Genomic DNA, 140,721 nt, shown 5'->3' on the forward strand with positions numbered 1-140,721 from the left:
CCTTGGTTGCCTGTTAGATTCCATGATCCATTTCTTTTATATGTTTCCTCTTAAAAAATATTGAGGATAGTAGTTTTGATGTTTCTTATGTTCATGTGATGCTTTAATTAAGGACATCAAAATAGAGTTGATTGAAGAAACTAATTCGGTTCTACGCAAGTCCTCTACTTTTGGAAGGGATGATGACGTGAATGTCCTTAGGGGTTTAGTGAATCCGGGGTCTAATAATAATCGTGTGAGTATTGTTTCTGTTATTGGATGTACTGGGATCGGAAAAACAGTGGTGGCTCAGCTTTTATACAATGATTTAATGATTGTGCAAGATTATCATAGGATATGGGTGTCTATAAATAAAAAGTTCGACTTAAGATTCGTCCTTCGATCGATCTTCCAGACCAGGGGCGGAACCAGGATTTTGTACTAGCCGGGGCAAGTGTAAAATACTATAAAAAATCTAGATCTTATGTATGTGTGTACAAATTTTATAAACGATAATATATATATATATATATATATATATATATATATATATAAATTTAGTTTTTTTTTACTTGAAATAAATTAGATAGTTTTTTAAAAGAATAGGGAGGGAGAAAAAGGTAAAACTAAATTCGCCATCCAAAAACTAGTCTCAACGTACAAGCGAACCCATCTCTTATTTTCCCTCATAATAACCCTTTATCTTTCATAGAACTAAAAGATAAAGGTAAAATTGGTATTAAAATAATGTGTAATTACTTTGAAAACAAAAAGAATAAAAAAAGTACAGTAATTCAAATGGACTATTTTAGAAGATGGCAAAATTTGGGGGTTATTCTGTGACTTGATTGTAAGTTTGTAACTAAAACTAAAAGAAAGGAAACCAACAAAAGTAAGGCGTAATTGCCTAGCAGCGGATTCGAACTCAACCTAACATGCCGGAGGCAAAGACTTAACCACTACGCCAAGCCTCTTCTACTGTTACATTCTCTATAACTTCTTAGAAAACTCGTGTAGACCAGCCTATAACTTCTTGCAAAACTAGTGTAGACCAGCCTGGGCCACTGCCTAGGCTGGTCTACACATAGGTCCGCCCCTGCTCCAGACTGCAAAACGAACGCGTCAACATCACATCAATTGAGCATGCTATATATGGTTGAACTTCACGAGTATATAAGCAAGAAAAAAGTTTTTTTTAGTATTAGACGGTGATTGGCTTGAAAATAAGGAAGATTTGAAATCACTATACGATTTATTTCAGGTTGCATGTCATGGGAGTGTGATATTAGTGACTACCCAGTGTGTGATAACATCCTCGATTGGTGCAAGTTATACTTTCGATTTGCAACCCTTGTCTTATGATTACTATTTGTCTATCTTTCGGCAACAAGCGTTTGGGGATGAAAACCATAAGACTGAAAGATCTTTGTCCATTATCGAAGAAGAAATTGTTAAAAAGTGTTGTGGAATTCCATTGTTTGCTGTAACGCTAGGCAACCTTCTTTATAACAAAAAACAAATTAAAGATTGGGATCTAATTTTAAGAAGTGATATTTCCGCCTTGGGGAAGGGAGTCCCATTTCTTCTAGAGTGAGATCTAGCTACTATCACTTACCATTGGAATTAAGAGCATGCCTTTTTTATTTAGCTATATTTCCAAGGGGTTACTCTGTTACTAAGGAAAAATTAATCTTGTTGTGGGTGGCGGAGAATGTCATTAAACCCAGAGGAGAAGTAAGAATTGAAGATTTTGGGGAGGTATGCTTTGACGAATTGGTCAAAAGAGTTTTGATTAAAAGAAAGAATACACAAGTTAGAGAAGATCTTGGCCAGCGCTTTGGGGAAAGCTAAATAGTTTCCGGGGTGTGAAGACTTGGTCAAAAATTGGTCAATTTTGTTTGACAATTTTTTTTAGGGGAAAGCAAAATAGCTTCTCCACCTCAGCTCTCTCTCTCTCCACCTCATCTTCTATCTTCCTACCATTCTCTCTCTCTCTCTTCTCCGATTAGGTCGCCCGGCCGGAAAATTTTCCGGCCGGCGACCATGAAAAAAAAAAATTCACTCACTCTCTCTCTCTTTAGAAACTCCGGCAAAGGGGTTTCCCTTCGCCGGAGTTCTGGTTTGTTCTTCAACAGACCGATCTAGCCTGTTGAAGAAAAGACCAGTTCCGGTATGTTGAAGAACAGACCGATCTGGTATGTTCTTCAACAGGCCAGATCCGGTCTGTTCTTCAACAGGCCAGATCCGGTATGTTGAAGAACAGACCGGAACTTCGGCGAAGGGAAACCCCTTCGCCGGAGTTTCTAGAGAGAAAGAGATAGAGTGAATTTTTTTTTTCATGGTCGCCGGCCGGAAAATTTTCCGGCTGGCGACCTAATCGGAGAAGACAAAGAGGTGAGGTGGAGAGAGAGTGAGGTGAGGTGGAGTGTTTTTTTATTTATTTCCCCTTAAAATTTATTTTCCCAGAAAATTTCTAAAATTCTACATATTCCCTTTAAAATTTCACACCCCGGAAACTATTTAGCTTTCCCCAAAGCGCTGGCCTAGATCTTTTGTCTTCATCTTCTACAACAAGTTAGAGAGGGAGGCTAGTGATGATGCATAAAATGTTCAAACGTTGACTAACGTCTGAAGAGTCAAGCTCAGACCTGAAGTCCGACGGGTCAACGCGGCTTAAGATAGCAGGACCACTGAACTCTTGACGATTCGCTACATACTCCCCTAACTGGGAGGTCGGCTAGAGGAAACCAGCCCTGCTACACCCCCGACATGAATAGATCAGCCCTGGGGTCTTTAAAGGAATGAGGGGGCTCCACGTAGGTTCAGTCGATGCCTTACACCCAGAACTGGGAGGCAGAAGCGCACTAGAAACTTACCGACTCAATCCCGAAATACCTTAAAAATCCTAGTCGGTTACAGATCTTGAAGTATTTAAGCAAGTTTGGACTCCACGCGTCTAAGGGAGGAAACTTCTCCCAGAAGATCTATCACATCGGCTAGATATCTATGAAAGATCCTTGAACTTAGGAACTTTCACATATCTCGAATTCGAGATAAACACAAAGGGAAACTTTCCGTCAAAAGGTAGAGACCACCGCCTCTTAAGCCTATAAAAGACCCCCCACATCGTCTTCCACAACACATTTAGGATCTGGAGGAGACTTCCCGAATCTAAGAAAACATCTTAGAACATCGTCTTCTACCCTAGAAAACCCTAGAAGAAATACTCAGAGTTCCCATAACTCGCCCCCAAAAAGATCGATCAATATTCATTCTTTTACTGCAAAGAGCACCCTGTCTGTCTTGAGCGTCAGAGCGGTTTTCGAACCATTTGCAGGTTTTCCCCCCTCGGGAATCGACGAACAGGAGCTTGGAGATAGCTAAAGGAACTGGAACAGGAGCCGAAAGACAGGAAACATGAATTGGAGCAAGGAACGAGGAGCAAGGAACGAGGAGCAAGAAGCAAGGAACGAGAAGCAAGAAGTAGGATCAACGTAGCAGATAACCGAAGCTGGAAGAAGAACTAATCAGAGGAATCTCACCTCTCATAAAATAGCTATGCACTGGGTCGATCAAGAACACACCGCCTTCCTGACAGACTGAGGATTATATTGTTACCAGTCGATGCCCTTCGGTCTCAAGAACGCTGGAGCTACTTATCAACGTTTAGTTAACGGGATTTTGGAAATCAGCTCGGAAAAACGGTCGAGTGCTACGTAGATGATATGATCGTAAAGAGTAAGATCCACAGAGATCTGATACCAAACCTCAAGGTCGCCTTCGACAGGCTCCAAGCCTACAAAATGAAGTTAAACCCTAGAAAGTGCGCGCTCGGGGTAACCTCAGGAAAGTTCCTCGGGTTCATGGTAAGCCACAGAGGAATATAAGCCAACCCGGCTAAAATCACCACGCTAAAAGACATGCCCAACCGAAGAACATGAAAGACGTCCAACGGCTGACGGGAAGGTTGGCCTCCTTATCTAGATTCCTAAGCAAGATGGGAGACAAGGCCCTCCCCTTCTTCAAGGTCTTCCGTAAAGTACCAGACTTCGCATGGACGACTGAAGCTAAACAAGCCTCCCAAAACCTAAAAACGCACCTGATGGGGCTACCCCTGCTGGTCAGTCCCAACCCAGGGGACGGGTTTACCATCTACTTGGCAACTTCTAAGGAGGTAGTATCTGCGGTGGTGATCAAGACAGTGGAAGGAGTAATACATCCGGTATACTTCGTCAGTAAAGTGTTAAGCGGGGCAGAGCTGAACTATCTAATCGTAGAAAGAAAAAATATTCCTCAAATTTTTTTTTTCTCAAAACCCGATTTTTCCAACAACCGTTTTTTCTAAAGAAATGTTTAAAAATACTCAAATAATAATAAATCATAAGATTCTAAAGAGTTGCCAGACAAACCAAAAAATATTACTTGGATTTATGAATCCGTGGAATCATGGATCCGAAAGACTCATGAATCCACGGATTCATGATTCCGTCATCCAAACACACCATAACGTTGTTACTTCTCATTCTTCACCACGTAACAAACATTGCCTACATAAACTAAGGGGAAAAGCCCTCTATAAATATTGCAGGGTCTTCTTCACACCAACATTAAAATGATATATTAATAAAAATCAAATTAAAGTTTCTCTCTATATCAGTTCTGATAAGGCTAAGTTAAATACATGTGCGAGAGGTCTTCGGGTTGGAGTCTTTGAGTTTGGTTAGGGTTCAACAAAGAAGTTGAATGCTCTGAACTTAACATCTTTCTTTTCTACTACTGAAGTGAACAAAGGGCTTGCATGCGTTGAAATAATAGGGGTAGATTCATCTAAGTTGTTGTATTAAAAAACCTGGCCAACCGGACTTATTTCATCATGGGCAAATCGGATTTACGCGCATGAGCCCCTCTGTATCCTTTAAATTGTCTACCAGTGTAGGTCTGTCCAAAAGACCAATTTGGAGGAGCCACATTTTTGGAAACAATTCTTTGACCATCACTAGTTGTGACTCTGAAAGAAAGTGCTTGACCATCTAAGAAAGAGTTGCTTTGCCAATTTTGACCCCAATTTCTTGACATTGGATGCCATCCAGATTTAGACCCTTTTACAGCCAGAGCTACAACATCTCCAGCACCACCAACATTTGTTACAAGCACTAGGTTGAAATATGAGTGACCATTAATGGTGAATCTCATCCCACCACTCTTCTTGCAAGCAACCCTGGCAGAAAATGTAAAGATATATCAAAATTAAAGGACAGAAACTAGGTTTTCTCAATGCAACCCGAAAGAAACAAAAAATGGACTTGAAAGAGTGAGAATCTGTCTTACCTTCTGTATTGGACAGGGACAATTCCTGACCTATAGGTGGCAATGTGTTGGTAAACAGGTTGAGAGAGATCAAAGTGTTGGTTAGGAGGATTACACCAGCCTCCTAAACTATTTGGTGGGCAAAAATTTGTTGCAGTGACTGTGATTGTTCCTCGGAGACACCCTGGGCTATTTACACATTTGATCTGATAACAAGCTCCACATGCTGCTCCCCTGTTAAACAGAGCAGTGCTCAGTGCTGTTGTATCTGTCCCATATCCCTGACTGTACAAATTTCCATATCCACAAGCTCCTCCTGCAACCCAAACAGAAAATAGAAGTTCAATAACAAGATCAGCTTATGGTAGAGAGATAGAAGAAGAGTTTTGATCATTTCTGCCTTTCAGTTTTCTTCTTCTTAGTTCTTACCCATTGTGTCAGAAGCATCAGCACCTCCATAGAAAGTAGCATGAGCACTAGACCAATAAACAGTTCCATAGACATGAACCATTCTCAAAATTGTGATAATAGCAAACAGGGAAAATCCATAATAACCCATTATCTGCAAATTTGAAAAGAAAAGAAGAAGAGAACTAATGAGTGTTCTTGGTATACATACACAAAAAACAGTTTTATAACTTAAGAATGATAGTGATTTTCTATGAATTGAAAATGGTTAAGGGGGCTTACAACAAGTGTGCCCTCAAATAAGCAAAACCCAAGTTGCCAAAGAGTAAACAGAGAGATGAGAAAAATGTAAGAGTGTCAATGGTGCATTTATAGATGTTGATGTATAAGAGAGAGAGAGAGTGTGGGAGAAAAACAGAGTTATATAATTGAATAGAAGGCAGCTGGCAACATGGAAAAGAAAAACCACCATCCTTAACAACCAACTGTTAAGAAAAGATAACAATTCAAGAACTTTTCTAATCTTTTCCTCTACCCCATATTGTTCTTTAACTGTGTCTACAGTATTAGTGTAAGAGAAGACTTTGACCAGTTTCCAAACCCTAGAAAGTCTTGGGAACACTCAAAGAATAGTCACAGTAAATTTTTTAACATAAAATCAAATGGAGAATACATACAAACATTTCATAATGCCCCTAACACCTCTCTCCTACCAAGTAGTTGATTCACCAATCTGAGTAAATTGAAACATTTCTAATTAACAATCCCTTTATTATTTTTTACTTGTTCGGATGAATAACCAGAATCTCGGTTGATAAATGAGTTCATTACTTGTCATATTGTCGAGGGTAAACCCCATATTGATATTTTACAACATTTCTATGGGGTCAAAGCGATGACTCAATGAACTAAGTCCACCATAAAAATGTGCAGATCAATGCACCGATAATACGAGCACATGTATCAAATAAAAGCAAAGAAAGCTTCACCACAAAATGCTTCTCACTGGTGCATTTTCTATTTTCTTTACTAAATGCTAAGATTCTTATCCCATCTAAATAGAGCCAAAGAAGAAGAAAAAATAATGGGCTCCACTTGTAAGAGGTTTACACACTAGACCTCAATAACAAGAGGAGAGAGATAGATAGTATATAGAAAGATAAAAGCATGAAACTTTTTATCAACTAGCATTTCAAATCATTTGTTTTAGAAGTGAGAGATAGTAACTAATTAGTCTATATTCTATGCTACTTTTGGTTTTACTTGAAAAAAGTACCTAACCATAAACCTTTCAAATTATTTCCATAGTCTAACTAAAAAGAATCTTATGTCAGAAGATTAACAGTTCTTAGCAATTTGGTTTATGCTAATGTGTCAACAGTTCAAGTAATAGAGACCATTCTCTTCTTATTGCTTTATTTTTATTTTTTGTATTAGGATTATTTAATGGGTATTACTATATATTTAATATGAATTTAATATTATTAGTGGACCAACTAGCACATGGGTTGATCTAGTTTATAATTTGGCTTAAGTCCTACAAGAATCATCAGTCTCTGACTTTCTTTCAAATCATTTCTCACTAAAGAATCACTATAATCATAATTAGGTAAGCAAAGTCCTATACCTTAACTTTTGGATCTAAAAGATTTGATCAAAGTGCTCTATCATGTGGCCGAACAGTCCAGCTTGAAAGGATATATGACACCCTACTCTCTCTCATTTTTTGCTTTCCATTATTCTCTTTCTAAAACAATGTTAGCTGTATCTAATTTGATTATCTACAATGGTTTCCTTCTGCAAAACAACTCCATTAAGAGTATAAATCAAGTTTTAGTCTTTACAGCTGATCAACACTGATAAAGAATCAAAGAATGAAACATACACATCTTTTCTATGGCCCTATTCTTTCAATTCTAGCAACTATATCTATCTATGTGGACCCTTTAAGAATCTTGGGGTTGGGGTGTTACTGTAGGCTAAAGTTTCCAGTGACATTTATCTTAAACTCCTCATTTTAAGCAACATATTAACATGTTCATCAATAAGAGTAGCCGAGAAAATATATATATAAGTTGATATAAATATAAATCATGTTTTTATAGTCATCTAAGTCAAATATAACCATTAATTTTTTTCATTTTAATGGCAAGGAATCCGTACATAAGGTTCGAAGCACCAAAATTAATGGCCGTATGAAAGCTATTTATTTATTTCAAACAAAATCATTGAAATCCAATTAAGAAGTATAGAAAAGGGACCCCCCACATGATCAATATAGTACTTTATTTTTAAAATTTCTCATGTGATGATAATGAATAATGTATGGTGATAAGCTTGCTAGGTAGATCTGTGACTGTCTACTTATTGTTTCACACCAAGTAGAAAATGAAGCAAGATTACACTAGATGATATGTTTTACTATATATCCTAACCAGAAAAAAAAAAGGAAAAGGAAGAGGTAAGATAATTTGGAACATACATATATATATACAATAAAAATATGCACGTAATGCTGCATTTACCTTGCAGAAAAAAAAACTAAAAACAGTATTTATCGAGCATAACTATAAGCAGCTTCAAGTCGGTACCTCAATTATGTATATTTTATATCGTCTTTCTTTTTTGTTTGATTAGTAGTTTAGTACTAATTTGTACAGTTATACGGATTCAAAATGATACCTAATACCATTTATATATGAGTTAATGATCACCTTCTCTAGATCCAAAAAGATAGCTTCTAGTATAAAGATAACAGATCAATAGTTGTAAAATATGTGAAGCTCTTAATCCGAAGTAATAAGATTCTCTTTCGTATTTCTATTTTTTGTTTTTTTTTAAGATTTTGGTATAAACAACATTAATTTTCACCAAGATTGCTTTTATAATTGAAGCTTAATTTTGCAGATCTCTTTTTTATGCATCAAATTGCAATCCATCAAAATATGCAGCTAAGGAAGTAGACCTATGAAAGTTAAAGAACATATTGCACATGGGATCACATGGGCACTTGAAAAGGAGCCAATTTTGCACAAGTGAAGAGACCAAAATTTGCATTCTATGTTTCTTCATTTTATCCAAAATAATAACATTTATCTTATCATCATATTGTGAGAAGACAATCAATCTATATGTATGCCACAAAGAAAACAAGAATTAAAGTTATAGAGCCACTTGCGTACCTGTGGAACCCACATGAACAGGACGAAGCATGATATTGAGCTCCTCTTGAATTATAATCCGTTATTCATCTGCAGTAAATCAAATTTCAGAACTAACACTGAATTACAATTAGCTCTAGCAAATTGTTTCTGATCCAAGTAAGCTCGGATTAGATCGTTTATGCCGATTCTGAAACCAATGAACACCACTACCTAACTGTGTAAATCAATACGGGAAATGGCATCAAGACTCAAAATGTCTCAGGAGCACACAGAGTCTCATCACATGCTCCAAATGGCCTAATATATTCCAAAGGACCTAATGAGTGCACACAACTAAGATCCAAGCAGCATAGGGGCTCGCAAAGAACCTGTAGTTTCAGTGACGCTTAAGCAAATAACAGAACTACTCTGCTGCTAACGAAATATTCTCATTAATCTGAATCAGGATGATCTATAGATTCTTGAATAGATTTTACATCAACTCGTAACTATTGGCTCCAAAATACAAGAGTAAGAACCGGGGAGAAAAAAAGAAACAAAATAACTTTTGCTGTACAATAGACAAGGCTAACAGGGATATTCTTAAAGAGTTGATGGATGTAGAGCAACTACTGGATCCTGATTCTTGATTATAATGACCCAATCCTCAAAAATGCCTTCGACAAAAAAAATTCTTCCGAAGCATTCCCTGTAAGAGGAAGATGCCTCGTAAGAAGACTCTTTATTAAGTGATCATTTCCATTCTGTTCTGATACACAGAGAAAGGTTTTTTCTTAAGCCGACTTAGAAAAAGGCTCATTGCTTCTTGAGTTATCTATTCTTATACTCTGTCTGATTCCTTCAAATTGTTCTTAAACTTCTAAATTCTCAAGGTTATCTGGAGCTGCGGAGAAACTGATGTAAACTCTTCCACAACACCAACAATTTTCAGGTAAATGTGGGAAGGGAGGTCATAAACCTCAGCCTTTGGTGTTGTTTGCTCCAGGAATTCCTCGGGTAAGACGTGAGTCACAAGATACTACCCCAGCTACGGGCATTTCGCCTTTGACAAGCCATCTTGTAGGAATTCACCTTTTAGATAGAATGCTTCTACACAAAACACACTTGTGATCTTCTTTCTTAAAATTAAGTCATCTTGGATTCCCTAAATCAACATGATTTGTTACATCAGAGCTTTCCCTCTCAAACCATAAACAACTGCTTGGGACACTCCACCTAAAACCGTCTCTTCTGGAGATAAAGCGATTATCAAGAGAACCATCCTCTATCATATGCAAGATAATCTACACCTGCATGTAATCTCCATTCATTTTTTGCCCATCAGATGGTGAGTGAAAAATAACTAGAATATGAAAACACGTCTTTTAATTAACACTATCAGTTCAAGCATATAAACTAATGGTTATGGCAAATAGAATGAACAAACCTAAATACCTCGCAGGAATAGGAAAACTTACTGCAATTGAATTCCTATTTATAGCAAATCAGAGGAAGGCTACAGTAACCTCACAACTCACAATAAGATCTAAATAGGAAAAATCTCATCCAATACATATACTTGGATTGCAAATTTATTACCGTGAGTACTCTTTAGTCTCTGAGTGTTCTAACATTCATTACTGGCATTTCTGCGATTTAACATGAACTTGGATATCAGGAAGGTGGCAACCTATGTGTTGTAAAATAAAATTTTTATTGAATTAATATACTAACGCCTAGCAGGACTTCAAGAGCATCACTTATGCGTAGATAAATTGATAAATTAGAAAAGATAACATCTAGACATGGGCATAGCGATAAGCAATACACAAGACTTATATTTTGGGTTAGGTAGGATAGGGCAGTGGAATCGATGTAATATTTCTTTCTTGTGTCTGTTGTATGCCCATCTCTTGGACATTAAAGTCTCCATGTGTCCCTTTATCTGATTTTTTACATCTGAAATAATATAAGATTGAGCACAATGAAATTCTGAACTTAATTGGAGGAAGAAGTAAACTTGGAGCTCGGGAAGTGCTTCGCCTTCAACTAGCTAGGTCGTATTAGGCTATGATTACCAGACGGCGCATAGATCTCCATGGGCAACTAAGTGCGTCAAAGCTTTTGGGTACAATCATGTGTTTGCTTTGAGTATTCAACAAAAAGTATCCTTTATGAACTTTATTACAAGTACTTCAAAGAAATCATGGCAATAACTTTTGATGTTAAACCAGTTAGCCATCAACCCAAGTCCATACCTTTCTGTGAATATTTAAGTAAACCGTCGACTTAAGACTTGACACTCAGTGTCATACTATCGTGTTTTGACATTCTTTGGTGATGGATCCATTTCTTCACAAAACACACCATATTCACAAAAACCGACCTAGATTGATGGAAAATGTTCAACATTGATAAAATCAAAAGGAATTGAATAAAGAACACAGAAAAAAAATGGCATCGGAGTATCTTAAAAACGGGCTAAATTTTAGATCATATCAAATACCTAAACTTTACATGGAAAAAATCGAAACCCTTTCCATAAACTAGGTCAAGAATGCATAAAAAGCCTCTATTCACATACATTGATAAGTATCCAATAAAATCCATTCAAGACTTAAGCGACCAATAATTAGATACAGAATATAACTTGAAGGAATAAATTCAATAAAGAAGAAATCCCATAGAAGAGTATCATCATCTTCTCTATATGAAAGTGAAACCAACAAAAACAGAAATATTCAAGTATGAATTGACAAACTTGTTCATACGAGAAACCATTACAATCTGTATTAGCGGAATTGCTAACCAAACTATTCATCCAAAATTGTTTTCTTTTTTCCCTAAAAAGTGTATCCAGTAATGGCATGGGAATTGGGATATCATAAATCGAAGAACACGACCATGAAAATAATGGGAAGAACAGTAATCAAGAACAGGGCCGGCCCTAAGTCGCAGTGGGCCTAAAGCGAACTCTGAAATTGAGGTCCTTTAAAGAATTTTATATTATTTTGTTACCTTGTTCCTATTATCAAGGTGTACTTATTTGTAGGTTACATTGCCCGGGTGTACGAAATTTTTTTTGTAAAAAATATACATTTTTTTTGTTAAGAGTATGTTACCATATACATGATAAAACAAAATTAATTATCTACCAAGAAAGTTTGCTCTTTTGAACATATTAAAAAAATTGTTATACCAACCTAACTAAAATATGTGTTGTTGTAATGATCTCTCATTTTTTTATTAGAAACAAAGTTGTAAGTAAGATTTGTAATTGTTACACGTATTTGAAATTAATATGCATTTCATATTAAAATTGACGCCAAATTTATATTTTTATTAGACAAAAGATTGTTTGGTAACATGTAATTGTCACAAAAAAGTCTCTTATAAAATAACGATTGAATTTTGTAAATTTTTATTTGCGATAATGTAGCGAGTCACGATACATAAATATTTGTATCATATAATATCTCAAGTAATGATGCACGCCGCAAAAACTAAAAATATGACTGGGCAACGGTGATATACATATAACATGTAAAAAAGAATAACATATGAATAACAAAACTACTTCCTAAAAGTAAAAGTCAATTTAATTGATATTGATGATCAAGACATCTCAACTAAAAAAACATGATCAAGAGAATTTATTAAACTAAAACATTAGGGCATTTATGAAATAAATGAGTTGATATGGAAAAAGAGCAAAATTATGAAGGCAATGGGGATTGAACTCATCACCTTTTAGGTTTTGAAAGGAAGGTTTACCAACTGAGCTAATTGCAAACATGTTATATTGCACTGTTTTTAGTAAAATATCTGATTATTTTGGGGCCCTTAAGTTTCCATCAAAAGTTGGGGGCCCAAAGCCACCGCTTTGGTGGCTTTGGGCCTAGGCCGCCCCTGATCAAGAACATACTTTAAACAATGAAACGAGAATAAATACCTATAAAACCTCGATTTCGGAACGATTTCGACCTAGGGTTTTGACGGTTTCTATGTATGTCTGTGGGAGGAAAATGAACAAAAGAAGGCGCGGGAAAATTGTTTATCCAACTAAAATACTGCTAGGGAAACGCGGGCAAGCGCTCGTCAAGAAAAAGAGAGGCGCACCAAAGTTGGGTTTTTTTTTGTTACAAGGCAAAGTTGGTTAAGATAGATAGTCCACCACCCTTCGGGTGTACTGGTGGGAAATCCCTCTTAAGCCCAAGAGATATTAGGATTGAATCTGGATAGAAACAATTTATCACCCAAATTTATCTCATGTAAATCAGGCACTAAACAAATTAGATGTTGTCGGATTTTAGGCTTTTTTTTGTCGAACTTTGGGCTTTTTGTTTTTAGACTTTAGACCTCTTTAATTATTGATTTAACTTAGGCAGTTATCGTGATTATCACACCTTAATAATGTATCAATGCATTGTAACGACTAACGTAGATCATAGTCGATTTCTCAAAAAAAAAGATAGACAAGAAGAAAGTGCCAAGTAATAAAAGGCAATCTAGATTCGTTCCACAAGTAGAGCTATGCTAGAAAATACTACAAGTTGAATCCTACTCCAGGGCCGACTCCCAGCTTAAATGAAGTCAACAATCTCATTTGTTGGTAACCTTTGTTTATCCCTTAATGGATATTTTTGTTCACTTACTAGACGGTTGGTTCCTACTAAAGGAGATGTTTTTCGATCAAAGATGCAATGCGACCAACTTGTCGGATAGGACAATTGATGAAGAAGATCATCAATTCAGGATGATTTAGGAGTCGTAGTGTTTAGCTATACACCAACTACGTTCGTCGAATTACTAAGTAATTTGCGGCTAACTTCGACCGGATCCTACATCGGATTACACCAAAGAATGAAGATTTGATCGATGATATGACTAGAGGATGAGACATATATGTATGGGTAAGACTCATAAATATGTCCAAATGACCTAAAAGAAGTTTAGGCAAACATAAAAAGGCCTAAAGAGAGGGGATTTGGGTCGGGCACCAAAAGGGGTATTTTGGGGGCCAAAAGGGGGCGGTCAAGCTTGCCCGTGTAGCCTTATAGGGGCCGCCCAAATCTGCCAAAGATGGGCTTGTTTCGGCCGGCCAAGAGAGAGAAAATTGGAAAATATAAACTAGTTTATATTTTCGACTATTTTCTTAAATCTTATTCAAAAGGACTTTTTAGGAAACATAATTAGGGTTGGATTCTAACTTGAGGTTCTATATAATGTCTCTTAAGACTTGAATGAGGTGTGGAAAATTCTCAAGGAGCTTTCTTACTTTACAACATCAAGTAGAGAAAGAAAGAGACATAATTCCCAAACTATCTATCTAGTCAAAAAAAGAAATGTTCTTCATCAAACCACCATTGGTGTTCTAGCTAGCAACAAGGTGGGAGATCAAGTTGATCATTCGGGTGTCTTGAGTAAAGGAGCAACAATTGGAGCTCATGGTCTTTGCATTCGATTGGAGAGGTTCGAGGGAAAATTTAGCGATTAATGTAATCTCTAACTCTTAGTTCACTATTAGCTTATGCATGAGATCCTGGGGATACTAGTGTTACACATACTAGATGTCTGAGATTCCGCTATCAACACTAGAAGACCATATAACCCAACACCTACTTGATTCTGGGTAACTTTATTTTTGTAATATCTTCTACTATCATTTTAAAATATTATTTGACCCGACAAAACAGAACCTGAACAAAGCAACTTGACGACGTTATGCTGGTGCATGTCCAAACTCTGCCTCACGGGTGTTTTGCCCATTTTGTATCAACGCATGTAGCATCGTTGTTTTCCCGTACTATGGATACCTCGTACTTCTTGTCATAATACATTGTTTGTTCTCGACAAAATAAATCCTTACCTAGATAAACATACGATACAAGTTCGATTATTAACAATAAATATTGTCAAAAATGACAAGTTTGTTCTTTGATATTATTACTAGATTTTATCAGTAAATTATTTTATTGACGATTAAAAAAAAAATCAATTTTTTCCATGAAGAAAAACTCATAAATAAAATTGCATTTCGAGTATCAATTCAAGCAGTGTCACTGATGTAACCGTTTCTAAGTGTCAAATATGACCTTAGGAGTAATACCAATAAGTCAACATTTAATTGTCCAAGTGGTCGATAGTGATGATATAAATCTAAAATTTTAGGGGTCTCAAGTTTGATTCTCAGAAGAGGTCGAATTCATGGTTTATTGAACTTGGGTTGTTAAAGGTATAAATAAAGTTAATTGGGCGTTAGATCCGTAGTTCAGTTGGCTTTAGGCCGTTCTGTAAGAGTTTAAATTTGGCGGTTATCATGCTTATCACATCTCATTGATGTATTAATGTCGTTTTTTTTTTTGAAACCCCAAAACCATATTTCATTCAAAAGTGATACAAACACAAATTTACAGGGGTAAAATGTTATTCCTCTCTGCCAGATACTTGAGAGTTACATAAGTAAGTTCGCAAAACTTCGAATGTAAAATGCCTCATGTATTGAGAGGAATTGACTAGACACTGACGAAAATAAGAAAGATGAAAGGATCCTAAAGATCACAGATTAAAAGACCCTATAGGTCAACAAAATAACAGGAAAAAAACTAAAAGAACCACCGCCGTTGTCGCCGGAAAACCGTCGTCGTCACTGAAAAACCGCCGCCACCATAGAAAACCGCCAACACTGCAAGAAGCCGTAAAACATACCTCCACCACTGTCCACAATACCAGACACTGACACCACCAACACCATTAACCACACCACCGAATCCAAACACCCCTCCACCACCACCACCATTGAAAACCACAAAAAACAAACACCACCACCACCGAGCACCACTAGATCCGAGTACCAACATAGCACCACTGAATCCCACTAGATCGAAACACCACCAACACCACTATATACACCAGATCTGAAAACAAACATACCAGATCCGAAAACAAATCACACCACCCTAATCTAATCAATGGTGAAAGAGACGGAAGGAGAACGACGAAACCCTCGTCGGATCTGGCGAGGGTTTCACTTGACAGATCTACTGATAAACGGGTAACAAGAAGAAATCGTCACTACTAAAAACGGAAATTATGGAGAGGAAGGAAGAAAACGTAGTCACTTTCTAAAAATAAACAATAGGAGTGCCTGTAGGCGCCCCAAAATTACTCTTGGCCTGCTTTCCACTTCGCTCCCATAAAATGGGCCATTTCGAGGGACTCTCGGGCTGGGCCTAATTCGAACTGGGATTAAACAACACAGACTCAAGCGAGTCCAAATGCCCTCAGACTACCTGATTCATGGGCCTCAGACCGCTCCTTTCGAGCTCACGGAGAGTGTGCCAAGAGTGAAGGCAGGCCGTGGCGTCTTTATGGGTACCACCAATAAAAGCATCCATCAAATCGGGAACACGTTGTGTGTGTTTCGGCACAAATAAAGATCTTCCGTCAACTAACACGATCATCGGAAAAGAGTACCAAATCATCAGCACCAAAAAAAAAAAAAAAAATCTCACCTCTTCGCCAGGTAAATCATCGGTCCAACCCTAATCTATTTCTCTACTTACCTATCAGTCTAGGATTTTTTTTTTTTTTTTAGTATCAGTTCTTTCAACTTCGTTTGAAATCTATAGTTTACCATACTTCAATTTGGATTGAATTTGAATTAGGGTTACTTCTATTGTGTTTAACACGAGTTATCATCTAATTAGGAAGAGATGAAGGGAATTATTGTTGGATTCGTGTTGGTCTTACTCGTTGTGGGACAAATCCAATCAGGATTAAGCTTTCCTTCCACAGTTCCGGCATTCCTGTGGTCTTCTCAACGCCATGAGTATGTTCTCTTTACTTAACGTCGACTTAATCTATCACATTTGGTAAATTAATTTTGGATTTAGTTGTTAAATGAAGTTGTATTTACTGTAATTAGTTTCCGATTTGTACTCTTAATGGTGTTCTTTATTTGCAAAATTATTTTTTTTTTTCTTTTGCATTGAGTAGTTTCTTCATAATTTGACATACTCATGCAAACCACCTGTAGACGTTTTAGTAAAGATGTTAACAAGTTTAGGGTTTGGGTGGTAAAGTCATTTCATCGTGGAGACCAGGGATTCAATCTTACCGTATCTAAAAAATAAAGTTAGGGTTTAGGAATACTCATTGATCTCGGACGCCCTTCTCTCTATTTAATATATTACTGGTAACATATATTACTGGTAACGCTTAGTACCTCCTAACTAAGTTACATCACTATGATTTTGTTGTAGATCCTTGTCTAACGGTATGGACAAAGCTGTTGATTATCGCACAATATCACAGAAGGATCTAGCTAAGTCTGTTCTTTCAGAAGGGGGCTGGTCAAAATTTATGGTACTTTTTATAATTCTTTCAAATACTTTCAATATTCATAATTTTACAAATTATTGTATGTTTCAAACTGTTGAATGTTGGCCTCATTCCGAGTTATCTTCTTTGTAGTGCTCTGGGGAGAATCTCCAACAGGCTGTGGATATTGCGATTGTTTTTCTTGGTAGCAAGGTACGGATTCTTAGAGGTTCAGACTGTAATATTACATAGTAAAATATATGAAATATTCACTACAATTCTCGTGTTTTTTTGTCGCACAAGTAACTGTATGCGAATTGTGGATTTATGATTACATGAAAGCCCTTATTTTACTATTTGTTAGTGGTTTGGGATAATAATGTGATTACTTTCTCTATTTGTAGTTGCGATCTTCGGATATTTCCAGAGATGAAGATGCAGACAGACTCCTTCCGAACGCACTTGAGGTCGGTTTCCAATCTTCTATCTTGGATAAGATTGTTAGTTTTTTGCCTCAGTAACCGAAAAGTTGTAGACACATATTTGCAAGTTCTAGTCTCCAACCCTACTCAGTTTGTATTTGAGCAGGTTTCGATCTTGAGGTCGAATTTTTCAAGAGCATTTCCATATGTAGCTGGATCAGAGGAGAAAGAGACGATGGAAAGTTCTTTGCTATCAGGATTCACTGAAACGTGTACAAATGGCTTAAGAAAAAATAATATTGCTATTTTGGGGTCATGTTCTCTCGAAGGTGGAGATTTTACAAAACTTGCTGATATGGAATCAGTCCATGTATGTGAATACCATCATTAAAGTTATGAAAGATTTATCACAATTGTGTCATCAAAAAAGAAAAATGAGGAGATACATTACTTATTTACTTATAGTGTTTTTCTTTTATAGGACTATGTAAATGAAAGAGTAGGAAGCAGGCAAAACGGGCAAACAGATTTGATTGTTCTTTGTAACGGAGGTTCCTATTCCTCAGAGAAACTTGACCAGACCCAGTCAGAAGGTACATCAACAAGAATATATTTACTTCTAGTTAGTCCAGAAGTCATTACATGGATTTTACTATCTTTCACGGAGTACTAATATGGTTAGAATGAAATGCAGCTCTTAATTTCGTTAACCTTATCACTTATATGGAGGGGTCGGGTGCATCATACTCAGTTCTATATGCTTCGGATCCGTACAGGTTAGCGCCGTATCCTTCTTATAGAGAACTTGATAGGTTCTTGGCTGAGGGCGCTGGAAATGGTTCCCTCAATGCAACATACTGTGATGGAGTTTGCAAGATAAAGTCGTCACTTTTGGAAGGGTTTTTAGTGGTAAGTTACTGCTCCTCCTCTATTATCCTTCTCAAATGAAAAAAACTTCACAGTTATAAATACTAAATTTTGAGAAAACAAAATAGCAAAACCTAACACTGTCTAAATTTCTAATATGGTGCCCCCAACAAGAAGTTTAAAATAGAATTAGCCGTAGCTATGTACGAAGTTTTGAAACTTCATACCTTTGGTCAATTGATCCTATTAATTCCGGAAATCCATACCTTGCTACAAATCTTCACCTTATCAGTCAATGTTATTTCATACCAAATTCTGTGGATCAATCGTAGAGCCATACAATTATTTGACGTGAAATTAGCATATAGTAGTTAGTAGTATATTGAACAGCGGATGTTCCTTAGAAGAGTTTATTGACCTCTGATCTTGTTTCGCTACTTCTATCATTCAATCTGATCCATTTTGTCGGCTTCCTTTCAACCACTAACTTGTTTCTTTTTTCACTTTCCCCATTGGGTTCAGGCCATCGTGCTGCTTATAATCTTAATATCAGGCCTTTGCTGTATGATGGGAATCGACACTCCAACAAGGTTCGAGACTCCTCAAGAATCTTGATATGTGTTGAAGAAAAGATTATTCCTCGCAAAAATAGAGCTCATCGCGGCTGCTGAGGTATCCGTATTACCATATTCTTTCCATTATTCTTGGCTGTTTTCTTCATCTATTTTTTCCTGGTTAGCTTGTTATGTCATACTTTTGAGTAGAACTTGGATTTAATTATTCTTCTGAGAAGGATTTGGAACAAAAAATTGTAATAATGTTATATACTTGTATCTATATCGAACTTCTCTCTAATAATTCAGGCACCATTTATGCGTGTCAGATGGTTCATCAGCTGAAGCTTTACTTTTTCGGCACATTCGTCTAATATGACAACATATTAATTCAAACTTTTTTTTTTTTTTTTGCATACACATGAAAATATTACAGGATTCTGACCTAAAAAACACCTACAAAACCAAACTTAAAATTGTCAGTGCAACAAATGGAGAATCCAATTTTTGTAGTGGAAATGACATACACATGCACCTAGCTTTAAGCCTCCTATATGTATATCTTTCATATTCTTTATAAATTTTGTCTACTCTATATTGACAATGAGAAAACTCATTTATGGTAGACAATGAGAGTTACAAGGAGGGTAGAAGGTCTTCCCTTTACCTCGAAAAACATATTTATGAGACTCTAATAAAGCGAGGAATCTAGCCCACAAAAACCCAAAAAAATAGTACGTACTAGATTTCTATCTAGGATTTCGGTTGTCCCAAGGTGACTTAGGCTTTCTCTCTATATATGTATATTAATGAAAACTGCAAAAACCTATTGCCCACTTGTATATTATTGTAATGGAGATTTCCCACACGAGACACCATTCTTAACTTAAAAGTATGCCTTTAATTGAGTGTGGAATCAACCACATCACACATGGTGTGTAATCTTATGACCCACATCTCTCTCTCCCTATCTCCTCTTTTGATTTTCCTTTAAAAACAAGAATAGAAATACAAATTTAGAGGCTAAAGAAAACACATTTCTTGGCTTAACTCTCTTGGGGTTTTATGGTTTACCACAGGATCTGTGACATTACATTACTGAAAAAAATCAATCTGACCCACCTCTCTGTTTTTTTTTTTTTTTTGTTGAAAAGGACCCACCACCTCTCTTCTCTTTTCATAAAGTTTTCCATTTTTTGTTTTCTCTTTTTAATTATTATATTAATGATCATATCTCTTTACCACTGACATGCACATAAAAATACCCAAAAATAGCACATATCTTTGCTCAATTTGGTAGTTCCCAGGTGTGACTCAGAGTTGGGTTACCCAAAATTAGAAAAATTAAATTTACCTACTTTATATTTCTTTTCCAGAAGGGGAAAACATCAACTTCAATGCTTTTAATTTTGAAAGTTTTACCCACAAATTTTTAAGAGTGAGACTACCTAGAGATCTTTATCTAGAATTTAGATGTTAATTAATCCCACACACACACTTGAATTAGTAAAGTATTTTCACTTGGTAAACAGAGTTAGACCTAATACATAATAAATGTATTCAAAGCTAGTGTTTTGGGTATGGGTTAGATTTTGCAACCTTAGTGGGCCGGAAGGGGGAGTACAAAGTGTTTCGAGCCTTAGCATAAAGCAGAGATATCAGGGTTAGTCGTCTAATTTTGCTTGAGCATTAGAATTTGTATAGTAGATAATCGGTGCATAGTTTTTTTTCAAATCCTGTTTTTAAGGAAAGTTTAGCACAATGGGCTCCAACTTGTGAACACTTTAGATGGGATCGATCCTTGGAAATGACGGAAGTTCTTAGTCCTCTACTAAAACCATGTGAACCGTTTAAAAACGACAAAACATGGATAACCTAAGCTAGCCAAGAGAGTAAATTTAGGTTATATCAAACTATATACATATAGATTATATTTAAGTGAAAATTTGTGTAAATGGATTACTGCACCCACTTAAGTTTCCCATTGTGGTGAAGTTAAAAGAGGCATTTTTAGATGTAATAACTACACTTGCAACATAGTATTCTCTGCTGCATTAATTAATCAAGGGCGCGTGGTCTGTTGTTTCCATGCATGCTAGATATCTCTTTCACCTGCTAGCTCATCTTAAAGTTCTCAGATATATCAGACTGATGAGATAGCTACCCATGCACCCAACATCCAATTTAAAGGATAAGATCTACTTTTTACATCTTGATTCAACCATTTCAACTTAAATTGAATATGTAATATATCATGTAAGGGTTAAACCCATAAACTAGCTAGGTTTAAGATGGCCTTATGATCTTGATGTGTGTGTTGAGAGAAGAGAGAGAGATAAAGAGAGAGAGTTTTGCTCTTTTTTGCAAACCAAGGAACATGGGGGGTAATATTGTTCCATTGATGTGGTGGTAGAAAAGGAATCCAAATGTATATAGATAGATAGTTTCTTGTAGTAGTGATGGAGTATTAAAGCAAGAGCCAACAATACTCAACAAACATGTACAGAAGGCCAGACCCTAGCTTCTTGATCTTTGAGTCTCCACTCTCCTCTATATCTTTTATCAACTTATCTCATCTCCTACTTGCTCTATATTATACATTTTCTAGTTAAGAAACAACCATCATATTTTCCTGCCTTACTTTTTTGATTCACTAAGATTAGCATCGGGACTTCACATTAATATCATATCTATCTCCAACATTACTGTTCATACGCACTCATGTATATAGCACATTAATATTGTCCCATAAGAATTTGTTTTTTTTTTTAATCTTGATGACAATGAAAATGTTAATGAAGTGGTACTAGTTTAGTTTTGCGAGCTTAAAAGCTTTTGAGTTTATCACGAAAGATATATTCTCGCGCAGGAAAATTGTATCGGCCCAAAAACTACACATATGCACATATAAAAGTACACAAATTTCCTCATTTCTCTCTCGAATCAAAGAATATATTATTCCCTCTACTCTTTTATGTGTCTCTTTTGGGAAAATTGGATGGCCTTTGGAGTAGTTGTAGGGATACTATTACAAAATTATGGTGCACATAATTATTCCTGCACTGCCAACACCCACTATGCATCCTAATCATCTATACTAATTCATAGTACTCCATCACCTTCCCTTAAACCTTACAATTACTCTCTCTCTCTCTCTCTCTCTCTCTCTCTCTCTCTCTCTCTCTCTCTCTCTCTCTCTCTCTCTCTCTCTCTCTCTCTCTCTCTCTCTCTCTCTCTCTCTCTCTCTCTCTCTCTCTCTCTCTCTCACACACACACACACACACATTCTTAGATTTGAGATTTGGATGCATGATTTAAACCTTAATTATATTTATATGTAGTCTAATCATTCTTAAAGGGTCAATGGCTATCACTTTTTTAGTTTAGGACCTTGGAAAGGATGAAACCTTGTTAATTGATGAACATGGGTATCTTGATTCGTGTGTTTATACCTCTAAACACACTGAGAAGCTAAACATGTTTAATTAAAGTCAATGCATTTTTTTTTATGAATAAGATCATTAAGGAATCCATTAGGAAGCTAGCTTGCTAGAGTTATATAATAATCAAGATATGATCTACAAATATAAATAAATCTTTACCTAGTTAAACATATATGTATTTATATTTTCTATTCCAAGCTATTCTCAAGTTCTCTTTAAATGGTTTGCCTATATAGCTAGATTCTTAGTTGATTACATGTAATTTGAGCTAGAGAGAGAGAGAGAGAGAGTGGTTAAAAATAATATTGATAATACTAAGTTACCCTTATCACCATCTCTTGATTCTATTGGGCCAAAACTAGATCCTTCTAGGAGTTGTCATATTCTCCACCTCGATTGAGGATAATTTATCATAAAAGTGTAATCTAAAGAGAGGTGTTGAAATTGTATGTTATTTTCAACCAAGTAATATAATGTTAATTTTAAACCCCTTTAATCATCACTTACATTATGAACTCTATATAAGGGTAGCTCTCCAAAAAGACTACTCTCCCTGTCCTTTCTCTCCTTCATCTTCCTCTAAGTAGAGTACTACTCTAGTGTTTCTCCTCCAACCCTCTTCTTCTTCTTCTTCTTCTTCTTGGGTCTTTTCCATATATTTATGTACTCTTAAACTTCTCCTTCCATTACTATCTATAAATTAAGCATCAATATTTGAAGATTCAAGAAGATTGGTACTTCATTTATGCCCTGGCATGTAGGCTTATAAAGTATGGTGCAGCCAAGGATGACTTGCCGACACATTTTTGCTATAAATATATCACCATTTTCAATTTATGTTCTTCCTCCTTGATTTATGTTCAATATACTTGATAGTAATCATATTTTCAAAAGTTAGGATTTGCAAAAGAAGTTGGCAAGTTGTCTTTGGCTACATTGTTCTTTCTACTCCTCATGCCAGGCCTTTGGTGATAAACATATAAGTATCTTCAATAGGATGATTGGTTTTCTCATCATGGGTAAGTTCTATTAGTATATCAAAATTTGATTGCAAATTAACCATAACAAATCTCTAAGTTTCTTTAATTTCCCCCTTTATATATCTTAATTTCTTGACAAGAAAGAATGGGATTAATAATTTTCTCTACTTTTGGATTCTCTCTTTTCATTTCTTTATCATTGCTAGCTAGGTAGTACAATAATGAATATAAGTTTTCATTATTAGAAATGATATAAAGCATATAGATGGATATAGGAAGAGATGCTTTAGGAAGGATAAGTTCCATTTCTTTTGTGCAGATTTCATTACCCTAAATCTCAATCTTGGAAATCAATCTACACTTTTCAAATGCCTGCAATATTATCCCAAATCTTTAAAACTCTTGAATTTTTTTTTCCAATTAGCCTAGGTATTATCTTAGTTTGTAGTATAATATGTAGGTCATTTGTCAATTGCATAAATGGGTTCTCTCATATCAATGGACCCATTGAGAGAGAGAGGTCCCTATCATGCTAGCATATTTCATCACTAGTGTTGTTTGCAGATGCAAGAGTCAGTTGTGCATGCAAACAAAAATATGGAAAATGAGGAATTTCTTTCTTTTTGGTCAAGTGAAGTAAAAGTTGATTAATTTATCTCTAAATATTGGAGATTTATCATATTACTAGTATTTTTCTAGTATGGTATATTATAAAAGTGAGCATGAATCATCAAATAGTGTGGTTCTTATTAACTCAATTTAGTGACTGAGATTGCTTCATTCATTTCTATGTATTATAATACTGAATGCATCACTCAAAGTGATTCATCAAATCCATCAATGGGTCCCAATCTGATCTCATTCTGAGATCTAGAGAGAGAAAGGTGAGAAAAAGGGCATCTCTATCAAGCTCTAGCTAAAGCATATATGTATGTAAATTTCATGACCACTAGCTAGCTAGGTAGCTCTTATCTATTTAGAAAATGCAAGAGTCGGTTATGCATGAATACAAAAGAGCTATATATGTGTGTTTTGGTTGAATGTGTGAGCTGGAATGCTGGATTATCAAAAGAATCTCCTTTACCATTTTATTGGGTTGCTCAAATTACATCTACTTCAAACTATCCATATCCCCAACAATATCATCAATTTTTGGGATTCTTTTCCCCCCCTTTTCTTATAGAATTTTGTAGCCTTTTTTCTTTTGTTGAATTTTTTTTTGTAGCCTTGGTATTTGACAAAATTGAACTAATCTTGAGGAAGTGTAAATTAACAAAACTCATCCTCAATAAAGTAAAATAAAAAAAGTTGTTTAAAATGGTATTCGTCATGAAACTAATGTAGTCCGTATTGATTTGCTTACAGTTATTTTAGTCCATATGTATCTGCAAAAATATAAGATACATTTTACTTTATGTAATCAATTTAACATTGATTAACTGTCACCTCTTGATGTGGTGTCGGACTGAATTAACATGTATTTTATTTCTAATTTGTTAAGCTTTTTCATACCTTTTAAAGACATTGGTTCAAATTGGATGATAAACTATCATTGGGTTTAAAGTTTAGGGTTTAGAGTTACTCGCAACGGCAATCACACTCTTCGCATCAAAAAAAAAATCACACTCTAGTTCTTGCAAGCATCAATTATATTTGTCTCTAGAACAAACTTTCCCTTTGCCATATCCAATCCAATGCAATGCTACTGTGTATGTTATTATTATGTGAACACCAAATGCTAAACTTCAAACCCACGAACGTGTCCCCCCTTTTTGTTCATCGGTCTCTCATCTTCAACGTCCATCTTAACCTAAGGTTTTTTGAACTCCATGTCTCCATCATCCATACAGTTTAATGACTTGCTTTAAAGCAGGGAGAATGTTGGCTTACCAATTTTAATGGTGCCTATAAAAGTTCACTAACTTGGAAATAATAGGTTTGAGGTGGACCACATAATTTGGATAAAGACACCCCCGTGTTTACTAAAGACACACTCAACTAACCTTTGTGAGGGATTATGTGGAAATATGGCTATGGATTTAACCCCGAAACCCGGAACGGACCTGGGGACGCTCGTGTGCCATAGGCAGCTAATGAACTAGCCCAAGACATGCACTATCTGCCCTGGCCCCGTTACATTTTCATTTACGGGCTTGAGCAACCATTAGAAAAGCCTTATTGGAGGGGTCAAGCTTCTATAAGCGCCCCTAGTTCTTATTATAGGCTACCTTACAATACCTTTTTTCTTATTGATTAGTCAAATGGCACTCTAAAGATAGTGGAGTGATGGGCCTATGGGTGTTTAATGGGCTAATGACAAAATCTGTACTTGGAGGTGTAATTTGATAGGTAATAATAGTAACTCAACAACAGCTAACACCCATGTGGGTAAAAGCAATGAAAACAAAATTGGGGACATAATTGTCAGTCAATTTAAAGGGGGGTAGTGGTTGGGGATTTGGAGGGACATTGCCATGTCCCTCCAAATCCTATGCTATTGGTTGGGGACATTTTAAATGTCCCCAAATGTCTGTGTTATTGGTTGGGGACATTTAAAATGTCTCAAAATGTCTCTAAATGTCCGTGTTATTCGTTTGAGACATTTCAAATGTCCTGAAATGTCTGTGGTATTCGTTAGAGACACGAAATTAAGGACATTTCAAGACAAATTGGTTTTGGAGACATGTGAGGACATTTTAGTGTAAATTTGGAGAGCTTTTGGAGAGAAAATGTCTCTCAAAATATGGAAGACACTTGTGGACATTTCATTAAGAAATATAAAAATAATTATTATTATCAAATTAGATTAAATAATTTATAATAAATAATATATAAAATATTAATTATTATAATACTTTATTATAGTAATAATGATATTATTGCCATTACTATATTATACTATTATTATATTATTATAATATTATCTTATTATTATATTTTTATTATATTATTATACTATATTATTATTATCTTATTATATGTTACTATATTATTGTATTATTATTATATTATATTATTACTATATTATATTATTATTATTATTATATTATAGTAATAATGATATTATTATCATATTACTATATCCTATTATTATTATCCTATTATTATTACATTATTTTCTTATATTACTATATTATTGTATTATTATTATTATATTATTGTATTATTATTATTATATTTTATAATATTATCTTATTATATTACTATGTTATATTATTATTTTATTATATGTTACTATATTATTGTATTATTATATTATTATATTATTATATTATATTATAGTAATAATGATATTATTATCATATTACTATATTATATTATTATTATATTATATATATATATATATATATATATATATTAGTATACTATATAAAATAATACATATTTACCAATTGTCCATCAATGTTCACAGATATCTACGGATGGTTACCAAAGTCGAAAAATATATTTTCGAAATAATGGTACAATTATTTTTATTTCATATGATTAAACGATAATGATAAAATTAAATAAATAAATGTCCACCAATTGTCCATAAATGTCCTCAGATATCCACAGACGTCCACAAAACTCGAAAAATATATTTTTAAAATATGAGTACAAATATATTATTTTGTATGGTTAGACAATAATGATAATACTAAAATAATAAATGCCTACCAATTGTCATCCATGATGAGGTAATAATAATAATAATAATAATAATAATAATAATAATAATAATAATAATAATAATATCCACTACACATTTTGTCCATGGATTCAATATGTTGAAATGTCTCCAAAACATTTTGTCTATAAACCAAATGTCTTGAAATGTCCATAAAGACTTTTTGTCTATGAATCAAATGTCTTAAAATGTCTAATGTCTACAGATAAATGTCTCGAAATGTCTTAAAATGTCTCGAAATGTCTATGAGACATTTTGTCCACGAATGTCCTCCTAAATCCCTATCCACTACCCCCTTAGAAATTAACTTTGGGAGTACTCCAAAAGCATTAATTATATACTGGGACAGTGGGACCCCCTGCTTCCTACACTTAATTAGTATACTTTACATTTATACCAACCATGACCCAACCTTAACCATTCATCATAATTTACATTTTAATTTAGGGTATACATCAAAACAATATGATTTAGCTTCCTATGCATTTCATAACCATGTAAGCTAATTTTATTTTTCAATAATTTATTTCTCACAACCAAAAAAAAGAAACATATAATAACTTATTGGATAGGTTTAAAGGCGTATACTATGAGGGTTAAAAGCGCCTCCATCACCCACAAACTCTCCCTCTAATTCGCCTTGAGGGAGGTGTTTTTAAAACTCCCCTAATTATGGGAGATTTTATTGGCAATACCCAAAGCTGTTAAAGGTAATCTCGCTAAAGGCAATATCGAGTTTGGTTAAAGACAATGTGTGTTTAAAAGGCAATACCTCAACAAATGTTTGACCTAACAACCTCATCGTCCGACGATCTTGATTGTTTTTTATTCTTTCTTCATCTCCGTCTTTTTTTCACATCTTTCTCTAATCGGACGACAAGGTATTGTTAAATTGGATACTCCAACCTCAAGCCACACTTCACCCACATATCAATGATATCGTTGTTCATGATGATAAGCTAATAAATAAGTTCAACAATTAAAAGTTCAGAAAGTTCTCTTTCCATATCCAAATATGCTTTGTTGTACTCATTAGTTTTCTAATATGCTTTGTTAAACTTTTCTTTCATTAATCTAGTTTGTATTTACAGCAGATACGAATATGGTGTATACCTCAAATACACTCTCTCTCTCTCTCTCTCTCTCTCTCTCTCTCTCTCTCTCTCTCTCCCCATGTTGGTCCTTTGTTGAAAAAAATCAGTCCTAAAAATAGCGTTGCCTTTAACCAAAATTGGTCATGATGAATTGACTAAGTCAATTTTGCGAATACATTGCCTTTAACGATAAAGGGCATTGCCCATAAAATTTCCCCCTAATTATTTATACGTCTCTCTCCCCATGTTGGTCCTTTGTTGAAAAAAATCAGTCCTAAAAATAGCGTTGCCTTTAACCAAAATTGGTCATGATGAATTGACTAAGTCAATTTTGCGAATATATTGCCTTTAACGATAAAGGGCATTGGCTATAAAATTTCCCCCTAATTATTTATACGTGAACTTATTGATAGAAATAATTTTGCAACAAAAAAAAATATTAATAGAATTCATCAAAATATAACTTAAATCATATACATCCACAAAATTCCTAGAATGCAGTACAATGTATATTGCTCTGAATCACTAGAATAATTAAGATTTAGCCCTAAAGGGGGTATAATGGGTATTTGAAGTTGTGTAGGACATGATCAAGATATTCCAAACCTATGAGGTATGGGTTTAAGAACTTTGGATTCTCTTCTAAAGGACTGAAATAATTCTCCCATGTAATGAGGTCCCCTTATTAGGGCACACTTAAAAGCCACAAGGGTGTAACTCTAACTCTATTATACAAAGATAGATAAGGAGAGTATAAATAATTTAGAAGAATATTTGTTGGTGATGTTTTAAGAAGTCATTACTACTAATAAGCAAATCCTCACCTCACAAGATTGTACTCAATTCACTCTCATGAATTCTATCACTACATCTTTCTCTTTATGGTTCTCTCACCCACCAACAGTACAATACCCCACACACTCTAGAAAAAAAGAAAAAAAAAAATAGAACTCACATTAACTCCTACCAAAAAAAAAATGGAGAAACCCCGAAAAAAGGAGAATAAATACTAACACATTAGTTTAAACTTCAGACGTAAATACTCGTATCATCTTCAGTGATAATATATAGAAAGAAAGTAATAACAAACCCGACCAATAATTAAAATATTCACGAGTAAGAGATCTAACCAATTGCAATGCCAACAATAAGAAAAGGCAAATTATTAAAAAATGAACCTTCTCAAAAGAACATGCTTTTGTTATATAATAAAGTCAGAATGTTTTATAAAACAAACCTCAAAAACCATATAGAATCCAAATGAAATTATTTTTCTCTTGAATCCTTCCACATGGAGGGGTTTCTTCTAATTAAATTCTTATAATAAAAGGGTTTTAGTACTAAAAAGCTTTTTATCCTATGTGTCATAGTGACAGTTAGTGATTGGAACACACACCTGAAATTTTTCTTTCTTCATTGTAAAAAATCTATTTGATGATATCTCAACATCACTCACTCTCACTCTCTCTCTCTCTCTCTCTCTGTAGTACTAGTTGATTTGCATTCAAAGCTTTGATTTCTTGGAGTAAGAGTCTAATCTTTCTTCTCAAATCATTGGACCTGTTTTTGATGGAGATTAGATTCCTCTAAATCAAACTTTTTCATAGTAGGTAACCTAAATCATACCAAATATACATTTATACTAATGGGTTACCTTCATCTTCTTCTTCTTCCCATCCACATTCTCTTTAATTCTACCTGAAATCATGAAGTGTCCATGATAATGTCATCTCAACTTGAACAATGTGATTTCAGTAAATAAGCAAAAGAAAAGATCACTCATTGATGTTCTTTTTCTTCATCTTAAGTTAGTACCTAGATTCTCACTTCAGTTTTCTGCTTTCGAAGACAATGGAGTCGAGAAAATCTGTTCGGAACCTTTCTGAGACAATCCATTCTCTTCTAGGATTAAAGAGAGATCTAACTTCTACCTGGGTAAATTCAGTTTGTAGTATAATCAAAGATTTACCCCCTGATGAAGAGCCATTGAAGTCTTCTCAGAATAAATGTATGAACTTCAGCAACTCTAGAAATCAAGATTGTGATGTTGATTCAACTATTTCGAAAATCCAGGGTAAAATCCTACTGTTTCCATGAAATACAAACTGTACTACTATGTCCATATTTGAAGCTCTGTTAATGTCTGATTTTTTTTATTTTACAGGTGATCTTGCTACCCTGAATGATCAGTTAAACCAGTTAAATGTAGAGAGGAGGCAGGCATTGAATGATTTTCTAGACTTGAAAGGTTAGTTCTTGAGTGACTGAGTGAGAATTTGAAACTTGAACTCATTGATGAAGAAAGAAACTTCTAATTTGAAGGAAAACAGATAAAGGAGCAATCAACTCTGTGATACCAAATCTAAAACTGTTTTAAACTTTTAATGGATAGTAGATGAGATTTTAGTAATACAATGCTATTGTTTTTATAAATTGCAGGAAATATTCGTGTATTTTGTCGTATAAGACCCCTGATTGATGGGGAAAAGTTCGACCAGCTCAGATCAGCTGTAGCTTTAGATTCGAGCAATGTGCTTCTAAAACTTGCAGAGAATAAGAGTAAGAGGTATAGTTTCGACAAAGTATTCGACCCTGGTTCATCACAAGGTATAACAATTGATACAAAATGCATTTTTAATTTTTTTTGGTTCGTTTTTAAAACGCACAATTCGATAAACCCAGTCCTAGGAGTGATGTCTAATCATGCGAGAATGAAATTGTAGACTCAATATTGTCATAACTATTGTAAACTTACAGATGAAGTCTTTAGGGAAGTTGAACCGGTGATCAAATCTGCCGTTGACGGATACAATGCCTGCATATTTGCATATGGACAGACGGGTACAGGGAAAACTTTCACCATGGTAAGGATCATCTTATTACCATCTCCTGGAGAGAAAGTGAAAAGGAAGAACAAATATAGCTTCTTGTTAGATAAAATTCATCTTTGTCTTGTTCATACCACCAAAGTTGAAAATAAAGCAATATAACTCATAATTCACCAAGTAAAGAAGGAAATACGAAAACCTTAATTAAAACTAGTATTGTATTGGTATGCAAGGAGACTAAGTTGAATAAGAAAAGACTGAGCTAAGTCATTGCTTCTGAGTGATAAAAAAACTTGAGATTCTTTTTTCCTTTCACAATCAGTAATAGTAAAGTCTAGTTTCATACAATTTGGTCTTCTAATTGCAAATTTACGGGTCTGAACATTTTAGGAAGGTACAGATGGTTGTCCTGGTGTGGTGCCTCGTGCCATTGAGGAGCTATTCAAACAAGCAGCAGATAGCAATCATACATTTGTTATCACTTTTAGTATGCTAGAAATTTATCTGGGCCATCTTCGAGACTTACTCATCCCTCAGATGACAAGGCCGACAGATCCACTGACACAATGGTATGCATGTAATTGAATCTAGATAAGAAAAATGTCCATTCTTCACAACGGCGAGTTGTTCGTAAGTAGTACAGGTGAATTAATGGCTGACTATGTCGAACTATACTGCAGTCTTGCGATCCAAACAGACTCTGGGGGTGGAATTGAGATTGAAAATCTAGTGGAGATCAGAGTAAGTGACTTCAACCAGGCTAATAAGTTGTATGGATTAGGCAGCAGGCTCAGATCAACAGCTTCTACTAGTTCCAACATAACTTCAAGCAGATCTCACTGGTATTGCTTCCTGAATGATGTTACTTAAGCAAAATTTCTATAATTCATGAGAGACTATGGACTTGAAATTAGAATACACCAACTTAATTCTTGGAAAAATGAGAGCAGAATGAACTATCGGAACTTAAAGAGCTATTTTTCTAATTCAAAAACTTTCTCGATGTCGGACAGCTTGATCCGGATATCTATGACTTCTTCTGATGCTACTATAAGGCGGAGAGAAACAAATAAAATATGGATGGTTGATCTCGGCGGGAGTGAGCGTGTATTAAAGACAAAGGCATGTGGGAGAAGGTTTGAAGAAGGAAAAGCCATTAATTTATCACTCTCAGCTCTTGGAGATGTCATGTATGCTCTTCAAAGAAAAAGACCTCATGTTCCTTTCAGGTACACTTGAGAGTAAGAAACATTAATCTTAGTTGCCCATGTTAAATCAATTACATCTTACCACATACATATTTCAAACATCACTTCATTGAGAAAACCGTGAATTTCATGTCAACTTAATCTCATCGATACTTAAGTAACAAGTTTTTCACGTTTGAACAGGAATAGCAAGCTGACACAAGTTCTCAAGGACTCCCTTGGTATTTACGCCTTCACTCGAACTCCATTTTTTTTCATCTATCACAGAATATTTCAAATATTAATTACATGCCATCTACCTACCTAAATTCGCCATCTTTACATATATCAGTATCCGACACCCATAATAGGCGTTGCATACGGCAACCTAAAAATCTCTTCAACGCGGAGAACACAAGTTACACAACCATATATGCATAAGTACTGAGTATGTATTAAAATGACTTTGAAGTATCTGAAAGGTGTTGGACCATCTGAACCTGACAAAGCAAGAAATACTAACAAAGAAAGAAAAATTCTTTGTCAAATAGCTATCTACTAATTCTAACTTAAGTACTTAACTAGATACTGGCATTAAGATGGGAAGGGAGGAGGAAGTACTACCTCATTTTCGAATATCTAGAGTATAGGAATTTAAACTTAAATATGAAAATGCTGTTTTTCCTATCCAGATGCAAGGAACATTTTTAACTGTAATCTATACCTTTCGTCAATGCAGGAGAGGATTCGAAAACATTAATGCTTGTTCATGTTAGTCCCAAAGAGGATGACCTGTGTGAGACTCTATGTTCTTTGAGTTTTGCAACACGTGTGAGAAGCATTCACCTAGGGAATGAGGAATCAACTGTAAGTTTTAATACTTCTCCCTGTCTGTACAACCAATAGAGCATTGCGTCTCACAATAGAGTGATGGAAGGCTTTAGTATCATAAAACATTTGTGTACCTCAAGCTTGTGTATAAACCCTAAATATCGTTAATGGACTCTTGGATTACTAGGATATTCAATTGAAGAAGGAACTAGCAATGGCCGAGCTACTAGAGAAGGTTAAGCAGCTTGAATGCAATCGACAAGAAGTCAGAAAAGACATCAAAAAGTTGAATGAGGGATTGGACCATCTGTTCAAGACCAAGTCATCTTTTGATGAGCATTTGGAGGCTGTACCCATAGTTCCAGAGTGTAACTTGAAGATGGAGGAGCAAAACGTGAAAAATGTTTTAGTGACCCCCCAATCAGGGGTACCAAAATTTATGTGTCCGACCATTAGCAGTAGGAGGAAATCTGGCATGGATGTGTCAAACATAAATTCTTCTCATAAGAAAAACTCACTCCCCACACGAAGGAGAAGAACTCTATCAGTCCGTGCCGAGTCACTAACCTTCCCCGTAAAGGATACATCTGAGTATGGCTCAGAATGCAGTATTGCTAGGACTACTTGTTTGGCAGATTATGAAACAGAATACAGTCAGAATGCATCAGAATGTGATGTTAAAATGGTCGTTTTTCCGGAAGAAAAATTACAGATGGGTTTTGCTCGTCCAAAGGCTCGAGTTGGTGGTAGAAGCACCGAGAAAAATGGAAATGGAAATAGAATTGGTTTTCCGGAATGCATGACCGTTAAAAATTGGCTTCAGCTACCGAAGAAGGAACAAACGACTTGCACGTATGCTCGTGGGAGTAAGAGAGTGCTTGCTATTCCATTACCGGAGAACAAAAACAGGTTCAGTGGGCAGGATAAGGCAGACAAAATACAGCAAGGAGCTAAATATAAATATGATACTACAAAAACAACGTTGTACGACAACTATACGAATAAAATTGATAGATCGGATGACACAGTAAGGGATGAAAGGTTCACTAAGGATATGGTAACAGGTGACACCTTTATGATTGGGTGTGCTGGGTCAAAGCCCACTACCCCGGCAGATATGAAGATAATAGATGAGACCCCATGTTCATTGGATAATTTTGTGATCAACGAAGATAGATGCATACCCGTATATCCACCATATATGAGTTCAGATCTATTCATTCAGAACAGAACTGATTCTGATGTGGATGAAAAACTCATTGAACAAGCACTATCAGATGAAACAAGTTCAGTAGACAGCTTCAGAGTCGACAGCAGTTCCTACAACTCTGTATCTTCATCTGAAATTGGCAAGAACAATATAGTCGACGAAGAGTTCTATAAACCTGTCTCAAAATGTGAGCTGGACATAGAAAATCTAAGTTTTGATACCAAAACTCTAAATGAGGGTGAGATTGGTTCTGAAAGAAAGTTAACCATTGATCAAAATGTCCAAATTGAGGTGATTGGAGAAGATAGTGAGACGACGTATTTGTTTGGCTTTCCACAGTACGAGGACCCTACAACTGGATCTTCCTTGCACAGTACAAGATCTCAAAGAACTTTGCCAATGGACGTAAAAGATGTAGACCAAGAAGATTCCATTATGCATGTAGTTGAATCTCAAGAAAACTTTAGCTATACAGGTGAGATTCGTATGACTTACTCATGCATTCAGGTTATTTTTCTTTTGTGTCATATATTAACCTCTCCCCTTTTATCCATGTTTCTCCAGGAATACTTTGTCTCCTTGGACGAAAAATTCAAATCTTATACGCCAGCGCCCTTCTAGGATTGGGGGTTCAACACTTGGGATTTGGACATGACTTCTTCCACGGTTTGACGCTTTAGAGGATCTTCTACGTGAAACAACATGAAGTATATTTCCTTATATAATTCTTGTATCATAGTTGGAATAAGGCTCAAGCCTAATAACCTAATATGCTTTCTACATGTAAATATGTGTATAAAATATGAAATTATCAGTTTGACAACAAGAACATCACCTTAGTGTTTCATATACTATTTCACATTAATTTCTTAATATGGGGAACTCTTGAATACAAACATCACAACTTCATCCAATCGAATAACTACTAAACAAAGTTGATTAATCTCATCATAATATTTACTAGTTATTCTTTAGCATGGTCTAGAATGTTACCTTCAGCTCCGTGTTCCACTTTTGACATCACCAAGTATCCCATCCCTGATATTTAATAAGATCATAATCACATTCTCTTTGAGGCATATCGTCGAACACTAACAAAGAGTTTGATTTCTCTTATAAAAAACTACCACAACAATCCCAAAGAATGGAGATTTATTATGGGGGACAAAAGTGTTAAAAGAAGGATGACTAGTCTAGGGTTTGTGTCAAGTACTAATGGTGCATGTTTGTTATTTTTTAGGTCTTTTACCTCTTAGGGCTTAGGCCTTAGGTTAGGTAGGCATTGGGGAGAATAAAGAGGGTGTTTTTTTTTTAAGGTATTTCACTTTATCTGTTTCAGTTTTTGTTGTTTCATCAATTATAACAATACTTGGTTTTTTGCTTGAGAAGTTGTATCTGAGGTTATGTATGTGGGTCTTTATGTTTATATATAGTTAGGTAACCTCCTAGAGTCCTAGGCTAATCTAATCAAATATGTCTAGTTTTAATCATTCTAAGAAAATGATCAGCAGGTTGCTGGCTCTGGTGGTTCGTATATTATTTTGTCATTGTCTAGGCTGAAGCAAATTTGTGAAATGGTAGGTCCTTCCGTGGAGATCACCGATAATCAACCGGAAGGAATGACTGGAGCGAGTACTTGGATAGTTGAACCACAATTCAAACGACGATGATGCTAAAGAATTTGGGTTTGGTAGAAGCTCGAAATCTATCACGTAAGCTAGAATTATATGTTGTGTTGTTTGTGTTCAATTCTCTAATTTATAGCGTCCTCGAGTCGTTTGTATGTCAGGAAGTAATCAACTTTCCTATTTGAATGGGAGACAAGTAGGAGTTGATTTGCTAAAGTTTGCTTACAGCTCTTAAGTAATAAAGAAGAATATAGACTTGAAATCCTTGTAATTCTTTCACAATACTAGTAATGGATGAATACCCATTGTTATACCTGCTTGTCCCTGATTATTTGTGTATTGGGGCTTGTTTGTCGATCCAGGGACGACAATCCTCCTAAGGTAGTCTTAACTCAAAATGAGGTTTTGAGATATCAAATTAGTCGGAACAAGCTTTCTAATCTCTAATCATGAATCATATGAGAGAAGACAAGATCCGATTTGAAAATTTACATATACACGGTCATCTATCAGTTCTTAGAATGTTCTCTTCAGCGTCTGTAATGACAATGGAGCTGGAAGGAAGAAGAAGGTTCAAGTTTTCATGATCATTTGTTGTTGTCGTCGTCATCTTCTTTTCTTCTTGTTGATTGTTTGGTGTATAATTGAAAGGAAGATCTTTATTTGCAGACAAAGCTAAAAGTTCTGATTCCTCTAATCCTTTTGTTGGACCAAGACTACACCTCTCTGTTGTGTGTTTTGCTATTGCATCTTTGAATTTCTTGATCTACGAAATAAAAACCCGAAAGACAAAATGAATCTTTGAACGAATACTTTCTTAGAGTTCTTCAAACTTTTATCATTCTTTCTATTTGTTTAAAGAACTTACAGTGGCATTGGTGCAGCTGAAACTGCAAAGACGACCGTGAGCTCCTCTGTAAAATCGAAAGAACGGAAGAACGTGAACATTCAAGGTATAACACATTGATTTCTGATCTTCGTAGTTAACCTGAAGGAACTGTATATCTTTGTTCATCTCTGCAATTTGACACATCTGCGAGCATAAAACGATGGAATCCAATTAAAAGAAAACTCGAGATTTCATGTTAGAGATGAAACAAGAAGTTGCAATGAGAGATCATTACTTTTGGATGAAGAGCTCTACAACCACCACAACCAGGAGAAAAGAAATCTACTATGACTAGTTTATCTCCTGCTTTTAGTAATGAATCCGCTAGATCTTCAGCAGAACTAATCTCTTTCATGTTCGGTTCGATATTCTTCTCCCACCATTTTTTCGCTTTACCAATCTGTAATCTATTCTGAAAATTAGCCCATAAAAAACTGAAATCAAAATTGGGTTTTTTTGCTTTTTTTTGGTTCTAATGGATGAAATTATAATAGTGAAAGAAGGAAAACAGATTGTTTTTCTACCAGAAACACGATATAAACTGATCTTGAACCTGAAAAAGATTGAATTCAAACCTGGGCAGGTGAAATTTGAAGGTTTCCTCTTCTTGATTCTCTTCCAACTATATTTTCCTGGATTAATTTATGAGTATGAACATCATCACCATTGAAGGAGGCAGATTTGAGCCTGAGAAAAGGAGACCCAGTAATAGGAGAAGAAGAAGGTGAAGATGATCTGGGTGAAGAGTATGAAGGAGAATAAAGATTAATTTTGCTCAAAACATCAGCCATTGATGAATTCAAGAACAATTCACAGAAAAAACAAAAGATAAATTAAGAAATGGGTATAAAAAAAGAAACTTCCTTCTCTTTTATTCTAATCAGAATTTGAAATTCAGATAGAATCATAAACAAGAGAGAGAATTAGAAGAGAATCCCATTTTGCTACAAGAATTGAACTTTTTTTTTGCTTGTAATTCTTGTAGCAAATTTGGGACTCTGAAATCAAGAAGGAAGAAATTCCCTTCTCTTTGAAGCAACTCAAGAGATAGACTTGGAGAATTACGTTTAAATAATAAAAGAGGACTTCATCTTTGCCGTTTATTATCTTTGCTCCATTATTGATTCCATGAATCTAACGGTGAAGTTAGGTTAGTTTCTAGTTTTTACCTACTTTAACGGTTTTGTTTCTTTATATGTCAAATGATCTTCAATTGAGACAGGTCGGTTGAAAATGGGTGGTTCTATAGGTGTCCCTCCTTGTTGCTTTTGGCGCTACTTCAAAGCAAATTCCAATGACCTGTTATGTGTACTTGGGGCGCCAAAAGTAATTTTGTCGTGCACCTTTAGAATTCCGCGTGAAAATATAATCTTGAAAGGGAAATTTCAAATTTGTTTGAAGACCGACAAAAAATGTACATGTAAACACTCTGACATGGCAGAATATTCAACCGTCGGATCTCCTGAAGTTTTGGATTTCAAAATTATGAAGCAAAATATTGGATTCTATAAACTATTTAGTCTTAGTGGTTGTGGATGTGCCAGGTGGTTGTAAAACATTTACAAACTTGGAAGTTCTTCTTGTAAGCCCTATTTGGTGGGGTAACATTATTTCTCATAATGGTAACACCTTTAATGTTTGTTTCTCATAAAAAAAAAACACCTTTAATGTTTAGTTTGTTACAAATACAAATGGTTGGTATAGATTTATAAGGCCAAAAGAGTACCCATCCCTCTCAATAGTGGATTGATATTTGGACCCAAATTTTATTTTGTGGAGAATATGGCTCTTGAAACATTCATGTTTATTAAACACCAATTTAGAACGTGACTCGTAGTAATCATATTCTACTCCCCCCGATATATCACTTAATGGTGTTTCGTTGAGGATTTGAATTCGATAAAGAGCCATTTTGGTTGCTTTGAGCCTAGGCCCACCCTGCTATATCGGGTAAACCTCTTGAAGTCGGTAAAATGCCACACTGCGAAAAAGAAAAAAAAATGTGCACAATATCTTCATATAAGAGGATAAATGAGACAAAAATTTACTTATTTCTCTTGTCTATCAAATTAAAACTTAGCCCAGGAATCTTTAAAACATTCCTTTCATCCATCAACCTTCTAACCTTCTCAGCCTCCTCAAATCTTCCCACCCCAGATAAGATATTTGAAAATAAGACATAATCACCACCATAACCTCTCTCTATCTCTAAAATCTTCTTCATCACTCTCTCACTCATCTCCACATTTCCATGAAAACTACAAGCACCCAAAAGTGTCCTCCAAATCACCACATTAACCATCTCTATTGGCATCTCCATTGCCATTTTTTCAGCTTCTTCCAACTTCCCCACTCTTCCTAACATATCTATCATACACCCATAATGTTTAATATCAGCCATTATTTGATACTCATTTACCATTTTCTCAAAAAAACTAAGACCTTCCTCTATCAATCCTCCATGACTACAAGCATTTAAAACACTCAAGAAAGTTATCCTATTTGGCTTCAAATTATCCTTCTCCATTTCTTCAAAATGTTTTAAAGCTTCTTTTGACATCCCATGCATTGCTAAACTTGAAATTATTGAAGTCCATGTAATCAAATTCTTTCTATCTCTAGAAATGTCTTCAAACATCTTCATTGAACATTCTATGGTTCCACATTTTGCATAACTGTCTAGAAATGAATTGGTTACACGAATATCAGACGAAATTAACCCAATTTTCTCACTATACCCATGAAGTGATTGACATGAATCAAGACAACCCACATTCCAAACTGCAGGAAGAATTGCCAAGATTGTTATTTCAGTTGGTTTTATACCTTCTTTCGTCGTCATTTGATGAAATAGAGTAAGAGCTTCTCTATGTCGATTCAAACGAGCATACCCATCAATAATACCAGTCCAAGAAATTACACTACGATAAGGCATCTCATTGAAGAATGATCGAGCAAGATTTAGCTCACCCATTTTTGTTAAACCAGTAATCATAACATTCCAAGTAACCAAATTTCTTTCAGGCATTTCTTCAAACACTTTTACACCTTCAGTTAAACAATCACAAATTAAGTACATATTAACCAAAGCAGTTTGAACATAAACATTAATTTCACACCCAAATTTGATTATATGAGCATGAACTTGTATTCCTTTAATGGGTTGGTTCAAATTAGCACAAGCTTTAAGAAGGAAAGAGAAAGTGAAAGTATCTGATGGAACAGAGTAATGGGTGAATTGATGAACTTGTTTGTAGAGAGAAAGAGCTTCTTGAGGGAAGGTACCTTGTGAGTATTCTCTAAGTAATGTGTTCCATATCATCATACAAGTGTTGTTTATTGGATGGTAATGGTGAAAACCAGTTGTGATGAGTTGAGAATGGATTTGTATGAATTGGTGTCTGGTTGGGTGGTTGAGTAATAGAGAGAGAAAGTATTCTTGATTGTGGTGGGGAAGTGAGTGGGATTGTTTTAGAGAAAGAAAACATTTAGGAATAGATGAGTTTTTGAGTGTAGAAGAAGTGATCAACTTTGATATAAGATGTGATGAGTTGGTGAACCAAAGCATAATAAATACTCAATCAGGCTGTGACATCCAGAGATGAATGCCCTATATGCTTTCAAAATTTTCTGTCGAAAACTTTGAATTCTGGGAGGTAATGACTGTTAGGAGTTTCATAAAAAAGAGTGGAGGAAAAATGAAGAGAAAATTCGCCGTCTGTGGGAATCGAACCCACGACCACGTGGTTAAAAGCCACGCGCTCTACCAGCTGAGCTAAGACGGCTATATATTATATGTTGCCAAGAAATACTACTTCTTCACAACGGAACTGAGAAGTATAAAATCTACTTCATCACAAGCGCTGAATCGGGTTGATTTTATATTTGGAAGAGAAAAGGTCGAAGAGCTGTAAAGAGATTAGAGGGAGGACCAATGAGAAAGTGAGAAGAAGTTATGGTGGGCTCTGTCCAGTCTAGAAGCTATTTGTTTCACCTCTTTAACGACACTAGTCCAGGGATTTTGAACAGAGGAGGTTAATCAACAGGGATCTTATAAAGAAGTAACCGAAAAAAAAAAAACAAACAGAATGACAATACTAATTCATTAGAATTGACTCACAAAACCTTGTTTAGTAGATAGCCTGAGTAAAATAATCCGGTAAAGGTAAATTGAAACTAACACAAATCGATGACTTCAATTGAGCCTTACAGGTGTAGACTCTCGATCCTTCTGCTATCTGTGTGCTCGGTCAAGCTACACATATCCTAACCTGGATGAGTCAGTGAAGGTGAAGGTGAGGTTTTCTGTTTCTGCACTAATAGCACAGACTCCGGGCACCAATTCTCACAGTATGTCACTGAAGCAGTAGTTTCAAGAAGACCGTCCGATGGGCATATCTTCATTCTTCCCCTCTCACTTCATTTGCAAGGACAGGGATTATCTGAACAAACATTTTGGTTTGATTGTCAAGAACAGGAGTTAAGCGCCAAGGATAATTGTGTGAACTTGAGATCAAACTCTGATTCAGCTAGCTCTGATATATCATTGATGCAACCAAATCATAGATATCATAATTCAACTACGAAAGACTAACCACAGTGATTTAGCATGTACAGTTTTCTCATGTTGGGAGCGCAGCTACTTAACTCGCTTTGCCAGCACCAGGATTACGGCCAAACTGAATGATCATTGGCTTCCCTTTGAACACATATCCATTCACTAGATTCTGCCACCAATGATACCAAATCAGTTTTGGGCACACTTTACCATTAAAAAATATAGAGATGAAAATATAATTGAGAAAACAAATTCTTAAGATGGTCTAAGACTACCCTCGAGGCCTCGACACTTAGTTAAGTTGCAAATTCAAGCGATCAACCTATATCATGATTCAAGTGGGTGTCTTTGGTTTTTTTTTCAATGTATTCTACAACCTCGTGTACCAAGTTTAGTGTGAAAGAGATTTCAGCATAGAAAGTTTGAAGTAGCTTACCAAAGCATGAAGAGCAAGATCAACTGATGGAAATGTAACAAAGGCTTGACCTCTCATTCTTCCCTCCTGAAATACCAAAAGTTGCATGTACCTTTAGGAACTTTGGCAAGAAAACTAAAAGCAGCTTGAAGAGGATACTTTAATCAACAAAAGAAAAACTAGCCAAGCACATTAAACAGCGGATTTCCAGAAAATCGAAAAATACAACCCGAAAGGCAAAAAAGGTTAATCCGTTAGGAGTGGAGAACATGACTCGAGTGATCTAACCTGCATTAGCTTAATATTCAGATCAGACTTTGCTGCATCAGCACTACCAAAGAATGAACCTGCAGGGACGAGAACATGACTTCCAAAAACTTTTCATAGAGCAACTTAAACATAAATTTGCTTAGGAATCTGATATTAAAAACTAAGAAACTTGGCTTTTCTTTACCGATGAAAGAAGTTTGTAAATATAGCAACGATGCCTTTGTTTCAGAATTCATAGCAAGCGTAAAAATTTAAGAATTTATAAAAAGGAACCATCTGAATAGGCAGAATAGCAGAAGAGTAATCTGGACATTTAGAGAGAGGAGGGAGGGGGCATACCGAATATGAAATAGAAGTCATCGACAACAACGTCTTTAGCCAAATTCTTAATGTATAAGACGGTAGCAGGATTTCCAGCTGAATAATGCTGCATGGTTGTTGACCAGATATACATGTTAGTTTCACATCACCTAATTAATAACTACATTTATTATCAATAAAATATTCATGTCTTTAGTCAAAAAGAAAAATACAAATGGTACAAGGTTTTCTGCTATTAACTTTTCTATGGAATTGTTAGCATCTCCTAGTTGAATAGATAATATTTCAAACAAGTAAGCTCATAAAACTCGTGCAATCTCAGCAACAGAAAAAGTTATCAATACAATTGCAAGTTCACAACAAAGATTAAGATAATCACAATTGAGAAACCCTTAACAAGAGAAGCCTTTACAGACTTAAACAATAAATACTATATAGGAACAAATTGTCACTTGTTAACACGTCGCCACAGACCTAAACTAAACATAACAAGTAAAAGCTTGAATTTTTAATTTAATTTATATTATTGTATGCAAAAACACACATCAATCTTTATCCATGGGTCTGCGTTGACACGTAAGATTAACATTTAGGCAAGAAAAATTAGCATCATACAGATTTCCCAATTCGGTACCTTGAACATAGGAAGTGATAGAATTTCCTCTGGAGGAAGCTTTCCACTTTTTATGTCTTCTTGTGTGGCGAATTCTTTTTGCTCTAACGCCTCATTCCTTGGCTCAGCTTCTTCTATAATGCTGTCCTCATCCGTTGCTGCATTTACAACAGGTTTGGGTGCAATTTTGATCTGCAAGCAACACAACAGAAGGCATAAATTTTTAGAAAAACTTAAGAATGCACGATGCTACACGTTTATCTTGTCAATAGCGAGGGTTATAACCTGTAGCACTGGATTCTTCTTCTTAATCATGGGAATCTCTTTCGGAACCAAATTGGCAGTTTTAAGTCCAACAGACTCATGAACGACATCTTTATCAACTCCTGGACCAACAATAGATTCTCTTCTGGGACGCTTTCGACTGGGGTTCGATGATTTTGGATCCCCAGGTTTCCTCTTATTATCATCCTCGCCGTCACCCTGTATTTCAAAACTTAAGAAATGCAAGGATGCAACTGTTCGTCCACACAATTCGAATTGAATATAATCCATTATTTAATATTTATGCCATCCAGTATAGTCATTAACTCGTCAAATAAGTAAACGCTTTAACCATCAATGATGTGCAACCAATACTATCAGAAACTGAACATCTGATGCAATGCTGGGAGTTGAGGACCAAGATTACCTCTTCCGAAGACTCCATCTCTGACTCATCACTAGATAGATCAGCCAAATGAGGTTTCATAGCTACAGGAGGGGGAGGTGGTGGTGGTGCAAGGACTGAAGATGGTAGAGGCGGGGTAGGCAATGCCATGCGAAATGGGGCGGGAATGTTCATTTTGTTCATCAAATGTAATACCTGCAGCAAATGTTTCAACTTGATTCTAAGGCACCATGATAACCTAAAGGTTTCTAAATGAAAAGAACTAAAGAGGTAAAAAATAATAAAACGGAGAAGTGATGTTAGTGCGTCATGCAGTAGATCAGTAATCCGACCTGTGTATAAAATCGAGGAACTGCAATAAGAGCATTCACGATGTTCGTTAGTATGTTCCCATCAGGAGGTGGATATGCATATCTAAAACAAGGAATGTTAGTGGGGAGAACATGAAACCAATTTGAATGACAACCCAAATAATGTATTTGACTATTAGCTGATTGAATCAAAAAATGAGGCTGCCTATTACAATTTTACAATAGAAACAAAATAACAAAGAACGCAGAGGAAAGGGAACAAAAAAGAGTAACATACTCAAGATGAGGAGGAAATGGGTATTCAACACCAAGTCTAGCAGCTATAGGTTCGCCAACAGGAAGAGATCCCACATTGACTACTCTACTCTGGTTTGCAGTAAAGGTGGCATCTTTGGTTAATGATGCAGGTAGACAACTAGAGTCCTTCCCAACTTGTGCTTCATTTTGTTGATCTCTATTATCTGTTGATGTTGGCTTAGTTGCTCTTTCAACTGATAAGACTTTCCCAAGAAATCTCACCCTGAGAAAAGTCAACCAAATTTAATTTGCTAAACATGACACATTGTATGTTTTAAGAATCTCTATATGAAAATTGAAATACAAACTCTAAATATAAAATGCAAGGAACAAATTTGGTTATTTAGCTTGGTTTCAAGTTAGTAATTTAGGGGTGAAGAATCCTTTCCCTGCTAAGTTATCAAACGCATGGAAATTTAAATATAAGAGAAAGTTCCTCTTTTTCCTGGAAAATAGAGGTCAATCAAACACAAGATAAAGGTAATAGCAGCAAAACAGATATGTACTTGTTTAGTTGCCTTTGTGCTTGAGAAGCCAAATTTTCGTCTTTGAAATCCACAAATGCACAGTTCCTTAGCCTACACATAGCAAGAAAGACTGGTCAAGCTGATGAATATTGAATACAAGTTCCGACCTATATAAGCCAACCACTAAATAAATAAATTGCAGGAACGAATGAAACATTACCAATTTTTCGTTCATGAACCTAAAGAAACAGAAGTAGGATAAAAAATTTCTTCTTTTTCGTACTTTCACCCATACATTAAATTGCTGGCAGTTTACTACCATAATTAGGACATGACTACATGAGTATTCAAAGTGACACCACTAAAATCCGTTAGAAGCAAAACCGAACACACCAATGTGAACATTTGATATATTCAAACAAGATTTACTCAAAGAACGGCTTAAAAGAAAAATCTTAGTCTTTCACATACAAGGAAAGAGAATAGGCAACGATAATCCAAATCGAAATTGAAGTCATTATTATTGAACAAAAAACTTATTGAAACATCAATAGGCCAATAAGAATCATGAGGTTGTTACTCGGAAGAGAGCAGTACCTTCCACCGGAGCAAGGACGGACAGAGGAAGCACCATAGTGAGAAAAGAGCCGAGAGAGTGTCTCATGAGGTACTGCCTCCGGGAGATGGCGAACTAAAAGTGTGCCTCCTCCAAGTGATTCTTCTTCTTGCCCTAACGGTTTTGGTGTTGTCTGCATCTGATGATGAACATAATTCATCTGCTGCTGCTGCTGCAATGGAAGACCTGCATCCAGGAGAGGAATCAATAATACTAAAGAGCTGATGAAAATTAATCAAAATTAGGTCATACCAGATGAGAACGTAAAACGATTGTTGTCCATTGCCATATATTATACGAAACGGAATTTGATTGAATATGTCTGTGTTTTGTTCAAGCAGTTGTCCTGTTGCACCATCAATGAATTCACATAAGAACAAAATATATCTCATCATCAATTCATAGAACTGAAACAAAAGACAATTAGACTAGAACATATAATAGTGCTCGTAAGTAAGATCACATACACTATCTAAAGATACCAAATTCTTCTATTGTCTTTCTAAATGATGGAGCAATAATGGAGCAATAAAAGTGATTCAAAGAAACAAAAACGATTTGAACTTCTCATCACAAAACTCCTGAAGACTAAAAATACAGATTATATCACTAATCAAGTCAAAATGCAGCTACCTATGCAAAAAACGATGATTAAGAATTGGAAGTGATGAAGATGATATCAAGAAAATGAAATTTCAAATCAAATTACTTACATGAAACTGAAAAGTACTCTCTTCGTGTAAATCAAGGAACGAAACCCTAATTCGGCCCCTCTCTAATCTCCCACTGTTCGATATCTTCCCGCTCTCTCCTGTTCTTTCACTTTCAAGAAATTGAAAATTCCCCAAAATCGAAATACCCTAATTTGGCCTCTCTCGAATCTTCAAACTGCACCGGGAGTGCTTATAAAATTATCCACTTCAAATAATGGAGGTCCATTTGTATCTGAAGGCCCTCTGGAAGAAACTCAGGAGGACATTATTCATCACCATTACAGAAACAAATTGTAATATCAATTTTGATTTTGTGTAATTCTTTTTTTTCTATTAATAACAAATTATGACAATAATTTATTTCTAATACTAAATATAGGAATTTATGTATCTAGTGCTACAAATAAAAACTGGATTTCAATTAGAAAATTAAATTAAAACAAACAACCATGATTAAGATTAATAACCGCTGAGTTTCTTTAGATTTCTATAATTGAACACGAACATTGCACGCCGAATGAAAGCAACACTCAATTGTCACATCAATTATCTATATCTGTTTGCGGTTCCTTTCGAACGATAGAGAAGATTGGTTTAACAAAATTCTCTAAGCAAGGTCTATATCATATATAAGGAAATCAATCCCTTGTCTTCAAAGAATTGCCTTTTTTAACTATGAAGGTTTGAAGATAAGACTCATTTTGAATAATTAAGTTAGTATTTTTCGCCAAAAATAATAATCTAAGGTTGTATTTGTTTTTTCGAATAACTCAAAGACAAAATATGTTTATGCATAGTTTTAGTTGTTTTTTATGTGTCTATACAATTCAATGAAATTAGACTTAAAACAAGTCTTCGCCTCCAATAGACTTTATTTCAGATTTATTTTAAAATTTGATTGTACTAAAAAAAATTAAATACACTGAAAAATTCGTATATTACAAAAGTTATTTGCATTTGGAGTCCTAACTCCTAATTGACAAAGAATTTATTTTAAAAAAATGGAACGACGAACCAAATCGTTTGACCTACATAAAAACACTTCCTAAATTTATAAAATAAAATTAGCCATGTTCCAAAGAGCTAAAAGATTCATCAAAATAAAACTTGATCTTAGTAACAAACATTGTATGTATGATTCATCAGATCTAATTTTATTATTTATTATTACTTTCAACCAAAAAAAATCTAATTTTATTATTTAAGAACCTATAATATTTTAGATGATATTAAATGGGCCATATATAGCATCATAGATTCATACTAATGAGAGCCCATAATTTTACACCTCAGCTCAAACCGTGTCATTGGCCAAAACATTTTCATCCTGATACTTATTATAGAGAGAAAGAATATAAGTAACAGATAAAACGGCGACAACGCTTTTGCAACGGTCATTTGGGACCCGCCATGTCATCTAGAACGAGAAAGTTTTGCCTTGACGTGTCGACCATAGATTAGTTGAAAGCGAATGATACATTAATGTGACGTTTGCTGACGCAAGTAAGACATAAACCTCATAGACCCACACTTTGTCCTTATAGGATGATGAGTTGGCAAATTAACAAGGAAGGGATTTGCAACGTTAGCAGATAGATTACCGACTTGTCTCCATTGTCTACCTTACGTTTAGTGCACTGACGTGTATGAAAGAATTTGCCTTATAAAGAAACCCTAAACCCATATATGTGGCGGTCTAGTGAAGATGTTTTCGTTCGCACTCCACAACCATCATACGTGGCTAAGCCAGCTAGAAGTTCATAACAAGTTGTATCAAATGGCCATGGGTTATTCGTTAACTAATAGTATAACGTGGCATGCCAAAACTTCATACACGTGGTATTGTGGAATCTCGTATGGCAGACACAATAATACTGTGTTTGTATGTGACAAGATGTTTGCACAAATGTTTGAGCATATCGTCTTGATTAACTAGGCGGTAAAGTGCAATGTCTAGAAGATGTGAGTAAGTACCCATTGTCTAATGTCTAGCAACACACGAGTCAGTAGGATTTATTCGTCTAGCCACACACAAATCACAGTACCCACACTTGATATGTGCCATGTCACTAAAAATATTAAAAGTGTAATTTGAAAATTAAATATTGATCTATAACCATTGGATATATTTCCATGATAATTTATCAACAAATTGTTAAGAGACGGTATGAGTTAAATCTTAAAAAGGCTCATAACACTGCCAGTACATATTGACCATTAAGTTTGAGCATATCCAAACAGCATGGGATGATGCTAAATCTACAAGACCATATAATTTTCTGGTTAGTTATATTTCGGGTTTTAATTTGAGAGCAACTGACCGTTTTCCATCTAATAAGTGTTTTTGACATTTCTCTAAATATTTTATATTTTCTATTGAAATAAACCTCATTTTTTTTTTTGAAAAATTAGCTTATTTTAAGGAGTATGATTCTGTGTCTAGAACTCTTGACTTAAAAATTAGTAAGGTCTCAGTTAGTAACCAATTGGGAGCCAAAACAGTATCTTTATGTGAACTTTTTTTTTAGCATACTTGGATAATCCCAAGTCTAACTTTATATATAAGAAGTAGTAGTAGTAGTAGTGAAGTAGGGAAAGAGGGTAGTTTATTATAGATAGCTATTCCAGGAAGTCAGAAAGAGAGAGAGGGTTTTAGGGAAGCTTAGTTTTCAAAAGAAAGAAACGTTTTTATTTTTTCTATTCTATTAATGGGATGGAGGCGGTAAGCAAATGAATCACATGAATTTTACCTTATTTTCCCTCTTATAATATGTATAACCGATATTTACCTCATTTCCGTTAACTTTAACTGATATTTTTTCCCTTTTTCTCCTCTTTAGCCATTTAGATCTATTCGTAATTTCTTATATTATATCTATATAGTATATCTTGTTAATTGGGATGGATCCAAAAGAGAGAAAAAAGAAGTGATAACTGTGGATGATTCATTCATTAACAACTTTAGTCCCACAACAAAAAGAAACTGAATTGTCCATATCCCTGTTAGTTATCTAAAAACAATGAAACAAATGTGTGTGAGATGTTTTAAAGAGAGAGAGAGAGAGAGAGTTGCAACAACAATTCATGTGGTCACTGAATCGATGGTATTAGGTTGAGTGAATGAACATGCATGAAAGTTAATTTTCTCCATAGTTGAATCTCTTTTATGTATTATTGCAGTTGTTGTTGTTAATTACTCCTAAACGGTGAATCTAGATTAATGTAGAGTCTAATCAAGAGTAAGTCATTAATCCATTCTAATTAGTACATAATTTTCTGAGAAGTTATTTTTATTTGTAACAAATCAGTAATTAGGTACATCTTGACGTTCCGGAAGCTAATATAACTTGTACCTAATTACTATTTCTTTTTTTTTTTTTTCGAAAAATAGGATCTGAATCTCATCTTTTAGTAGAGCGACATACATAATATGGCACTCAACAAAACTTAGTGTTACAAATTCTTTTTATGTGTATCATAATAAAAGAATAAATAGGGGATGATTTTAAGATAATTTTTTTTTTATTCATTCTTCCATTTGGTCCATTCTCCCGCCTTGTGCCTTATGTGGCAAAATCACCTGAGCATATATTTTCACCTTTCTCTCTGCATTTGTTCCACGATCAAGTGATATGTCGTCACATCAGAGAGAGGGACGCATGAGGGACGAAATTGAGGGATGAATAAAAATTTTCTTTTAAGATATGGGAAAATTATGAAAGGAGAGCTAGATGGGTCATGTTTTTTTATTGGATAAAAGGTATTGGTATAAAAAGTCTTTATCCTTTAGAAAAAAAATCAAAATTGTGAGATTTCTAACTTAGAAAGTTGAAGATATTTAGCTTTTGCCTAGAAAAAAATAGATATTTGTAGTACTTTTTTATTAGGGGTGAGAATCACAAAGAAGTTTGAATCAATATAAGGTTTCATGATAAAACAACATTATACAATAAACTCCATCAACCCTAACTACAAACAAGAATTAAAAGAACATAAAAGTGTAAATATTAAGCAAAAAAATAACACACTAATTAACATTCAACAAAAGAATATATAGATGTAAATTAACATATATAGATAGGGTTATATAAGTATTGTTTTCACTTCTCTATAACAAATATTAATAACTGTAAATTAAGCTGTATACAGTCTAAATTGTATATGAAATCTATACAAGTAAGGAGTTAAGGTCAATCTGATGCCCAAGGTCTTCTTCTTCTAATCTTCTTTCTTCTATGTTAATATGTGAAGATTATGTATGACTAAAACCTTCAACTTTGAAAACCAAATCCTAAGACTGTTTCTAACTAATTAAATATATCATATTGATTATAATCAATAGTTCCATAAACAATCCAAATCTACTACATAATTTGATGAAGGTCCTTCAAGATCATCTTGATAATCGTTACCCACTTCGTGCACGGATGATATCTCGGTAGTGTTCATATCGCCGGCCGTGCTAAGTCCGGTATCTTGCGAGTGACTAATCATGGAATGGTTATTATTGGATGTGAATTGTTCCACCTTGAATTGCTTCCTTAGATCATATTTTTCATTTGTAGGTTGTTGATCCGATGAGTCTCTTAAGATTGCTTGATCTTGAGGATCATTATTGAAGTAGGTACTTGGAAAGCTTGGAATTTCATTCATGTTATTATTATTATTGATTCTTTGATCTTGGTTCAAGTAACCCATATTTGAGATTGGAGTTTGGAGGTAGAAAATGGAGTTTGAAGCTAATGGGTTGGATGGAAGAAAGTTCTTGTTATCTTGTTCTTCATGATGATGATAATTCATGGTAGATGAGATATAAGGTTGAAGTTGATTTCCATCTGTGAATCTAGTAATGGGTACTTTTGTCGATTTGTATTCGGGTACTTCGAAGTTGTTGTTGTTTGTATAACTTGAACTAGCCCTATTTGGATTATTAGTATTGTTGAAATTGGAATGATGATCTAGAAGAGGAGGCAAAGAAGGAGAATTGATCAAGAAATCATCCAAACCAAAAGAATTCATCCTTAGTGGGCCTAAGTATGGAATTTTCTTGATCCCACCATTTTTGTGAACTACCCTACAAACAACCCATTCAACCTGCACAAAGTAGAAAACATGATCAAATTAGAGTGAGAGAGAGAGAGGATGAAGAAAGAAAGAAAGAGAATCAATGAAAAGGGAAGGGTACCTTGGCAGATTTGGGGAGATTGTTGTAAGAGAATTTACCATCTAATCTAAATTCATGCATGACCCAATTAGTCTTCTCTCCTTTAGGAGCTCTTCCTTTATAGAAAACTAGGGTTTTCTTCATACCAACAAGACATCCAACTTTCATTTTATTGTAAATTTCTTTATCTTTTCCTGTTGCTTTCCAATAACCAGCTTCTGTTGCTCTATTTGTTCTCATCCCTGTTGGATATTTTCTATCTCTTTGACAGAAAAAATACCATTCTTTTTCTCCCATCTTTGCCTTACCTGCAAAACCCCATCCATCCCCCAATTAATCAAATTCAAGACTTTTTCAAAGTTAGCTAGAGAGAGAGAAAGTAATTAAATTTAGTGAGAGAGAGAGAGAGAGAGAGAGAGATGTACTTGGTAGATCCCAAGGCTCAATCTTATTCAAATCAACTTCTCCAATCGCTGTAGCTGTGAAACTTGGATTGAATACTTTTTTGCAAAGATAGTGAGATATTATTTCTTCATCAGTAGGATGAAATCTAAAACCAGGAGGCAAATCTATACATTCTTCTGTTTTGTTATCCATCATTAATTATATAAACTTATAGCTAAACCCAAAAATCTATTGATAAAAATTATGAATCCAAACTTAAAATTGAAGAACAATTGTAGATACCCAGATGATGAAAATGAAATAAGAATCTAGAGAGAGAAATGGGTGTTGTTAATTTGTAGATAGCTAGGTAAAGAAGAATTGAAGAGTGGGTCAGTTGAAAAAGAAGAAGAAGAAAAATGGGAAATAAAGATGTTTAAATAGAGACTGTTTTCTTGCATTAGAAGCAACTTCATATGGAAGCCTTAATCTTGTTGTTAAGAAGAAGGTTAGATTAGTCTTCTTCTTTGTTTTAATTAATTAGTACAAAGAACATGTAAGAAAAATATTTAATTGGTTAATTCTAGTCAAATTAGATTAGTTACAAGACTTTGTCATAAAAGTCAAATGGTCAAGGTATATCCAGGAAGGTATATCCGCTTTTCTTCCTCCTCGGTGAGGTGGGAAAAATAAATACTCCAAATCTTTCTGGTTAGCTGGACGCCTGGACCTGAATTAAGTACTAATGTGGTGTAGTTTCAGCTTTTCAGGTGCCTCCAAGATGTGTGCCGGCAAATAACAGTTGTAAAATGTGGCTTGTGGTGCGTTTTCACATTAAAAATAAAGAAGATGACAACTCGACTAAGACACATTTAGAGCTTCTTCCGAGCTGGCCCGCATTTTTAGGTCCGACTCTCTTTCACACTTGGTACTTCTTTTGGGTTTGAGACTGAGCAGTCCGAACAATCGGGCCGGCTTAAATCTGCATTTTTCAAGTTTAGTACGGACTAGGCTCAGTCCGAGACCATGTGGGAGTGCGATCAACGCAAATGTGACAGAGTAAAAAGACATGGCACCTATAAACGCTCCATGTATCTATTTGACTTGATATGTGTTACTTAAAGTCTATTATTTGTTCGATTGTGGAAGCTGATGCGGCATGTGCATTTTCCAAATGCACATATATCACACTATCTTTCTAGCTATACTAGCGCCAAAATCAAAGACGAAATTATATTTTATTTAAAGGATGAGCTTATTGTAAAGGTGATGCGTGGCAACTGATTTAATCGGCCTAGATTTTCAAGTATATTTCCTATTTAATATTTTTCTATAATTTTTGTCAAACCGCATCAAACATCTGGTTGTGGTTGGTCGGAACTTTCGGACCGTATGTTTTTCTTGAATTAATTTCGTTCGCTGATGTATAACTAATTAGGAATGTGTTTGAAGTACAAAGGCCATTAGTGACTACAAGTTATTTGTGAAAAAGATATATCTGGTCTAAAAATATGCCCCTAATAACTTATTTGTGACGTAGAAAATTATTCATTCGCGACGTACAAAACTATGTCTTTCAGCTAATCCAACAAACTTCTGTGCGGTAGCAATATACAAAATTATGTAAAGTATTATAGGATGGTGCGGATCAGTCTTCTGGGCTGCTAATGATATTGTCCATTTTGGCACACCTGAACTTCATAGTTTTAAAAAGTCTCACTAGTCACTAGGGAAGGGTGCTTAACTCTTTAGAGGAGCACCACACTCCATATCACCACCGATGTTAGATTGTTGTCACTAACACACCTTCCAAGCCCACATCACGGTAGAGCGAATCGTACTGATAACGTGTTATAGGATGGTGGGGACCAGCCTTCTGGACTGCTAGTGATATTGTCTGCTTTGGCATATTTGAGTCTCACGATTTTAAAAGGCCTCACTAGGGGAGGATGCTTAACCTCTTAAGAAGAGCATCACCCTCCATCTCACCACCTATGCGAGATTGTTGCCACAACATACCCTCCCAAGACCATATCATAGTAGAGTGAATCGTGCTGCTGACATGTTATTGGATGGTGCGGACCAACCATCTGGGATGCTAGTGATATTGTTCGCTTCACACCTAGCCCTCACGATTTAAAAGGCCTCAATAGGAAAAGGTGCTTATCCTCTTAAGAAGAACACCATACTCCGTCTCATCACCGATGTGAAATTGTTGCCACAACATTTGTAATAATGTTGAAGTTTTTAGAACTATCTAAATCTTTTTTTTGCAAATATTGTTTATAACCATTTACCAACCACCCACAAACAAACACGAAGAAAAATTGTAATACTAGTCCTAAATTTTTGTTTGAAAAGAAGTTGTTTTTGGCACAAACTGGTTGATAAGGTAAAGCAAATAAACAACAAATATCTATCTGCATGGAAGCACTCAGTAGAATGTTAAATTCTAGTCAATCTCAACATCATATACAAGGTTTCAAAGCTTCAAACTCTTCTCCCATCATTACACACCTCTTCTTTGCAGATGATTGTCTCCTTTTTCTCAAAATGGACATTCCTTCTGTCCATAATCTTTTAAAACTCCTAAACCAATTTGGGTCTGCATCAGGTCAGATGATAAATTTTCAAAAAAGTGGAATCTTCTTTAGTTCAAATGCCCATCACAAGCATTGCAAACTTGTTGCTAGGACTCTAAGAGTAAGAACAATAAACAAAAATGATCCTTACTTAGGGACTAATATCTTCATTGGCAGAAACAAATCCAAAGCTTTCCTTCCTATCATTGACAAACTACAACAGAAGCTTAGTAAATGGAAGAGAAATCTTCTCTCTCAGGCAGGTAAAGGTGAACTAATCAAATCATCCCTTGCTGCTGTCCCCAGATACCAGATGGCCATTTTTGACATCCCTCAAAATGTTAAGAAGGTCATGACATCTCTTCAGAGAGACTTCTGGTGGGGAAAATCTCCTATGCAGAACAAGATATATTTTAAAAACTGGAATGCAATTTGCAAACCAAAATCCTTGGGAGGATTAGGTTTTAGAAATATTACACTGGATAATATAGCTCTGAGAAGCAAACTTAATTGGACTGCCAGAACCAACCCTCAATCCCCCTGGGTCAATTTCATGAATACCAAATATCCTTCTCATAGAAATTCCAGCAATCAATCCTGGATTAAGAGAACCATTCAAAAAAATCAACCTCTGATTGATGAGCACATTATCTGGGACATTGGAGATGGAACAAATGTCAATATCTGGTCTGATCACTGGATACCAGGAATTACTTCACTAAACATTCCTTCAAACTGTTCTAACTATAATCAGGTCTCTCAGCTAATTAATGGCAATGGGGATTGGGATCAAAACTCTTTAGATGCCCTCTTCCCAGATCACATCCAACAGAGAATTTTATCTCTTCCTCTCAGAGCTTCTGAAGATACTCAAAAGTGGGAATTATCTGTCTCAGGCAAGTTTAGTGTTTCCTCCTATTACAAACATCTCATACATAATCAAAGGAACAGCCAGCCCTCATCTTCTTCAGACTGTTGGAAACCAATTTGGAGAACTAGAGCTCATCCCAGAGTTAAACTTTTTATCTGGAAATTAGCCCAGGACATCCTTCCTGTCAATCTCAAACTATCTAAAATGATGAACATCTCACCAATCTGCCCTCTTTGTGGTATAGCTGAAGAAACTACAATACACTTCTTTCAAGATTGTACTGTCACTAAATGCTTTCTACATCAAGTTCTACCCCTTTCACCACCATGCAGTAACCACCAAAATTTTATCTCATGGTTCAACTATCTTCTTTCTCTTCCCACAGGCACAAACACTTCAAGTACTCTCACACCTTTAGAAACAATTTCCACTGCTCTCTGGCATTTATGGAAGAGAAGATGTGACATCATTTTCAAAGGACATGTAGTGAACTTACCTTCTCTTGTCCAAGAAACTCAAATCTTCATTCACATTCAACAAATTAATCTCAATGATTACCCTCTAACTCTTAACATTCCTCCCTGCTGGCAATCTCCCCCTCCAGGAACAATTAAAATCAATTATGATGCTGCCTATAACTCTAAGACTCACGCATCTGCCCTGGCTTTTGTGGTTCACGATTCTGCAGGTACCCAAATCGCAGGAGAATCAAAAATCTCCTGCAGCAGATCAGTAGATGAGAGTGAGAGTGGAGCTGCTTTGATGGGGATCTTTTGGACAAGAAATCATGGAGTTCGAAAGCTAATTCTGGAAGGCGATTCTCTTAGTCTCAACAATTACTTGACAGGAAACAAGGATCACCTTCATTGGACAGCCACTTATCTTGCTAAAGACATTAAATCTCAAGCTTTACATTTTGAATCTTTAACTTTTGTTCATGTATATAGAAAGTTAAATAGCAAAGCCCATGATGCTGCTATTAACTGTAGGAACTCGGGCATTTCTGTGAAAACTTGCCTTCCTAACTGTCTTTCTCTCCATCATAGCACTTTTGTAACTAACTCTTAATCAATGCTATCTTGTTTCAAAAAAAAAAATCTCTTGATTAAACGGCGTTTTCATACGCGGCTAACATTCTTTTAAGATGGATAATTAATATCTCAAATCTCGCAAAACACGGGTTGAATTTCGCATCAAGAAATCTAATCAAGTAAATAAATAAAATTAAATATTAATAAATAAATATTAAACTATAAATTAAATAAATATTAAGAAAAATGAGAAAACGCGTGGGTCCAACACTAAAATCATCTTATTTTTCAAGTTTTGACTTGTCGACCGACTTACTACCCAAAATCATAATGGATGGTGAATGCTGACGTCAGTTTGTAATCATTTTTGTAAAAAGCGGCGGTGGGGCATTAAACTGTATTTTGTTAATTTCGGCCGTTATTTGTTAAGTGGGGTGACTAATTCATAGGGATTTGTAACGGCCATATTGCTGGAGTGGACGTCAATGGTGGCAGTGGTACAACCAGATAATACCATTTTAAACTGCCATGGGATGTAAAAAAAAAATAGTCTATTAGTCTTTGGTGTAGTGGAACACCTGTAATGCTATTTGAAGGTTCAAAATTTGATTTTGTGAAACTAAAAATTCGTAATTCATCATTGGGCTATGCGTGACTACTTATTCAGATTGGTTTGCCATTTGTTTTATACTCAAAACTAACAATATATGCACTTACTGTTTGACAGCGTGACATAATTTGATATTCTTTTTTCTCTGTAAATCATAGGCTTCCCATCCCTGTGAATCATATAGCCTTCCCACCTAAGAGTGTCTTAACAGTCTTACGAAGTAATATTTTACTTAACTAAACCGGTATGTAAAGAAACTTATAATGCCTACATTATATAGCTTGGTATGTTAACTCTACGGTAGTTTAACTATTAAAAGGAGTCTAGAACTAGGGCAATAATGCCCTCTAATTTTGTATTCCTTGGATGTTATAAATGAACTTTTTGTAGTTGTTGGAAGTTAAAAACAAATGAGAGGAATATTATAAGGCCCAAAATTCAGATCAAAATATCAAATGAAGCCCAACTCGAAATAATAATGCAAAAAAAATCTAAAAATTGAAATTACAAAACATTTTTGAAATTTTTTGAACAAAATACAGTTTGTTCTCAACAATTTTTATTTGCTTTCAACAATTTTGTAAATGTATGAACAAGTTTGTTCTTGTTCAAACATAATTATATCTGTTGTCACAATTTCTTGTCAACAGTTTCAAAAGTGTTATCCAACAATTTCAAAATTGTTGCCAACAGTTTAAAAATTGGGTTGTTTTTACATTATTATTCTCGAGTGGTTTTTTTTCGTATTTGAACTTAAATTTTGGGCTTTTCTTGCATAGTTTCATTAAAGTATCCTTGAATTTCGACCATACACTAGTAAACTAGCGGGTGCCCTAATAATTTGTAACTACTCATTGTGGAAAGATAGAGATAATAGAAAATCACTATTAATAAGTGATTACATTATGCCCAAAAAAGTTGCTTGACCCAATTCATTATAAGGACTAGATGAGTGACATCATATAAACAGTTTTCATGACATAAGCATTGGTACCAAAGCAACTAAGCTTCTAGTTGACCAAGGGTGAAGGTTTCTTCTTCTTTGTGGAGGTTTTGGAGTAGTTTCGCTTTAGTACCAAGTCCTCTAGAATTAAAATAGGTGAAATTAAAATCTCTATATAGCAACAAGTATATTATGTTTCTTCAACTACACTGGAGTTATCGCTCAACTACTATCCTGTGCTACATTAGAGTTATCGTTCACGCCTCAAAATGATCTCCAACATTCCGGTCACAACCCTAAATAATTTATAAGAATTTTGAGGAAAGAAAAAGATGGTAGACCTACTAAAACATATTTTCTAAAACATTGCACATCATATCTCACCATTAGTCTTAACAAGGAAGGAAAGCTTTAGTTTTCTTCATTTCTTGAATTAACAAATAAAATGGTAGTATTAATATAGTTCGTAACCTAGAGAGTCGTGTTCATGACACTGCCTATGTACCTTATCAGATTGTTTGACCGTAGAGTACTCATGACAATGCTTCTACAAGGTGTGTTTGTCGCATTGAGTTTTGTATTTACATCCGAAGGTTGGTGTGAACGTTAGGAAAGAAATAGCTTATGTACACTTAAGTCTTGACCAGTACATCTCTATTATTACTGAAAGTCATCAAGATAATCTCAGTAGCTATTATTCAATGACAAGTTATTTTCGAATCAGATCTTCCTTACTTAAATATTGAAATATCATCATATTTTCCTATTGCAAAATAGTATACTGTTTATTTTAATATATACAAAAATATATCTGATTCTAAGATTTGATGACCAAGATTGATATTGATCTAAAAGTTATTATTGGAGCTATTCTATCAGCTATAGTATTTAATTTTCGGAAATTTTGCGCCTAGAGGTTAAAGTGGAAATTTAACTTTATTGTATTATGGAGACTAATATGCCATTACCAGATCCTTTTAGAACTTTTTTACTTTTATCGGAACACCAAATTAACTTCTATTTTACGAAGAAGTATAGAACGTCGTTTGCATTGTTATGACTTATCAACTCTACAGAATAACAATTTGTATTGAGCGTGGTTATACAGGATATACTATTATTACAATGTGAATGCAATGACTTTTTATACATCAAATCAAAATGAATCTTTAGGGAAAGATATTTTATTTGATTTAGACAATTTGAAAAGGTTGCTAATTAGCAATGTACTGTTTCTTAGGTTGAGACAGTTTGCTAAATTGAGACAGAGAGGAGAGAGAGAAAGTGAGTGAATGAGAGAGGCCACATGATGAATTTAAGATAAACTTAATTAATATTTATTAATCAAAGTTGATTACATGATTGGTTTAAACTTTAAAGTCTAGACTAAAAGCATGACTTTCAAATAAAAAAACAACTAAGAGAAATGTAAAATATGAGAGAGGAAGTAGTGGGGAATGGATGGAGTTTTTCATTACTTCAAGTTTAAATTATACTTCAAAGTTATATGGCATATCTACAAAATCTTGGGATGGTAAAGAGTGGTCCATCTTACGTCATAATTAATAATTGATTAATGATGAACTATAACGTCTGAGTAACGATCATTTGCAATATATAAGTTTTCGATGTGCACTAAATCTACTTCCCTTGCTTGGAATTTGGTATTCCAATTTGGGGGGTGCTATTCTCTAATGGATAAATGATTGTTTAGGTTCACAAAATTAACATAATAACTAAAAAAACCAAGAGTTTTTCTGATTAAGTAGAAGGTAACAAAATATTATGGGTAATAATAGTTCAGGTTTAAAAAAATATTGATAATTACTATTTAGGTCAATTTCTAATTATTTAGTTCCCAAACTACCCTTGTTTATTAGGAACCAATTTCTCCCTCAAAAAAAGCCAAAAAAAAGTTTTGGGTTTTTTTGGTATCTTCTTCTCCTCGATTCTTCTTCCTCATCGTCCCTGATCTTCTCCTTCTGTTTCTTCGAATCTTTCTTCCTTTTCTTCTTCGGGTCTAAACAAAATCATTATCAGAATGTATCGAACATTCGTCGAAGAAAGAGTTCAATGGGTTCGATACAGAAGCCTTGATTATGCAGTCGAGAAAGAAAACCATCTTCTCCAATGCTTGCCCTAAAAAATCGAATCAAATCTGAACCTGATCTAAGTCCCTTCCGTTTCAGTTGCTTCAGTACACAAAATATAAATATTGAATTTATTAGAGATTATCCATTTATTTTTCAAGAATTTGTTCCTTCTACTGAATCTCCTGTTTGTCTTTATGTTTGATTAACTCTTGAAATTGTTTATCTTGATGATGAAGAACAATTGATTTATAGTACCCTAACTCATAGAAATGATATTGCTGATGGATTATTGAAACTTCTCATGTTAACTAGGGTAATAAACTTCCTTTACATGTAATTGATTGATTTCAATGGGATTTAGCTTCAAAATAGAACTGAATATTTTTCTTTTTCTGGTTATTTTGCTTGTAATGAATTGTTCCTTGCTAATTAAGTGTTGTAGAACTAATGTTGCACATAATGTGTATGGTGAAATGCTCAAGAGAGTAGTGATGGTTACAAATTTTTAGATAATTATAGTACTTGTATAAAGGACTAGAGATGATAGTATTTCCTTGCAACTAGTTTGGGGCGCAAGAACCAGGAAGCAATTGAAGGAGTTGAAGGAGATGTCCTTCGACCAAGGTGACAATGCGAACAATTTGTCGGATAGGACAATTGATGTGGAAGATCATCAAGTCCGATTGATTTAGGGATCGTAGAGTTGTAGCTAGAGACCAACTACGATCGTCGAATTACGAAGTAATTCGCGGCTAACTTCGATCGGATCCTACAACGGGTTACACATAAGAGTGACAAATTGATCTAGGATATGACTAGTGGGAGTGAGATATAATCATGGGAGTGTCCCATAAACATATCTCATAGGCCTAAAAAGGAATTAGGCAAAGATAGTACAAAAAGGCCAAAAGCAGGGTTTTTGGGCCTAGGCCGATTCGGGCACTTCTAGGGCTCGGATTGGGCTGATTTTTGGAGGGACGTTTCCTTATGTTATGAACATTAAATCTGCCAATTTTGGCTGGGTTTGGACGTCATCTCCTTAGGGAATTGAGAAAATACCAATAGTTGCTATTTTCGACTATTTCCCTAAATCTTATTCTAAAGGGTGTTTTGGGAAACCTAAAAGGAGGTGGATTCTTATTAGGGTTCTATATAAACACTCTTAGGGCAGAGAATAAGGTGTGGAATTTCTCTCTAAGCTTTCTTACTCTACCACATCAAGTAGAGAGGAGAAAGTGAGCTAATTCCCATTAACTATCTATCTAGTCAAGCAAGAAGAAGGTCTTCTTATTATCCAACCACCATTGGTGTGCTAGCTATACAACAAGATGGGAGATCAAATTGATTGCTCGTGTCCCAAGTAGAGGAGCTACACTTGAAGCTCTTGGTCTTCTTCAATCAATTCAACTAGTTTGAGGGAAAAGCGATTAAGGTAATCCACTATCTCCATTAGATTAATTACTAGTTTTGCATGTGATCCTGGGAATACTAGTGTAGACATTAGATGTCATATTTCCGCTATAAACACTAGTAGAAGGGTATAAAACCCTACAGTGGTATCAGAGCCTCTTGCTATTAACTAGTTTTTGCTAAGAATCGAACTAGTTCATATTAGATATAATTGATAGTTTGATAAATTGAGTTTATAAAAATATTTTAAAAGTGTTTTAAAACTATTTAAACTCACAATTTGATAATATTGAATGGGATTCAATGAATTTCAAATTAAGAATCAAATTGATGATTAAAAGTGTTTTAAAACTCAATTAGATTGAATTTCGGACTAATCCATGCTTGATTAAGTTGATAGTTATGTTTAAAAGAGTTTTAAACATAAGAAATTGATTGATTTTGAATGGGATTCAAGAATTTTTCAAATAGATTTCAAAATTGTTCTTTGAAAAAGTTTTCAAAAACCTAGACTTTGATCCAAAATTGGTTTGATTAAGAGTTGTTTTCAAGTTTTGGAAACTTTTGAAAAACAAAGATTTTTGGAATTTTAGAAGTGTTCTAAAAAGAAGTGTTTTGAGTTTTGGGAAACTCTCAAAACAAAATTTGGAAATTTTAAAAGTTTCTACAAGTTTTGTAAAAATTTTAGAAGTGTTCTAAAAGATTTCAAAATTTTAAGAAAAGTTTTAAATTTGGAAAATAGCAACTTAGAGTTGCAAAAGAAAAAAAAAAAAAAAAATTTTTTGGAAACTAGGGTTTTGAAAAACCCTAGTGTCCGGCCAGGAAGCTTCCTGGCCGGACCGGGAGCTCCTGGATGCGTCCTCTGGACGCATCCAGAGCAGCTGCTGAGACGCGTCTAGGACGCGACCAGCAGCTGCGACAGAAGCTTCTGGACGCGTCTTGAAGACGCGTCCAGAGCAGCTGTTGGGACGCGTCTTGGAGACGCGACCAGCAGCTGCGGAGGGAGCTTCCTGGACGCGTCTAGGACGCGTCCAGAGCACTCGACCAGACGCGTCTTGGAGACGCGTCTGGGAGGTTCTGGGTGTCTCGGACTAGTCCGAGACACCTAGTGCTGGTCCGGTCCAGCACCAGACACGTCTAGGACGCGTCTGGTACATGGACTAGCGTCCTGGCTCCGGCCAGGACGAGACCAGGCCTTGATAGGCTTCGGCCAGGACATGCCGGCCTATGGGCCGTGCTATGTCCGGACCTTGTCCGAGCCCTTTTCTGGGCTTGGGCCGGGACTTGTCTAGGACTTGTCCCGGGCTTTTTCGAGGCTTTTCGGACCACAAAAAGGAACCATCATTCGAGTGGGAGTTTTTGCCAAAATTTCTTCCGATTCCAACCAAATAATTCCAAAATCAATCCGGGCCATCCAGAAGGCCAAAACGGATTTCTCTTTAAATTGATTTATGAAATCATTAAGAATCGAACCAATGTTTTTCCGAAATTGACCCGGGCTTTCAAAACCCGAAACGGAGTTTTTCTTAAAGATGATTTTAGAAATCATAAAAGATAAAACCGGAACGCACCACTAGTTGAATTCTTCGAATTTAGACTTAAGGTCCGTAATGTGACATGTGATGTCAACAAAAGTATCTCCCAAGATAATCATGCATATATAATTCTTAGCCTTGATATATTATATGATTGCATGTGATGTGAATGCGGGAAACTAGTATGGCCATAGATTTATATCTTTATTCTTGTTTTAAGCACGGATGGGTGCATGCTTTGTAATTAATTTTAATTTCAAGTTTATACGATCTGCGAATCGTTAGAGTCTTGTAATTAGAGTTTAGGGTCAATGAGTCCATTGAAGAAAACTCAAGGATGGAATCCAAAGGCGAGTGGGAGAAATCAATGGAGGTTCAAGGATGGAGATCTAGACGAACCAAAAGGCGAAACAAGAAGAAAACCAAAGGAGATTAGATCTTCTAGGTTAGGGGCCATACTAGGATCCATGTCTGCTTGATTTACTTTCTCGCGCGCATTTACTTACTTATTTACGCTTTATGTCGTGGATGTTAGTTAGGCTAAATAGTTCACTATAACAAACGCCAGACTAGCGTAAAAGTCCCCAAAAGTAATCTTGAGTAATCGCCTATCCAGATTAAGACACTCGTTGCGCCCTTGTTCGAGGAAGGTGGGTCGGCCTTCGCAGAGTACCTCCTCTACCTTGGGACAATGCGGGTAGGTCTATAGAAGAGGCCTACACGTCTAAATGGTTCTACTCAACGAGATCAGCAAGAGAGTCTTGGATACTCGAGGCAAAAGGATAGATTAGTCATTCATTAATGAAATCTATCAACCAAGAGTCATAAGGTATGATCAGTGAAGTAGTTCACTCACCCGGAACGACGGAGTCAAAGGGTAGGGCCTTCGTCCGCTTTACTCCGAAGAACTGGGGTCTTGGAATCACTTATTCAATCGGGGACGATTTTTATTGAATAATGTGGGAAAACTAAGTTTTTCAAAATGATAACGAGTTTAAAACTTTGCCATTTCTTTTATGTAGATGACAAAAGATATTTTCAACTTCCGCTCACTTCTCGACAAGGAGAAGCTAAATGAGCACAACTTCCTTGACTGGGAGAGGAACCTGGGAATAGTTCTCAGGATGGAAGGAAAGCAACATGTACTAGAAACTCCAATTCCTGTATTGGATGATAATTCGACTAAAGAAGAGATAGATGAAGAAAGGAGTGTGCGGAAAAAGGCAGAGCCTGTAACTTGCTTAATGCTAGCAACCATGGAACCGACTCTGCAAGAGCAGTTCATAGACATGGATGCTTACTCCATGATGCGACAACTTCGGGAAATGTTCCAGAAACAGTCGAGATTGGAGAGGTTTGAAACCTCTAAAGCAATTATGGACATGCGCCTTGAAAAGGGAAAACCAGTTGGGCCTCATGTTCGTCAAATGATCAGGCTCATGGGCAAGCTGGCTAAACTAGGTTTCCCTTATAGCCAACAGACGGCTACCGACACTATCCTTCACTCCCTCCATAGTGGTTTTAATCAGTTTAAGATGAACTACAACATGAATGGATGGGATAAAACGTTGGAGGAACTTCATTCTATGCTTCTAACAGCCGAAAAGGACGTCGCTATAGTGGAGACTAAGAAGGACGTTCTTATGGTACAAAAGGACAAAGGGTTCAAGAAAGGTGGAAAACAGAAGAAGAAAACCGCGTCAAAAGGAAAAGGCAAACGAGTTGCCAAACCTAAAGACAAAGGTCCTCCTCCTGACACCAAATGTTTCTACTGTGATGGCAAAGGCCACTGGAAAAGAAACTGCCCTAAGTTCTTGGAGGACAAAAGGAATGGAACAGTGGCTTCCAATTCAGGTATAAACAGTTAACTTATCAAATACTGTAAAATTCCCAAACCTAGGTATATGATACCTAAAATTGCCCTATCATTGTGAATGTACAGGCGCAGCTGGGAACTGAGTATTTGGCTAAAGAAGACAAGATCCAAGAGGGAGCAGAAGCCTCGACTGCTAAGGATGCTGAAAGGGATCGAAGTCTACTTTAGGCACTATTCTAGATTAATAGTTTTTCTAGTTTTTTAACATCATCTCTGTACTAAGTATTACGGAGAATCAATAAAGAACTTTATTTCTAAATTGGGATGTTAATAAGTGCTAGATTTAACAAACTATACCAAAAGATTCTAAACTTGGTCAAAAACCTATAAGATAGGTTCATCGGAAAGGGATGAGGACAACAGGTCCACTATAACCAAAACATGAATCAAACTGACAAGAAAGAAAGTCTTGAGTCAGAAACAGAAATTGATCTTCAAACGTACTTCTAACCTATCCATATTTGGAGTGTCCAAAAGGATTAAGATGAAGAACACGAATCAAACTCTATCCTCCAAAATCCATTAGTCTAGACATAGCTTCTCACAAAACTACCAAAGTCCGTCTAAGCTTGTAAAGGCATTACAAAATTAGCTAAAGTCTGACGCAATTTCTTTAGAAGAAATTTGGGCTTTTTCCACAAGCAATCAAGAGAACAAAGTGTTTGTTGCTCATGATAGTATTCTTCTAATAATTAGCGCACCTAGTAATCTGGGAGAAAAACACTAATTATTACAAGAATAAGTGGGAGAAAAGTACAAGTCGATTTAATTCGATCATGAGAAAAATCATGGAGTTTCATGAAGAACAATCATGAAACTTGTACAAGACGATTAAATTCGACCAAGAGCAACAAACTGCGACTCCTTGGAAAAGGAAAGGTTAAAGATATGATCTTGTAAACCCACCGCACAAAAGCGAATGTCATTCGCAGGAGAACTCTCAAAGCGAGTGAAAGTGTCTCTAAAGGAATATCTCAAAGTAGTTGAGATAACTCCAAATTGTTGTTCAAAAGCCCTGAAAGGTCAAAATAAAATCTTAAAGACTCAGAAAATAAAGGTTATTTCTGAAGAGATAAAAGACCTGCGCAGAAACGGAAACTGACTCTAGATTTTGGCTAGAAGCCAAAATCATCGTGGAATCCATATCTCGTCAAGACATGAAGCTTGATAATTTAAGTCAACAGAAGACCTAAATTGGTTTTCCAAAATAGAAAACTGAGAAGGATGGAAACATTCATGTTTCCCGAAACGAGACAAGAAGAATAAAGATTCTTCCAATCAAGTTATGTCCACAAGCATGCTTAAGAAATCTATCGACGGATTAAAAGCACGCAAGAGTTAGAATCTTCGATTCAAAAGGCAATCAAAGAAGTTTGATTCCTGAGGAATGAAGAAAATCTTGAATCACGAAATTTCAAGAAGGTAAGTGGGAGTAAACAAACCTTCCGGGTCCGTATGCAGAGTACATACAAAAGATTGAGTACGACATAAGGTGTTGTATAACAGTAACGAACTGACTCAATAAAGGACCACACACAAAAGGATAAAATGCCATTTTGGGCATCTGAAGATCTATAAGCATAGATCAAAAGGATGATAGGATTAGAGAGACTCAGTACGCTGAGATGCTTGAGATCCGAAACAGAAAATCTAAGACTCGGAAAGTCTAAAAGAATTTCGACCCAAAAACTCATGACAGAGGGCGTTGCAAAAATCGGAGTCTGAAAAGACACCGATGAGCTAGCACGCATGAGAGAGACATTTATGTTCGAAAACATAAAGTCAATCATGTTGGACATGATTAGCATTTAAACATCCGAATTCGGATTGGAAAACCGAAACACTACTTAGTACATCCTAGAAGGCTAAAGGATGAAGTAGTACAAAATTGAACATGTCATCGTAGCAAACTTTCAGACATGGAAGGAAAGTAGGCTAAAAGTGTTTAAGCCGGGAACTGTTGCAAATACTACATAAAGAATTAAAAGCCTTAACTCTAGTAAAAGTTATTAGAAATTATCAAGGTTGAAGATAACCGTCTTCAAATTAATTGATAATTAGCAAAGTTTAAAACCGACTACCACGGTAGTCAAACTGAACTGTCACCTAAGACATAGTATGAGATTCATACACAGTCTAAGGCATGAGGTATAATTTTAAACCTCGACGAGTAAAACTGAGTGGGTAAAAAGAGTTTTACGGAAGAGGCTCAGATTTACAACTCTCGTTATCAGAAATAATAGAGTTATTTCACAAGTCGTCTAAATTTGGTTTAGTATTTAAACGACAGTCCATTGATGATAAAACATTCCGAATAGGTTTGTCAGATACGTGATCTGATGAATGAAACCCTATTAAGTGAACTTGGAATATTTATTATCGAATCCCTGGTCCAGGTCATTGCATGGACAACGATGACTCACGAAGACTAGCACGGGAGTCGATGGGATAGCGCAGTTTCATGGGCTATAGGAATAGTATATTCTATTCGACTACGTGGGTGTGTAAAAGGTTTATACACTGGATAACCCTCAAATGAGAAGTACATCACTCGTGATGAACGTCAATACTTCTCATAAAGACAATTGGAGAGATTCCTCAAAACATGAGTGCTCCACTCATCTTATGTAAGGAATGCCCGACTTTGGTTCCGTTAAACGCCGCGCCGTAAAAGGAGGTTATAAAGGCGGACACTGGGAAGGACAGGATAGACATGAAGTTAAGTGGGAGCGCAAGAATGGATTGTGTCACCCTAATCACATTAGGTACAAAGTGTCTCAAGGCCACTTGATGAGTAGCAACTGAAAATGCGTGGCCGCGCTCAAACGGATTAAAAGTTAATCGTTTGTCTTTTACAGTTGTACTCGGATATCAAGAAAGTCTGAATGACGTGACGTATCAGATGGGATACTAAATTGACACGGGAATCGAGGCATTGCACTTGTTCTAAGTCCAAGTGGGAGTCTGAAGGAGTTGAAGGAGATGTCCTTCGACCAAGGTGACAATGCGAACAATTTGTCGGATAGGACAATTGATGTGGAAGATCATCAAGTCCGATTGATTTAGGGATCGTAGAGTTGTAGCTAGAGACCAACTACGATCGTCGAATTACGAAGTAATTCGCGGCTAACTTCGATCGGATCCTACAACGGGTTACACATAAGAGTGACAAATTGATCTAGGATATGACTAGTGGGAGTGAGATATAATCATGGGAGTGTCCCATAAACATATCTCATAGGCCTAAAAAGGAATTAGGCAAAGATAGTACAAAAAGGCCAAAAGCAGGGTTTTTGGGCCTAGGCCGATTCGGGCACTTCTAGGGCTCGGATTGGGCTGATTTTTGGAGGGACGTTTCCTTATGTTATGAACATTAAATCTGCCAATTTTGGCTGGGTTTGGACGTCATCTCCTTAGGGAATTGAGAAAATACCAATAGTTGCTATTTTCGACTATTTCCCTAAATCTTATTCTAAAGGGTGTTTTGGGAAACCTAAAAGGAGGTGGATTCTTATTAGGGTTCTATATAAACACTCTTAGGGCAGAGAATAAGGTGTGGAATTTCTCTCTAAGCTTTCTTACTCTACCACATCAAGTAGAGAGGAGAAAGTGAGCTAATTCCCATTAACTATCTATCTAGTCAAGCAAGAAGAAGGTCTTCTTATTATCCAACCACCATTGGTGTGCTAGCTATACAACAAGATGGGAGATCAAATTGATTGCTCGTGTCCCAAGTAGAGGAGCTACACTTGAAGCTCTTGGTCTTCTTCAATCAATTCAACTAGTTTGAGGGAAAAGCGATTAAGGTAATCCACTATCTCCATTAGATTAATTACTAGTTTTGCATGTGATCCTGGGAATACTAGTGTAGACATTAGATGTCATATTTCCGCTATAAACACTAGTAGAAGGGTATAAAACCCTACAGCAATGAGCAGATAGTTGATGGTGAAGTTGGTTGATGGTGAAGTTGGTTGATGGTGTACTTGGAGCACCAATTTTTTCCCCAATTTTCTCTTGAAAGTGATGCTCACTTAGGGTTCTTTCACCTGCCCAAGTTGAAATTTAGGGTTTTGAAAATGTTAGGATTGTTTTATTTGATTTAGCTATGTGTTTAGTTGGTGAAAATTGCTTACTTTAGGAACTAGTTCATTTACTTCTCTGTTTAGTTTTTTTCTTGAAGTTGCTTTTCCACGCCTAACACGAGAAGAAATAGAACAAATGAGTAGAAGGATTCGTGTTGTAAATGTAAGTTGCAGTAAATAGGAACATGATCTTCTCTGCAAAATTGATTCTTGACGAATGCACCACTAAACGACCAAAAATCCCTATGTAGAGCTGATATTCTTATGATATATGAGGTTTATTAATGTGTTGTACAGTTGCCGAATAATGTTATAATGGGTGAATAAAGTATTTAAACTCTGTTGGAGATCGTTTGAAGCCCATTTTATTTGGGTGGTACTTGGTATATCTTTCCAGATGATGCCATAATTGGAGTCTTACTGTTTTAAAAAAATTGTCAAAATCCAAAGGCAGAGAAAGTATATATTCTCTATCACTTGCAAGTTTAATTAGATTTACTACTTAAGGTTCAGAGATGAGGACTGGTCATGTTCGAATAAACATCTTACCAAATTGCTATGCAACTAAGAAATTCAATCAAATAGTTGGGAAGTGTTTCCGGGTTCTATTAAAACAGTTGTTCAGTCAGGAAGACCTATCTCTTGATAGAACTCTTAAGTAATAAGAATTTTGAAGGTTTGATCTTAAACACGACCACAAAATTTCTTCATGAGTTTTATATGATGAATTATGAAATCAATTCAAAACTCAAGATTTCGTAGACACATATTGTAGTCTATATTCTCGATTTGCAAATCGAGTTTGCAAGATATGCAACGCAAGATGATATTCTGCAAAACTTGCAAATCATGTTTGCAATCTATATTCTGCAAACACAGTTTGCAGTTTACATTATGCAAACGCATGTTTGCAGATCAGATTGTTGCAAACACGTTTGCAGAACAGATTATTGCAAACACGTTTCCATAACAGATTGTTGCAAACACGTTTGCATAACAGATTGTTGCAAACACGTTTCCATAACAGATTGTTGCAAACACGTTTGCATAACAGATTGTTGCAAACACGTTTGCAGAAAAACGTAAAGGAAAAAAATGTCATTTTTTTCTGGGTTTTTTTTTTTGAAAAAAAGTATTGAAAGTGGATCTTGTTAGAAAGCTAATGAAAAGCCATTTCTAAATATATAATTTTTATAGAAATCCGACATCTCAAATAAAAGTTATATCGATTTAAAATTTAAAGAGAAATAAAAGAATTTAGTTACACAAAATGACAAAAAGGGGTATTTTAGTATTTGCACACTTTTTGACCTGAATAATAATTTTCAAATGTTTTGTGCTTTTCAACTCATTTTCAATATTATTTTGACCTTTCTAGAAATTACCCCTTCTCTAATTCTCTTCTCCTGTTCGATCTAAGTCAATTTATATAGATGGGATCTTGAATTATATTATATTGAACAAACTATTGATTTCAGTCAGTGGTGTTTAACTTTCAGATCTTTAGGCACCTAACTATTTCGAAATTTCTTTCTCCACCCGATAGTTAAAGAAGAAACCAAAAAGAAGAATGACGAATGAAGTAGACAAACTAAGATACAAAAATATTTAGGTCTCTAAAATATGTGGGAGAGAAGATAATTGAAATTTTGAAAGTTTCAGCAAAGCGAGAGAAAATAAGAGAAGATTTCTTCAAGAAGTTTTGGATGAAGAAAACAACATGAGTAATAGCACAGGAGCACGAAGGGAAATTTCAAAATGCACTCACCTTTTTGGTTTTATAGACTCACATCAGAGGTATTTTTTGTTCAAATTAAAGGAGGTGTGACTACATATAAAAAAAGCTGGCGAGTGCATATAAAAAAAAAACTAGTAGTCCAATTGGTAAAAGCATATTATCTGTAATGCGGAGGTCCCAAGTTCGATTCCATGGAAGTGCAGATCCAGAAATATTAAATTTGGGTATAAATAAGTAGTTTCTGTAGGCTTTAGGCCATTTAGCTTTAGATCTTTTAATTCGTCGGACTTTTAGGCCAGTAGTACAAACAACCTGCTGAAAATAATATGAGAGAAATAACACTTAGGCTAAGGCCATTAGTAACTGCACATTACCAAGAGGCGACCCAGTTTGCTATAGGCACCGTGTTCTGAATGCACCAATGACAATTAGGCAACGGTGTCTATAGAAGATCTTCGTGATGCCTATAAAATTTCCCGAGACTTGGCAGGTAGGAGTGAGCAATTGGTGGGCCGGATTGATCATACCCAACTTGGCCAAAGCGAAAACATCAGAGGGAAAAAAATAAAGGACATTGCCTAAAAACCCTTCAAAATATTCAAAGTAAAAAATAAATAAACAATGAGTGAAATACCAAAAAATAAAGGTATCCAAAATATAGTATTAATGCTTAGAACAACATTATGTGGTGACTCTCGAAACACTGAATTATAATTTTGTCACATTTAATTAATAACTGTTCGTCCCTCGTGCCCTAGGACACGGGGTATATCCTAGTATATAAATATGTAATATAAATTTTTAATATCTTAAATTAATATTTTCAAATAAATAACTTAACAGGGATTGGGAACTAAAAAGATAATTTCTTTTAACAATTTGAATATATAATAGTTTAAAGATTGACTTTTAATTTTTATTCTTCTTCATTAATTTCACTTTTCTTCTCATGATTGATTTCGTTAATTGATTTCGGTTGGTCTGGCAACCAGAACTCAGTCGAATCAAACCGAAAGGTTTGAACAAAGTCAATTGACGATTTGATCAGCTCGACTTCGAAGGATAATTCAAAAAAACGACTATTGATTTGTTTGGTTTCAGCCTGATCTTAAATGGTCGACAACATACGACTGTAGTTTGATATGTATTAGAGCATCTCCAATGCAACACTCAATCTTAGAAACTCTGAGTGTCACATTGGATTATTAGAGTTTTTCAAACAATGATGTGTGAATTTTTTATTCACCAAAAATATATTAGTCTATGACAACACACACCCTTAGGCCTTCCCTTTGTTCTAGGACCACTAAGACCGACTCTAATTTTGGAGGGACGGAGGTCTAAAAATCATTTTCTTTGATATAATAAAACGGGAGGACTCTAACTCAAAAATCAACTTCAACCTTGAAAGGATTTAGACTTGAAAATTATGCATGTGTCAAATACGTGCGTGGTATTTTGTGAGTGTGCGAAAAACGAGTGTGATCTTGTGCATGTGTGGAGCACGTGTGTAAACTATTCTCGAAAAAATTCTTTCTACTTTCAAATCTTTATATTTTGGGTTTCTCACTTTTCAACACGTGTTTGGTATCAGTCTATTTTACAAATATGTACAAATAAAGATAATAAAAAAATATATATTTATATAAGATTTTGTATCAGATATTTTAAAATTTGTAAGTCAATTTTATAATCTATATTTTTAATAAAAAATTTTTACAATTTTTTTATTTTTAACTAAAAAATAAGTTTAATTTAAATATTATAATATATAAATTTGGAAAATCATAAGTTATGTATAGCTTGGTATAATAAATTTGAAAATAACCTTCAGTTTGACTAAGGAATCAAATATTACGAAGATCAACTAGTTAAGCTAGTAGTAGCCTGTTGAAAATTAAATCAGTTCTTTCATACAAGGAAATATATATTATATACGACATGTGTGTAACATGTATTTTGAGACAACTTCAAGGTGCATCTTATCAAGCAGAAGTCTGATTTGATTTTGATTATCTACGACTCAAAGGTTTGACACGTAAGAGTGATTATTCAAACTATGCTCTAGTCTCCAAAAAATGCGTCAATATCTATCTATAGAGCATAGAAATTTCTTACTTTTCATAAAAAAAAAATTCTTACTATTATATGACGCATGACATGAAAATCGAAATCATTAGAAGTTACTTCTTGATTTTTTTCAGACGTTTTTTCTCATGTTAATTGATACTAGTGAACTACTATGTGTATTTGAATAAAGTTATTAAGCAAAATTAAAATGAACCTTTAAAGAATTGGTAAAAAAATTCTTAAACGTTGTCGGTACTGGAGGATTAGAGGGTTTGGTAAATGATTTCATTTACAATTGATACTAGTGGAAAATGAGGACACTCTGCATCACACATTGGTAACATTAGATTCACACATTGGTAACACTAGTATCAAGAAGTTAGGCATTAAGTGGAAATTAGAATGGAAGATTTTGCACAAATACCTTTTGAAGAATTGAGTGTTTTTGGCGGATCAAGGTAATATATCTCAAACTTTGAGTTTGTAACTTACATTTTATAAAAGATTAGATGTCAGGTCTAATACTTAAATTAGTGAAGAGCTGAATTGGTAAGGAGAGGAGGTGCCTTTAGACAAAGAGAAGGTTGTTATGGTAGTTAAGAATATCAGATTCTAACAAACTTTTGAATCAGTTATTCTTTCTCTCTAAAACTAACTAAGGGTCGTCTTCTCTCTCACTCTCTCTCTCTCTAGGTTTGTTCATTGTATAAATAATATAAATAAGAGATTTCCTCTCATTTGTAAATAAGTTTGAAAGAACAATAATAAATAAATCAAAGTTTTTCTAAAGTGTTTAAGTTCTTTTACATTTCAAAATAACTAACTTAATAGCTCAATCAATGGATATGGTTGGTGTGTGCTCATGCCTCTGCCCTTGATAATAAGAATCTTCAATGATAAGTAAAAGTTAAATAACTAATAAAATTTCACTTTAGTGTTAATTTGATATTTAGAAATATTATGAAAGTGTGCTCATGCGTCTGCCCTTGATAATGATGGTTATCCTGTTGATACTCAACTACTGACTATTTGTTGTGATGTTGATACTGTTGATAATATTGATATTCATTTGTTGTGATGCTATCAATGTTGATACTACTGATACTCTTATTGGGCCTCATCGTTGAGATTCGAGTAGATGCTTTTTTATCGTCATTGATGATACACTAGTTTCAACGTACCGTTTCTTAATTCACTTAAACCGTACTAGCTATAGTTTTCTGACCAAAGACAAATCTCCAATATGAACACTTTTATCATTTTATGTGTAACATTAAAGATTTTAGAAATTTAGGTGTATTGATGCACCCGAAAAGGTTGCACACCCAAGCGGAGGTATCAAGTAGTAATCCGGCAAAGCCAGGATCGATCCAAGGATAGGAAAATAACTTGTTTATCGGAGGGTCTCGTTCACGGGTTTAAGTGTTACTAGCTAACTTAGACAAAAATAGAAAGAACAAAGATAAATGGGGGTTTTGATAGTTAGGCATGAATCGAAAATAAACAAAAGGAAAATAACTAAACTTAAACTATTAACTAAAGCTTATTGGGAGGCTAGGGTCTTATTCTACATATGAGAGAGGTCAAGGATTCGGGAATCCATCGAGATATACCTATTTAAGTTCATGCTTGGGTCAGTTATTGAGTTTGAGTCATCTCGACTTTACATTAGATGCTCTAAGTGCTAGATATACCTAATGGTCATAACTAGTCAAAGGGTCATCATATTCCATTAAACATCGAGTCTAAAATCGAAAAGATCACTTAAGAAGTAACTATGACATATGCTTGACATAAGACATGAAACAAGCTTAAACGATTAACCTCGTGAGAGAGACATCAAACATACTCATCTAACCAATACAACCACATACATAAGCATATCAAGATTTCATCATAATCCTCAACAAGAGGCTTAGCTACACATAGAGAGATTATTGCATTCAACCCCAAATGAGAGTGTAATCAATGGTGTAGACATCGTGAGACAAGTAATTACACTATCTCTATTTCTAATTTCTCTCTACCTAGGTTTATTAAGCAAGAACAAGTAGCAATCAAACTCTGAAAAGATTAATAAACAAATTCAATCATATATAAAAGGAATCATTCACAAGCATACTCAAATTTAAGTTTAATAACATGAATCCCTCATATAAATTAATTTCTCTCTAGAATTCATTACATACAAGTAGCTAGCAACCCTAAAATCAAACAAGACTAAGCTAGATAATCAATTAAATCACCCCAAACAAGAACAAGAGGAAAATGAGTAAGAAAAACCCTTGGAGAACAAATGGAGTGAAAAATCTAAGCAAACCAAGCAAAGGAGCCAAAAGGGTTGCTCTCCGGCCGTTTTAGCTGCTGCCCCGGTGCTATAATTGTTGTCCAAGTGCCCCTTTTGCTCCCTTTTTGGTGTTTTCCTTGCTATTTCTCTCTAGATCTAAGTTTCTCTCTCTAGATCTTCATGAAACCCAAAACCCTAGCCTCCATTACATTTTCTCTCTCTAAAAATCAGCACATAAGGAAGAAGATGAAGTGTAGAGACCAAGTTAGGGCATTAATTTCTATTTCCTACCCCAAAAGACCACTTTGCCCTTCCTTAGTAGTTATAGTCACTCCTTTGTCTAGCTTGACTTCTTCAAGTTATTTTGACTCATTCAATGACTCCATTTCATTTTAACTTGAATAATGGGCTCTCTAACTTGACCAAAGGGTGCAAATGACAATTTTGCCCTTGTCTCCTAACTTGCTCATTTCTTATGCTTTTCATCTCTAGTCTTCACCAAAGTGATAATCATGTTCCAAAGACTTCATAGACTTTCTCAAATTATATTTTGACCCTCTTAGATGCAAATGACCATAATACCCTTGGTGAGTCTTTATCTCCTTACTTGCTCCCTTTTGCTCTTAGATTTTAAGGATCTTTTCTTAGATTCTTTTAAGTGCTTTTGACTCTTCTAGGGTCTCCTTAGCTCATTTCCTTGCATAGTTCTTTTATGGTACCTTGTCATGTATATAAACATATCTTATTAGAATTGAAGCATAAAATGGACTAATTCATCTAAGTTAAGTGACCTAAATGTGAAGTTTTCACATCACATCATGTATTTGGACTTGGAAATTTCATGCACTTAAACTATCAGAATATACTTTTTTCATCTATTTTATTTCATCAGTTTAATAGAGAGTTTTCACCCATTTACAACAATGTATCTAACCTAATTGTTGTACGATATGTTATTGTCTATATTACGCATAATCATGTTGTTTTTAAAAAGGATCATATGGAAATATAAAGTTTTATTTATTTATTTGATGTAAGGTTATTGTAGTATATTGTTTATAAACTGAGACATACAAACATTGCGTTTTTTTATAAATATGTTCTTGTGTAAATAATAGTTAATGGCACCCTAGTTGAGATGCACTTTAGTGATATTTAATTCAACTATCCATGTTTTAATGCTGCCATCGTTTTGGAGAAAGCAGAAAAGTTTTCGAGGGAGACGGTAGAAAACAAAAAAAAAACCAAACCAAACGCACCTTATCTCTCTTCTCTCTCTCTTCTCCGGCCGACCCTCTCTCTCCAGCCACCGCCGGCCGGCTCTCTCTGTCTCCTCTCTCTATCTCTCTTCTCTTCAGCCACCGCCGGTCGGCTTTCTCTTCTCAGTCTCTCTCCCTTTTTCTCTCTCTTCTCAGTCTCTCTTTCTTCTCTGTATCTCTCTCTTCTCTGTATCTCTCTCTTCTCACTCTCTCTCTTATCTGTATCTCTCTCTTCTCTGTATCTCTCTCTTCTCACTCTCTCTTCTTTGTATCTCACTCTCTCTCTCTCTTCTCTCTCTCCCTCTCTCTCTCTCTCTCTCTCTCTCTCTCTCTCTCTCTGTAAGTTGTGGCGAAGGGAATGGTCCCTTCGTCTGGAAAACCAGACGAAGGAGTCCCAGAAGAGGGTTCCGGCGAAGGGGACTCCCCTTCGCAGGAACTATGAAAAAAAAAGAGGAAATGGAGAGGAAAGAGAGAGAAGATAAAAGAGAGGGATGAAGAGAGAGAGAGGGAGAAATATGACCGAAGTTTTTGTCGCCGAAAATAATGGCCACCGGAGTTAATGTTGGTGAGAAGGAAGATGTTGGAAGAACAAAATCAAAACATAAGAAGTGGGTAGTGTTTGAAGGAAACAAAAAAAAAAAATTGTTTCCATCCAAAACTGTCTTCCCCAAAAAATATCTTTATTTTCCCGAAATATCGACCTTTAATGCCACCAGCTGAACGCCACAGAGTGATAATTTCATGTCCTTTTGTATCCTTCACAAAAAAAAAAGTCCTTTTGTAAAATATCTTTTGAAAAACAACTTTTTTTGTTCTTTTGTCGAAGTTTTGAAAAACAACTTTGGTACATGTGATACTAGGGTCTAGGAAGGGCCGCGCAATTCTTTTCAAATTTATCAAAACAATTATTGTGTAGAACAACTTTTAAGTTAAGGAACATAAAATGATCATTGGTAAATTAGTTAGTTAAAGATTTATTATGACGAGACTTCCAAAATGATAATTAGATAGTCATCATTCAGAATCAACACTTTATCAACTCTTAAGGCCAAAATTCGTGACCACGTTTTAGTCCTAACACAAATATCATGAAATTCTTTTAAGGGATAAATATTTACATCTTGCTTCGCAGCACCAAAATATCAGGCCATAAAATTATGTTGCACGCATAGTTAGAGTTGGATGGTCGCATTGCCCCAGCGCCCAAGCCAGTGAGACCTAAATTCGACCCAAATTTATCTGTGGACAGACAAACTACTGGTTTCAGTTAGTGGTGTTGGACTTTCATGTCTCTAGGCACCTGTGTATTTTGACGTTTTTTTTTTTCTCCATTTGATGGTTGGAGAGGAATGAAAAAAGAAGAATGGCGAATGAAGTAGATAGAAGCTTGATACAAAAATATTTAGGTCTCTAAGATAACCTTGGAGAGAAGATAATTTAAATATTTAAAGGAGAAATTTCGTCGGAGATAAAATATTAGAAAAGATTCTTTTAAAAGAAATTTTGTACGAAAAAAACGAATTGGGATATAAAACAAACACAAAGCTACTGGAAATAACAGCGGTGATGTTGTTCTGAAACATATCTAGATCGAATTACAACTTCTTTTTTTTTGTTGTTGAAGACCGAATTACAACTTGGGTTTACTATGTCTTTCTAGATCCTGTCCAAACACATACTTCGGCGGTTCGGCCAAAATATTTTGGACAGATAGACATTTTTCTCAAAATACTTGAACAAAAATTATTCACACTAATAAGTAACTTTAACCAATCTTTTGGGTGCCTATATAATTTCCAAAGTGGTAGTTTTAAGAAAATTTTATACACACTAATCATTTTTTATTATATACACTGATATCTAAGATAATTATTGGTTTCCATGTGGTTAAAAGTGTTGACATATACTCCAAAAAGTCTCTGGAGGTCCCTTGTTCGATCCCTAGAGGAGGTGGAATCCTTGAGTTGTTGAATTTGGGATTACTAGGGTATAAATAATTTAGTTGGACTTTAGGCCACAGTTAGTTGGGCTTTAGGCAATAGATTATTTGGGATTTAGGCCACACAGTTTATTTGGACTTTAAGCATGTTCTTGTTAAATTTGACAGTAGCGTGTTTATCACATCTTTGATGTATCTACGCCACTGTATGACAATTCGTAGTCAATTTTCAAACAAAGAAAAAGATAAGTATTGTTGGTTAAAGTTAAAGAAGTGTTTTCAACAAAAACAAGTTAAACCTTCGAGAAAAAAAAAATGAGTTAATTTCTGTTTGCCCCCTACTTAGTGACCAACTTCTTTTATGACCCCATATTTTTCATAAATTCAAATATGATCCATTGTTTAGTGTAAATGTCGTAAGTACCTTCCTATATATATTTTTTCAAAATAAAGTTAATTATAACACATGAAATTCCACCTCACATCTCTCTCCACCTCACCTCTATCTTCAACTCACCTCTCTCCAACTCACCTCTCTCTTCAACTCACCTCTCTTTCTCTCTCTCCCAACTCACTCTTGTCTTCTCCGGCGAAGGTCGCCGGCCAGAAAATTTTCCGACCGCCGACCTAAACATAAAAAAACTCTAATCTCTCTCTCTCTAAACACTCCTGCGAAGGGGTTTCCCTTCGCCAGAGTCGGTCTGTTCACGAGGTCTGTCTTAACAGACCGACTCCGACGAAGGGGTTGTTTAGAGAGAGAGAGAGATGAGAGTTTTTTTTTTAAATGTTTAGGTCGCTGACCAATAAAATTTTCCAGCCGCGACATTCGCCAGAGAAGACAAAGGTGAGTTGGGGAGGGAGAGGGAGAGAGGTGAGTTGAAGAGAGAGGTGAGGTGAGGTGGAGAGAGAGAGAGATGTGAGGTGGAATTTCATGTGTTATAATTAATTTTATTTTGAAAAAATATATATAGAAGGGTAATTATGACATTTACAATAAAAAAGAGGTCATATTTGAATTTAAGAAAAATAGGAGCCCACAAAGGAAGCTGGTCACGAAGTAGGGGGCCAAATAAGAATTAACTTAAAAAAAAAAGTTAAAAGAAGATGTGAGTGTGGCAAGTAAAAGTGCTAACTGGATATAAAAAATTCTGGTTGTTCTAGACGTATAAAGTCAAAGGAAGTTTTATAGATGCCCGATCACTGCTAAAGGCGCCCCTTTGCAACATGAACCCCCACAGAGTTAGGCCGATAGAAATTTTCTTAACGAATCCATTGAATATAGGGTTGATGAACTTCTAAACAGAAAGGGATAAAAGGTGAATGAAATAATCTTCTTTCTTATTTGGAAAACAACCGTGCTACTCAACGATGGGGCCAAATTTGTACATTATGTCAGCAATTTGGTTTTGTCGAGCCATTCAGACCACTTTTTGTCGCAACTAGAGGAAAATACCATCACGACTGTCACTTAGACCCGATCATTAACTGAAGAATTCTTGTGTTGAGTTACTACATGCTTGAGATATGTACAAAAAGATGAAACGAATTGTCAGATTGCTACCCATATAACGTCGGAACCAAGAACGGCAATACCATTCCGAAACAATTATTATAATTATTATTTTCTTTGTATTCTTCTAAATCATTCACACTTTTTGACTCTCTTCATCTACCCCTTTTACATGTATGTACCTCAATAAATTAATAAACCTCACTCACAAAGACATGGAGATAAGTAGGGGCCAGATTGATGCAAATGCCACCCTCAAAAGTAAGAAGAGTCAGAAGTAGTAAAAATATTATTGAATGAGAAAGACAAGCGAGCTAATAAAGACCAAAAATAAATGAAAAAGGTAGAAGAACCATTTTGATAACAAAGGAGGTAGGTACAAGTGGTAATAGATAGAAAGGGAGGGCCACTTACACCCTTTTGTATCAAACAATGATGTGTGAATTTCTATTCACCAATAATGTGTTAGTCTATGACAACTCACTCTCCCTTCCCTTCCAAAGTTTTTTTGTTTTAGGACCACTTAACTATGCACCAACCATAACCACATCCTTCCATTCCTTTCCTTTTCTCACAAAAGTTTCTTTAGTTACCCACACCTTCATCCTCTACATTTAAACTATATTGGTGAATATTTCATTTATTTTACATTAATTATTGAGGTACAATTATGTTTTATATAGTGACAATAATGTTAATTACTAACAACAAAGAAAGAAATGAGAAAGACAGATGACAATGAAGGCTGGCGTATAGTGTTTTTTGATGTACTTTTGTTGAAGAACGAATCTTTTGCTATGGTTAGGTTTGATATTTGAATTCGTTAAATCACTCGTAAAACCCTGCACTAATTGTCTTGTAAATGATAATTCCTCACATAAGTTCGTCCAATTTCTTGATACTACAAAACCAACTAAATGCTACATATTTGAAGTAGAGGGTCGTGTTAACGCATGAATACTTCTCTTACAATTGTAAAATACTAGTATAAAATACCACCTCTAGGATTTCAATTTGTTGAGGAGAAAAGCTTGAAATATTGTATATAGATTCTCTAATAAATATATATCTCTTGTATTTAGCTGCCCCAAATGTGTAAATTTCTTGATAGCCATTGGTGGGGAGAGATAGGGGGTGATGGGTTACAGAATAACAAATTTGATGTGATGGGTGATAGAGTGGGCCACCCCTCAGATAGAGATGAACACTATAATTGACTGGTCAACAAACCTATCCCCTTCTTTCTTATCGTCCCCTACTCTTATTTGACTTCCACGTGCAACCAACAAGATGCTTCTCTCTCTCTCTCTCTAAAGCTAGCTTCTGCACCCCCACAGTCCCACTCCTACGAGTGCCCTAATCCTTTCACGTGCAACTTATTCACTAGTTCATATGAGATCCAACCCAAATACTCCAATTTATAAATTTCAATAGTGTTTATTTTCTGACTTTATGTCTTATAGGTTTTTTAATAAATGACCGATTTCTATTCAACTCTTTAGTAAAGTTTCTTCGGTCGTTTTTGTATACCCTGACAGTATCGAAATAACAAGAGGAACGCTAACAATTCTATGCCACAATTCAAAGAAAAAAAAAACAATTCTATGTTGTTTTTTACCCAAAGATTATAAATTCGACCTTAGATAAAGACTATAAGAATTGTACAATATTAATAAGGAAAAATGAGTGAAAAACCCAAAAATCTAGACCCTAATAAGAAAAAAACCCACTAAAAAATAATAATGTCAAAAAAACCTATTTTTTGAACATTTTGAACATTTTTCAAAATGTTCACAATATATGTAATTATGTTGTTAACAAGACAACATATTTTTTTCATAATTCCATTTTTACCCTTATATGTTGACAACATATATCATTGTGTTGTTATAAAATGTTGACAATATCTATAATAATGTCCCGACTTATTAATTATAAAATGTTGGCGTCATATATAATGTTCTTAACAACATATATAATGTATTAGTCAAAATATTATTTGTTCGTTAACGGATTTGTTAAATACAAAGGATAATATGCATAACATTTTAATTTTTGTAAAGGACAAATAAATAAATGCTTTAGTCTTTATATTTATGTCGAAGGCAAAACAAAAAATGCCGAAACCATTTATTTTTTCACAAGACAAATCGAAAAATGTTGTAGCCAAAATGTTTGTGTTAGTTTGTCTATGTAAAATGCAAAAGAAAAAAATGCGAAATATTTTGGCAAAACAATGTCTAAGCAAGAACGAATTTGTTCAAAAATTTACAAATTGTTAAGACAAACTAAGATTTGTTCAGAAATTTACAAAATTGTCGAGAGCAAACCAAAGATTGTTCAGAAATGTTCAAAATGTTTTTGACGTTGATTTGGACGGAAAATTTCATTTTGGAGGGTAAAATTGTATTTTTACCTACTGGGTTTTTTCCTCATTATTATTTAGTATTGGGCCTGATTCTCTTTAACTTCCCCATTTTGGGCCTTATAATTACCGGCCCTATTAATAATTAGTGTAGATTATCCATTTAAAGTATAGTAAAGATTTATACAAATATATAGTATCACTTTCGTGGTATATTATATGTTTTAATCGTTCATTAAATTAATAGCTGAGTATTGGAATTACATGTTTGAAACTGATAAAATAGTGATTGGCAAAACCTAATAACTACAATGAAGGAATCAACTACAGTGAGATATTTAGATAAAACCTTACAAATACGTGTGTAACTCGACGTGAACAATTTTTTTTTAAATAAGTAATATAATCCATAAAAAACGAATTAGTGGTAGCCGAGAGTGTCCACTAGATTACAAGCTTATACATTGAAAGGCTTAAAGCCTTGATAAAACATCTCAATTACAAATAAAGTCACTAGAGTATTAAATAATGTAGTTGGGTTTTAGCCCACAGTTAGCTGGTTTTAGGTCATAATTTAATTTGCTTTAGACCTGTTTTTGTTAAATTTGACAGTATTGTATTTATCACATTTTAGATGTATCAACGCATTGTAATGACTATCGCACATCGTAATTAATTTTCAAAAAAAGAAAAGTTCTTCTTATTTACGTAGTTCCTATCAGTAGATTCTTAGTTATTTTAGATGTATAAATGAGACTCTCTAATCGATCAGACTCCAATGATTTTGCTAAAACTTAGATAATAACTAAATAAATGGCGAAAATAATGAAGACTATGACAACATCAACAGAGGAGGAATCACAGCTACATGTTCAGTACTAGTTATTAAGTAGTGGGGTTTCCATAAATAATTGATCCAGCTAAGTTATAGTGAATGGGTCATATAACACACGTACGGGTGCGGAAATAAATGGACCATATACTAAATATTGATAAACACATGCATGCATGTTATTTTCGTTAGGTCACTATATAGACAATTAATGCATGAAAATAGAAATATCAATGCATGCAAAGCTGTTTGAAAACTAACTCCCATCACACTTATGCTATGTTTAAGTTATTTTGATGTGACCTATTGTCACCCCTCACAGTTATTGATTTAGACCCCCCCCCCCCCCCCCCCCCCCCCCTATAATTATTGATTTACCATTGACAAATATATAGGGTTTTCATATAGTATTAATGTAGTAGGGACCTTATTTATGGACCACATTACCATTGTGGTCTTTCAAAGTTGGTTACTTCATATTCACATTGAAATCTTTTATTTATTTGTAAGGTGTGCTTAGAGGTTCATAAATGAAAATATGGATTTATTTTTAGTGGACCATGTAGAAGTGATTCGAAAGTACGTATAAATAGTATTACTGGTTTACAGGTATGGAATGTTTTCTTGTTCGTACAATTAATCTTAGCTGAAAGCTAATTGACGTCACTCTAATCATATTTTGAATCATTGTTTTCTCGTAAAATCTCAATTATTTGTAATCAATGGTTTAGTTTCTGCATCAATGTATTGACGGAGACTCTGACTAAGACTTGAAGTGACTGAGTATTCGGGTTTGAACATTAAATTGGTTGAGAGAATAGTACTCCCATATACCAAAAGAAAAAGTCTAATTCCAAGTAATTAAAAGATAATGCAGAATAAATTTTGAGTTAAAAGACAACAAAATTAATTAGATAATAAAGGGAAAGAGTGGAAACTAGGTGGAGATTGAAAAGAGTGAGACGAAGTGTCTAATTAATTAATAAACTAAGCAATTGATTGATTAATTTGATGAGATTCTAATAGCAGAAACAATAATTACACCATAGAAACAAGTCTTATGAAGCATGGCAGTATCATTTGAAGCTCTCATCTCAAACCTATTGAAGAGTTGTTCTGTGAGATGAAGACCAAGATGAGACTCAACAATGGGTTTAAGAGTAGCTCTAACAAGGTTAGCTTTGGCTTTACCATATGACATTGGATCTTTGATCCATTCTTCTTGCTTCTCTTTAGAATGTTCGACGATTCTTCGGTACTCTAATTGTTTCACCTCAAACCCTCCACATTCATTAAATGCCTTCTCCACTTCCTCTGTGCTTCTCATATATGCTGGTATATTGAATGTGTCTCTAATCTCTTCATCAATCAATCCCTACACAATTCCAACAAACACATACATTTTTTTTTTTATCATTCCCCCTCTCTCTCAATATATATATGTATTTGTATGTGACATACCTCATTTAATAGATCTTGCCAAGCTTGATCCATGGAGCTAGTAAAAGGGTGTTTGGCTCTTGAATCAGGATCACCTAGTTGGTTTTCGGGACATTGAGAACTCGGTCTTCCAGCCATTAATATAAACAATAGTCCTCCTTCAACTATCTCTTCTTTTCGACAAAGTAAAAACGCCTCTAAATCTTCTTGAGATTGTTTTGAATAGGCTTCAATTACTTCAGTTTTCGCTCCGTCTATCCAAGCTCTTCCCTTGTTCCATGCTGTTGATTTCTTATCTAATACTATATCTGGTATCTAATAAGTATATATATATATATTTTCATTCAAACCCATAATCAATAAACACTAGACAAACCCATGAAATATTACATAATGAAATCATATACTTCGTATAACGTAAGCGCAATATCAAATATGATTTAGGGTTTTGAAGTAGTACCTGAGATAGCCAATGTAAGGCACTTAAACAAACAGCAACATGAAGCTTATTTCTAGGGAAGAGTCGACGATAAAAGGAACCAGGAACACCAGCTGCATAATACTTCATTTGCTTATTAGTATCGTTCGATTGTTGATGAATAGACCGAAAAAGAGAATTGAAATCGTTCGATGGGAGATCAGAGAAGAAGACTTCGAATTCGGGTTCAGTTTTGATATAACGTTTCTTTAAGGTATCAACAACTAGGTCAATAGTAGCTAAAGTGTTGTAACCAGTAGCACAACCCAAGTCTGCAATTCTTAAATCTCCATGAAAATGTTTCATGGATTGAATTCCAGATAAAAGTAAAGGTTTTGATAAAGTGATAGCTGAGGCTGGGGCATCTGAATTCCTTGCATAACTACCATCATCATCTCCTCCTTGCATACATAATATTCTATGGAGACCACTTGTCCATGTTTGACTCTGTTCTTTCATCATCAAATCTAGCTTGGAGCAGTTCTCAAGGGTTGACATGTATAGTTAGAGAGAGAGAATGGGGAGAGAGATTTCTAGAGAGAGAGAGAGAGAAGTTGAGATATAATTCAAGAGGGTTGAGTTGGTTTTTTTTTTAAAGAGAGGGTTGAGTTGGTTTATGTTTGTATAAATGGACATGCAACTGTACATATATTGCTTGTACGTAAGAGAGGTGTATATCCAGTAATATGCACGTTTTCTGTTCTACTTACTGTAAATTGATATTGTTTTTAGGGGTATGTTAGTCATTATAACCGACTTAATTATCAAATAAAACCTTTGGTTTGAGTCCTTGTCAAGTTAGTTTCTACCTTATAGGTCAAAGGTTCAAGACACGGTCATATCACTTGGTCCGAGACGCGGAGTCATATCCTTAGTTCGAGCCACAAAATCACGCACCTTAGCGAAAGATACGGAATCATACTCTTTGAAGTACGCGACATTTCCCTAAAAAAAAAGAACTCGTTTGGAGGCAAGCTTGAAATTATAACTTGCGTATACTTTTCCATTGAAGATCTTTTTTCTAGTAGCATCTTCAAATGGTGTATAAAAGAGGTATTTTTAGAATTTTATACTATTATTGGTATATCCTTATTATCACATATTCTAGAGATAAGATCCAAATCTCAAAAGTCATCAACCCATGTATGAACATGTATATAAATTCATACTGAAACTTTTGATTTCTTGCAGGAGTTTACTTTCAAAGTGGTTAACTTCTAGAGTCGGGCCTATACATACACATAAAACTCTAAGATGAAATAATAGGTTGGGCCAAAACCAGCTTATCGTCGTGACCCACCAGCAAAATACAAGTTGATCATGCAATTTTATTTATTTTACAAAATAAAAGATAACGTGACACAGTCATAATGGTAAGTTAATAGGTAAACCGGTACAGAGTACTTTAGGTTTCTGGTTGAAGGCAGTCAACAAAAATACTCAATAATGGCTGCTTTCACGTGCTTCATAGTAACCCTGGCGGTTACAGAGGCTTATGGTACATGCATATACTCAATAGCATACTCAGAAAGAGAAAAAGAGAGAGCCAGAAGAGAGGGGTAGCCTGAACACGACCCGTTAACTAGGTGAAGCAGGTTGTTCTGATGCAAGTTGGGTCCGGAGGTACTCCAGCACTGACGCACGCTGAAGAAAAAAAAAAGTCACATAATACGTCATACATTTTTCAACTTCATTTAGTGACTGTCTCGATTTCCATAAGCTAGGAAGACCTTTGTTTGCAAGTTAAAATGCGAGTTCACAAAATTGTTGTGAGAGAGCAGATGATAGGGTAGGCATCTTACCCGTCGCTCTAGACCAGTTTCATTAGAGTTCAGTTTCAGCGACTCCAAGCATTTGATTGCTTCTTGAAATCCAGCAATAGCCACATCTTCTTGGCCGAGATTCCTGTCAACGTCGGCGACTTTGGCAAGAGATACAGCCACATCTACGGTCTGAACACACAGGAACGGCAAGTGAATTCAGAAACAGGTTAAAAATAATCAGAAAGAGAGAGAGAGAGAGAGAGATGCTTACCTGGGATGAGAAATCTGAACACTTCTTAATTGCATCTCGACGGACATCCAAAGATCGAGAATAGTAAGTTCTTGCCGCTTGCAGGTCGCCTTCGTAGTACTTAAGATCTCCAATTTTATTAAGGGACACCGAACGTGTGTGTGTCACCTGTAATATAGGGCGATAAGAATCAGCAAACAACCACATTACAAATGAAGTACTTCAACAAATATCAGATAATAAATACATTTTCGGGAAACAATATGAAGTTGAAAGATCAGATCTAATAACCTCCATATCGTCTGTCTGCAATTTTGAGAGGAACTCAACGCTCTCCTCAAAGTAAGCAACTGCAGAACTAGCATCTCCCATTGCGCGACTGAAACAAAAAAAACTTTGCTTCAAGTTTTAAACGACAAACAAGCATTATGCACGGCACCAGAACTCAGAATTGATTATAAACCTAATCCTGGTGAACCCAATTTCAGAAAATGAAAAAAAAACTCTCGAGTGAAGTCAGGATCACAAATCAACCTGAAAAGTGATTATTAGATGTCGGATTGTTCTTTTATCTTTGAAGTGAGCCAACCCCTTCTACCCATTCAAACTGATTATTAAGGCTTACTATAACCACCAAATTCAATGGCAACACTAAGTATCACCATCACTAATTTTCAGATTTTGAGGTCAACTTAGCATAAAAGTTCAGGCAACTTCGTCCTCCGCTATAAATGAGTTCCACATCCGATCTCTAAGTATGCTAAAAGATGCAGATAGTGGGACTAAAATTCAGACATTATACATTAGAAATGATGAGACCAACTCAGTTTTAGTCTCATATCATGCAGCTCCACAAAGTGGTGTTTCAATGCAGAGTTTTATGTTACTTAGATGACCATGATATATAAAAGTAAAGTAAGAGAGGAAAAGAAGTCAAACCAGCAGTCACCAAGCATTCCCAGGACAGCACCAAGTTGAGAACACAACTCTGGGGTATCTCCCAGTCTCTCTAACTGCTCGCGTATATCCTCCGCACAGAGACTAAGTCGTGATTTTGCACTCAATATGTTTTGGGCACGAAATGCCTGAACAAGTAGCGGACAGTAAACTTGATGTATCAGAAGAAGTAAATAATATACAACAGGAGAGCTGGTGGAAACAAAATAAGACCAAATCTTAAGTCTTAACAATAATTTATTTTCTTCTTGGTAAGAAACTACAAGAATCGATTTAGGTAGGAAAATATTTCCATCGGATGTTAGTTGAACCTTAGAAATCCATCCATCTCTATCTAGCGAACTCACCCGCATAGCTTGTTGCACCAAAAACGCACCCCTCTCCAGAGAGACATCTGCGTAGGTCACCGTTTTATTATCAACACCTACTTCCTTTGTATCTACATTAACTTGGGGTCTTTTGATTCTGGCATGACCTTCAATGAAACGATCAACAACATCTTGAAGATCCTTGTCGGGCTCAATTGACTCTATGTCGGCTCCACATAATGGGCAATCGTTGAAGCGTGATATACATGCTCTGGCGAACAAAAAAGTGACTAGCAGTTATAAGCAACAACCGCAACACGCCAAATACAGGGGGAAAAGCGAGAGAGGAAAGAAAGCTTACTTGCAAAATTTATGGGAACAAGGCACACACTTGCTGCTCTCAAAGAGAAGAGCTTGGCAAATTACACAGCTGAAAGGACCCAACTTAAATGTTTGCGAATCATACCCAAATGGGCATTTAGGAGATATGCTGGCCGAATTATCAGATTCATTTTTAACCGTAGCTTCCTGCTCTGCCTCATTCTTGTTATTGTCTTTCTTTGACTTTCTTGGACATGTATTATCAGGGTTTGCCGCTTTGGCGAATGGGCAAACAGAAGTCATAATAGAAACTACCCTGTTTCAAAATTAGAAAAGAAAGTTGTTTTATCGGCACAGTGAGATTAAAGTCAATGACTAGTGATAATCACAATCATATTCCACAAATTGAATAATATCACCGGCTTCATGTTTTACCCGAAATGCTTTGTAGGAATCTATCATCTCTTGCACATATAGAGAACAATAACAAACATTGCAGATGATACATTATAATGCAATAAATATGGAGCACAAAAATGTATAAGTAACTTTAGCTATTGGCCTCTAGCTAATTTGAGAACTGAACTTTTTACCTCATAAAGAGAACACTAAACCATCTGTACATAAAACTCCTAATAAGGAATCACTGACAGCTACTTTAGAAGACAGAGACTTGTGCACATTCAAGACCTAAAAAGCTCCTGACTATCTTAAACAGGATGGATTTTATATCCAGTGGCAATACAAACAAAATAGTACACAACAGAAAATGTAATGCATGAAAAATGTAAAGATGAATATCTAATCCCAAAGAAATGAATAAATACCCTTAACCCATCACACCAGAGGTCCAGACTCTAACAATGACCTTAGTGAAAGTGCTGGTTCTCCCGATTAATCAAGACAAAGATTCGGAAGGTCCTTTCTACCCAATATCAGCTAATGCTATCTAAAGGTAATGAATTTCTTTTGAAAATATTCCACTATCTGTTGTCAGCTTTGATTATTCCACTTATTTGATCTTCTTCCAATAAAATCAGCAAGAATATCATCTTTTACTGGTTTGCTTTATGACAAAGCTCAGAAGTCAAGAAGCCTACCTAAAAATATCCATGCTACCTCCAGGTTATCTCACTTAGAGACCTACAATATGACATCTGAGAACCGAAAAAACTTAACCCTACAAATATAGGAGGACTAAACATCTTCCCCTCAGAATCGTTAAGTACTAAATAAAACTTTAAGGTTCTCTCATAATGAAGATACTTCTAGGAGAGTTCTGAGAACTTGATACTTGATACCAGCAATAATCAACATCACATATTTGTATCCAGTCAAGTACTAAATAAAACTTTAAGGTTCTCTCATAATGAAGATACTAAACCTTTCTTACTTCTCAATCAGAAACTGTTGACAAACTTAGCTTTATGTAGTATACTTGTAGATAACTTCGAATATCAACACCTAAAGAATACCAATTTCTCATATTTCATTCGTAACTCATAAGCACATCGACTTTACAAGTATCATCAAATCTTCCTAGACAACACGTTTAAAGTTGAATGATAAAAACCCACTTTGACTAACCAAACTCATCATCTTCCATTCTTTCCCAAAACACCTTGAAAATTACTAATCAGACAACTTCCAAGAAACAACATAATATAACATCAATAAAGTTTACTTCTTTGATTCACTATAACTAAGGTAACAAAGTAAAGAAAATGTTCTTGCCCTCATATCCAGAACTAATATTCGTAAAGGTGATAAAGCGACAATACCATATCGAATAACACGGTGTACTCTAAAATGGGCTCATTGATTTATTGCAATATGCTTTTATATCAAGCTTAACGGAAATAAAATATAGAATTTATGATAGCTCATGAGTAACCAACGTTTATTCAAATATCATATCCATTTGTAGATTAATTTGAGTATTTGAATCAAATCTCAGAGCATTACAATCTGATTAACGGCAGATACTAATAAAACACTAGAATAAATTCATCAGAAAATAAGAAGAATAATATAGGCATACAAATAAATGAAATCAAACCCTAGAAATCTATAAAACCGAATAAATAATTTGAATCGAATTTCAATAGTAATTTGTGTATCAATGTAAAACCTATGTAAATTAAGGGAGAATTCATAGGTCAAGAAAATAAAAACCCTAAAACTCGAAATAGGTCGTGAAAGAGAAACCCTAGAATTAGTTAGTTTGTTCCGACGTACCTTATGAGCTGAGAAGAAGAAGAAGAAAGAAATAATCTGTGTGTGTGTTGTTGGGCTTGATTATTTGTTTGTTTAATTAATTTTTGTTGTCTGGTTGAGTTTTTACCAGATTGTTCGCTTCTTTCATCAGAAGATAAGATATGAGGAGGGTTGTGAGAAAACGTCACCACTTCCGAGAGTTGGGTTAAATTTACCCTCTCTCTAATTCAATCCCCACTCCCTGCCTTCCACGTATGGATGATTTTAGAGGCGCCTCTTTGAGGCAAACTTTTGGGACCTCCCGATTCTCCATTTTTTGGAAATTTCCGTCGGGTTGTTCTTAGGAGTCCACTCTGAAGGAAAAAAGAAGTCTACAGGCGCCCCCAGAAGCAACCCAACTCGCAAAAGCGATGTATTATCAAGTCTCTCCCTCTTTATATGTTTTGTAATGAATAGTGGGAACTTCACCAAGTCGGAAGGTCGTTCTATCCGTGCGGGCTGCTGCCCTTGGCGGGGCTTTGGACAAATTATTTTTTACTTTGTCCGGTTTGAGTTCGTCCGTCAAGTCTACTGACTTTTGAAATAACTTACCCGGGGCAGAGGTACCTATTGGCACCCGAATTCGGGTCGATTTCCATCCCTAGCCTTTAGGCACATGGCGGTTTAAGTGTTCAAACCGGATGAATCCAATTATATTTTCCTCTTTAGCTGGAAGGTCTGAAGAGAGGACAAAGTTTACATATCTAGAGGGGATGAAGTTCATTGAATCCGCTCTTCGTCTCTCTCTCTCTCACTCTCATTGAAGAGCAATTGCTGGAAAAATAGTTCCCCTTCGGCAACTATTTATTGTTCTAAGAACACTTTGGACGGAATCAAAGTCGACAGTGTGTCATTTGTCAAATTTGTTGCCCCTAACCAACACAGTAACACTTGCTTACACAATAAACAACTCTTACTTTTTTTTTTCGATGAGATAAACAAATCCTACTTATTAAGTGAAATAAACATTTTTAATGTGAACTAGACAAGTACTCTCGTGGTAAGGGATTGACAAGTGGAGCATACTCAACTATAACTCTCACAAATGCATATTATTTATTTTTATTTTTTTGATGAGACACAAATGCATATTATGGTGGTGGTTAACTGTCATTCTTATCTTTATGTCTTTATGAATCACCTCTCCTTTATTTACTACTCAATAATGAGATTTTGTCCAATCACATGAAATAAGGATGATGTAACCATTAATGTGCACAACAATCATAAATCTAAGAGAAAAGACAACCACTAGTGGACTAGTTGGTAAAATTGGGAATAAATTGAGAATTATTAAATCAATCAAGGAAGAAGATATAGTCAAATGGGGGAGATATGCTAGAGTAAAAGTCATGATAAACATCAATGAAGCTTTATTAACAAATCTTACAGTAACATTAACAGATGAAAGGAAATGCCAAGTTGAGTTCAAATATGAGAAATTGAACAAATTCTGTCATTATTGTGGGAAGCTAGGGCATAAACTAAAGAACTGCAAAACTAGGTCAGATATTAGGAATTCTATCTCTGAAGATTGGTCGATAGAAACACAAAATAGAGCAAAAAAATTGTTACTACCAAGATTAGATGACTCTATAAAGGCAGAATACAGAAGTTCAGCAAAATCTGAGAAAAGCTCAACCGGCGGTGAAACATACCGGAGAAACCAAGCACCGATGAGGGAGAATCTTGAGGAGATACGGGCAGATCAAACCAAATCGAGTGGCTCAAGGAATATTTCCAAATTTCAATTGATAGATAAAAATAACTCAGGAAAGAATTGTGAGGGAGAATCTACTTTCCAAAAGTTAATGGAAGAAGGGCATAAAGAGAGCAATAAATCAAATGAGGAAATTGGAGAAAACCTAGTTAACAAATCGAGGAAAATTAGAGAAGAAGAAGATCTGATGGATTGTGAAGTGGAACCCCAAATGGTAACAAATACTCAAACTACTAAAAGGATGAAAAATAAAAGTTCAAAGTGGCTGGAAATAGAGAATGGGCCTGGTACAAATAAAGCCCAAATAGAAGCAACAACAAATTATAAAGAGCACTTGGAAGAAAGTAGAGACTTTACTGAAATAGAATACATAACTGAGCAAGAAAATGAATTAGGAGTAACAGGAAAACAACTGGAAATTGAAAACCTTAATCTGAAATGGAAAAGATTAGCTAGAAGTAAAACTTCTAGTACCACTACCAACAAGACAATGATTGAGAAGAAGGGAAATGGAAAAAGAGAAAGGAAATCAATAAGTGCAGGAGAAGATAATTTCTCAAAGAAGAAAGCTCGAACATTATCAACAGTTAATGAAAACAGGGCAATGGCGGCTAGCCCAATAAGGCCGCAATCTCAATGTTAGTCCTCAGTTGGAATAGTCGAGGTTTGGGGAATATCTCGACTATTCAGACGCTGAATTCATTCCTCCGGGCAACCAAGCCGTCCATTGCTTTTTTGTCCGAAACAAAGTTGTCACAAACTTCGTCCGAAAAATGGATGAAGAAATTATTGTATAAGAATCATCATTTTGTGCCTTCAGTTGGATTGAGTGGTGGATTATGGCTCATATGGGAAGACAATATACAAATAGATGTTGTTAGCTCATCTCAAAATCACATACATGGCAGAATCAATGCATTAGGGAATAATCAGTCATGGAGCTTAATGGGAGTATACGGACCACCTATGGTTCATGAAAGAGAGAAATTTTGGAATTTTTTGCGAACATTTCATGCAAACATGTCTGAACCGTGGTGTGCAATCGGAGACTTTAATGCCATTCAATCAAGCAGGGAGAAGTGGGGAGGCAATGGCATAAATGTAAAGGCAGTTAACCAATTCAAAGATATGATATCGGATTGTGAACTTATGGACTTGGGATATTCTGGCCCAGCCTACACATGGGTGAATGGTAGGAGAGAAACGGCTCACATCAGAGAACGACTCGACATAGTTTTAGCTTCGTCAGATTGGAGAATTAGATTTCCAGAAGCACATGTGAAACATGTTTAATAGAGCAAGATTGATTTTGAATGATACTTTATTCATCTCATATGAGGAGTATATATAATGTTACATGATAGACAGGAATAGAAATAAGGATTAGGTATATGTTAACAATTTCCGAATACTGGTAACTATATATTTACAGATAATACTATTTCCTATATAATAATATTATTTCCTATGTAATAATATTCTTTCCTATATGATAATATTGGGTGATTCACGTTTCCATGATTCACGCCAACACTCCCCCTCAAGGTGGTGCATAGATATCACCAATGCCCAACTTGACAAGTGAATCAGTGAAACTTTTACTGGGTAACGCCTTTGTTAGAATATCAGCTAGTTGTTCTGTTGACTTAACATAAGGAATTTCAATAATTTTTTCCTCTATCTTCTCATATATGAAATTCCGATCGATTTCAACATGTTTAGTTCGATCATGTTGCACTGGATTTTCTGCAATATTAGCAGCAGCCTGGTTATCACAATATAATTTCATAGCTTTGTCAGGAGGAAACCCAAGCTCCCCCATAAGTATTTTCAACCATAACATCTCACATATACCTTTAGTCATTGCCCTGTACTCAGCTTCTGCACTTGACATAGATACGACCTTTTGTTTCTTACTCTTCCAAGTGACTAAGTTACCACCAACAAATGTGAAATAACCAGAAGTAGAACGCCTTTTTTCACCTTTGCCACCCCAATCCGAGTCTGTATATCCTATAATATTCGCGTGTCCATGGTTAGAAAACATAAGACCCTTTCCTGGAGCTGATTTTAAATATTTTAAGATTCTTACAACTGCCTCCATATGAACTTCACTAGGATTGTGCATGAACCGGCTAACAACACTAACTGCATATGCAATATCAGGCCTAGTGTGAGATAAATAGATCAAACGGCCAACTAGCCTTTGATATTTCCCTTTGTCAGCTGGTACTTGATCAGGAAGCTCTTCCATCCCATGATTTTGTTCCATGGGTGTACTTATCGGCTGACAATCAAGCATGCCAGTTTCTTTCAACAAATCAAGGACATATTTTCGTTGAGACAAAAATATTCCCCGTTTTGACCGAGTAACTTCAATACCGAGAAAATATTTTAAACCTCCAAGGTCTTTCATATCAAACTCAGAAGACAAGTAGTTTTTTAGCTTCCCTATTTCTTCATAGTCGTCACCTGTCACAATCATATCATCAACATAAATAATCAACGCAGTTAGTCTACCATCTTGTCTTTTTAGAAACAAAGTGTGATCAGCATTGCTCTGAACATATCCATACTTTTTCATAGCTAGCCGAAATCGGCCAAACCACGCTCTGGGTGACTGTTTCAAACCATACAATGCTTTCTTGAGCTTACACACTAAATTAACATCTTCAGTAGAACTGTAACCGGGTGGGAGACTCATATACACTTCTTCATGTAAGTCTCCATGTAAGAAAGCATTCTTCACATCATATTGTTGTAAAGGCCAGTTAAAATTCGCAGCAAGTGACAACAATACTCGAACTGTATTAATCTTTGCTACTGGAGCAAAAGTTTCCTGATAATCAACACCATATGTTTGAGTGAAACCCCGAGCAACTAGTCTAGCTTTATATCTATCTATGGTTCCATCAGGTTTATGCTTGATAGTAAAAATCCATTTGTAGTCAACTGGCTTCTTTCCTTCTGGAAGTGGTACTAAATCCCAAGTTTCATTCTTGTCAAGGGCACACATTTCTTCACTCATTGCCTTTCTCCAAGTTGGATTTGCCAAAGCATCCTGAACTTTAGTTGGAATAATAATATCACTCATTTGATTTACGAAGGCCTTGACTGAAGTAGGTAGATGATCTGTTGACACATAATTAGCTATGGGATACCTCATACTCTTTGAGTTGTCAGGTGAATATCTATCTGGAGGCTTACCTCTAGTGCTTCTAGGTGGCAAACTATACCTGTCATTATTTAGAGCAACTGATATGTCATTGTTAGTTAAACTGTTAGTATTAAGACTCGGTTCAGTACATACCTCAGTTTCAGGAACAGAAGGAGACTCATTGGATGGTACCGCAGAGAAGGGAGTAGTATTAGTAGTGGATATATGAGTACTTGGTTCTGAATGAACAATCATAACTTCTTCTGCAAGATTCGATGCTAATAAATCTGGTACCGCAATATTAGTATCTTTATTTGACTGTTCTGATTCTTCAATGAAATCTGGAAGTAGCTTCTTCCAATTCATCTCTTGGACAACAGTAGTCTCCCCCGGAAGAGAAGAATTGGATATCGATGAGGAAAAATACATCTCATGTTCAGAGAATGTTACATCCATAGTGACAAACGATTTACGAGTAGGTGGGTGATAACACTTGTACCCTTTCTGATGAGGAAAATAACCGACAAACACACACTTCAAAGCACACGGATCTAGCTTTGTACGTTGATGTTTAGGAATGTGAACAAATACTACACATCCAAACACTCTAGGTACCAAAGTCAACTGAGAAGGTATAGACACATATTGAGAAAGTTTCTCTAGTGGTGTTTTGAAATCCAACACTTTACTTGGGACACGATTAATTAAATAAACTGCAGATGTTATAGCGTTCTCCCAGTAAGTTGGTTGCATACTAGCACCAATGAGACTTGCACGTGTCACTTCAAGTAATTGACGATTTTTCCGTTCTGCTACACCATTCTGTTGAGGGGTATGTGGACACGTGGTTTCATGAATAATACCATGTTCTTGAAAATATTTTCTTAACTCATGATTAACAAATTCACCGCCGTTATCCGAACGAAGAATCTTAACCGTAGTAGAAAATTGTGTTTGTATCATCTTATGAAAAATTTGAAAGCATTCTTGTACGTCATTTTTGTGTTTCATAAGATATAACCATGTCATACGGGTACAATCATCAACGAATATTAGAAACCAACGATAACCAGATACTGTAGATACCGGAGCAGGCCCCCAAACATCAGAATGAACTAACTCAAAGGGTAACAAAGTTTTATTTTTACTAGAGTAATAAGAAGCACGATGGCTTTTTGCTAAAATGCAAGTCTCACAATTAAAATTTGAAATATCACAACCCGAAAATAGACGAGGAAATAAATATTGTAAGTAACCAAATGAAGCATGACCTAACCGCTTGTGCCATAACCAAATCTGATCTTCCTTAACATGAGATGACCCTGTTACTGCTAACCCTTTTCTGATGCAGACATCATCCACATAATACAACCCCTTTCTCTTAGTACCACGCCCAAATATCTCCTTGCTGTTGAGATCATGAAGTAGACAAAAACGAGGATACATTAATACTAAACAATTTAATTGCTCAGTCACTTGTGCCACAGACAAAAGATTATTAGATAATGAAGGAACCAGTAATGTGTGCTCAAGTGACAACGAGGGTGTTAAATTAACAGTTCCGGATTTAGTAACGGGTACAGATACACCATTAGCATTATCAATATGAGAACAGTGAGGTGCACCAGGATTAAATAATATATTAGCATCATAGGTCATGTGATCCGTAGCTCCAGAATCAATGACCCAGCCAGGATCCTTTGAAGCATCAGAGGAGAGAAGAGCGAAACTACCTGATTGTTGTATCAATTTTGGATCAAGAAGAGAGACACCAGAAACCGATGGTTGTGTATCAGAAACAGAATTCACTTCTGGATATAATTGATGTGGTGTTGTTGCAATAGCTGCTTTTCCTCCACCCTTCTTATTTTTCCCTTCTCGTTTCCGTTCATTGTAACTGTCCCACCAGTCTGGATATCCGTTCTTCTTAAAACAATTTTCAATTACATGCTTAGAACTACCATAATGTTTGCATCCTCCTGACGGACCATTAGGTAAAGATGGCCCTGAAAGTTTAGCAACCATAGCCATATTAGTATCAACATTTAGCATCGTGTTTCGGCGTTGCTCTTCACCCCTAACAATTGCAAAAGCCGAATCTAAATTCGGAAATGGATCTGTACGAAGAATATCACTTCGAACACGATCATAGACATCATCTAGGCCTGCAAGAAATACATAAACTCTATCTTCCCCAATTTCCTTCTGTCGAGCAAGAACAACATCAGGTTGTGTAAATTGAATTGGTTTACGGTAATCCAATTCATCCCAGATAGCACGTAAATCAGCAAAATATGTTGATACAAGTTTACCAGTCTGTCTCATCTGCATAGATTTACGTGTTAAATTGTAAATTACTGACCGGTCTGCTCCTTCAAAATAAGTCCGAGAAACAGCTTCCCAAATGGCCTTAGCTGTTGGTAAACGAATAAATAAATTCATCACATCTGGTTCCATAGCACCAATAAGCCATCCTTTAACAATTGCATTTTCCATACACCATTTATCATAAATAGGATCTTGTATTTGAGGTTCAACATTTCTTCCATTAATATAACCTAGTTTACCTCGTCCAGCGATAAACGTCTCAACCACTTGTGACCAAAGTGAATAATTGATACCATTCAATTTTACACCATAAGGAATAGACATAGGCTCACTAGTATAGATAGAGGATTGTCCGGTGGTCATAGTCTGAGAACCAGACGGAACTGTCATTGACATATCTGATGAACCAGACATCTTATAATGTAGGAAGTATATAATATATATTGATAATAATAAAAGATGATTTATAATCAATATATAACACAACTAACCTTAATAGTAGAGATAATGGATGACAAGCACTGTCAACGACACCAAAAGAAATTGAAGATGCCAAAAAAAACTTCGTACCTAATCAAGATTAATACAACCTAGATCCAGAAATACTCTAGATCTGGACACAACCAAACCTTGATGTTATGATAGTAAAAGTGACCGTCGGTGATGTATTCTCCGATAGTCGACGTAGCGGAAGCGTAAAATTTTTAAATAACCTGCTCTGATGCCATGTTTAATAGAGCAAGATTGATTTTGAATGATACTTTATTCATCTCATATGAGGAGTATATATAATGTTACATGATAGACAGGAATAGAAATAACGATTAGGTATATGTTAACAATTTCCGAATACTGGTAACTATATATTTACAGATAATACTATTTCCTATATAATAATATTATTTCCTATGTAATAATATTCTTTCCTATATGATAATATATTGGGTGATTCACGTTTCCATGATTCACGCCAACAAAACATCTGCCAAGGATTGAAAGTGACCATGCACCTATCATATTAAAATTAAACAGAAACAAACCTAAAGGAAAACCTCCTTTTAGATTTGAATCCCATTGGTTACAACACAGTGATTTTGAGGAAGTGATGGAAAATGAATGGGCGGCGATAAATGGAAGGGTTATCGACAAATTGCCGATACTTGCAAATCGATTAAAAGAATGGAGTAGGAATAATGTGGGCAATTTATTTCATCAAATTGAAGACTACAAGAGAAAATTATTAGAGATACAAATGGAAATACCATCAACGGAAACAATAGAAGAAGAGGAAAAAATACAAACTAAACTTGCAGAACTGTATCAAATGGAGGAGAAATTTTGGAGCCAAATAGCAAAGAAACAGTGGATGCAAGACAATGATAAGAACACAAAATTCTTTCATCTGTCCGTCTTGAATCGAAGGAGAAAGAACAATATATTTGCCATCAGATTGGGGAATCAAACATGGACTTCAAATCCAGTTGAAATTGCTAAAAGATTTGTTGATTATTTTTACAGGTTCACAAGGGAGGAAGGAGTAACAGATATTCCAAATTCACTAGTGTTGACTGAATCTCCAGTACAGAATGAAGAAAGCGATCTATTAAGTAAACCACCTACCAAAGAAGAGATATGGGATGTAATCAAGAACATGAAGTCTTATAAAGCTCCAGGACCAGACGGATATCCAAGTTTATTCTACAAGAAGTGTTGGCGGATAGTGGGGGATGACGTAACTAACCAGATACAAGGAATTTTTGAAACCGGAGAGATTCCAGGTACAAAGAGCAAGAAGGGTCACTTTGATGTTGGATGAAGTGAGGATTAATGTTGATGGCTCATTCAAAAATGGAGATGGAGCTTCAGCTGTGGTGATAAGGAGTTATAACAATACATTCGTAACAGCAGAATCCGAATTTTATAATGCAGGTAATGCACTTGAGACTGAAGCAAAATCTGTTTTAATGGGATTAAAATTGGCTAGGAAGCTCTTACATAGAAGAGTGGTGATAGAAGGAGATTCAAGCACGATTATACAAGTTTGTCAAACGAATAATGGTAAGGCTCCTTGGCAAATTAGAAACATACTCAAGGATATTCAAAGTGAAACACAACAATTCGAAAAGGTGGAGTTTCATCATATTTCTAGAGATCTCAATGAGATTGCTCATACTTTAGCAAAGGAAACATTAACTCTTAAACTATGTAAGCAATGGGAGGAACTAGAACCTCCTGATTGCATTATGAATTTGTTAGAATTGGAGAGTAACACAAATGTACTTGAAATTTCAAATGAATAAATAAGGCTAAAGCCTATTTCATCAAAAAAAAAAAAAAAAAGTACATATACTCTGCAATGTGTGTGTTTCAGGTTCAATTTCATGGAAGTGCAAATCCTAAAATATTAAATTTGAGTACAAATAAAATAGTTTAATTAGGTTTTAGGTCATTTAATTCTTATGACTTGAGACTATTTAATCTGTCGGACTTTAGACCACTAGTAATTTGACAGTTATCGTGCTTATCATATAGTATCGATAATCGATGTATCAATATATTACATCATTGTAGTCAATATTCAAAAAAACAAAAATAAATATAAACCTAAATAAAAGAGGCTAATGTATACCGTAACACATTTGTCCTAATTACAAGACAAAGTTTTGTTGGTTGCACATGTCTAGGTACGAGGAAGTGGTTCACATTCAAACAAATTAAGTTAGTTTTTTTCCATGTATATTCATCAAATCTATTTTACCAGCCTAATTTGGCGGTACTCTATTTATGTGACATAATAATGCACAAAATTGGACGACAATGTAGTAGTTGAGATATAAATGCAGTATGAGTGAATAAAACGTGACCCATGATCGAATAGTTTGTTGGACTGATTTAATGAACAACTATTTCTGATTGTAATAAGTTTTTCCAAATTGAGTCTGGTTTTAGGGAGAGAAAGTTAGAATTAGAGCTCTGAATTTATCCCCATGGGAGGTGTTGGAGAAGGAGGAGGTGATAACATTCAAAAAGAGGTGGAAGAGTTAAGTGAGAGGTTTAAAAGTGGGAAGACAAAGAGTAGTGAATGGAGGAGGTCTCAATTGAAAGGGATACTAACTTTACTCAAAGATCAAGAAACACAAATCTTTCTTGCTCTTAATCAAGACTTGGGTAAACACCATGTTGAAGCTTATAGAGATGAGGTTTGTCATCTTTGAGAAAACCCTAAATTTATTCCTCACTAAAATAGGTTATTACAACAAAACTAAATAAAATCATTAAAACCCTTCATCTCTATCTTTTTTTTTTGTTGACAGTCTTCACTCTTCATCTCTAACTTGCTTCATTGTTTTTTGCATGTGCTTGTGTAGGTGGGTCTGTTAGTTAAATCTGTGAATTTTGCCTTGGGGTGTTTGAAGCAATGGATGAGCAGTAAAAAGGTGAAACTAAGGTTTTTTTTTTTTTTTTTTTTTTTCAGGAAATTAAGCCGAAGATCCAATTTTAAATTTTCTTTTGGTTAAAAGGACAAGCTATATTTTTGTTTTATTAAAAACTCAAATATTTGTACGTTGTTGGGTTAAAACCCCGATATTTTTTACAAAGGGGTTGCAACTTGCAAGACCCCCCACAACTGTTGGAATGCAGTTGTAAAGTTGTTGCAAAGCGTTGTAAAGTTACCGCAAGGTTTTAGAAATTAAAAAAATTACTCAGATAGCTGAAGACTAAAAAAATTAACTAGTCATTTTTAACCAAAATCCAAAATTTTTGTGAGTTTTCACCAAAATTCCCTTTTTTTTTTCATTTTAGGTTTGATCTACAAATTTTTATTATGGAAAAATTCAAAGTGAAAATGAATTATTGTGTATTATTCAAATGGTAAATTTATGTTAGTTTTGTATTTTGGGCAGGTGGAAGTGCCATGGGCTGCATTTCCAACAACAGCTGAAATAGTGCCCGAACCACTTGGTCTTGTTCTCATTTTCTCTTCTTGGAATTTTCCCTTTGGTTAGTACATATATATACTTTCAGAATTTGTATTGTTAAAGTAGTTGAAGTAAGGCCTCAAAAATTTGGTGAATATCAGTACATATAAAGTATATGTTAGTATAGTGTTAAGTTTGTGGTCATCCAACTCAAAACCAATTGGCAATGAGTGGAGAGGACCTATACTTTATATTCTTAGTTGCTAGTTACCCATTCTCCCATGTAGGACTATTCTTATACGCCCCCTCACGTGTGGCGTTCTTTGAGCCTAACACACGTGGCGTTCTTTGAGCCTAACACGAGTGTTTTTTTTTACGGGTGACGTGGAAAACGAGTGGTTTTTAAGCCTATCACGTGTGGGCCTAGCTCTGATACCATGTTAAGTTTGTGGCCATCCAACTCAAAACCAATTGACAATTGAGTGGAGAGGACCTATACTTTATATTCTTGGTTGCTAGTTACCCATTCTCCCATGTGGGACTATTCTCATATATAGTCCTAATCGCTTGGAGAAGCACCGACAACGTGGATTGTAGGTGCGGATGCCACTTGCACAGTGCATTGGGCATGCCAGGCCTTTTAGAGTGGACTCGGGCACACTGTTGGGAACAAAAACCCGGCCCACATGGTAGTGCCTGATTTAGACAACACACAACTCGTTGTAGGGGAGGATGCTAATAGCCCCATACCTTGGACCATGCAAGGCCTTTTCAAGTGTGCTTTTGCTCACTGTCAAGAACAAATCCCTTGGCGCACGTGGTAGCGCTTAATTTAGACAACATCACACAAGTCGATGTAGGTGCGATGCTAGTGCCTAGTGGCTCAGTACCTTGGTTCTGGGCCATGTGAGGCCTTCTAGAGTGGGTTGGGCTCACTACCAGGAACAAAGTCCCGACCCACATAGCAGAACCTAATTTAGACCACATTACACATGTCGATGGGGGTTGGGTCACCATAGAGCAAACTAAATGGCTTTGGTCTGGATTCTTTGAACTTGCTCATCATCCAGCAACCACGTCGAAAATGTCTTAAATCCTATCGGCTTTAACGATGATAGGTCTAGCCTTAGAACCGATGATAGGAGCAATAGCTGCAGGAAACACCATTGTTCTTAAACCTTCAGAACTAGCTCCTGCTTGTTCTTCACTTCTTGCAAGGATCATCCCTATGTACTTGGACACAAAAGCTGTAAAAGTTGTAGAAGGTGGTGCATCAGTTGCAGAACAGCTGTTAGAGATGAAATGGGATAAGATCTTCTTCACAGGTACTACTTAACAACAATGTTTCATCATATTCTAAGGTTGATCATCCTTTTCAATTCATACTCAATCTTTAGCATGATGTAGACATTGAAAATCTCGATCTAAACTTTGGTCTGGTGAGTATTTTTTCTTTCATTCCAATAGTTTTGTGGTTCCGTTAAAGTTTGATATTTTGAAGATATTAGGTCTAATGGTAGCCAGGGTAGCTAGCTTACTAGTAGTTCCCCTTTAAACAAAGTGTAATAGTTTGATACCTGATCCGTGCAGGGAGTGCAAGAGTCGGACGTATCATCATGTCTGCAGCAGCTAAGCATTTAACACCTGTTACTCTAGAGTTGGGAGGAAAATGCCCTGCCGTCGTGGATTCCCTCTCGAGTTCGTGGGATAGGAATGTATATACTTGTTCCTTGTGATGTTGCTAATTTCCTGCCTTTTATATACTCCGTCACCCGTGCTGTTTACCCAATACAATCTTGAGTAAGTAATATCATGTTTTGTCTGATCATTAAAGCTCTTCTTTTTTCGGCTATGTTGAATCACAAGGTTGCTCTAAAAAGGATCATCGCTGGGAAGTTTGGAGCATGTGGTGGTCAAGCGTGTCTAGGAATCGATTATGTACTTGTTGAAGAAAATTCTGCTCCTCAATGGGTATATATTTATGTAGTATCTCTCAGTTCTTTTTTTCCCAAGTTCATCGATCAGGTTATATTAAATATACTTCATTATATTATTCAGATTGAATTGATGAAGTCCGTGATCAATAGAATGTTTGGAGATGACCCAAGCACAACAAATAGCATCTCAAGGATTGTCAACAAACAGAATTTCTTAAGATTGAAGAAGATTCTCAACGAACCTGCAGTAAAAGCTTCCATAATCCATGGTGGTTCTTTCGACGAAAACAACCTGTAAAATTTCAAAGCCTATAATCTTTGTCTTGGTCATTATCTAAAAGACTTTCTTTGCTAGTTTGTAGATGACATACAACTTCCGACAATACATTTGTACTCCTTTAGCATTTGGATACAAATTTTTCGAGATTCTACTTCTAATGAGGAAACTTCTCTTGCCATTTTGGAGATAGGTTCATCCAGCCGACGATCTTGCTAAATCCCCCACTGGATTCTGAGATCATGACAGAAGAAATATTTGGTCCATTACTTCCGTTAATAACTGTACGAGTTTCCTTAATCAGATCACCCGTAAAAGCGATTATGATTTTTCAGTTCTATTTCATTATCTAAATAATTGATTCTCTTTTCTGATTTTGCAGTTGAAGAGTATAGAAGACAGTATTGAATTCATAAACTCAAGGCCTAAAGCTCTAGCAGTATATGTCTTCACCAAGAATGAGACATTCAAAACAAGGATGAAAAATGAAACATCATCGGGAAGCTTGACATTTAACGACGCTATTATTCAAGTACATTTCTATGAAGTAACAACTATCTAGGGGGTGGGAAAAGAGCTCAATACACTGACACATTCGGTTGAGCCCGTCATAGCCCATGAACATCCAAAGAGTGCCCATCCGGCCCGATAATTTTTGTGGGCTGGGCTCATGTACAAAAGACTCTAGAAGGGCCTGCTGGGCTTGGGTCCGAGGTAGTTTTGAGATCCTAGAATAGTAATCAACTGCTTTTTGTTTTGTTTTGCAGTATACTTGCGATACGGTTCCTTTTGGAGGAGTTGGACAGAGTGGGTTTGGGAGGTATCACGGGAAATTCACGTTCGATACATTTAGCCATGAAAAGGCGGTAATGAGAAGAAGCTACATAAGTGAATTTTGGTTTAGGTTTCCTCCATGGAATGCTAATAAGTTGCAGCTTCTTAGACTGGCTTATAGCTTTGACTATCTTGGTATACTTCTTCATTTATTGGGTTTCAAGAGATCTCATGATTAATCTATATATAGCGAGAGCGAGAGAGAGAGCGAGAGAGAGAGAGAGAGAGAGAGAGAGCGAGAGCGAGAGAGAGAGAGAGAGAGAGAGAGAGAGAGAGCGAGAGAGAGAGCGAGAGAGAGAGAGCGAGAGCGAGAGAGAGGTTCGGATCTTTCTAAGTAATAAATAAATATAATGGATGAGACCATGGTTCGGATCTTTCTAAATAAAAAGATAATAAAGTATGCATTTAGGAGAGGTTCGTTTCTTATGAGTCTTTATGAATATGAATTGCTCACTCCCAACCGGCGGAGCTTAGTTTACAGGGAGGGTGTGCGTATGGTTGGCCATACAGGCTATGTATCCAGGCCTTAGTAAATAGTCTATAGCCTATTTATTGGGCCTCATCCACAGCCTCCAGGACCCTGGAACATAGCCGGGGCTGGTTGGTACCTTGGCCCATTTACCGACCGTCGCTCAACTTGGTTCGCAAAATAATAATGAGAAGGAAGATAAAGACATTAAGTTATAAAAAGGTCAGACTGAGTTTGACCAATAATATAGTATATCCGAAAAGCTCATAGATAGGTAGATGACAGAAGGCTGATAATGTTAGATATATTCTAAACCTCAAGTTTATCTTTTTTCTGTATAATAAAGTTTATACACACTATGAGTTAAAATGGGTCATTTTCAACTAAGGAACCAAGTGATTGCATCAATTTAGTATCTGGTTTACAACAAAGTATATGGTAGAACAACTGGCATATGGAAATGGTTAATAAACAAATTAAAACTATTGATTAAACCATTCAAAATGAAGTCATGTCTATGAAATCTACTAGGAGCAAATCACTCCCTTAAAACAAGTCATACTACGATGATGTTTTCTATATATCTGATTCGTCCGAATGACTGATCGGCCTACATCAAAACTTAATACAACATTCATAATCTAAACACCACGCTAAAGCGTTTATTTTACTCTTCAAGCCAAACCTTTGATCTAGGACCACTGGGACCCCGAGTGACATGGGACCTTGCAGCCTCAAAGATAGAACTTTGTCTTATAGATAGCATATTCGTTTTTATATTGGATTGGACAGGCTTTAGATCGAGTAACATAAACCTATACTTGATGACTAGTGGATTGGGAGAGAGTCTGCTGGATATTATCAGTTAAAATGAGCCGACGTACAGTTGGGGGCTAAGTATTTGACCAACGACTAAGAAAATGTTCTATTTTTCAGGTTCAATGAACCACATGCCCATTTTAAATAAGTTAAGAAAAAGATAAGATAAAAAATAAAAACTTAGATGCCTCCAACTCTAACTTTTGAAAGTTCAACAAAAAAAATATCAAAAGCTGTTCATTTATCATACTACTATGGTAATACTCTGTTAATACCTCACTCTTATCACTAATTAATTAAGTACTCAAATACGGGTTTGTATGTTTCCACCCAACATCACGTCCGCACAAAAGTATAGTCTCGAGACTCAGGAATGATCTTCATTTCCGAAAAAAAAAATGGTATGAAACATGATCTAATGAATTTGATCCCAAAAGTTACCACTGTTATTTGAACAATTGTACTAGTATAAAATTTCACAGATCGTCCGCCATCCTTTGGTGCAGTGGTTTCACACCCCTCTTAACTCCATGAAGTTGTGAGATCGAGTCTCGGTGGAAGCAGTGCCATCAAGATTTGTCCTATGTAATTTAGGCTATAAATAATATAATAATTTGTCGAACTTTAGGCCTCTTTGTGTTGGGTTTAGGCCCCTTTCATTCTTGGTTTAAATTAGGCGGTTATCGTGCTTATTACATCTACATGATGTATCAATGTCTTGTAACGACTAACATAGATCATAGTCGAATTCTCAAAATAAAATGCAAAAAGTATACTCAAACCTTCAAGAACTCCCACTTGAGTCGCATGTGGAAACCCTTGTTTCTCTCTCCTCTCGCATGTCCAGTCACGTAGAGAGAGAAACTCTTGTTTCTCTCACATGCGGTTCAAGTGGGAGTCCCAAGAGGCAGGTTGTGTAGCCTTGTTATTTCACAGATCAAGTCATAAACTATTTTTAACAAAAAATACAATTCATTTCTAGCAAACTAAAATAACCTAAGTCTTAACCTCTACTCATGGAGCATTTAGATTAAATTCGATTAGGTAATATCAAATTTTTTTATGTATCAAATGTACTTCCAAAAATACCCAACACGTGCATTAAAGTATTATTTTCGGTACGCATTGGATGATTCTCACACTAAAGCACGCTCACGTGTGAAAAAGCTAGTTATATATCTTCATCGTAACCTTAGTTCACAATTGTGGTCCCATGAAAGTCCGATAAAATTATAAAAGCATCACGACTTAAATAGTCATCGACCTAACAATCAGAGTGTGACAAAGAAAGAATTTGGCCGATTTATCTAAAGTTGTAAATTTATTAGATTTTTTTTTCTTTTTACAGAGGATCATATGTAAATTTCTAATATAAGGACAAAATAGTATATTAATAAGGTAGTTAAGAGAGATAAGCTTGAAATTTTAACCTAATACCATTTGATGGTGACACTTTTAATGGTAAATAAATATGACTTTTCTTCCAGCTAACTGAAAGGTGTATATCTTTAAGTTAGTAACTTTTGACTGAATTTTAGGTCGGCCATCTTTTTTCAAACCACTTGACCCATGGCCGCCATAAGAAAAGACCATGGGTCCCAGCCAGTTGTGCAACTGGCTGAACCAACGGTTCATAGAATCCTTCTACTAAGCCACTAGCCACTAGCCACCAACCACTAGTACAAAAAAAAACAATTACTTATTAAAATCAAAACGCACCCACGTTCCTCTTTCCTCCTAACCAAACTGTGGGTCCCAATAAAATATCAGTCTCTTTATATATATGCATGTATACTAAATATCATTTCTCAAACAGCACAAAATAAAACATCACAGAGGAGGAATCTAGCAAACACAAGAACAAGGAGAAGAAAGAAGAACAAAAAATCAAGAATCATGAGAAGAGAAATAGATTTGGAGGCTGAGTTGAATCTACCACCTGGTTTCCGATTCCATCCGACAGACGAAGAACTCATTGTTCATTACCTTTGTCGAAAAGTCGCTTATCAACGTTTGCCAGTTCCCATTATTGCAGAAATCGATCTTTATAAATTCGATCCATGGCAACTCCCAGGTACTTGGAAACAAATTTCACAATTCATCAGTATTGAGTTTGTAGTCACTTCTTCTATTCTCACAGTTTGGGTGTTCTTTCATTGCTTTATTAACTTGTGTTTTTTTGTGTTTGTTTGGAAATGGATGAACAGAGAAGGCTTTGTTTGGTACCAAAGAATGGTATTTCTTTAGTCCTAGAGATAGGAAGTATCCGAATGGTTCAAGGCCAAACAGGGCAGCAAGAAGTGGGTACTGGAAAGCGACAGGAGCTGATAAACCGATTAGACCAGTAGGAAGCGAAAAGCATCTAGGTATAAAGAAAGCACTTGTTTTTTACTCAGGAAAAGCACCCAAAGGAGTTAAAACTAATTGGATTATGCATGAATATCGTCTATCTGAACCAAAGCGAACTTGCAATAAAAGCAGCAGTTTAAGGGTAAGCTTTCATTATATTAGACATACATTTTTCTTATCTTTTCGCATGCTTGTAGCTATCCAAACCATTCTAGTTTCGAACTTCTAAGAAAACTTTCAAAGCTAAAAACGACATAAGAGATGGATGGATTACCTTCTCTTCTGCATGAAAATCTCTTGTTCTCTCTTCCCTCTAACAGTTTGTAGTACCTGTAAGAAAATAAAAATTAAAAACTATTTTCGGGTAAATGAGCCAAGAATATTTGAATGAAAACGTTGTATATAAAAAGAAACTCATCTAAAACCTCTGGATTTTGCAGCTCGAAGGGTGGGTTCTGTGTCGACTTTACAACAAGAAGAACAATTGGGAAAAGACTCAGAACTTAAGGGAAGAGATATCTCATGAAGAAACTATTGACTCGTTCATGGCTGTTGAAGAAACAAGTTCATCAGATGTAGAAAATAATTCACAAACTGAACTCAATTATCAGAGTGTTTCCCAAGGCAATCCATCTCAAACTGTAGGAGTTAAGCAAGAAAGAAGGATGAAAGAGGAAGACAATGAATGGTTTACAGATTTAAACCTCGATGATTTGAAAAATTCTTTCACTATGTCTGATGCCACAACTATACTAGATTCTACGTTCCAGGATTACTTATTTCCAGGCTTCACTTCTCCGTATATGAATGCTACCAATCTACAACCATTTTGAACTATTCTAGAAGTTTCTTATTTGTTGACAGAGTAGGAAAATTGCATAGGAAAATAGGAGTTAGGACTCCATTAGTTTATGTAGAATTATATTACAAAGTAACCCCATCCCATAGAGTAGGAAGGGGTAGGTAGAATCGACGATTGAAGAACTAGTCTATTTATACATTTGAGGAGAAAAATTGTGTACATATGCAATAATTATTTCAATGCAATCACATTATTCACTATTGATCGGTATAATCAAGGAATAGAGCTCGATAAAACAGAGATCAAGGTAAAAGTAATAGTTAGACAAAAAATCAGCAATGCTTTGAAGGACCTAAGAAACTCGACTGACTTATTTTCAAACTTCCAACAAAAACTCCATTTGAGGACTGAGACTTCAGTCTCCAGACTAACTCCATAGTTGAAATTGAGGCTTAATAGGCATAAGTTCAACCATTAAATCATATAAGTTTGTTTTACCTATCTACCTGCAACACTCTATAATTTATGTTAGCAAACATAATAAATCATGGTCTCATACAACAGGGAGATCCGACAAATATATTTGATTATGTTAAGTTTGTCGGACAAAGATATGTTGTATGAGTAGAGAGGTTTATAACCGGTAGGGATCCATCTTCCAAATCCTGCAACCTATGTACCAACACGACAAACTTAATCTATATTGAAAACTATGCTCATTTAAACCCACTAATTGAAACCATTTGGGGGGTTGTATTCTTGAGAAAACATCTACACAAACATTTAATGTGGATAAAGGAATGTCACGCACCTGCTACAGAAATCCTCCCCATGGGCATAATTTAAACGAGAAATCTATTTGCACCAAGAATCAGACACCACTCAGCTTGCGAACTATAATATAATAGATATTCTAAAATCCCCTAGAAGTAAAATCTCTCCCCTATGTTACCTTCTCGCTGCTTGCGAAAAAAAAAAATTATCTGAGAGTTTCGTTTCAGAAAGTGATGAAGTTCTTTATCATGGAAACATGATAAACTAGCTTGCCTTTAACTTATCTATAAGGGGGCCTGCAATCTGGTTACTAGACTCCCAAGGTTGAAGCTTTTCACCGAGTTTTAGCTCCGTCAAAAAGGACGTTTTTGATGCATATACCCATTTGAGCCATACTCCGACTTACCGATAACAAAGAGACCCTGTACCAAGACATGTGAGCTTCGATTATGGGTCACTCTATACGCACACATCTCACTCCACAGCTTGGAAGCTCCATTGATTTTCTATCAACACCTCTTCACCAATCCTTTTCATCTCACCCAATAGCTCCTCTACCACCTCTTCACCAGTCCTAAGGATGGTGAGAAAGGCATGATAAGTCATCATAGATAGTGAAAGAACCAAAACCATCACATGTTAAATTATCGTGTCGACTATTTCAATTTATCGAATTTTACACCTAGCCGAAAAGAAATATGTGAAAGCCACATCCCAGTCAATCAGAGCACTAGAAAGTAGAAAGAACCTAACACCACATTGCTCAACCTTTTGTTTGCTTATGGATCAGTACTACCAAAATTTCATCAAATACCCCCATTCACCTCCACCCCGGGGGTTAAATTCTCTTCTTTAACAGTTAATCTCACTTCTTCTATATCATCATCAACAGTATTATTTTGATCACCATCTCTTTGCTGAATCAAATTAAACCTACCCAAAGTTCAGAAGTAGAATAACTAAAATGACAAAAGAAAAACTGAGAAGGTATACTAATTTTCGATCAAACAATGAAAAATTGTAGTCCAAGAAGGCATAAATTCACAAATTTCAATGGCATTAACAATCTGGGTAGGCTTAAAACATGACGATTCATTTAGGGCAAGAGCAGAAACGCACATCAAGAAATAGAAACTGAAGATATAAACCACCTTAATAATAGAAAAAGGGGATTGTGAAAAAACTAGGTTTCAGGGGAAGTACCTTTACCGATTCGCATTTGCTCGTGTTGTTTGCCGGAAAAGAAGAGAGGAAATAATATCAAGGTATAGATGTTTTCCTGGAGTATCGCCCAATGACTCTTCCCTGCGCATACAGTTCTAATATCATTGCCATGTGGAGGATGACGTGGCTAAAAGTGCAGATATTATAGACCCATTTTACAGGTCAGCATCCATCATCATCCAACCAGGTGAAAATTATGATGTTTGTGTTGGACATTTCCTGATGAATGTTGAGCTAATTCAAGAAGATTTGGACATTGAACCAATTCAAGATACATCAAGCTTTCAACAAAAAATAATTCAAGATACATCAACAAATTATGAACAAGTTGTATATTTATTCTGAATTTATTCCTCTCCCAAGGACAAATGTTTTCTTAAACAAAACTCAGCAAGTCTGTGTAATAACTGTGGTGATGGAACAACAAGAAATTGTTTATACACCAAATCGAAGGAAAAAAAAAACGGGGAGTTGAAGATGATGGGGTTCTTGGAGATCACAAAAGGCTCCGACCAACTCAAAGTTTTTCCCGCTCCCGATAATTTATCTACGTATTACACGATTGTTGTAGGAAGGACCAGATTCAGAGCTTCAGTCTGTTTTCACCGTGATCCAACATTTTCTTCTACCCGTATGTCTAGCTGGAAAACCTCGTCGTTCTGTACATTGAAGCAGATATGGTATCAGAAATTGAAGGGCTAGTGACTGAACAAGCTAGCAAGCTATCGGCACCCGGTGTTTTAGATGATGCTGGTTCTAGATTCAGGATGGAAGGGCCCAAGGCATTCCTGAGGATTTGAATAAAAGTAATCCTCTTCCTTTGGTCGGTCAGGTATGACCTTTCTTGTCATGGGTTGACCAATTCGGTGTTCGTGAACATGTCTCACTGCATTTGAGAATTCATCCCATGACAGTGTTTTGTTCCTGTACAAATCGAGCAGCTCCACTAGTTCTCTTCTATCCAATTGGATGGTCTTTCGGAAGCCCAGATACCTATAAGAAGAGATAAATAAAATGAACAACAAGGATATGGGAGGACAAATAAATGTCGACTAGATATGAACCGACTTTTGTTTTCAACTACCATATTTAATGAGGTTCACTATCGGCTTATTTTAGGCTTTTAGCCCAAGTATAGAACAGCAATTATGTAGTTATCGTACTCTGATGAAAAGAACGGTTTAGACAAACTAACTCTTGATTTCAGTACTAAAACAAAATCAAGATAGGAAACACTAAGAATTTGACGAAAATTATAACAGTAGAAGATAAACAACCTCCTGTGTCCCTCGACAACTTTTGCCATGTTTCCATCATAACTGGGAACGAAAACATCACTTGCAACAGAGACCATGTAGTCGAGTGCAGCCATCTGAGTTGAATGGTTCTGGAATGGTCTCAGGTCATCGGGGTCAAGGAGCATTTCCTTCCTCACCTGAAACAAAGAGATAACTAGAATTCATAATGGCTATCAGGGCTATCGTCCTGACTCATAGGGCTTGAGCCATGTTTTGCCTTACCAGAGCAAAGTAGGAAACCGTCTCAGGGCTTGATGTTGTTTTCACCATGATCAAAATCTTCTTTTTTCAGAAGTTATGATATCAAAAATTATTATAGTTAAGCGTTTTTAAGCCCTCATTAGTCATTACTGCATAAGAGACAACACTTACTATATTAGGATATGCAGCTCGTAACGCAGCTAATCTTCTTTGACTGCCGTAGATTTCACCAGAAGCAACATATATTCGAGTGTCCCGTGCGAAATCTAATGCTTGCAAGACCAATGCAGTTTCTTCTGGTGTAAGAGGACAAAGGCCCTCAAGTCTCTTCTTCTCTGATACTATTTCTTTCTCCTTCCACCAAGGATATGCATACCTATAAGTTCGCAGATATTTTAGTGAAACTAGGATCTTTTTATCGGATTAAATTGGATATTTTACTCCGTAAATATCAAAGTATCTTATGGTTAGTCATTTAAAAAAAACAATTAGAATGGTCAAGAATCGTATCCGAACAGATGCTATGAGAGGAAAATGAGAGTTTTCATTTTGCACCGCATTATGAAGTACTGGTTCGATATAGCGCAAGTTAGCACTGACCTCATCTTTGTCAGCTCCTCAGTCTCCTTCGAAGAGCATCCATGTGTACAGCCAGAAAACGCCAGCATATCCATTTCATATCTTAAATGGAGAACAACAAAAAACCCACTCTTCCGCAGAATTGAGATGAGCATGGTTCCAACGGCCTCAATCTGAGGAGTGAACCTCAATGCTTGATAATTAACACGACATCGTAATCTTTGAAGTTGAAGCGGGAGACCATTGTTAGCCAAGCGAGCGTCCGTTTTATTGAAATGAATGAGTTTATGTTTGCGAAATAATGGTAAGATCTGCATATGAAAAACTGCTTATAGGTGTTTCTTTAGAAGACCAATTGGATAAGAAAGATTTATAAATCAACATTGAGCATCTTTTTTATTGAAATGAATGACTATTATTTTTAATGTACCTGTTTCATGTAATATCTTTCATTTGACCAGCTTACAGGAGGCATTGAGATCAAAAGGGACTTCCGACTCTTCTTGTTTACCTTCTTCGGGAGAGACTTCACAATATGAACTTCATCTCTTAATGAGTTAATGAAGTGCTTGACATTAAATATATCCTTGAAATCACTGAGAAAAAGAATGGGATATGTATTAAGATTGCATTCTGGATGTTATAGAACAGCTAAAGTGGAAACTATTTTGGAGAATTATTCCTGTCAGATTCAAGGACAAGAAAACTTAAGGTCACACGAATCAGGAAAAGAGCGGGAACAATCAATCATCAATTATATACTAAACTTTCGTTTTTCTTTTCCATGGGTCAGTCACATCTCAAACCATATGCAGCCTTGGAAACCGACCTTCGGTAAGTTTCTACTCTTAAATGGAAAGACAAATTTTTTGAGGACTTGGCATCCTCTTGGCAATGAGAAGTGGAAACCCCTCCTATTGTTGTAACAGGGCATTCCCTTTTTTTCCGTATATATAAATTTCAAGTCAAATGTGAAAAAAGTATTTGATAAATTTTGTACCTTGGATCAGCCCAAAACGATGTTTTGTCGAGCTGTGGTATCAACAGTGTTAAGTTAAGGTAACGGGCGACGGTCACCATATCACATATCTGCAAAGAACCAATTTCATGAATTGAGAATATTTCAACAATAAACACCAAACTATGCATCAAAGTAATTCGGGTTCACAAAGTTAAACCCCTGAAATCATACTGAGCCTAATGAACTAAAGAAAGTAGGTAAGATTAACAAACCGCAGCTCGCATTTGGTTCAATCCACCGTTGCAAGACACTCTTAAATACCCATTGCTTTTGTAAATATCTGCACAAACACAAAGAGGGTTATTAACATAAGAACACATTTATAATGTATGTAAAAAGAAATATCGATAAAAGTAAATAAACAGATTAGTAGCTTTACCGCTATTAACAGAAAGCAGTGAACTTCCCACAAAAGCATCTCAATAGATCATGGGTAGCACCAAAATGTTAGTGGTACTATACTAGTTTACATAATTCAACATTTCCTTTGTCATTTTGGTAATCTTCTCTCGTCTAGACTCACGAAATTACGATTTCTATACTTGACTATTCAGTTAAAGAAAGCTAGATTAATCAATTCTTGAGTATATAATAGGGATGCTAATTTTGCTATTTATACCTAGTTTGGTTGGGTGACATCTTCACTAACAGATCCAAAATTAGTAGTGTAGAAATTAAATGGTATAATTGTACAAACTGTGTGTCATTTCAATTATTATAAGATCTACTGAGGCTTTTCTCATAATGCTGCAATACACAAAACCCTAGAATAGGAAATATTGCAGACAACCAAATACCTTAAAAGCTTAGTTTATCAATAAAGAGATGGAACTTACGTTTGGGTAGAAAAGGAGGAGAAGTGAGATCTTTATTATTAGTAGTAAGAATGGAGAAGTTAGTGAAATGATGAGTGGGGTGGGAATGATGATCAAGGCAAGAAGTTGGCCATTGTTTAGTCAAATGTGGTTCCACCATTGAAGTAAGTTGAATGATCCCAGTCCATACTAGAATACTTGTACTTAATCTAAATAACCACACTCGAATCTGATAACCATATACACCACCACCACCATTAATCCCACTTCTCTCTTTCTTACTACTACTACTCTCCATATCTTTCTCCCTCTCTAAATTTCTATTCTCTTTTGATGAGAGACCATGAAAGGAGAGAGAGAGAGAGTGTGTGTTTTGTGTGCCTTTCCCCTACTTTTCCGACTCAACTCAAGAGCCTAACTGTTTTCGTGGTTTAGTGGGAATCGGAAGTTTTGCTTGGTTAGTCAAATCCAAATCTACCCACTTCATCCCTATTTCATACTTCAACTTAAAGTTGACTCCATCTATATCCCACCCCTCAAAAATGGCTTAGATGTGTAGTATGAAAAATGCTATTTGTACGTTGTACCCAAAAAAAAAAAAAAAAAAACTTTGACATGGCTAGGGGTGGGAATCGGGCGGGTATGGACGCCCACGGATATACTAGCTTCGGGCTCAGGCGGGTCGGGTAGATTAGGTGTTTGGCTATTAGGGTAGCTGGACGAATCGGGTGGGTACTTTTCAAAATTCTCTTACCCACAGCCCGCCCACACCCGCTAATATCGTCGGGCCATCCGGGTTCGGGCGAATCGGGTGTCGGGTTAAAAGCTAGCTTGATTAAAGTTTCCTACCTGATGCCGTGATACAACTCCATATTCTCAGTCCAAACCTGTGTTATAGAAGTGATACACACTTCACTCTCAATATTGGATCCGAGCAACGTAGTTTGATTAAAGAAAAAACCTCCTACCCCGTTATAAAGCTTTGAACCAAACTCTCACATGTAAAGGGACAATGTGGGACTATGTGAAATCAAGTTACCTTGAGTTGGAAATCTTCTGTGGAGATTTGAAGATAGTTCCAAATTGGGAACAGAAGCAAATCTTACATGGAGATAGACTTATAAAGCCAACCCCAACTCTTGGATCCCAGTTTCATTAGTGCTCATATCAAATAAGACATAATTAACACTAACTTTTGTGGGCGCCTAATGGGCAATATGACTCGGGCTCGGGTGTGGGCGGGGGTGCGGGTAAGGCCTTCCACCCGTGCCCGCCCACTATTTTTCATCGGGTCGGGCGGGTTATGCCCGTTTCGGGCATGGGCGTCCATGGGTTGTTTCGGACTCGGGTGCCCGTAGTGGGTAGCGGGCATCCGGGTAAAAATCCCACCCCTAGACATGGCAGACACCTATCGAACACGCTAGGTAGAGAGAAACTATTTGCTCGTAGTCTACCGATATTTAATTGCATCAACTTTCGTTTAGTAATTAGTCTTATTTTCAGCATATTAGAGGGCCTAAAAAAACGTTCAACAAAAAAAAGGAGGGCCTAAAAATTTTGACATAAAAAATGCATACTAACACTAGTTTGCAATATTCGACAATGACATAACATCTTTTTATACTTTTAATTTTTGTTTCGTTAATAGAATCTCAGAACCACGTATTCTAGGAGAAAACCTTTACACTAGAGCTTTTTTTTTTGTTGAAAGAAAAGTACAATCAGGGACCACTCGAACTGAAATAATTAGCGAAATCCTGGAAAGAGCGCCAACAACATCGACACTGGTTTTGCCTGCCCCATTTCGCTAAGATGTCTGACTATTGTTCTGTCTGGTCGTATGCGTAAAGATGATACTTTCAAACTTGTCTTTGAGAGCGAGGATTTTGTCCATATGTTTCCCGGATTGCCATTGAATGGATGCATTAGAGTTGTGGAGGTATCTAATAACGTTTTGATTATCACTTTCGATCTAATATATTGGATGCATAAGTCACATGCCCATTGCATTGCATACATGATTGCTCGACATTCGCATTCTTCTGGATTTTGTCCTCTAGTGGTGTCTGCTACAAAACTGGCTTGTTAATCGAACATTATACATCCAATACCTGCAGGTTCAATGAGGGAGGTGAATGATGCATCTACATTGATTTTGAGGTATGGTGTTGCTGGCGGCGTCCAAGTCATTTGTTTTGTCTCGCTTGGTGTGGTTGTTTTGGTAGAACTCATGGGTGTCATGCCTTTGATTTTAGTGATCACGTGCATTGGAGATTGTTCCTGCAATGAAAAACATTTTTCACATCTAGCTTTCCAAATAAACCACATTATTCTAGCATATAAGTTAACTGTGATCGTTTCAAGATCGTTCCATTGTAGAATCCAGTCTCTAACATTGGTGATATTATCTATCATAATATGAAATGAAACCAGATGATCTCGCATAACAGCATTGAAGTAATACATGAGTGATCGTTTCTGTGTTGTCACGATATGGACACTAGAGTTAGAGTATTGAATTTCATATTCCGTAAAGTATAAGCAAAGCATTGAAAAGGATTTCCCACCTTAAGACTCCTCTTGGATTTTACATCTACAGGCCCAATATTGAGTCGTTAAGAAGTACTGGTCGGATTAAATTTGAATCGCAAGAGCCTACCCTTTTATCTCAACTAGTCCGACGTGTCTAATGATTTCCACGTCATCTGCTTTTTAAGTAACGTGTACGTGACATATAAATACGTGACCCATTGAGTAGTTGACAGCTCCCGCCGGTAGTACAGGATCAGAGTAATTAATTCAGTCTACTTGCCGCTCCAGTATTTGGAAATCCTAGAGAGAGAGAGAGAGAGAAAAGGAGCCAAATGTTGTATCTAATCGTTCTGCTTTTGTTCCTTTCTCTACCAATCCAACTTGAAGCCCTAATTTTCGACCTTCAATCAGGTCGAACTAAGTGCATTTCAGAAGATCTCAACATCAATGCCGTATCCCACACTCACTACCGTATCACTTCTTCCGACCCCTCTCACCACTACAAGATCTCCGCTAGAGTGAGTGAGATTCTTAATTAAATTTCTTAACTGTTTTGTTCTTGTTTGATTGATGATTGATCTAGGGTTTGTTTTGCAGGTCAGTGCCCCAAATGGGGAAACTCTAAATTACTCGGAGGGTGTTGAATCAGGGGAGTTTGCATTTACTGCTACTCAAAATGGAGTTCATATGATCTGTTTTTGGTCTCCGAATTTCAATCCTTCTGAATCGATTTCTATCGATTTTGAATGGAAATCAGGCATCTCTATCAAGCAATTCACTACCAACAATGCTGTGCTGAAGAAAGAGAAAGTCCATGTAAGTATAACCTAGTAAAGATTAAGAAAACATTTTAACCAAAGTTTGAAATTTATGTCTTAGTTTAATTAATAAATATGGTGGAGATTCTCTTTTGGTGGGAGTTTTGGTGCCTCCTCATTGGAAATGCTCCAAGTTTTCTTTTTGGAATACCATGTTTTTGAAACACATTCTTTTTGCCCTATAGTTGTAAATTTGTTATAAAACTATTTGCAAGAGAATGTGCATAAAAAGAACAAACGTGAAGGATGGATTTTTATGATCCTCTGATTATTAGAATGGGACAAAACTCAATAGGCAAGAATCCTTACATCAATTGTCAAATGGAGAATGAAAAGATAATTATTGTTTCCTAATCCAATTATTGCCATCTATTGATTTCTTGTTACAAAAACAAAATCCATCTGCATTTGTTTAAGTACTAAACCTAAGGAAGACATTACGTATTGCTATCTCATAGTTCATAATTGGCTTCCTCTGCCATAAGCTAAGGGTTTTGCAGGAAACTGTATTTGGAGTTTCTATATGACTATATCTAATGAGCGTTTGAAATGGTGATCACCTTTGCTCTGTTATTTTAGATCAGTTTGATCTGTCTTTCACAAGTATATTTAATTCAGCCTGATTGGTTAGTAAAATGAAGTGAAACTAGTATACGTCAGGACATGAATAGTTGGTCCTATATTGAAACTGTACTAGTTAAATGTGGATTTTGAAATTGAATTACAAGTTCACAACACTCTCGGCTATCCCAGTTCATATATAAGGTTACTGAGCTCCTTTAGTATACTAGTAGTCTACTAGTTAGATACTTTCCATTTTACCTCCAAACACCGTGCTTGGTTGGTTCTAGCGTAGAAATGGTTAAAGAGATCATTTACTACCGCAATTATACATCATTTGCTGCTTACCCCAAGACGGACGGCCAAACACCCAAGGGTTCTCAAATTCAGAGTAAAAGTTTTTGTTCTTTTGGTCTTCGTTTTGATTTTTGAACAAGTGAGACTAGGACCTAAGATGATTATTGACCTGTTCTATATATATAGTTACGTACATAAAATAGTAGATATGGTGTTCAAAAGTAGTGGAGAGAAGATAATGGTGAAGGTAAGTTTTCTTCCGTTTTTCTTGTTTCCCGCCCTGCAGATTAAGATCTGTTTTGGGTATTCTTTGATGATATATATTCTAAAAGTAAATGCTTTCATTCCTGAAATCATTAATAGTTGGTTGTAGACTACTCTCTTCCGGTATCATCCTGATATCTTACACCATAATGCCCCTTCAGACAATGGAGCTAGAGTTGAAGAAGCTGGAAGAATCAGTTCAGTTGATCCATGAAGACATTGTGCACCTAAGAGAAAGGTAAAATTATCTTATCTCATATCAAACTTGGGAACTTGAAACTTGATTCTTAACTTTTTTTTTTTTTTTTTTTCTATTCTGTGGATTAGGGAGGAGGAAATGCTGATGCTAAACCAAACAACCAACTCAAAAATGGCCATGATGAGTCTGCTATCCTTATTTATTTGCTTGGGAGTTGCAGGTTTACAGCTATGGCATTTGAAGGCCTTCTTCGAAAGGAAAAAGATTCTTTGACAGCTTCAAAGAACTGTAGTGAAATGTTTGTATATTTACGCCAACCAAAGTATGTTTCTCTTTCTATTCTTTATCTCCTTCCAATATATGAAAAGAAAAGGTAAATACAGAACTTGTATCAAAATATTTCATGTAAATTTGATAAAATACTAGTAATATACAGGAACCAATCATCTTATGAGTTTTTTTAAGCAAATGCTATTAGAATTGAAGACGTACTCCGGTGTTCTATAGGCGGCCCCATTTTTGTTAAGGCACCTCCTTTTCACTTGCAACCCCTCGAAATTTGGCTGTAGGAGCCTAGGAAGAGGCTGATGGCAAAGAGAGCAAGTGTTTGAACCCCTTAGCTCCTTAGACGTAGGAATAAGGCACCCCACCACGACCTTTGACTTGGACCCATGGGCCCAAGTAAGACTAGAGCCCATGTGTCAGTGAGCTCATTGAGGATGGGGTTTACCTAGCTTGACGGTTTGGGCCTTCTATGAGGCCTAATTGAACTCCACACGAACATCTTATGGGCACCTAAAATAATACAGTGCCTAGTCCTGAATAGCTTGCCTCTGAGGTTCGCACCGGACTGTTTGAACTAGTAGACAGATATTCATGTTTACATAATCGACAAACAATCGAAGTAGTCATAAATTAAGGGGAAGCTATGAGACTATATGTTTGTCTCGAAAAGAAAAACAAGTAGGGCTACACATAACGGTGACATATTAAAGCAAGGTCTGTTTATTGTTATAAATTATGAGCTGCTTTAAAGAAGCAGGGACCTGGTTTTGCACCATTAAGATGAAAGTGACTCTTCATCAACCAATTGATTAAAAGCTTTTTGTGCAGAACCATTTCCAAGTGGGAATAACTCTGGTCCGGCCCGAAATATTTCTAACTTAATACGTTGAGTTATTCACTCTAATGACAAAAAATTTTAGGGGCCTACCCACAACAAGAGGAAATAACGAAGAGATCTCTTCTTCGACCACTCGCACTACTTGTATAAACATAAACAGAAGTCTAAAAAAGTGAAGTAAAATTCTAATGTCTTGGTGTTTATTGATTAACTAAATTATAGTAGTGTTAGTAGAGTATCGAGTGATGATGAGCTTAGAGAGGTAGCAATATAATTAGCACATTAATAAAACAGAGAGAGGTTAGCACATGGTAATCTAATTTGATATCTCATACTGAAGATACTCTTCACGTTCTACTAAACTTATAAACTGTTTTAGAAAGAAAGAAAGTGTGTGTGTGAGAAAGAACTGACATGGATCACATGAAGAGGGCCGGCCGGCCAGATCAGAGAAAGTTAAAATACAACAAAACCAGTAGCCTAGGTTTATATTATAATATGCCGCTGGTAATGGTCGGGTGGAGTAGGGACTACTAATTAGAGTCACTCGGAATCTTGCGCTTATTATCCACAAATCTTTTTTGTTCTTCTTTTTTTACAGATTGGAATCTTATATCTATTTAATGTTACTTGTTTCGTACACGAATGAATGAAATTTATTAAGTTTAAACATACGTCTTGAGCTGAAAAAAACATAAAAGCGGATTGGGGAGATGATTTTTGAATAATCTGAATCAAAGATAAATATATATGTTAAGTTTGTGGTCATTCAACTCAAAACTAATTAACAATAAACAGAGAGGTCTTAGACATTATATTTTTTGTTGCTAAATATATATTTCCACATTTAGGACTATTTTCATAGTATGCAAAATGGAATCTTGTTGACATGAGAATCACACGACCTAGAGTTAGTAGGCCACATTCTCAATTGGGATTGTTTTAAAAAAACAAAATCAATCCTCCAAAACTGAGACAACCTTAAGGACGCATAAGAAATCTAAGGTATTTCTTCTTATTTTTTTATAAGGGAATCAGGAGTATTTCTCCTTGTAAATTCGCCACTCTTTAGTAGTCGAAAATGTTTAAGGCATCACGAATTTCTTCTACACATTCTAATCGGTCTTTGGAGACAATGATCTTAACGTCTGGTAGCTCAGAATGGTTAGGATTATAATTGCAAATGGATCAACTCATTTAACACGACATGAACAATATATGCGGACTTTTTTCTGAAAATGTGAATTTTACTTTGATTAGGTGGTAAAACACACATAACCAGCCCTTTGTTGCAGTCAATAGAATGTTGTTGTTGTTTCTAAAAGACAATTAAAAATTGTAATTGGAAAATGGAAAGTTTTAAAAGCGCCTTTCTTTAATGTCAAAACGGTCTCCTTCCCTCGCAAAATTCCACCCACATTTGCCGGAGGCGCCAATAACACTTTTTAAAATTCGTCAAGCGTACGGGATCAAAGGGTGGTCAAAGCATTTTGGTCAACGGTAAGCACGCAGTAATGGAAGTGTTCTGATCCGTGCAGATCACGAGGATGATTGGTGGGTGTATCGATGAGCATCATGTGTCTGTTTTTCTGTTCCCCCCCCATTCAATTGCACTCAGCCCTATAAAAGAAAGTCGTACTTCTTGTACTCTTGGCGTATCAAAAGGTCAATACGTGGCACCATATCGGTCATTGGATCAAATGTATCATAGATTTGAGTTCTTAAATCTTTCCACTTAACCTGAATTAGTAATTGAATTTAGAGTTATTTTTTTTTTTTACCCCCTACTTTGTGACCAGTTTTCTTTTTGGCCTCCTGTTTTTTGTTTTGTGCATGGTTAAGTAAGCAGTAGCGGTCAGAGACTAGGCCCTGGTGTGGAATGGTCTACAAGAGCCCCCCAGTAAGGTATGTTGAAAGAGGGTGGCAAAATAAAGGACAAAAAAAAAACTGGTCACAAAGTAGGGGGCTAAAAAAAGAAGTAACTATTGAATTTATCTCTTAAAAAGTTAATACTAATCAAATTTACCCTTTTAAACCGAAAGAGGTTGGGAAGTTTTATAAGCAATGCTTTTTCTTTTTAAAGACAATGTGTTTTTCACCAAAGACTCACTCAAAACAAGTTGACGAAGTATGGTTGGAAGCAATGCCCTTTCTTCCTTCTCCCGCAAAAATGGGTTGACCTGCAACCTCCTTCCGGCTACCTTAACTCATTTTTTTTACTTTCTATTCTCTTTCTTCTTCTTCCTTCTTCTCCTTATAAGTTAGAGCCGTGTTTGGGGGCGGGCGAGCAGGGCGTCCGCCCTGGGGCCCCACCACACGGAGCCCACCTCTTATGGAGGTCACATTAAGATTATACATAAATAAGCCTAAATGCTTAAGCGTGAAATGTCATCAGCTCTAATGGCCAAGTTTGTGGATTTCCAAATCATGAGACATGGGTTTGAAACCCATCACCCACTTTTTTTCCCTTTTCTTTAATTGTGAGGTTGAGAGGATTATTGCTAATTCAATTCTTATTTATGCTCGGTCACACTTTTTCTTTAAACTATTTTGTTGTTTGGGTGCATCTCTTTCATCTTTTGACGCGTTTTTAAGAAAACGAGATCTAAATGTTTTTTTATTCTAACAATACATAAATAACTATGAGAAAATCATGATACAAAAGATATTATATTAAAAAAATCGCTTAGACTCTAAACTATACGTTGTACAAAGATTTTGTTTTATCATTTTAGTCGTGCTCATTAGAAGTCTTTAATCGGCACGTGGTTCAGTTCTTTGTTTGTAATTTTTTTTATTATACCGAAGGTCCATAATCAAACTTCGCCCAGAGCCCTCAAATTTCTAGCCACGGCTATGTTCTAAGTAAATCATAGACTAATGTCAAAACACAAACGGAATTTTTACTGCTATATAGCACGACGTATATAAAGTTTAAGCTAGGACGATTTCAAAGCTTTTGTGATCCATTGGTCTACCCTTATTATGTATTCCAAGTGCCCTTCAAAGAGCTTCACGACTAATGGATTAAACCCCTAATTTCTTCAACCAAACTTCAATACAAAGGAAACTACGAGAATACAAGGGGTTTTTCTTGTTTGGAAGCTTCTTAATTCATTCTTCCTCCACTTTAAATGGTTATGCACTAGATGATTTCAATTGAATAAGGGTGTTTTTCTAGTGAGAGTTAGGGTTTGAGAATAAGACGGGGATTTGGAGAAACCAAATGCAATAAATTATAGAAATTGTACTGTAGTGATTGAAGTAGATGGAGAAAATGAAGATGGAACCATATTAAGCAAGATTGAGATGGAAGAAGAAAGATAGAAAGAAGAAGAAATATTATTTTTCCGTTGTCGGTCGGCGACACTTTGCAGAAGAAGAAGAAAGATGGGCATTGCCTCCTACTGACCACATTGCCTCTAACCATTTGTGACATTGCCTTTAGTGAGTTTGCCTTTAACAAGAAAAAACATTGCCTATTGTTAATATAGTTATATAATCAGACATAGTACAATAAACTTCTCTCTTGTAAAATTCTTTATAAAGATCTTATGTAATAGCTGGAAATATCAATTCAATACAATTCCCTTTTCTTACATGGTATAAGAGTTTAGGTTTTCTTTCTTGGGAGTAGTTAGTCAATCTTAGTCTTCCGCTTAGCCGACGGCGGTAGTCCCATTAATGGCTACCGTCCGCCAGACTTTCGCCGGATTTTAGCCTATGTTTCAAGTGTAGTTTTTTCTTTCTTCAATAAGAGTAGTTCTCTTCTAGGGCTCTTCTATTATTTAAATCTAATCATTATTCAATAATTTTCTCAATAGTATTTGATAATGATGTAGATTAACAAGAAGAAGAAAATCAAAACAAGAGTAATTTATTGAAGAAATAAAAAAATAAGTTCTTAAATGATCTCAACCATTTCAAATGCCTCAAGTTCTCCACAATATGAATCCTATGAGATGTGCATCAATGATCATTCAAATGAAATTTTATTGAGATGTTCAGACCAAGAGGAATTGGAAACCTATTAGAGATGGGGGCAAAGAATTCATGGGCTTTTTATAGAAATAGTTGTATACCCCATATTTATCTTGAAACTAGGTTTATAGTTTTTCAAGATTTGATTTGCTAAATGATGCACATCAAGTGCTCGATAGAATGTATCAAAGAATACAATTTTCTTTTCTTACACCTATAAAATCTCTCAAAGAGATACTACATGTTAGGACACTATTTATTACAGCGTAGTGATAGGAAGCCAATACTAGACAATACATACTCTGAAGTCAATTCGCGAATGGACTCCGTTTAAGTATTTATGATGTATCTATGTTATATACCCTGTAATGATTCCTGGGGGAAGTTTTTAATTTAAGAGTAAAATTTTGTACGAAAGCATCACAAAAAAGATTATTAGTTTAGGAGCATGAACTTTTTTTTTTTTGGCGAAAAAATATGAATTAACGTGAACTAGTTATACACAGTGTAATGGTTACGAGTAATATTTAACTAGCTTATTTGATATATTTAACTTTCACTTGATGTTACGATTGTAAATCTTATTATGTAGTAAACTACTTAAAGAGTGTGGATTTGAAGATGACCTAATAGAATTTCAACAAAAAAAAATATAAGAGAAGAAATAGGAAATAAAAAAAAAGAAACATAGAAGATGGATCTCCATGGATGATCGGGCCTGTGGGCCTTGCTTACCTCCTAAAGCCCAAACTATCCCAATTCAATGGCCATTTTTTTTTGTTTTATAATGTTCTCTTTAAATCACATGTCACACATTATAGTGTAAAGTAAAAGTGCTTTAAACCTAAAAAGAAATTTTATGTTTCCAGCTCATCAAAAGTAGGATAAATCATAACTTCATGCTTGGTTTTCAAAATTTTCATGAGTTAACTTTTTCATTTACCACTTTATTTTTATTTTTTAATTTAATGTTTAGTTGAAATATAGTATTAGTTTAAGTGGGTGTTGATACTTTAAAAAGGAAAACCTCAATCATGCATAAATTAGAAAGATTAAGAGAGTGGGTGTCTAGGTAGGGAGATCTAAATTCAAATCCTACAAATTTTAGGTTTGTAATTGATTCTTTACTCCACCTTTTACCCATAATTTCTAAAAGTCTACATGGGTCAAATCTATCAATGTACTAACAGAATGGCAAACTTAAGTCAAAACTCCAATTAGACTATGAGAATCCAACAACAAAAAGATAGTAGTCTCTTATTTGTTTTTTGAAACCAACGGAAATCATATTTCATTCATAAATGATACAATCACAAAATTACATGGATGTTAATTGTTATTCTTCTGAGATCTACATGAGAGTTACATAAGATAAGTTCGTAGAACTTTTGAATGTAAAGTGCCTCATGAAGTGAGAGAGATTGACCTGACACACTCAAAAAGTCCTAAAAATCGACAAAAGAGATCCTAAAGATCGAGAATTGAAGACCCTAAAAGTCAACAAGATAGAATAATATTATACAAATAAAATTGAAAATTAGAAGTAGAAAGATGATACAAGTATCAAGACCATTCCGATGAAGAGATTACTTAGTCAATTCTCTTCGATTGATTATATTCTTTTAACCCAGATCTTCGGTGATGTTCATGTACGAACCACATCCGAAGTCCATCCTTTCCTCTCCACGAATCACAACCATGTGAAGATCAACTATGAAACCTTCAGAATCGTCTCTAAATCCGTTTTTAGAGTGAGAAGATCTCATCAAAACCGTCTTTGAATCTTCATCCAAACCATCTTTGTGCCGTGACTACTACAGTCTCTAAAGTAGTATTTTCAGGTCTATTTGTTTAGAGCATCAAAATCCATGGCTACCATCTAAATAGACCAGTCTATAACAATTAAGGTGTGTTATAAAGGTGTAAGGATATTTTAGGTTTATACATCTCCAACTCGGGTATAAATTGATTTATTTTCTTTGCTGAGTACAAGTAACAGTACAATATTCTCATTTGACAAAAAATTGGACCGTCAACCTTTCACTCTACAAAAAATTTATAATTCTATTTAATGTCATAGTCCATCAAAGTTAATATAGGTGGGTATTTTGGGGAAAGAAGATAATTTTCAGGAAAAAGGCGGAAAACTTAAAAGCTATCCTCCAAACACAACTTTGAATTCGCCGGAAGAAAGTTGCCAGCCGGAGTTAAGCTAACGACCGGCCGACGACGCTTTTTGCTTGTTCTCTCTTTTTTCCCTCTAAGTCCGGCGAAGGGGGGAGCCCTTCGCCTGAATCTCTTCTGGATCTAGTTTTTCCAGATCCAGATGAATGTACCCTATCTCCGTCTGGATCTGGAAAAACCAAATTCAGACGAAGACATCTCGTTTGGTTTTCCAGACGACTCCTCGTCTCGAAAACCAAACGACTCCTCGTCTGAAAAACCAGACGAGATTCCGGCAAAGGGGCTCTCCCCTTCGTCGGACTTAAGAGAGAAAGAGAGGAGGCAGAGAGAAAGAGGAAAGAGAGAAGAAGAAAGAGGGAGGGGGAGAGAGAGAGAGAGAAAGAGAGAGAGAGAGAGAGATAAAGAGAGAGAGAGAGAGGAGATGGTCGATTTGAAGGTGGAGTTCGTCAGTATTAATGGTGGAGGTCGCTGGAGTATTGTAGAAGTAGCAGGAATTGATGTTGGTTGGAAGGATGAAGAAAATAAAAATTTGGGTAGTGTTTGGAAGAAACAAAAAAAAAAGTTCACCCAAAATTTTCTTTCTCGTAAATTTTTCTTATTTCCCCAAAACATCAAGTCCTCAAAGTTAAAAAGCAATGAGTGGACTAAATGTTACTCCCTCAGTCCCAAAAAGAATGACCTATTTTGAAAACCCAACTTTCTAAGGGAACATCATTGATTGGAGTTTGACTTTAAAAAATAACATGGTTTTTCCAATTGTAACCTCATTAACTTTTGTAATTTACAATGAAAAAGTTGAATTTACTTTTAAATAAAGTTGTCATTAAATTTATAGTAATGGGTATTGTTGGAAAGAGCGAAAAGTTCTTTTCTTTATTTTTAGAAACAAGACACTAAAATGGGACAACTTAAAATAGAAATTAGGTCATTCAATATGGGACGGAGGGAGTACATTATTGATTACTAGACAATCTTTTAGTCTGAGACTATTTTCACAAGTTCTCATGTCAACTTAGATTTGTAGTCTTTTAAGTGAAAAGCAATTGGTAATGGTAAAGAAGACATAGACATTATAATGTTAGTTACTGGGTATCCTTCTCAAAGGTATGCCAAACTATTTTTACAAAACCATCTCCAACTTAAATATTTATTTTCATCCTATGTTTCATAAAAAAGATATCCTCCACTCTCATCGATCTTAGTATCCTTTGCACACTTAAAATCTCTTTCTTAATAAAATATAAAAAAAAAAATTCGTAACATTTAATTGATATTAAGTGTCCGTGCCCTGGTGTCACGGCCTTTTTGTCCCGTTAGGTCGACCCGGCATATTATGCTCAAAGACACGGGTCGATAGTGCGGAATATCAAATCCTAACGTGTCGTGCGGCGTCATGTACTCCCTCCAAGTACATAACCAGCCTTCCCGAACATATTCGGAGCATCTCGACTATCAAGTCATCTTGGTTCCCAACCAATAATGCGGCATGACAACAACGTGTCCCAACCTACGAGCATAGCTCGAGCCGTCCCGTATAACGCTTCCTTGAGTCATAGACTCTCTCGCCCACTATAAAGGATACCAACATATGTGCGGAGCACACCAAGCCGCATATGCAGATCTTGCCATCTAGTCTCAAGCATCCGACACCTTACATCTCGGCTACCATCCGGACATTGGGCATAGGAGCATCCATCTCTAATAAGCTACCTCATGCCCAACATAGCACATCAAGGCTTGGCCCCTTGAATATCTCAATCATCCTTATGGAATATGCTAGCACGACGCACGCCTCGCCATGGCATGAGAACATGTAACACGTCTTCCAAAGGAACCCGCAGTAACCTATCTCCAGGTACTGTCCCGAGCCATTTTCTATGACAAGGGAACCCGTGCAATATGCTTCTCTCGCATACGCTAGGCCGGCCTCATGAGTTGCGCCACGAGGATGCTCACTTTCGTGCATACCATGCTAAGATGGGCGAGCTCCCATCCACGAGGTCTTGGCATATGCTGGATGCATATGAGGAAGGGAGACCACCCCCTCCTAAGGTGCAAACTTCTTGTTTTGCCTATTTCCACAAGGAAACATAAATCCTTTTAACCAGGCATACTCTCGTCCAAATGACCCTTCGTATCCTTGACAAAGTCTTGAATGCCACGGATGTCCCCGTGCATGGCCTAAGGAAGCTTGCTGGCACTCATGCCCTACTTCGACCTCGTATTCGGCCCTCCGGCCTATATGCTCGTACGTGCTCTCCTAGCACTCGTCACGTCATAGCATGCTCAACAATATGGACGTGACACTAGGGCACGGGATATACCCTAGTAATAATAACAACGACAAGATTACCATCATGTAAAATAGGAAGCATTGGTGAAAGGCTTAAGTTGTGTATCTTAATACCACAATAAGCCTACTGTTAACACAAAATAGGACATAAGCCTAAAAATTACAAACATTAAAATGTATCAAACAAATCATTTTTGTACAAACTTTTTTTGGAGATTAATCAGAAAAAATTATTTTTGCATGATAGCATTATCTTATTGCATTAAATGAAACCTAAAAAACAACCCTATACACTTTACTTTTGAAGTTCAAACAATTTGATTTCTGTTGTGTACAAAATAAACTTATTCTTGCACATATTTACACATTTGAAAAACAATCTACACACTAATGACACATTTGTATACATGTACGAGTCAGAAACGAACAATGAAAAAAAGATTAGATTTTTTATCTACTTCATATTATATTTGAAACTTTATTTTTTATTTTGAACTAAGACCCCACAAAGATTTTCAACAAAAAAAAAGAACCTCACAAGGATATGTATGATGTTCTCTAAAATGTTCTTACTCTGCTACCCAACTCCCAATGTTTTACCCAACTCCCAATTGTATTGCAATGGAATCTAGAGATGATGTATGTGTAGAATCCAAACAAAACCCTAGAGGACTAAAATTGTCAGATTTTGACGATGATTTCAGACCATTGAAAAGGCCCACGTCTTTTTCTCCCCTGTGAAATCAAAAGTCCCGTGTGTTTATCAAACAGACAAAGACCTAATTCAATTTCTGACATTTGATTTAAACCCCACTTACCCAACTTCTGGTATACGCACAAGACAGTTTCTTTTTTTCTACAATTTGACATAAACTCCCAACTATTTAGTATTATTTGGTGTTCACCCCCATTTTCAAATTATCACAATTTACACCTTAGTTGTGTTTTCCCATAAATAAAGGCTACTGTTTTTGGGAAAGCGGAAATGTTTCCGGAGAAGACGGTGCAAACCTAAAAAAACTCAAACCAAACACTCCCCCCCCCTCCTCAAATCGTCGGAAAAAAGTTAGCCGGCCGGAATTTATCTCTTCTCCTCTATCAGCCTCTCTCTCTCTTTCTCTCTTTCTTTCTCTTTTTCTCTCATTTCCTTCTCCCTTATTTTCTTCTCTTTATCTCTTTTTTATTTGTTGTTCCGGCGAAGGGGTTTTCTTCGCCGAAAACCTTCGTCTGGTTTCCAAACAAAGGTGGGGTTCCTTCGTTTGGAAACCAGACGATTTCCAGACGAAGGCGTCTGGATGTGGAAGAACCAAATCCATACGAGTTTCCGACAAAGGGAGATTCTCTTCTCCAGAACTTTCGTGAGAGGGAGATGGGATAAGAGGGAGAGAGGATAAGAGAGAAGGAAAGAGAGAGAAGAAGAAGAGAGAGAGAGAAGAAAGAAGAAAGAAAAAAAAGAAAGAAGAGAAAACTAGTTGAGGTCGTCGCAATCCGGTGGAGGTCGCCGGCATTAATGGTGGAAGTGGCGTGAATTTCCACCAACCCTTGGATTCGCTCCACTTTCTCTCTCTCGATGAAATCAGCGTGAATCCAACCCGTTGGATTCGATTCACACCCAGAAGTGTCGGTCTCCCCATCACTGTTGCAAAAAAAAAATTTCCCACCCAAAACTTATTGCCCCGAAACACGCCTTTAAATAAAAGTTAACTGGTGTGTGTCAACAAAATATGCAAACTGTGATGAGATTTTCCTTTTAAATAAACAATTTAAATCTAAACATATCTTTCTTCTCCGTCAATCAGCACCTTCACCCACCACCAATCTCGCGAACCACCAACACCATGTTGGCGGTGGTAGTAGTTGGTGAAGGAGAAGGTAACGGTGACGATGCACGATGAAAGCATTGAAGGTACGATTATCGTGCTTATCACATCTTCATGATGTATCAATGTACTGTGACGACTAACATAGAGCGTAGTCAATTTCTTGAAAAAGAAATAGCCATAGATTTCACTTCATTTGAGAATCGAATTTAGGGCCTCTACAGTTTTGGAGTTTATGTCAGTAATATCAAGTACTTGGACAACTAAATATTGACAATTTTTCTTTTTCTTAAACGAAATGAATTGACAGAACAAAAATTTACAAAAGAAAGTAAAATAAAGAAATTAAGAAAAGGTGAAAGAAAAGAAGAAGAGGAAAGGAGAGAAGAGGAAGAAAGTGGGGAGGTCAGAGAGAACGTGCAAGTGTTTGAAGAAGAGAAGAGCATCAGATCTGGATCCTCTTCTCAAGCACAACAGACATACAATCACATACCCCAAAAAAAACATTTTCTCTCTCTACCTCCTTCCCTTGATGTTTGTTTTGTTCTTAACAAATCAATTTTAAAACAACCACAAAAGTACAGGTACTCACTCAAAAGATGACTAACACAACAATAGAAGAAATCCTCATCATGAATAATAAACTCCTTAATTAACAGTACTAATTAACACTATTAAGAACTTCCCCTTTCCTTCCTTCTTCATCTTGATTCTTTTCTTGGGTCTCTCTCTCTCTCTTTCCTCATCCAATATAGATAGATAGAGAGAGATTAAAAAAGAAACTTGGGTATTTATGGAAAACTTCATTAGCTTTTAAAAACACCACATATTTTTGACTCTCACTTTCTGTTTTTCTTAAAAGGAAATTAATTTCCTATTACTTAAACAAGTGCTCTTTTCCATTATTAACCCTGTTAAATTTTCTTTGTGAATTCAACAATACTAGTAACAGAGGGAAGAGCAGCAGCTCAAGTACTAAAAGAGAGGACAAATGTTGTGTTAGGTGGTCTCTGTTCAAGCTAAGAAAAAGACATTATCTTTACTACTATTATATACTACTCCTACTAGACTAGACTAGTATCTCTCATCTCAAAGTTAGAGAGAGAAAGAAGAGAAAGAAAGAGATGGGATTTATATAATTAGAAAGAAACCCCAAAAGAGTTTTTACTCACACACTTATTATTACAAATAGAGAAAACCCAAACTCTGGTTTTTTAGTTCAATCACACTCGTGTGAGTAGTAGAGAAATCATGGATGCTTATGAAGCAACAAAGATTGTTTTCTCAAGGATCCAAAGTTTAGATCCTGAAAATTCATCTAAAATCATGGGTCTTCTTCTTATCCAAGATCATGGTGATAAAGAAATGATTCGACTTGCTTTTGGTCCAGAATCTCTTCTTCACTCTTTAGTTATCAAAGCTAGAACTGAGTTAGGCATTTCGTCGAACACTCTTACTACTACTACACCTTCTTCTTCCCCTTTTTTCTCCTCTCACAACCCATCAATTTCTAGGCAAAATTCTTCTTCATCTACTCTTAACAATTTAACTAGCTCACATACTTCAACTACTAATTCTACTACTACTACTACTTCAAGAGTACTTAGTAACCTAAGCTTACCAAACCCTAGTTCTTCTTCTTCAACTTCTTGGTCAAATCCTTCAACTTTCACTGATCTTCATAACCCAGATGATTTAATAAGCCCTAATTCATCAACTTCTCTTTCTTACCCAATTAATGGGTTTAACAACAACAACAACAACAGTTTCAACAGTATGACTTTGGGTTCTACTTCATCTGACCTAATTGATGAATTTCAACTTCAAGATCAGTTATCTTTTCTCAATGAGAAGAATAATGACTTGTTTTATCCTTCTCTTGAACAAGTTAGTAGTCCAAGTAGTAATTCTGATGGGATTCTTTTCCCTTCTTATGCTAACTGGGGAGGAAGTAGTAATTCTTCTTTGAGTAATGGTAGTAGCCATAGAAGAAGTTGCTCTGTTACTGATATCTGTTTGGGTTCTGATCCTTTGAGTAATGGGTTTGGATGGAAGCCATGTTTGTATTATGCAAGAGGGTACTGTAAAAATGGAACAACTTGCAAGTTCCTCCATGGTCTTCCTGATTCTCCTGATTCTTCATCAATGGTGGGTTCTCCTGGAACAATTGATGTCATGGAACATTGTCAAGAACTACTCAGATCCAAAACCCAACAACAATTAAGATTGAACACAGCTTCTCAGCTCTTGGCTTCTGGATCTTTACCTTACAATTCTGTTGCTGGGAAATGCATGAGTTTCTTGTTGCAGCAACAACAACAACAAACTGACAATCAAAGGTATAATAAAGTTGCTAACTTTCATGGTTTTTTCTCATGAGGATTCATATGGAGTTCATTAGTTTGATGATGGTTTTTGTTACAGAGCTGCAGCTGCTGCTTTGCTTTTAGGCGAGGATGTTCGTCGATCTCGAATGGAAAGGAACGATTTTTCGAGTTCGGGTGGATGTATGATTAACCCAGGATCCAGACAGATCTACTTGACATTTCCTGCTGATAGCACATTTAGAGAAGAAGATGTCTCCAATTACTTCAGGTTTGTTCTCTAAAACAAAATAAATTGAAATTCAAACTTTAGGGAACAAGTATTATGTACTTTTATGTGTTTTAATTGATTGTATTAGTACTAGCTAACCTAGGGTAGATCATTCATGGAAAATGTGTTTGTTTAATTTGATGTAATTTTATTCAACAATTTAGTTTTGAAACTTACTTGGTAAATTGTTACATTTTCCGTAGTATAGATGATTATGTTATACTAATCTAGTTTTTATTTGTCGATGAAGCATTTACGGACCGGTACAAGATGTTAGAATCCCATACCAACAGAAGAGAATGTTTGGGTTTGTTACATTTGTATACCCAGAAACTGTGAAGTTGATCTTGGCCAAAGGAAACCCGCATTTCGTTTGTGATGCTCGAGTGCTTGTCAAGCCCTACAAGGAAAAGGGAAAAGTCCCAGAAAAGTAAAGTCATTCTCCCTCGCTCTCTTGATCTTCATCTTAGCTTGAAAATCTCGGCTCAATTGACATTTATTAATTTTCCATCTCCATTACAGGAAGCAGCAACAAGGAGAAAGAGGAGAATTTTCTCCTTGTACCACACCTACTGGTCTAGATTCGAGAGACCATTACGACCTGCAACTCGGTAAGGATGTCAACATTTTATATTTTGTTTCTGACTAGTAGTTATGCGAATTAGAGCAACTCAAATAGGGGGTTTACATTTAAAAATTTCGAAGGCAAGGAACATAATTGTTTTCATTTATCAATTTAACAGGAGGATCCAGGATGTTGTATAGCAACCAGGATTTACTCCTGAGAAGGAAAATGGAAGAACAAGCTGAGCTTCAGCAAGCGATTGATCTTCAAAGTCGCAGATTAATGAGTCTGCAGCTTCTAGACATCAAGAAGCACCAACATCACCGAAATTTATCAATGGGATCTATTCCAATTCCTTCTCCTACTCACTCTCATGCCTTGTACAATCAAGCTCTGATGAATTCAATGGCTTCTCCGAGGAGTTTTGAATCCCGTGAAGGTGTGTCTTTAGTTTGCTCAAACTACTTGCTAATTTATGTTAAATTAGCATCATATGATTATCAGATATAGCTTGATTATAATTTTTGCTGAATATGAATTTGTTGTATAGAGAATTGCTCAAGTCCTGCTGCGACCATTTCTCCTTCTGATCAGCAATCTCAGCAGCTGGCAGTAAACGTTAATACCAAGAAAGATGAACTCATTGCCGGTGACAATGGCAAGGAGGAGAAACCCAACGGTGATTGGGAATTCCATGATAGGTAAGAATCAGGAGAAAGTGAAATGTGGGTGTTATAAGATATGACAATACGATTAGTATCTTTGATGCATTTCCCGTTTTATCTTTTCCACCTTCTAAATTAAATTTTTTTAATGAGTGAAGCTTTGAGCACAATCTTCCCGACAGTCCATTTGCTTCTGGTGGGGACGATTCTTCCTTCTTCTCCACCACAACAGCAGAAGCTGAGAGGAGCATTGCTGCTTCCTCTGCTTATTCCTCGTCATCATCGTCGTCATCTTCTAGTACCCATAGTAACACAATTGCATCGTCGTTGCTACCAGCCAGTTCTACTTTGGATATGGCTTCTTTTAAGTCCTGTTTCTTCCAAATGCCCAGGTACTACTACTTTTTGAAACTACTATCTATACTGCCATTAGTAGGAAAATTACGTTCTCGAACCCAAGTTATCTGTTTCGAGATAACATCACATCCTCAAAATTACTACATTTTAGATTGATTTTAGTACTGCTTAAGCCGAAGTGAGGATATATCTCAAGATCATTCAATTCATATTTCAGGTTCTCTTCTGGGCAAGGAGCTATAGAAATGTAATTTCAGGACAGCGATGGCTACGCCATCGAAGAAAGGTGGGATCTGTTTGACATAGGTAATGTCCTGAACATGCCCTTCACTGCTTGTAGTTTTACATGAGAATTATATGCTTTCATATTGTGGACCAGTCGTCTCTTTGTTGGTAGGCCGTAGCCGTGTTCACCTTTTGTTATCTTTTTTGGTTTTTACAGAACCAAATTGATGGAGAATCGTTAGAACACAACAAGAAGAAGATGCCTTTTAGTTTTACCCAAATAACAAAAAGTAGAATATGTAGAGAAGAAGAGTTCATCCATCATCGGCCTGGCGAGCCATTGTTGTGGAGATTCAAATACAATACTACTTACCAAAATACAAATGCAATACATACAGACAGCTTGAAACAAGGTTTCAGAGTGAACTCAATCTCTCCCCTCTCTCTCTTTCTCTCTCTATTGTGTGACATGTATGTAGGCTAAAGTGGGGAGTTTATCCCACATATAGATGGGTAGTAGTAGTAGTAGTAGTGGTGGTTGTAATAGAAGTAGTAGAGTCCTGTAATTGTAACTTTCTGAGCTTCCCATTTTTCACCCTAGCCATTTAATGACTGGCATGAAGTAAATAAAAAAAGGAAGAAAGAAGGAGAAAGCTAAAACTAAAGTCATTACTTTGAAACAACCACAAAGAAGAAGTATTCAATTCATGCAAAGGGGAGAAAAAGCAAAAGTTAAAAGCTCAACCTTTGTTCATGTTAGAAGTGTAGAATCAAAAGCAAAGAAAAGAAACTAAAAAAAAAGTGAAGAATATGTATGAACTTATTTCTCACCATTACTTTTACTTTTTCTTTTCATCTTCTTTTTCTCATTTTATAATTGTTGTTTATTTCACTCTTATTGGTAGAAAACAGTATCATATATTTATATGATCTCCTTTTCACTTTCTCCATCATCACAAATGCAAAAAAATCAAAAGACAAAAATGAAATTACTTGTATAAAGCAGCAAAAAGGAAAAGCTTTGAGTTTAGAGTCAAATATCAAAAGATAAAAATGGGGTCTATTCGTTTCAGGGATTTGTAAGTACAAGTACGTAAACTATAAAAACGAAGAATACTATGTTACTAGCACTACGTCGGAAGTTTATCTACACGCTTTAGAGTGTTAACAATGTAACAAAGACAAGTGATTATGAACTTTTTTTCAATAACAAAAAAAGAAGTTTTTTTGAACTTTAACCTAACTTGAAATCTTACCATACTCTATGAAGACTTTGTAAACATATATACAAATTTACTACTATATGTACAAGTAGTGGTTGTTTCAACAAAAAAAAAAATGTACAAGTAGTGGTACTATTTTATATGCCTTCATTTTTTTTTTTTTTTATTTGAAAAGCTCTTTGTGAGAGAAATATCATATAGAAGAAGATCACATGGTTTCTCTGACAACCCCATGTGTCCTTAATTTTGAGTCTTTTTAAATTTCTGAGTATGATTTAATTAAATACAAGTAAGTATTTTAAAGAAAAGTTAACAGAGGCCCAACGGCCCAGATCTAAAATAAATTGTATAAATATACATATTTTGTCAGAATTATTAGTATTAATCATTTGTCAATAGGGGCCCAATTATATCTGTCATTATAAAGATATAATAACAGAGGATCTTGTACTTGGATATGGTGGGCCGACCCACATACTCAACCTTTAGTAATTGTGTTTTTTGGTGGGTCTACTTACAAAATAATACATTCCTTGTGCCCCAATTTTTTTCCATTGGCTTTCCATTTGATAAGTGATTGAGATATTTTTTTTTAGTTTACATCCGACAACAACAACCGTAATACTATTTTTGTACTTGCGACCTAATTTATGTGATGTTCTTAATGTAAAATTTTGTTTTATAGTAACAAGTAATATTAAGAGTTAAGTATCAGGAGTCGTTTTCAGTTACGAATGCAAATCTTTATTCACTATCAAACCATCTAAATGTTTTACTTTATAATAAGATATTGAAGATTTTGTTAACAAGTTAAAGCTTCAATGACCATGAGCCAACCATGACTAAACTCCACTACTAAACCCACCCCCTAAAGTAAACCCAACCCAAAATAGCTACCCATTGGGTTTGAAGGGCTCTAGTTGGGCTTGTTCTTGATAAGAAACCCAAGAACTGATTTCTTAAATATTGTGCCACTATCCACTGCACACTATTCATGTTGATATCTTTAAGGAATTACTAATAGTTTTCGAAGGAGCCCTCGGACCAAACACTTGATCCGGGTCAGATATTTTGATACTGAAATTTGCAAAATAATAAATAAAAACCGGGAAATTTTAAATGCGCTCACCATTTTTGTTATATACACTCACACTAAAGGTATTTTTGTTTAAAACCAAAGGAGATGTGAGTGCATGTAACCAAAATGGTGAGTGTATTAATATTTCTCTTGTCATCTTTCTTTCCTGTAATCTGATTTTTGTGAAGAGTTAAGCCCAATGGGTTTTTCATGGTATACGAGCTAGTAGCTCAAAGATAAGTTGTTTTTTGGAAGAATTTTATGCACACCTCATTTTTATGATTTGGACAGAAAAACCTTCGATTTATTTCCAGCAGTGATAAGGGGACCGATGCTTTTGGTGTGAAAGTGGCGTGAATCGCCATCCAACTGGTTGGATTCACGCTGATTTCATCAAGAGAGAGATAGGCGCTGCAGCACCTCTAGCTCCAACCATTACAGAGCTCCTATGATCTCTCAGAACACACCCATACCCTGCAGAAGTCCTAGAAAAGGATCCATCTGCATTGACCATCACATAGCCATAAGCAGGCCTCTGCGACTCGCACATATCTTGGCTATAACAAACTCAAACTTCAAGTTGAAGTGTTGTGCAACGCGTCTACTCCTATAACATTCTCTATATGAGATATATGAGAAGACTTTTATATATATAGAGAGCCAACTACCTTTGGTCGGACTGGTCCCAAATTCAATTTATGTCCTTGAGGTCTCAGGTTCGAGATACCAAAAAGGTTATTCAACAAGTGAGAAGACACGTGTAAACTACACGAACCAACCAATTCCAAACTTTAAGTTGCTTATAAAAGACAAGATTTCTCCTAGATTACTTTTCAACATTTACAGTTTCTTGAGTGCTTTTGAGTTAACTTTCAGAACAACTCTAAAAGAAGAAACCAAAACACCCAAAAAGACATAAGAAGAAAAATGGAGATCATGAACATGACAAAAAGAACTCTTTGTTGGAGTATAGTATTAGTCATTTTTCTCAACCTAGTTTCATCTTCTGGTGTGTCGGCACAGGCACCAATTTCTGGTCCTGTTGGTGCACCGTCACCGGCCACTCCATCAGCACCTGATTGTATGACAGCAATTTTTAACATGTCCGATTGTCTGACTTTTGTGGAAGCCGGAAGTAAACTGAAGACACCGGCGAAAGCGTGTTGTCCTGAACTTGCTGGTCTCGTCGAAAGCAATCCGATATGTTTATGTCAGCTTCTCGGCAACTCTAGCACTATTGGTATCCAACTTGATGTCAAAAAAGCTATTAAGCTTCCCACTGTTTGTAAGGTTGATACCCCTCCTGTTAGCCTCTGCGCAGGTAAAAAACTATTCTTACTCTTTGTTTACATTTAAATTTCGATAGATTAAAATTTAGCATTAATATAATAGAGAAAAAACTAGATTTCGTGCCACACTTTTCTCTCTTGATCGGTCGAGGGAAATTCAGCCGGCTACCTCAGATTTTGGCCAAGTTTTGGGTATCCTGTCACTGTGTCACAGTTCTTTTGCTGCAGTATTTTAGTTTTTTAGGTAGAAATACTGAAGGTTAGAAGTAATTACAGAAAATTCACTATACTAACTATAATTATAATCTCAATTTAGAAATTGGACTTCCGGTTAATATTTCACCAGCAAGCCAAGGACCAACTTCACAAGGTACATTTCTTTAAAAATTTAGATACATATTTATCACATTCTTTTTTTTCTAACTAAATTGGTGGCTTAATATCCTTATGTGTCTGTCAGGAGCCCAACCTATTTCGTCGATGGGAGCGATGGGACCGATGGCTCCGATGGCACCGATGGGACCAATGGCGCCTTCTTCAACAGATGGAAAGGATGGTTCTTCGAGTATTCAGATTTCTACTAATATTTTCCTTGTTGGAGTAATCAGTATGATCTCATTTTTCTTCTGATAATAATTGGGGTAGTTGAATTATTACATTGGCTTACACAAACTTAATTTATTTACAAGACTTGTTAGTTTAACATGTCTAAATTGTTTTTCTGGTCATTTATCGTATCTAAATAACGAGTTATATTTCCCGATTATTACTCGTGTTGTTTGTTGTATTTAACTTTACATAGTAAAATAAAAGAGATTGTTATTCATTTTTATTTTACATTTTACAAAAATTGAGTATGGAAAAACAAACTACTATCCTCAAACAAAAAAAAAAGCACATAATATAAATCATTCTATCATGAAACCCTAATCACTAAGTTTGGTTAAAGACAAAGATGTCTTTTTTTTTTTCTTTCTCTTTTCCAAGAAAGTAAATGTGGGAAATGGAGATTTTCCACCTCTGAAAGTAAAGGTCACCATTACTAGTTTGAGACATTGAGGAGGGCATTTAAGTGTGACAGTAGCTGAAATCGGTTGGGGAAGGTAAAATTTAATTTCTCATTCACACCTTATGTGTGACCCAGACTGGCCCAAATTTAAAACCCCATTAAATATATGCCAACATCACATTGAATTCTTTCAAGCTATATTTGGGTTGGTGTTGTATAGTTCCAACCATATTTTGGTAGTCCATTCAATGTCAATGAAAATAAAGTTGGGCTTAGCCTATAGATAATCATTCCAAGGGGTTGGGCTTCTTAGTTGGCCCAAAGCCCAACAACTCTTTCTACCCCATGAACCAATTTCCGAATGGGCCTAAAAATAGCATGTCAATCTCTCATGAAGTAATGAATATTTGCTTAACATTTTATGGAAATGGAGAAAACCCATACAAAATGCAAGAAAATAAAAGAAAGCACTAAAGGGTGATAATAGGGTTGTCGAAGTCAGAAATTTCAGTTGGATCTGGTTCAAGATTCGATTTCATCGCCATATTACCGATCCTAAGAAGACTTCCCAAGGCGAGAATCGCTTGTGGATTAACATCGTGTAATGCTCTCGCGTATAAACTCCTACATGCCGAATGGGCTGCTTCTTTTAGCTCCTTGGACTCAACTGGGCTCATAAGACAATGGCCCAATACCCTTAATGTTGGCTGAAGAAGTTCCCATGGAAGTGGAATCCTACCTTCTTTTTT

General features: G+C 35.8%; 15 protein-coding genes, 1 long non-coding RNA gene, 1 other non-coding gene and 1 pseudogene across 27 annotated transcripts in view; 7 read left to right on the forward strand and 11 right to left on the reverse strand.

Moving 5' to 3' along the window:
• Positions 1-4,375: 4,375 nt before the first annotated feature.
• LOC147545861 (expansin-A4-like) lies at positions 4,376-6,170 on the reverse strand. Its single transcript, XM_086636306.1, has 4 exons — positions 5,977-6,170; positions 5,716-5,848; positions 5,308-5,602; positions 4,376-5,197 (listed from the first exon to the last, which is right to left on the reverse strand). Exons 2-4 carry the CDS (start codon positions 5,843-5,845, stop codon positions 4,843-4,845), a joined length of 780 nt encoding a protein of 259 aa, XP_086492432.1. The 5' UTR covers positions 5,846-5,848; positions 5,977-6,170; the 3' UTR covers positions 4,376-4,842.
• Positions 6,171-16,183: 10,013 nt separating this feature from the next.
• On the forward strand, positions 16,184-19,342 carry LOC147545862 (uncharacterized). 2 transcript variants are annotated; one of them, XM_086673811.1, is made up of 9 exons: positions 16,184-16,362; positions 16,547-16,668; positions 17,102-17,204; positions 17,313-17,372; positions 17,564-17,626; positions 17,748-17,951; positions 18,063-18,174; positions 18,276-18,490; positions 18,971-19,342. In XM_086673811.1, the coding sequence occupies exons 2-9, from the start codon at positions 16,553-16,555 to the stop codon at positions 19,061-19,063; spliced, it is 966 nt and encodes a 321-aa protein (XP_086529937.1). In that variant the 5' UTR covers positions 16,184-16,362; positions 16,547-16,552; the 3' UTR covers positions 19,064-19,342. The 2 variants fall into 2 exon arrangements, with proteins under 2 accessions (XP_086529937.1, XP_086529938.1); XM_086673812.1 differs by having other exon boundaries at positions 16,235-16,362; positions 16,551-16,668.
• Positions 19,343-29,422: 10,080 nt separating this feature from the next.
• Positions 29,423-36,706, forward strand: LOC147545863 (P-loop containing nucleoside triphosphate hydrolases superfamily protein). 5 transcript variants are annotated; one of them, XR_015223312.1, is made up of 14 exons: positions 29,423-30,263; positions 30,354-30,437; positions 30,629-30,796; positions 30,947-31,053; positions 31,408-31,586; positions 31,698-31,859; positions 32,031-32,246; positions 32,409-32,446; positions 32,944-33,071; positions 33,223-34,720; positions 34,810-34,952; positions 35,486-35,561; positions 35,827-35,957; positions 36,236-36,706. XR_015223312.1 is itself a non-coding variant. In XM_086633966.1 (12 exons), the coding sequence occupies exons 1-11, from the start codon at positions 30,041-30,043 to the stop codon at positions 34,923-34,925; spliced, it is 2,919 nt and encodes a 972-aa protein (XP_086490092.1). In that variant the 5' UTR covers positions 29,423-30,040; the 3' UTR covers positions 34,926-34,952; positions 35,757-35,957. The 5 variants fall into 5 exon arrangements, 3 of the variants coding, with proteins under 3 accessions (XP_086490092.1, XP_086490090.1, XP_086490089.1); XR_015223313.1 differs by lacking the exon at positions 36,236-36,706 and having other exon boundaries at positions 35,757-35,957; XM_086633966.1 differs by lacking the exons at positions 35,486-35,561; positions 36,236-36,706 and having other exon boundaries at positions 35,757-35,957.
• Positions 36,292-37,804, reverse strand: LOC147545864 (thioredoxin-like 1-2, chloroplastic). The gene is made up of 4 exons (XM_086633967.1): positions 37,338-37,804; positions 36,998-37,174; positions 36,742-36,906; positions 36,292-36,639 (listed from the first exon to the last, which is right to left on the reverse strand). The coding sequence occupies exons 1-4, from the start codon at positions 37,551-37,553 to the stop codon at positions 36,376-36,378; spliced, it is 822 nt and encodes a 273-aa protein (XP_086490093.1). The 5' UTR covers positions 37,554-37,804; the 3' UTR covers positions 36,292-36,375.
• A 948-nt stretch (positions 37,805-38,752) lies between these two features.
• LOC147545865 (pentatricopeptide repeat-containing protein At1g09220, mitochondrial-like) lies at positions 38,753-40,000 on the reverse strand (annotated as a pseudogene).
• Positions 40,001-40,474: 474 nt separating this feature from the next.
• TRNAK-UUU (transfer RNA lysine (anticodon UUU)) lies at positions 40,475-40,547 on the reverse strand. Its single transcript has one exon. It is a non-coding gene; the product is annotated as a tRNA-Lys (tRNA).
• Positions 40,548-40,848: 301 nt separating this feature from the next.
• LOC147545867 (RNA-binding (RRM/RBD/RNP motifs) family protein) lies at positions 40,849-46,795 on the reverse strand. Its single transcript, XM_086673813.1, has 14 exons — positions 46,014-46,795; positions 45,553-45,646; positions 45,282-45,486; positions 44,724-44,795; positions 44,198-44,440; positions 43,942-44,023; positions 43,631-43,804; positions 43,225-43,422; positions 42,961-43,131; positions 42,345-42,432; positions 42,024-42,082; positions 41,757-41,822; positions 41,358-41,489; positions 40,849-41,204 (listed from the first exon to the last, which is right to left on the reverse strand). The coding sequence occupies exons 2-13, from the start codon at positions 45,587-45,589 to the stop codon at positions 41,406-41,408; spliced, it is 1,479 nt and encodes a 492-aa protein (XP_086529939.1). The 5' UTR covers positions 45,590-45,646; positions 46,014-46,795; the 3' UTR covers positions 40,849-41,204; positions 41,358-41,405.
• A 3,249-nt stretch (positions 46,796-50,044) lies between these two features.
• LOC147545868 (NAC domain-containing protein 79-like) lies at positions 50,045-52,029 on the reverse strand. Its single transcript, XM_086638427.1, has 3 exons — positions 51,603-52,029; positions 51,199-51,485; positions 50,045-51,107 (listed from the first exon to the last, which is right to left on the reverse strand). Exons 1-3 carry the CDS (start codon positions 51,775-51,777, stop codon positions 50,349-50,351), a joined length of 1,221 nt encoding a protein of 406 aa, XP_086494553.1. The 5' UTR covers positions 51,778-52,029; the 3' UTR covers positions 50,045-50,348.
• Positions 52,030-83,545: 31,516 nt separating this feature from the next.
• On the reverse strand, positions 83,546-85,176 carry GAMT2 (gibberellic acid methyltransferase 2). The gene is made up of 3 exons (XM_086636700.1): positions 84,498-85,176; positions 84,059-84,352; positions 83,546-83,972 (listed from the first exon to the last, which is right to left on the reverse strand). The coding sequence occupies exons 1-3, from the start codon at positions 85,011-85,013 to the stop codon at positions 83,601-83,603; spliced, it is 1,182 nt and encodes a 393-aa protein (XP_086492826.1). The 5' UTR covers positions 85,014-85,176; the 3' UTR covers positions 83,546-83,600.
• A 653-nt stretch (positions 85,177-85,829) lies between these two features.
• LOC147545870 (zinc ion binding protein) lies at positions 85,830-90,574 on the reverse strand. The gene is made up of 8 exons (XM_086636701.1): positions 90,353-90,574; positions 88,155-88,430; positions 87,833-88,064; positions 87,468-87,613; positions 86,820-86,907; positions 86,550-86,696; positions 86,318-86,467; positions 85,830-86,159 (listed from the first exon to the last, which is right to left on the reverse strand). The coding sequence occupies exons 2-8, from the start codon at positions 88,415-88,417 to the stop codon at positions 86,094-86,096; spliced, it is 1,092 nt and encodes a 363-aa protein (XP_086492827.1). The 5' UTR covers positions 88,418-88,430; positions 90,353-90,574; the 3' UTR covers positions 85,830-86,093.
• Positions 90,575-100,225: 9,651 nt separating this feature from the next.
• Positions 100,226-104,956, forward strand: LOC147545871 (aldehyde dehydrogenase family 3 member F1-like). Of its 3 annotated transcripts, none has more exons than XM_086673128.1 (11): positions 100,226-100,775; positions 100,944-101,012; positions 101,481-101,577; positions 102,614-102,820; positions 103,086-103,210; positions 103,362-103,466; positions 103,554-103,726; positions 103,903-103,993; positions 104,092-104,241; positions 104,477-104,750; positions 104,850-104,956. In XM_086673128.1, the coding sequence occupies exons 1-10, from the start codon at positions 100,563-100,565 to the stop codon at positions 104,720-104,722; spliced, it is 1,476 nt and encodes a 491-aa protein (XP_086529254.1). In that variant the 5' UTR covers positions 100,226-100,562; the 3' UTR covers positions 104,723-104,750; positions 104,850-104,956. The 3 variants fall into 3 exon arrangements, with proteins under 3 accessions (XP_086529254.1, XP_086529253.1, XP_086529252.1); XM_086673127.1 differs by having other exon boundaries at positions 104,477-104,738; positions 104,814-104,956; XM_086673126.1 differs by having other exon boundaries at positions 104,477-104,956.
• Positions 104,957-107,582: 2,626 nt separating this feature from the next.
• On the reverse strand, positions 107,583-111,049 carry LOC147545872 (uncharacterized). Of its 3 annotated transcripts, none has more exons than XR_015239709.1 (3): positions 110,960-111,049; positions 108,606-110,330; positions 107,583-108,510 (listed from the first exon to the last, which is right to left on the reverse strand). It is a non-coding gene; the product is annotated as an uncharacterized LOC147545872 (long non-coding RNA). The 3 variants fall into 3 exon arrangements; XR_015239708.1 differs by having other exon boundaries at positions 108,606-110,673; XR_015239707.1 differs by having other exon boundaries at positions 108,606-110,689.
• LOC147545873 (NAC domain-containing protein 68-like) lies at positions 107,728-109,242 on the forward strand. The gene is made up of 3 exons (XM_086673130.1): positions 107,728-107,905; positions 108,039-108,322; positions 108,621-109,242. The coding sequence occupies exons 1-3, from the start codon at positions 107,728-107,730 to the stop codon at positions 109,011-109,013; spliced, it is 855 nt and encodes a 284-aa protein (XP_086529256.1). The 3' UTR covers positions 109,014-109,242.
• Positions 111,050-111,297: 248 nt separating the features above from the next.
• LOC147545874 (rhamnogalacturonan I rhamnosyltransferase 4-like) lies at positions 111,298-115,502 on the reverse strand. The gene is made up of 8 exons (XM_086673129.1): positions 114,916-115,502; positions 114,292-114,359; positions 114,059-114,147; positions 113,489-113,654; positions 113,080-113,369; positions 112,651-112,855; positions 112,258-112,415; positions 111,298-111,973 (listed from the first exon to the last, which is right to left on the reverse strand). Exons 1-8 carry the CDS (start codon positions 115,190-115,192, stop codon positions 111,721-111,723), a joined length of 1,506 nt encoding a protein of 501 aa, XP_086529255.1. The 5' UTR covers positions 115,193-115,502; the 3' UTR covers positions 111,298-111,720.
• Positions 115,503-117,636: 2,134 nt separating this feature from the next.
• On the forward strand, positions 117,637-120,016 carry LOC147545875 (transmembrane emp24 domain-containing protein p24delta9-like). Its single transcript, XM_086638335.1, has 4 exons — positions 117,637-117,944; positions 118,024-118,242; positions 119,528-119,604; positions 119,694-120,016. Exons 1-4 carry the CDS (start codon positions 117,759-117,761, stop codon positions 119,836-119,838), a joined length of 627 nt encoding a protein of 208 aa, XP_086494461.1. The 5' UTR covers positions 117,637-117,758; the 3' UTR covers positions 119,839-120,016.
• A 12,188-nt stretch (positions 120,017-132,204) lies between these two features.
• On the forward strand, positions 132,205-136,228 carry LOC147545876 (zinc finger CCCH domain-containing protein 23-like). Of its 2 annotated transcripts, XM_086636703.1 has the most exons (9): positions 132,205-133,305; positions 133,391-133,561; positions 133,812-133,991; positions 134,084-134,172; positions 134,305-134,565; positions 134,677-134,827; positions 134,950-135,183; positions 135,366-135,454; positions 135,591-136,228. In XM_086636703.1, exons 1-8 carry the CDS (start codon positions 132,218-132,220, stop codon positions 135,397-135,399), a joined length of 2,208 nt encoding a protein of 735 aa, XP_086492829.1. In that variant the 5' UTR covers positions 132,205-132,217; the 3' UTR covers positions 135,400-135,454; positions 135,591-136,228. The 2 variants fall into 2 exon arrangements, with proteins under 2 accessions (XP_086492829.1, XP_086492828.1); XM_086636702.1 differs by lacking the exons at positions 135,366-135,454; positions 135,591-136,228 and having other exon boundaries at positions 134,950-135,349.
• A 2,122-nt stretch (positions 136,229-138,350) lies between these two features.
• Positions 138,351-139,789, forward strand: LOC147545877 (non-specific lipid transfer protein GPI-anchored 12-like). The gene is made up of 3 exons (XM_086636522.1): positions 138,351-138,995; positions 139,280-139,333; positions 139,424-139,789. The coding sequence occupies exons 1-3, from the start codon at positions 138,602-138,604 to the stop codon at positions 139,591-139,593; spliced, it is 618 nt and encodes a 205-aa protein (XP_086492648.1). The 5' UTR covers positions 138,351-138,601; the 3' UTR covers positions 139,594-139,789.
• A 575-nt stretch (positions 139,790-140,364) lies between these two features.
• The window catches only part of LOC147545878 (hyccin), a 1,300-nt gene continuing 943 nt past the window's right edge, over positions 140,365-140,721 (reverse strand). Inside the window, exon 1 of the mRNA XM_086636521.1 lies at positions 140,365-140,721. This exon is cut by the window's right edge and continues 943 nt beyond it. Coding sequence (XP_086492647.1) covers positions 140,443-140,721 — 279 coding nt within the window. The 3' untranslated portion in view covers positions 140,365-140,442.

The sequence above is a fragment of the Eschscholzia californica genome, unplaced genomic scaffold, assembly GCF_041429995.1.
Source record: "Eschscholzia californica isolate CP2 unplaced genomic scaffold, dmEscCali1.0.p SCAF_4, whole genome shotgun sequence".
NCBI classification, from domain to species: Eukaryota; Viridiplantae; Streptophyta; class Magnoliopsida; order Ranunculales; family Papaveraceae; genus Eschscholzia; species Eschscholzia californica.

Coding starts and splice junctions, on each gene's coding strand:
- LOC147545861 (XM_086636306.1), bottom strand. CDS start 5,845: ATGGGTTATTATGGATTTTCCCTGTTTGCTATTATCACAATTTTGAGA. Junction 5,603..5,715: donor TGATGCTTCTGACACAATGG/GTAAGAACTAAG, acceptor TTTGGGTTGCAG/GAGGAGCTTGTGGATATGGA. Junction 5,198..5,307: donor GTCCCTGTCCAATACAGAAG/GTAAGACAGATT, acceptor ATTTTCTGCCAG/GGTTGCTTGCAAGAAGAGTG.
- LOC147545862 (XM_086673811.1), top strand. CDS start 16,553: ATGAAGGGAATTATTGTTGGATTCGTGTTGGTCTTACTCGTTGTGGGA. Junction 17,205..17,312: donor GGGGCTGGTCAAAATTTATG/GTACTTTTTATA, acceptor TCTTCTTTGTAG/TGCTCTGGGGAGAATCTCCA. Junction 17,373..17,563: donor TTGTTTTTCTTGGTAGCAAG/GTACGGATTCTT, acceptor CTCTATTTGTAG/TTGCGATCTTCGGATATTTC.
- LOC147545863 (XM_086633966.1), top strand. CDS start 30,041: ATGGAGTCGAGAAAATCTGTTCGGAACCTTTCTGAGACAATCCATTCT. Junction 31,054..31,407: donor CAGGGAAAACTTTCACCATG/GTAAGGATCATC, acceptor TGAACATTTTAG/GAAGGTACAGATGGTTGTCC. Junction 31,587..31,697: donor ACAGATCCACTGACACAATG/GTATGCATGTAA, acceptor ACTATACTGCAG/TCTTGCGATCCAAACAGACT.
- LOC147545864 (XM_086633967.1), bottom strand. CDS start 37,553: ATGGCTGATGTTTTGAGCAAAATTAATCTTTATTCTCCTTCATACTCT. Junction 37,175..37,337: donor TTCAAATTTCACCTGCCCAG/GTTTGAATTCAA, acceptor GCTAATTTTCAG/AATAGATTACAGATTGGTAA. Junction 36,907..36,997: donor GTAGAGCTCTTCATCCAAAA/GTAATGATCTCT, acceptor TTATGCTCGCAG/ATGTGTCAAATTGCAGAGAT.
- LOC147545867 (XM_086673813.1), bottom strand. CDS start 45,589: ATGGCAATGGACAACAATCGTTTTACGTTCTCATCTG. Junction 44,441..44,723: donor GCACAAAGGCAACTAAACAA/GTACATATCTGT, acceptor GACTTTTCTCAG/GGTGAGATTTCTTGGGAAAG. Junction 44,024..44,197: donor CCATTTCCTCCTCATCTTGA/GTATGTTACTCT, acceptor TCCTTGTTTTAG/ATATGCATATCCACCTCCTG.
- LOC147545868 (XM_086638427.1), bottom strand. CDS start 51,777: ATGATGGATAACAAAACAGAAGAATGTATAGATTTGCCTCCTGGTTTT. Junction 51,486..51,602: donor TGAGCCTTGGGATCTACCAA/GTACATCTCTCT, acceptor GGGGTTTTGCAG/GTAAGGCAAAGATGGGAGAA. Junction 51,108..51,198: donor ATCTCCCCAAATCTGCCAAG/GTACCCTTCCCT, acceptor TACTTTGTGCAG/GTTGAATGGGTTGTTTGTAG.
- GAMT2 (XM_086636700.1), bottom strand. CDS start 85,013: ATGTCAACCCTTGAGAACTGCTCCAAGCTAGATTTGATGATGAAAGAA. Junction 84,353..84,497: donor CCTTACATTGGCTATCTCAG/GTACTACTTCAA, acceptor TATACTTATTAG/ATACCAGATATAGTATTAGA. Junction 83,973..84,058: donor GGCAAGATCTATTAAATGAG/GTATGTCACATA, acceptor GGAATTGTGTAG/GGATTGATTGATGAAGAGAT.
- LOC147545870 (XM_086636701.1), bottom strand. CDS start 88,417: ATGACTTCTGTTTGCCCATTCGCCAAAGCGGCAAACCCTGATAATACA. Junction 88,065..88,154: donor TGTTCCCATAAATTTTGCAA/GTAAGCTTTCTT, acceptor TTTGTTCGCCAG/AGCATGTATATCACGCTTCA. Junction 86,160..86,317: donor AAACTGGTCTAGAGCGACGG/GTAAGATGCCTA, acceptor TTTTTTCTTCAG/CGTGCGTCAGTGCTGGAGTA.
- LOC147545871 (XM_086673126.1), top strand. CDS start 100,563: ATGGGAGGTGTTGGAGAAGGAGGAGGTGATAACATTCAAAAAGAGGTG. Junction 103,727..103,902: donor TCTTTCGACGAAAACAACCT/GTAAAATTTCAA, acceptor TTTTGGAGATAG/GTTCATCCAGCCGACGATCT. Junction 104,242..104,476: donor TTAACGACGCTATTATTCAA/GTACATTTCTAT, acceptor TTTGTTTTGCAG/TATACTTGCGATACGGTTCC.
- LOC147545873 (XM_086673130.1), top strand. CDS start 107,728: ATGAGAAGAGAAATAGATTTGGAGGCTGAGTTGAATCTACCACCTGGT. Junction 107,906..108,038: donor CGATCCATGGCAACTCCCAG/GTACTTGGAAAC, acceptor ATGGATGAACAG/AGAAGGCTTTGTTTGGTACC. Junction 108,323..108,620: donor ATAAAAGCAGCAGTTTAAGG/GTAAGCTTTCAT, acceptor TGGATTTTGCAG/CTCGAAGGGTGGGTTCTGTG.
- LOC147545874 (XM_086673129.1), bottom strand. CDS start 115,192: ATGGAGAGTAGTAGTAGTAAGAAAGAGAGAAGTGGGATTAATGGTGGT. Junction 112,856..113,079: donor GAGGAGCTGACAAAGATGAG/GTCAGTGCTAAC, acceptor GCGAACTTATAG/GTATGCATATCCTTGGTGGA. Junction 112,416..112,650: donor GAGCTGCATATCCTAATATA/GTAAGTGTTGTC, acceptor TCTTTGTTTCAG/GTGAGGAAGGAAATGCTCCT.
- LOC147545875 (XM_086638335.1), top strand. CDS start 117,759: ATGTTGTATCTAATCGTTCTGCTTTTGTTCCTTTCTCTACCAATCCAA. Junction 117,945..118,023: donor ACTACAAGATCTCCGCTAGA/GTGAGTGAGATT, acceptor TTTGTTTTGCAG/GTCAGTGCCCCAAATGGGGA. Junction 118,243..119,527: donor TGAAGAAAGAGAAAGTCCAT/GTAAGTATAACC, acceptor ATGCCCCTTCAG/ACAATGGAGCTAGAGTTGAA.
- LOC147545876 (XM_086636702.1), top strand. CDS start 132,218: ATGGATGCTTATGAAGCAACAAAGATTGTTTTCTCAAGGATCCAAAGT. Junction 133,992..134,083: donor AAGGGAAAAGTCCCAGAAAA/GTAAAGTCATTC, acceptor TCTCCATTACAG/GAAGCAGCAACAAGGAGAAA. Junction 134,173..134,304: donor CCATTACGACCTGCAACTCG/GTAAGGATGTCA, acceptor TCAATTTAACAG/GAGGATCCAGGATGTTGTAT.
- LOC147545877 (XM_086636522.1), top strand. CDS start 138,602: ATGGAGATCATGAACATGACAAAAAGAACTCTTTGTTGGAGTATAGTA. Junction 138,996..139,279: donor TCCTGTTAGCCTCTGCGCAG/GTAAAAAACTAT, acceptor ATCTCAATTTAG/AAATTGGACTTCCGGTTAAT. Junction 139,334..139,423: donor CCAAGGACCAACTTCACAAG/GTACATTTCTTT, acceptor TGTGTCTGTCAG/GAGCCCAACCTATTTCGTCG.